The sequence below is a fragment of the Theropithecus gelada genome, chromosome 1 (genome assembly GCF_003255815.1).
Source record: "Theropithecus gelada isolate Dixy chromosome 1, Tgel_1.0, whole genome shotgun sequence".
Classification (NCBI taxonomy): Eukaryota; Metazoa; Chordata; class Mammalia; order Primates; family Cercopithecidae; genus Theropithecus; species Theropithecus gelada.
The window spans coordinates 128,821,803-128,965,981 of NC_037668.1; the positions used below are offsets into that span (position 1 = coordinate 128,821,803).

The window sequence follows — 144,179 nt, forward strand, 5'->3', positions numbered from 1 at the left end:
CATGTAGTGTTTGTAGATTAATGAAAGTTTTGTTCCTTATTTTGTCCCTAATCCTACCTCAAATGGATTAGGATACAAAATGTACTAGGTATAATAAAGACTGTGAAGAGGGTTTATCAAGAACTTCATTACCAATGGTGTATCATGTAGAAAGAGAGCATCCCCTGAAGGGGATAAGGGAGATTTTATACTCATGTATCAAACCAAATGTCAGCCAGAATACCAGCATGAAACAGGAATGACTCAGTGCAGTGAGCAGGTCCCAGACAAATGTGTAAAATAGCTGCAGTTGCCTTTTGATATCTCCCATGCTCCTTGTTTCTGCCTTTCCCTCGTTCCAACTTTAACAGTACTGTCACTAGCCCATACTCATCTCTCTCTCTCTCTCTGTGTCTCTCTTTTTCTTTATCAAATCTCCAGTATCCAGACATAATCTGAAATTTATTCCCTCTAGGGAGTAGAAGTGACTCAATTTGGTATTTCACTCATGGGACATTGAATGTAATAAAAAAAGGATAGAGGTCTAAATATGGACTTTCATACATGTGGGAGCTGAGTGGAAGGTTCTTAAGGGATGAGAGCTTTGTGGAGACACTGGAGTCAAGTGATATAGGTGATTTAATTTACCCTGTTTGACTTTTCAGCAGCATATGACATATTGACAATCCCCCTGTTTTCGAAGGCAAATTTTTATTATCTTTAAAAATTATGTTTGTTTATTTATTTATTTTGGAGATGGGGTCTCTCTCTGTTGCCCAGGCTGGAGTGCAGTGGCTTGATCATGGCTCACTGCAGCCTTGACCTCCCGGGCCCAAGTGATTCTCCTACCTCAGCCTCCAGAGTAGCTGGGGCTACAGGCACACACCACCATGCCTGGCTAATTTATTTATTTTGTAGAGATGGATCTCATTATGTTACCTGGGAGAATTATTCTTATTTTTGTGTACAGAAAACTTGACAGTGTACGGTTAACCCAGTTTAGTAGCAAGTGTTCCAGCTCTTGCCTTTTCCTACTTGGCAATGTGAGCCACAGATTTAGGACCCAGGACATTACCTTCCCAGTGGTGGTAGCAGATCTCATCATATCTGTCTTTGTCATTGGTCCTGATAGCTTCCATCAACTTCATCAAAGCTCCTCTGTCTTCCCAGTTAAACTGTATGAAGGCGACAGTGGTGCAGGTCTTCCTGTGGACTAGACATCCCAGTCTTGCCTTCCCCTTGATAAGGCAGTAAGGGACCCATATTTTACAACACAGGGCAGGCAGAAAGACAGCCAGCTTGATGGGATCCTCATCATGTTCAATCACCACCATTTGAGACTTCTTGTTCTCTACCACGGTAATGACAGTGTTAAAACTGCTTGAAGGACTGGTGGTCTCTTAATGGGGAGAGACCCTTTGCTGTCAGCTCTCTTCTCGGCCCAGCCAACAGTCTCTGCTTCTTCCCTTGCTTTGTCTCTGGACTGCACTTGTGGGCCAGCTTAAGCAGTTGAGTAACTGGCAGTCCAACGCCTGAGTGAACTGGTTAATGGCAGAAGGAACTTTCGGCTACTCGTGGAGGATAGCCCTTTGCTGCTGCAACTGCATGTAGCGGGGCCATTTAACAAAGCAGGTGAGGTCCCTTTTGGGTGGGATATCCTGTCCAATGCCAAAATTCTTAGGTCTTTTCTCAAACAGGGACTTCCCATGTTCTTGGCCTCCTGCTTCTTCATGACAGCAGGAGTCGGTGCCACTTTCTTCCCCTTAGCCTCCTTTCCTTTCAGCACCTTAGGCGGTTGGAGGACAGACCGACAACTCCCTTTTTTAAGAAGCCCTCTCCTGTCTTGGATGCTCTGTCATCATCCTTTCCTGCTCCCTCCATTTCACTGTCCAGAGTGTCTCAGATCCCTTTGTTCTTCTCTAAACAAACTTTAAACATTGTTGTTCCTAAGGGATTATTCTCAGGCCCTCTTTATTTCTTTCTCTAAACTCTCCCCCTAGGTTGCCTTGTCTATTAACAAGGATTTAAATACCATCTTTATGCAGATGACTTCCATATTTTTATATCCATTCCTCTGAGCTCCAGACTTAACCAAAAATTTACTTGACATGTCCAAGTTAAAACACCTGAGTCAAAACCCTTGATTTTTTTTTAACCCTACAACTAATTTCATGTCTCTAGCAGTCTTCCTCAGATTAATAAATGTCAGCACCATCCACCTGGTTTGTTATTAAGAGCCATCTTTCATTCCTCTTTTTTCCTTACCAGTTATATCCACTGCATCATTGATATGATTTGGCTGTGTCCCCACCCCAATCTCATCTAGAAATGTAGCTTCCATAATTCCCACATGTTGTGGGAGGGACTGAGTGGGGGATAATTGAATCATAGGCGTGAATTCCCCCATACTGTTCCTGTGGTAGTGAATAAGTCTCATGAGATCTGATGGTTTTATAAGTGGTTTCCCCTTCCACTTGACTTTCATTCTCTCTTGCCTGCTACCATGTAAGATGTGCCTTTGCCCCTCCTTTGCCTTCTGCCATGATTGCGAGGCCCCCCCAGCCATGTTGAACTGTGAGTCCATTAAACCTCTTTTTCTTTATAAAATACCCAGTCTCAGTTATTTTTTCATAGCAGTATGAAAATGAACTAATACAATCATCAAGTCCTGAATTCTACTACCAAAGTACATCTGAAATCCTGCAGCTTTTCTCTATCTCCATTGCCATCATCCTAATTTATGCCACTATTTTTTTCTCCCCTAGAGTTCTGCAATAGCTGCCTTCATTATTACACCAAATAAGATTACATAAAAAGCAAAAGTGTAGTGGTTTAGAGTGAATACTCTGGAGTGTACAACCTAGGTTTGAATCCTGGCTCTGCCCATTACTAAAAATGTGAATTTAAGCAAGTTACTTAAGTTTTCTGTGCTGCAATTGCTTCAGCTACAAAATGATGAGAATAATAGCACCTGCCTTAATATTAAGTGCATTTTTTTCATTTGATTAAATTAGTTTTTTAAATGGGAAGAATTGTGCCTAACATAGAAAACTCTTATTAATATGCAAATAGAATCATGTTATTCAGTTCTTAAAACCCTTTAGTGGCTTCTCATGTGCTTGATATAAAATTCAAGCTTCAAATCAGAGCCTCTAGGTCCCATGTGACCTGGCCCTGCCTCCACCCTGACCTCAACTCTGTTCACTCTCCCTCTCTCATTATACTCCAGACACACAGGGCTTCTCTCAGCTTCCCAGACATGCTAAGCTCTTTGCTGTCTCAAGGGCTTCTCTCTTCCTATTCCATCCACCTAGAACCTCCTCCAATTCCTGATTCCTTTGCCTATTTCAGATTCAGCCTACATAACACATCTTGCTAGCAACTTTCTCTGGCCATGTTATTTAAGGTAGGTTGCCTTCTTTTGTATTAGAGCTATTTTGTTTTGTTCATATCACTTACTACGTTATTTAGTAATTTCACTCGTTGTTGTTTTCTGCCATCCTCACCAAAATGCAAGTTATGTGAATCCAGTGGCATGAATATTGCGCCCATTGTTGGATCACTGGTACCTAACACAGTGCCTTGCACATAAGTGCTCATAAATATTTAGTGAATGAATGAAATGAACAATTGCTAGGCCAGTATTGACTTTCAGAAGAAACTCAAGTATAAGCCAGAATTCAAGCTCTGCAGGATGTACTAAATAATACACCAACAAGTACTGGCCACCTGACTTGCTTTGCTATTCAGTAAAACAAGAAATACAGTGGATAGTTGTCAGCCTAGTAGAGGAGAAAGTTCTGAATATGGAGACAAAAGTCCTGGGTTCTTTGTCCGGGATCTTATACTAACCATCTTTGTGACCTTGAACAGGCTCAACACATCTCAGAAACTCACTCCCTCATTGGAGAATAAAAGTGGTTGAAATAAGCAACCCCTAGGGTTCCCTCCGGCATAACATTTGTTTTGGATGCAGCGTTTCTCCATAGAGAAGACAAAATCAGCGCATAATTTGGTTCTCATGTTGGAGATAAATGAATTTTAGGAGAATTAAGAAATCATCCACAGATGCTGGGATAGATTCTCCTTAGAGTATTTTAAATAAGTGAGAATTTATCGCTTCAATAATTATTTATTGATCCCTGTATGCTCTCTGGAGTCATGCCCACTGTTACCTTGCCTAAAAGCAGCTCCTCTACTTTTTCTTTGTTTGCACAGCTCATGATTCAAGCAATATTTCACTACACACACACACACATACACACACAGAGATACACACACATGTATGCACATATTCATACAAACACACATTTTCTTTAACTCTAAGCTTTTATTCTTGCCTTGTTTCCTAGAAAATCCTCTCTTCTATCAATTTATTAAGAAAAAATTTTCCCAGTCCTCTTAGTTAAAGATTATTGGGTTATAATTTTACCAAGAAAGGGAAGGCACATTTCCCACAACTTCTGTCCCACTCATCTCCAAAACTCTTGAGTGTGCCCAGGGCCCTGCTAACAACTTCTATAAAAGTGTCTATCCACTTCTTCCTCTCTCATGCATTCAAACACTTTTTCACATTTTAAAAACAATTTTAAAATATGTTTGACTCAGCTAGTAATTAACATTACTATTATGATATTAAGGTTAATATTCAAATGATATAATTTTTATGTATTTTGTGATATGATTATACAGTGTTTTAGATACATTTGGGGATAATGGGCTCTCTTAGGTTTGGTAAGACTCCATGCACCATTTCTTATTATCCAAATTCTACCCGTTCTTCCAGAACCAACTCATGTGCTGCCTCCATCATAAACCTTGCTTTATTTCTTTGTCAGGAAGGAACCTACCCTTCCTTTGAACTCCTGTAGCACTTTATTCATTCATTTGTTTATCTATTCATTTATTCGCTCACTCATTCACTATTCATTACTATCTCATTACATAGTAGATAGTAACTATCTACTATGTGTAAATAAAAATCTCTTCTCTCATGGAGTTTATAATTTAATGGAGGAGAGAGATAAAACTGTGTACATATTATGTTAGATAGTGATATGTTAGATGGTGATGTGTTTCATGAAAACATAAGGCAGCACTGTTATTTTCATGAAAAATAAGGCAGGATAAGGTTATAGGTAGTTTTGACATAAGGGGGTCGCCTCAAGGAGAAATGTTCTTTAATCAGAGACCTGTCAGGAATGAGGGAGTAGGCTAGAAGACAGGTACAGGGAAAAAAAATTTTAAGTGGAAGGTCAGTATTTTAGTCTACTTGGGCTACTATAACAAAATACTTTAGACTGGGTAACTTAAAAACAGCAGAAATATCTCACAGTTCTAGATGCTGGGAAGCCCAAGAAAACATCAGCAGATTCAGTGTCCAGTGAGTGCCTCCTTTCTGGTTCGTAGGTGACTCCTTTTCCCTGTGCCTTCACATGGTAAAAAGGACGAAGTAGTTCTTTGAGGCTTCTTTCGTAAAGGCACTAATCCCATTCACGGGACTCAACCCTCATGACCTAACCGCTTCATAAAGGCTCCACTTCTTTTTAATATTTTTATTATACTTTAAGTTCTGGGGTACATGTGCAGAATGTGCAGTTTTGTTACACAGGTATTGACCCCTCACCTACATTAGGTATTTCTCCTAATGCTATCCCTTCCCTAGCCCCCCACACCATGACAGGCCCGAGTGTGTGATGTTCCCCTCCCTGTGGCCATGTGTTCTCATTGTTCAATGCCTACTTATGAGTGAGAACATGCAGTGTTTGGTTTTCTCTTCTTGCGTTAGTTTGCTGAGAATGACGGTTTCTAGCTTCATCCATGTTCCTGCAAAGGACGTGAACTCACCCTTTCTTATGAAGGCCCCACCTCTTAATACTGTTGCATTGGGGATTCAGTTTTGCCATATGAATTTTGGGGGAATACAAACATGCAAGCCATAGCATCTCACCTCTAGGCCCTTAAAATTTTATCATTTTCCCATGAAAAATACATTTATTCCATCCCAACAGCCCCCCAAATCTTAACTCATTTCAGCATCAACAGTTAAAGTCCAAAGTCTCATCTAACTATCATTTAAATCAGATATGGGTGAGACTCAAAGGTGTGATTCATCCTAAGGCAAATCCTCCTCCAGCTGTGAGCTTATGAAATCAAACAAGTTAGGTGCTTTCAAAATACAATGGTAGGACAGGTCTAGGACAGACATTCTCATTACAAAAGGAAAAAATAGGAAAGAAAATGGATAATAGGTCCTGACCAAGTCTAAAACTAAAGAGGGCAAATGTTATATCTTAAGGCTTGAAAATGATCTTCTTTGACTGGAATTCCCATCTTCCAGACACACTGGCTGGGGCTGGGTCCTCAAATCTCCAGTAGCACCCATAGCTTTGCTGGGTACAGCCCATGCTGCAGTTGTCATGGGTAGAAGTCTGGTGCCTTTGGTTCTCTCAGGCTGGAGTTGCATGCTGGTGGCTTTAACAGTCTATGGTGTTGGAGGATATCCTGACCCCATGGCACCACTAGGCATTGCCCTAATAGGGGCTATCAGTAATAACCCACTACTGTGGCAGGCCATTCTGTGCCTGGGCCCTGCTGCTCTCTGGGACATCCTTCCAAACCTAGGGAGGCTGCCATATTCCCACAGCTTGTTTACTTTGCACACTGCACTTTGTGCTGGGGTTGGCACAGCATGGATGCTACCAAGGTTTATCACCTGCCCTCCAGAAAGGTGGCTATTGTAAACGTCAGTACACCTGGGCCACTGGATCTGAGGCAGCCAAGGAGCACTGTGCCAGAATGCAGGGAGCAGAGACTTGAGTGATGTCTTGCAGGCACCCAAGGCTACACTTGGCATCATTGTGTCCTCCAGGCCTTGGCACTCTGAACCTGTGATGGAAGGGACATTCTAAATGCCTTTGGGGTTATTCTTTCATTGTCTTGAAGAATAGCACCTGGCTTCCACTGACAGTTACTCATCTCCTTATCAAGGGTCACTTGGCCATACACTTGGCATCCTCCTTTTTCATTCTTTACAATATGCATAGGCTGAGAATTTTCCAAATCTTTTAAGACCTGCTTCTTATTTTATTATAAATTCTATCTTTAAATAATTTTTCTTTTCTTGCACTTTACTGTAAGCCATGTCAAGAGAAACTGTGCAGGTTCTTCAACATTTTGCTTAGATATTTCTTTAGCCAAATATCCAATTTCATTTTTTGCAAGTTTTACCTTCCACAAAACACTAGAACATGAACACAATTCAGCCAAACTCTTTGCCACTTTAAAACAAGGATGGCTTTTCCTACCATTTCCAATAGCATGTTCTTCATTTCCATCTGAAACTTCATCAGAGTGGCCTTTACTGAATCTCCATGTTTCTAACAACATTCTGTTTATGACCACTTATGTGCTATTTAAGAAGATTGAGGCTTTCTCTACAGAACTTTTCTTTTTCTGAGTCCTCACCTGAGTCACCCTTAATGTTTTGTTCATGGCAATGTAGGCTTTTTCTATCATGCATCTCCAGACTTTTCATCCTCTACCCTATTCTAAATCCACTTCAACATTTTTAGGTATTCTTTATAGCAACACCCCACTCTTGGTACCAATTTCTGTCTTAGTCCATTTGGGCTACTGTAATAAAATATCTTACACTGGGTAACAAATAAAATAAATTCATTTTGCACAGTTCTAGAGGTGGAAAAGTTCAAGATCAAGGCACCAGCAGATTCTGTGTCTGGGCCTGCTTTCTGGTTTGTATATGGTATTTTCTCATTTCATTCTCACAAGGTGAAGGGGTTCAAACAAGTTCTTTGGGGCTTTTTTTCATCAGAACACTGATCCCCCTAAAGGCCTCACCTCATAATACTATTGCAATGAGGATCAGGTTTCAACATACAAATTTTTGTGGCACACAAACATTCAGACCATAGCAGCTAGTGTGTTTGGAGAGGAGTGTCTGGGAGGGAGTCCGATAGGAGATGAGAGCAAATATGTAATGTAATGGTGGGATGGGGATAGGGTGCAAATTCTATAGTTAGTTAAGGCTTTTGGTTTTTACTCTGAGTGAGATGGGAGGCCATTACAAAGTTTTGAGCAGAGAAACAACACTATCTGAATTATGCTTCAAAAGGATTGTTCTGACTGCTGAGTGGCAAATAGGCTACAGTGGGTGAGGGATGGAAGCAAGATAATTTTCCAGAGGCTAAGGCCGTGGTAGTTATGGTGGAAGTGATGAGATATAGTTTTATTTTGCAAATGTTTTGAAGGTAGACCTGGCAGGAGATCATGCTAAGATGTGGGGGATGAAAGAAAGATCAGGAAGATGGGAGAGAGAGCAAGTTTGGAGAAGATTAAAAGTTCAGATTTGGATGTGTTATGTTTGAAATGTCTATATGACTTTTGGGAATAATTGTGGAATGAACAGTTATATTTATGAGACCAGAGTTCACTAGAGAGATCCAGGTTGAAGATGTAAATTTGGAAGTCATCTACATATAGGTGGTATTTAAAGGTCTGAAAAATATAAGAGATTACAAAGGAATGGTGCTTTTACCTGTGCCTCTTTTAAACATGTTTTACATACTTTATTATTAGTTCTAAGTTTTCTCTTACCCATTACTAGATTAATTTCCTTGAAGGTAGACTTTGTGCCTTAACTCTCACAGGGCCTAGCCCAGAACCTAGCTATAAGTAGGATCTTAAGAAATGATTTTAGCCAGAGTCAATAGAACAACTTACTAACAGTGTAAGACAAAGTGTGATTATGAGTTAAAACTGTGGTACAGTTAATGCTAGACGATTTCAGCAAATGATGTGCTCAGTGTGGTTTGGAAGGCATTTTCCAGAACATTGGTACTAAGAGGGGAAATAAGGAAAGGAAATGATCAGAATAGGGGAAGAAGAGGAGAAAAGCCTACGGAATTGGGAGAGCTGGATAATAGGAATTGTTTTGGTTCTATGAAGGCTAATACAATTGAAAAAGACATGCAAAACCCTGGTTTTCTTTTCTTTCTTTCTTTTTCTTTCTTTTTTTTTTTTTTTTTGAGATGCAGTCTCTCTCTGTTGCCCAGGCTGGAGTGCAGTGGTGCAATCTCGGCTAACTGCAAGCTCCGCCTCCCGGGTTCACTCCATTCTCCTGCATCAGCCTCCTGAGTGGCTGGGATTACAGGTGCCCGCCACCACTTCTGGCTATTTTTTTTTTGTATTTTTTAGTAGAGATGGTGTTTCACCATATTAGCCAGGTTGGTCTGAATCTCCTGATCTCGTGATCTGCCTGTCTTGGCCTTCCAATGTGCTGGGATTGAGCCACCGCACCTGGCCCAAACCCTGGTTTTCTATACTTATTATTAGTTATAAATTTCCTCTTAGAACTGGAAAAGATGCCAAACCATTGATTGGATAGGGTGTAAAGAATTAGAGGATGATTGAAGAAGAGGGTGACTTAAAACAGCAACTCTCAAACTTGAGCTTGCCTGGAGGGCTTGTTAATACACAGATTCCTGGGCCCTCACTTCTGAAATTCCTGGTTCGATTGCTCTGGAGCAGGGTCAAGAATCTGCATTCCTAAAAACATTTATAGATGCTGTTGTTTCTGCTATTTTGAGATCTGTACTTTGAGAATCACAGGTTTAGAAAGGGGACAACCTTTATAAAATAAATTTGTAAAATGTACCTTTGTGTGAACATATGTCACAAAATCTTGCTCTGATTTGTTAAACTTTCTAGAAATTTTGGAGTTTCAAGTTCTTATTCCAATCTTGCAAACTGAAACATTTTTTCAACAACTCAACCTTTTTGCCAGCCTTACTCAGAGCAGCCATCAACTCCCACCAGACTTTTCCTCAGGTATCTGGACCAAAGCATGGCATGCCTGATGGCAATATGCACCATGTGACCTGTGTGTTCACTGAATTACAGGGCTTGGAGAGATGGCAGATATTATTTAGTTGTTTTCCTTTACATAATATTTTAAAATGTACTAACCACTTATTGAGGCCATGGTATATTTCCAGGGCTAAACTAGATGCCCGTGACATAATAACTATAATATTAATGGTGTCATGTAATGTTTATTGAGAGTTTCCTATGTTCTATCCACCGATCCTAGTGCTTTCCATGTGTTAACCATATCACTAGCCATAACACCACTATGTAGCATTGTAGTATTCTTATTTCTATTTTATAGATTAGGGGTTGGCAAACCATGATCTTTGGCTTGTTTTTATAAGATTCATGAGCTAAGAATGGTTTTACATTTTCAAAAGGTTAGAGGAAGAAAGAGAGAGAGAGTAAGAGAGAGAAAGCAGAGTATGCTATAGAAACTATATTAGAGTTTGCAAAGCCTAAATTATTATCTGGCCCTGTACAAGAACAGTTTGCTGACACCTGTTATAGATGATACAACTCAGCCAAAAGGAGGCTCAAATGGTGGAGCCATTAGAACCCAGGTAGTCTGTAACTTGGAGAGACAAACTCTGCTTTTGAGTTGGTGATTAAGGCCCAGAGAGGTAGAAGAGACTTACCTATGTTGTCAATTATTGGCAGTGCTGGGACTTCATGCCAAGACTTTCAGTTCACTGTTATTTCTGATACACCCCAGGATGTTCTTGATACTCTTTCCCACCCCCTCCAGAATAGACCTTAGAAATAATCAGTTTTGAACCTGTTAAATGCTTGATTTTCTTCTCCTACTTACCCAGTGCAAAGTTATCTGGTGAGGAAAACTACAAGATAGCTCAATTCAGTTTTGGATAGGTTCAATGGTTAGACATTCGTTATCAAACATCTGGCTAGTGATGTCTTTCATCTCTACCTCATCTTATCTTCTTGCAAAGTTGGGGCTAGTACAAAGAAGAAATCTAGCTCTATCACCTGAGTAGTCTGAAAGCTATTTCCATAATGATACATTGTCTTTTCTTTTTCCTTGTTTAGTTCTTATACTGTGCTACCACATGATTCTGTAATGGGTTGTAGTTTTCATTTCTTAGGTTAAAATTATTTTTTACAATAGGCTGAAAACTTTAAATAGAATGAATGATATGCCTTGGGGAGCTCCAAAGCAGGTATTGGAGGTACAGAGATAATTAAGATAGTGCCCCAGGCATTATCAAGCTGACATAAGGGAAAAAGAGTTCCTGCACCAAAAAGGCAAGCTCCTCATACACCCTGAAGATAATCCAGCTAGGCTGTATGTCCCAGTCCATTCCTCAAATCTAGGATTACATTAATCAGTATCCTTATTCATTGTTCAGGGCAATGTCATTTCACTTAAGCTGAGAAAACAATGCAGCCACCAGTGACTGTTTAGTCTAGATACTCATTTTAGATATGGATAATCAAAAAGAGTAGAAACCAGCAGCATGAAAACCAAGTTCTAAAATGAAAAAAAAAAAAAAGAAAAAAAAAGAAACAAAATTCTGAAGAAACAGAGTTATATAGGAAATTGAAGATAACTTTAATAAAGTTATAATCAAGTACTTCCAGAAAGATTTGAGAAGATTTTAAACACATAAAATAAGAATAGTTTGCTATGAAAAAGAAGCCATTATAGAACTCTAAAGTGCTTTAGAAAATTTAAAACTTGATTTTCAAAATATTCACTGTCTTCAATGAAATGTTGAATGAGATAGCTGACAATTGAGTTAGCAATGGAGAACAAGTCTGTCCAGGAGGAATACAATGCAAGTCAAATATATAATAATTTTTAAGTTTTCTGGTAGCTACATTAAATAACGAGTGAAAAGGGGAACCTGGGCAAGATGGGCAAATAGGAACAGCTCCAGTCTGCAGCTCTCAGCGAGATCAATGCAGAAGGAGGGTGATTTCCGCATTTCCAACTGAGGTACCTGGCTCATCTCACTGGGACAGGTTAGACAGTGGGTGCAGCTCACAGATGGTGAGCAGAAGTAGGATGGGGCATTGCCTCACCCAGTAAGCACAAGGGGTTAGGGAACTACCCACCCCAGACAAGGGAAGCCATGAGGGACTGTGCCATGAGGAATATTGCGTTCCGGCCCAGATACTATGCTATTCCCATGGTCTTCACAACCCGCAGACCAGAAGATTCCCTTGGGTGCCTACACCACCAGGGCCCTGGATTTCAAGCACGAAACTGGGGGACCATTTGGGTAGATACTGAGCTAGCTGCAGGAGTTTTATTTCATACCCAGCTGGCGCCTGGAATGCCAGCGAGACAAGACCATTTACTTCCCTGGAAAGAGGGCTGAAGCCAGGGAGTCAAGTGGTCTAGCTCAGCGGATCCCACCCCCATGGAGCCTAACAAGCTAAGATCTATTGGCTTGAAATTCTTGCTGCCACCACAGCAGTCTGAATTCAACCCGGGATGCTTGACCTTGGTGGAGGGAGGTGCGTCTGCCATTACTGAGGCTTGAGTAGGCAGTTTTACCCCTCACAGTGTAAACAAAGCTGCCTGGAAGTTCAAACTGGGTAGAGCCCACCACAACTCAGCAAAAAGTCACTGTAGACAGACTGCCTCTCTAGATTCCTCCTCTCTGGGCAAGGAAAGTCAGCAGCCCAAGTCAGGGGCTTATAGACAAAACTCCCATCTCCCTGGGACAGACCACTCGGGGGAAGGGGCACCTATGGGCCTAGCTTCAGCAGACTTAAACATTCCCGCCTGTTGGCTCTGAAGAGAGCAGCAGATCTCCCAGTACAGTGCTTGAGTTCTGCTAAGGGACAGACTGCCTCCTCAAGTGGATCCCTGACTCCCATGCCTACTGACTGGGAGACACCCCCCAGCAGGGGTCGACAGATACCTCATACAGAAGACCTATGGCTGGCATCTGGAAGGTGCCCCTCTGAGACAAAGCTTCTAGAGGAAGGAACAGGTGTCAGTCTTTGCTGTTCTGCAGCCTCTGCTGGTGATATCCAGGCAAACAGGGTCTGGAGTGGAGCTCCAGCAAACTCCAGCAGACCTGCAGCAGAGGGGCCTGACGTTAGAAGGAAAACTAACAAGTAGAAAGGAATAGCATCAACATCAACAAAAAAGACATCCACACAGAAACCCCATCCGAAGGTCACCAATATCAAAGACCAAAGGTAGATAAATCCAAGAAGTTGATGAAAAATCAGCACAAAAAGGCTGAAAATTCCAAAAATCAGAATGCCTCTTCTCCTCCAAAGGATCACAACCCCTCGCCAGCAAGTGAACAAAACTGGACAGAGAATTAGTTTGATGAATTGACAGAAGTAGGCTTCAGAAGATGGGTAATAACAAATCCCAATGAGCTCAGGGAGCATGTTCTAACCTTATGTAAGGAAGCTAAGAACAAAGGACTAATATCCAGAATCTTGAAAAAAGGTTAGAGGAATTACTAACTAGAATAACCAGTTTAGAGAAGAACATAAATGACCTGTGGAGCTGAAAAGCAGCATGAGAACTTCCTGAAGCCTACACAAGTATTAATAGCCAAACTGATCAAGCAGAGGAAAGGGTATCAGAAATTGAAGATCAACTGAATGAAATAAAGTGTGAAGACAAGAATAGAGAAAAAAGAATGAAAGGGAATGAACAAAGCCACCAAGAAATATAGGACTGTGAAAAGACCAAACATACGTTTGACTGGTGTACCTGAAAGTGACAAGGAGAATGGAACCAAGTTGGAAAACATACTTCAGGATATTATCCAGGAGAACTTCCCTAACCTAGCAAGACAGGCCAACATTCAAATTCAGGAAATACAAAGAACACCACAAAGATACTCCTCGAGAAGAGCAAACTGAAGACACATAACTGTCACACCCACCAAGGTGGAAGTGAAGGTGAAAATGTTAAAGTGTTACCCACAAAGGGAAGCCCACAAAACTAACAGCAGATCTCTCTGCAGAAATCCTACCAGCCAGAAGAGAGTGGGGGCCAATATTCAACATTCTTAAAGAAAAGAATTTTCAACCCAGAAGTTCATATCCAGCCAAACTAAGCTTCATAAGCAAAGGAGAATTAAAATCCTTTACAACAAGTAAATGCTGAGAGATTTTGTCACCATCAGGCCTGCCTTATAAGAGCTCCTGAAGGAAGCACTAAGTATAAAAAGAAAAAAACAGGTATCAGCCACTGCAAAAACATACCAAATTGTAAAGACCAGCGACACTATGAAGAAACTGCATCAACCAATGGGCAAAATAACCAACTAACAACATACTGACAGGATCAAATTAACACATAACAATATTAACCTTGAATGTAAATGGACTAAATGCCCCAATTAAAAGATGTATACTAGCAAATTGGATAAAGAGTCAATACCAATCAGTGTTGTATATTCAGGAGACTCATCACATGGCCGAAGACACACACAGGTCAAAATAAAGGGATGGAGAAAGATTTACCAAGCAAATGGAAAACAAAACAAAACAAACAAACAAACAACAACAACAAAAAGCAGGGGTTGCAATCCTAGTCTCTGATAAAACAGACTTTAAACCAACAAAGATCAAAAAAGACAAAGAAGGGCATTACATGATGGTAAAGGGATCAATGCAACAGGAAGAGTCACCTATCCTAAATATAGATGAACCCATTACAGGAGCACCCAGATTCATAAAGCAAGTTCTTAGAGATGTACAAAGAAACTTATACTCCCACATAGTAATAGTAGGAGACTTTAACACCACACTGTCAATATTAGACAGATCAACAAGACATAATTAACAAGGATATTCAAGACTTGAACTCAGTTCTGGACCAAGCAGACCTAATAGATATCTACAGAATTCTTCACCCCAAATTAACAGAATATACATTCTTCTCAGCACCACATTGTACTCATTCTAAAATTGACCGTGTAATTGGAAGTAAAATATTCCTCAGCAAATGCAAAAGAACAGAAATCATAACAGTCTCTCAGACCACAGTGCAATCAAATTACTCAAGATTAAGAAACTCACTCAAAACCGCACAACTACATGGAAACTGAACAATCTGCTCCGAAATACCTACTGGATACATAATTAAATGAAGGCAGAAATAAAGATGTTATTTGAAACCAACGAGAACAAAGACACAATGCACCAAAATCTCTGGGACACAGCTAAAGCAGTGTTCAGAGGGAAATGTATAGCAATAAATGCCCACAGGAGAAAGCAGGAAAGATCCAGAATTGACAGCCTAACATCACAATTAAAAGAACTAGAGAAGCAAGAGCCAACAAATTCAAAAGCTAGCAGAAGACAAGAAATAACTCAGATCAGAGCAGAACTGAAGGAGATAGAGACATAAAAAACCCTTCAAAAATTAATGAATCCAGGAGACGGTTTTCTGAAAAGATCAACAAAATAGACTGCTAGCCAGACTAATAAAGAAGAAAAGAGAAAAGAATCAGATAGATGCAATAAAAAATGATAAAGCGGATATCACCACTGATCCCACAGAAATACAAACTACCGTCAGAGAATACTATAAACACCTCTATGCAAATAAAGGAGAAAATCTGGAAGAAATGGATAAATTCCTGGACACATACACCCTCCCTAAACTAAGTAAGGAAGAAGTCGAATCCCTGAAGAGACCAATAACAAGTTCTGAAATTGAGGCAATAATTAATAGCCCACTAACCAAAAAAAGCCCAGGACCAGAGGGATTCACAGCCAAATTCTACCAGAGATACAAAGAGGAGCTGGTACCATTCCTTCTGAAACTATTCCAATCAACAGAAAAAGTGGGAATCCTCCCTAACTCATTTTATGAAGGCAGCATCATCCTGACACCAAAACCTGGCAGACACACAACAACAAAAAAAGAAAATTTCAGGCCAATATTCCTGATGAACATCGATGCGAAAATTCTCAATAAAATACTGGCAAACCGAATCCAGCAGGACATCAAAAAGCTTATCCAGCACGATCAAGTCGGCTTCATCCCTGGGATGCAAGGCTGGTTCAACATATGCAAATCAATAAACGTAATCCATCACATAAACAGAACCAATGACAAAAACCACATTATTATCTCAATAGATGCAGAGAAGGCCTTTGATAAAATTCAACACCTCTTCATGCTAAAAACTCCCAATAAACTAGGTATTGATGGAATGTATCTCAAAATAATAAGAGCTCTTTATGCCAAACCCACAGCCAATATCATACTGAATGATCAAAAACTGGAAGCATTCCCTTTGAAAACCAGCACAAGACAAGTTTCTAGACCTCTCACCACTTCTATTCACCATGGTATTGGTTGTTCTCACCAGGGCAATCAGGCAAGAGAAATAAATCAAGGTATTCAGATAGGAAGAGAGGAAGTCAAATTGTCTCTGCAGATGACATGATTGTGTATTTAGAAAGCCCCATTGTCTCAGCCCAAAATCTCCTTAAGCTGATAAACAACTTCAGCAAAGTCTCAGGATACAAAACCAATGTGCAAAAATCACAGGCATTCTTATACACCAATAATAGACAAACAGAGAGCCAAATCATGACTGAACTCCCATTTACAATTGCTACAAAGAGAATAAAATACCTGGGAATACAACTTACAAGGGTTGTGAACGACCTCTTCAAGGAGAACTACAAACCACTGCTCAAGGAAATAAGAGGGGACACACACAAATGGAACAACATTCCATGCTCATGGACAGGAGGAATCAATATCGTGAAAATGTCCATATTGCCCAAAGTACTTTATACATTCAATGCTATCCCCGTCAAGCTAACATCGACTTTCTTCAGAGAATTAGGAAAAACTACTATACATTTCATACGGAACCAAAAAACAGCCTGTATAGCCAAGACAATCCTAAGCAGAAAGAACAAAGCTGGAGGCATCATGCTACCTGATTTCAAACTATAGTACACGGCTACAGTAACCAAAACAGAATGGTACTGCTGCCAAAACAGATATATAGACCAATGGAACAGAACGCAGGCCTCAGAAATAGCGCCACACATCTACAACCATCTGATCTTTGACAAACCTGACAAAAACAAGCAACGAGGAAAGGATTCCATATTTAATAAATGATGCTGGGAAAACTGGCTAGCCATATGCAGAAAACTGAACCTGACCCCATTCCTTATACCTTATACAAAAATTAACTCAAGATGGATTAAAGACTTAAACATAAGACCTAAAACCATAAAAACCCTAGAAGAAAACCTAGGCAATAGCATTCAGGACATAGGCATGGGCAAAGACTTCATGACAAAAACACCCAAAGCAATGGCAACAAAAGTCAAAATTGACAAATGGGATCTAATTAAACTAAATAGCATCTGCAGAGCAAAAGAAACTATCATCAGAGTGAACAGGCAATCTACAGAATGGTGGAAAGTTTTTGCAATCTATTCATCTGACAAAGGACTAATATCCAGAATCTACAAGAAACTTAAATTTACATGAAAAAAAAACCTCATCAAAATGTGGGCAAAGTATATGAACAGACACTTCTCAAAAGAAGACAGTTATGTGGCCAAGAAACATATGAAATAAAGCTCATAATCACTGGTCATTACAGTAATGCGAATCAAAATCACAATGAGATACCATCTCACACCAGTTAGAAGGCTATCATTAAAAAGTCAGGAATCAACAGGTGCTAGAGAGTATAAGAAAGCCTTTCCACTGTTGGTGGGAGTGTAAATTAGTTTAACCATTGTGGAAGACAGTGTGGTGATTCCTCAAGGATCTAGAAACAGAAATATCATTTGACCCAGCAATCCCATTACTGGGTAGATACCCAAAGGATTATAAGTCATTCTAGTATAAAGACACATGCATATGTATGTGTATTGCAGCACTTTTCACAATAGCAAAGACTTGAAATCAATGCAAATGCCCATCAATGATAGACTGGATAAGGAAAATGTGGCACATATACACCATGGAATACTATGCAACCATAAAAAGGATGAGTTCATGTCCTTTACAGGGACGTGGATGAAGCTGGAAACCATCATTCTCAGCAAACTAACACAGGAACAGAAAACCAAACACCTCATGCTCTCACTCATAAGCTGGAGTTGAACATTGAAAACACATGAACCCAAGGAGGGGAACATCACATACAGGGGTCTGTCAAGGAGTCGGGAGCTAGGAGAGGGATAGCATTAGGAGAAATACCTAACGTAGATGATGGGTTGATGTGTATACCTATGTAACAAACCTGCATGTTCTGCACATGTACCCCAGAACTTAAAGTATATATATTAAAAAATGAGTAAAAAGAGAGAGGTAAAATTAATTTTAACAAAGTATTTGACATTTAACCCGATATACCTCAAATATTATCACTTTAATGTGTAATCAATGTAAACAATTACTGATGAGATATTTACACTATTTTTTTCATTCTATGTGTTTTCAAAATCTGGTGTTTATTTTACACTTAGAGCACATTTCAATCCAGACTAGCCACATTTCAAGTACTCAGTAACCGCTTTTGGTTAACAGTTACCGTATTGCACAATATAGACCTAGTAGATTGAATGGAAGGGATTACTCAGAACTTAGTAAAAAAGCAAATATGAGATAAAAATCTAACACAAAAAGGGATACAAGTACCTTCCCAGGAATGAAAGAAGAGAAAGGATATTCATAGAGTAGAGAAAGGACACTCATAGAGGGCACTGTAGAAGTCCAGGTGAGTTACAACCAGGACTTGGACTGGGTACAGGAATAGACATGGAGATTGGTAGAAAATATAAGATGCATTTAAGATGGAAACATAGAGTTTATTGACAGGCTAGATGTGCAGGATCAAGAAGGGGAGGGCTGAGATATAGTTCCCAGGTTTTGGCTTGAGAAATTTGATGGCCAAAAGGTTCTTTTTGAGGGGGTGCAACATGGAACATACCCAAATTTTGAACCAGATATACAGCCTGGCATTTTGCTAAGCAAATCTTTGCAGTGCCACATGGTAAGGTCTTTCCTGGACAAAGACAACCTTCCTTCTCACCTTCATATAGTGTAGTGTGAAAAATAATTTGCATATTCTATATATTAAATTAAACTAGCAAAGAAAATAGAGAAATTTGTCTTGCTGTGAATACACTGTTGGTTTTAGTAAGTCCATCAAGAAAATGAAAGTGAAGCATAAGGAAGACAGGGACTAATAATGGGGAGAGCTCAAAACCTGGTTCTTCTTAGTCAATACGCAAGGACTTTGGGAATTTCTCCCTCTTTTTCTACCCTTTTCCCTAGTTCTTTTCTGAAAATTGAATATTTTTTGTATCTTTTTGAACTATGAAAAATAGTTTTAAAGCCAAAATAACGGCTTTTGCTTCAGTTCTTTATATTGTGCTACTCAGAAACTAATTACAGTTACAAGAGGCTGATTCCTTAAAGTTCAGTGGTGGGACAATCCTACCATTGTTATAAAAAAAGGAAAGTAAATTTGAATGATTAATTTATGTGATTCAGTAATTTATCTTCCTTTCTCATTTGGATGCCATTTATTTCTTTTTCTTGCCTAATTTCTCTGGCTAGAACTTCTAGTACTTTGTTGAATAGAAGTTGCAAGAGTGAACATTCTTGCCTTGTCTCTGATCTTAGAGAAAAAGCTTTCAGTTTTGCGCCATTGAGTATCATGTTAGCTGTGAGGTATGTGTGTGTGTGTGTATATATATATGTGTGTGTGTGTGTATATATGTGTGTGTGTGTGTGTATGCTTTATTATTTTGAGACACTTTCCTTTTATTCCTAGTCTGTTGAGAGTTTTCATCAAGAAAGGGTGGTGAATTTTGTCCAATGCTTTTCTGCATCAATTGATGTGATCATATGTTTTTTATTCTTTATTCTGTCAATGTGGTTTATCACCTTATATGGTTTCCATTTGTTGACCACCTTCACATTCTGGGGATAAATCCCACTTAGTCACAGTGAATGAACTTTCTAATGTGCTACTGAATTCAGTTTCCTTGTGTTTTTTAAGGATTTTTGCATCTATATTCCTCAGGAACATTGGTTTGTAGTTTTCTTTTCTTGTGGTGTCCTTGTCTGGCTTTGGTATCAGGGTAATACTGGCCTTGTAAAGTGAGTTTGGAAATGTTCTCTCTTCTTAAATTCTCTGGAAAAGTTTGAGAAGTATTTGTGTTAATTCTCAGTTCAATGTTTGGTAGAATTCACCAGTGAAGGCATTTGGTCCTGGTCTTTTCTTTATTGGGAAGGTTTTGATCACTGATTCAATCTTCATACTACTTACAGTTCTGTTCAGATTTTCTATTTCTTCACAGCCTACTTTTGCCAGGTTGTATGTTTGTAAGAATTTATCCATTTCTTCCAGATTATTCAGTTTGTTGGCATATAGTTGTTCATAGTAGTCTCATAATAGTCTCATAATCTTTTTTATTTCTGTGGGATCAGCTGCAATGTCTCCTTTCTCAGTTTTGATTTTATTTATTTGGGCCTTCTCTATATTTTTCTTAATTAGTGTAGCTAAGGGTTTATCATTTTTGTTTATGTTTTCAAAAAAACCAACTCTTAGAGTCATTTTTTTTCTGTTGTTTTTCTACTTTTGATTTAATTTATTTTTGTACTTATCTTTGTTGTATCTTTCCTTCTGCTAACTTTGGGATTAGTTTACTTTTTTCCTAGTTTCTTGAGGTGTAAAGTTTGGTTGTATATTTGAGATCTTTCTCCTTTTAAGGGAGGCACTTATTGTAACAAAATTCCTTCCTTATTACTACTTTTGCTGTATCTCATGAGATTTGGTATGTTGTGTTTTGTTTATCACCAGATTTTGAGGTATTTTCTGATTTTCTTTTTTTCCCACAATTTGTAGGTCTTGCTCACCTTTAAAAAATTGTTTTATTTTTAGTTTTTGTGGGTACATAGTGAGTTTATGTATTTAAGGGGTGCATGAGATATTTTGGTAGAGGCATGAATGCATCATAATCCCATCATGGAGAATGGGGTATCCATCCCCTCAAGCATGCATCCTTTGTGTTACGAACAATCCAATTATACACTTCTAGTTATTTTAAAATGTACATTTAAATTATTATTTACTATAGTTTCCATTTTGTGCTATCAAATACTGTATCTTATTTATTCTTTTTTAAAAACAATTTTAATTTTTGTAGGTACATAGTAGGTGTACATATTTATGAGGTACCTGAGCTGTTTTGATACAGGCATACAATGTGTATGTCACATAAAAAGGGTATATCCCCTAAAGTATTCATCCTTTGTGTAATAAAGAATCCAATTATACTCTTTTAGTTATTTTAAAATGTAGAATTCAATTATTATTGACTAGAGTCACCCTGTTTTGCTATCAAATACAAGATTTTTATTCATTTTTTCTAACTACGTTTTTGTACCCATTAACCATCCCCACCTCCTCCTTACCCTCTCCGCTACCTTTCCTAGCCTCTGGTAACCATCCTTTTGCTCTCTCTCTCCATGAGTTCAATTGTTTTGATTTTTATATCCCACAAATAAGTGAGAACATGCAAAGTTTGTCTTACTGTGTCTCACGTCATTTAACACAATAACCTCTAGTCCCATCCATGTTGTTGCAAATGACAGAATCTTTTTCTTTTTTAATGGCTGGATGGTATTCCATTGTGTAAAAGTACCACATATTCCTTATCCATTCATCTGTTGAGAGGCACTTAGGTTGCTTCCAAATCTTGGCTACTGGGAACAGTGCTGCAACAAACATGAGAGTGCAGCTATCTCTTTGATATACTGATTTCCCCTTTTTGATATATACTCAACAGTGGGATTGCTGGATCATGTATTTATTTTTAGTGTTCTTGCGGATTCTTCAAACTGTTTTCATAGTGGTTGTACTCATTTACATTCCCACCAGCAGTGTATGAAGGCTCCCTTTTCTCCACATCCTCACCAGCATTTGCTGTTATCTGACTTGTGGATAAAAGCCATTTAAACTCGGTGAGGTGATATCTCATTAGTTTTGATCAATATTTCTCTGATGATCGAGATGAACTTGAGCACTTTTCATATGCCTGTTTGCCATTTGCATGTCTTCTTTTGAGAAATGTCTCTTTAGAGAAACTCTTGTTCTTTTTCCTTACTTTCTCCCAAACAGAGTCTCTCTCTCTCTCTCTCTCTCTCTCTCTCTCTCTGTCTCTCTGCTGAGCTACCTGGAACTGGGGGTGTGGGGGTCAAGCACCGCTGTAGCCACCGGCACTAGGACTGGGCTGGGTCAGTCCGAAGTCAGCAGAGCAAAGACCCTTCCCTTCAGGGTGGTGAGTTCTCACAGGCCCCAGGTGTGTCCAGAGATACCATCTGGTGGCCAGGGATTAGAATTTAAAAAATAGCCTTTTACCCGATATTCTATTTTATTGTGGCTAAGTTGTCACTCAAACCACAATACGATGTCCTTTCTGCTCTTGCTTTTCCTTTCCACAGGCAGAGTAGCCTGTCCCTGTGGCCACCATCACCATTGGTCCATGGAAGTTTCTGTCAGACAGTCCAGTGCTGATTTTGTTTAAAGTCCATTGTCTCTTCTGTCAGCCTGCAGTAAATGATGCTAAGCCTGGGACTTACCCTTCTGGCCCAAAACATGTCTAGAAATGCTGACCAAGAGCCTAGGTCTCAACTTGGGGGCCCCAAGTGCCTGCTTGTTTGCCCTTCCTTACTGTGGCCGAGATGGTACTTGATTTTTGGTTCTTGTGATAGTGCTTTTCTATGTGCAGATAGTTGTTAAAATTTGGTGTTCCAGTGGGGGATGAATGGTGTAGGCTTCTATTCCATAATCTTTCTTGCCCCCCGATTTTCATTTTTATTTCTTCTTTGACCCCAGTGAAGTTCAAGATGTGTGTTTGTTTGATTTCCACATATTTGTGAAATTTTCAGGTTTTCTTTCCACTATTGATACCTAGTTTCACTCTATTGCGGTTAGTAAAGATACTTGGTATTATTTCAACCTTCTTAACAATTTTAAGATCTAATTTGTGACCTAACATGTGATCTATGCTGGAGAAAGTTCCATGTGACTTGAGAAGAATGTGCATTCTGCTGCTGTTAGGTGGTCTGAACTGTATATATCTGTTAGGTGCATTTAGCCTATAGTGTTGATCAAATCTTTTGTTTCCTTATTGATCTTCTATCTAGATGTTTTATCCATTATTGAAAGTGGGATTTTGAAGTATCCTATTATTTTATTGCTATCGATTTCTCCTTTCAGCTGTCAATGTTAGCTTTATATATTTAGGTTCTCTGATGTTGGGTGCATATATGTTTATAATTGTTATATATTCCTGGTAGTTTGACCCTTTTATAATTATGTAATGTCCTTTTTTTCTCTCCTGACAGTTTTTGGCTTAATGTCTGTTTTTTTTTTTTTTTTTTTTTTTTTTTTTTTTTTTTTTTTTTTTTTTTCTGATATGACAATGCTTGCTCTCTTTGGTTACCATTTATAAGAAATATCTTTTTTCTTCCTTTCACTTTCAGCCTATGTAGGTCCTTAAATCTAAAGTGAGTTTCTTGTAGACAGCATATAGCTTTGTTTTGATTTTTAATCCACTCAGCCACTGTATGCCTTTTGATTGTATGTCTCCCTCAACTCACTAGACTCTGCCAGTCCTGTTGCAAATTCAAGACTAGAAAGACACAAACTAGGCCTCCTGAAAGCCCCCTCAGAAAGTTAGGGGTCCTGGATATGCATTAACTCATTCCTTCCCTTGGAAGAATCTGGGAGCTAGGGGGAATCTTCCTGATTATATGTTGTTGTGCTAGGAGCAGGGATCTGGTGAGAGGGTGTCTTGACTCTCCCTACTAGCTTCAGTGAGTCTGGTTTCATGTTTTCCCAGGTTGCAAGAAACTTTCAATTAGCTTCTTAATTTCTCATGAAGGGAATTTGTGAATTGTTGCCAAATTAGTTGCTAGTGGGAGGGGAAATATTCAGGGCTTCCTACTCTGCCATCTTGCTAAAGTTACTTTCTATAATGTTTTAAAATAGGTTAAGAAAAATATTTTGCAATAATCAATAACATGAGATAATATATACATAATGTGCTTAATAGAATGACTAGCACATAATATGTGCTGAATTCTATCTACTGATACTACTGGTAATGATAGCAATAATGATAATAATGACATTAATTTGCCCATGTCACAAAAGCAACGATGCTAAACTTTAACCCAGGAATCCTGATAATTTTACTAGAAAATCAGTTTGTCAAAGTGATTCTGTATTATTTTATATATTATACAAAAATGTTCTTACACAGGAAGCTTAGTAAGGAAAAACAATTTTTTTCAGTCTCCTATAATTCTACCATTTCAATATAATAGGTATCATCATTCAATGTAATTTTAGATTTGTAAAATTTGCTTTAAAAAGTATTGCTGGCCAGGTGTGGTGGCTCACGCCTGTAATACCAGCACTTTGGGAGGCTGAGGAGGGTTGATCACCTGAGGTCAGGCGTTCAAGAACAGCCTGACCAACAACGCGAAACCCTGTCTCTACTAAAAATACAAAAAATTAGCTGGGTGTGGTGACGGGGACCTGTAATCCCAGCTACTCGGAGGCTGAGGCAGGAGAATTGCTTGAACCTGAGAGGCTAAGACTGCAGTGAGCCAAAATCACACCATTGGACTCTAGCCTGGGTGACAGTGTGAAATTCCGTCTCAAAAAAAAAAAAAAAAAAAAAGTATTGCTGATTCTTTAATTTGTCCTCTACTTTCTAGGAACCTTCTGTTGTTTTTGTTTTTGTGTTTTTTCAGGGCAGAAAATAAACAAGCAAACTGTTTTTTCTTGCTCCTTTTCTTCTATAACCTTAAAATATCTAGACTGTACATCTAGTTATTGTAATTTAAAATTATGATGGATCAGCAATGATTCAGGTAAAAGAAAAGTTTATAACTATAAAGAGAAAAACTGGAAAATGTTGATAGTTGTGACTGTGGAAATACCTAATGATTTATGTAATTGAAACATATTAATTTATCTGATGGGGTTAAATACAGTGTTATGATGAGCAATCCATCCCTTCTCATCTACTCTTTGATTAAAGTTATATTATCACGAAGGATATTGAAGAAGTGTTCATCATTTTCTTCTCTCTTACACACACTATCAATGTGAGAATTCACATATGCCCCTTATTCTGTTCCCCCTGCCCACTCCACCCCCAGTAATCTCTTAGCAGTGATTAAAAAATAGCTTTATTCCTTTATATCAACTTGTAGTTTTTAATGATAAGTAATAGAAATCCAACTAGAAATTTAATTAAGATATGACTTTGCTAACCTCTCTATGAGATGGATCTCTGACCTCAGTAGTATTAGAGTCTTCAGCTCATCAAAGACAGTAAGTATGCTCATGATACTTTTCAGAGAGAAGAAAGAACTTAACAAGCACAATGTAACTACTACCTTAGTCTTGGCTTCCATTCGCCAACATTTCTTCTTGTACTTCTGCAATGGTTTCCTATCTAATTATCTTGTCTCCATTTTCTGTATCCCAAATTTACCCCCTATATAACCATATATTATTTTAATAACAGACATTTGATCGTATTGTCCTTTGATTTTTTCCCCTTAATATCTTTCAGTGCCTCCCCAATACCTTTAGGATGAGTCTAAACTTTTTGTCATGGTATACAGGGTCTTTCATGATCCAGATTCTTCTTATCTCCCCAACCTTATGCCTTTTTATTTCACATTATACATTCAGCCATATCTACAATGGAAGTTCCTTACATATGTTATTATTTTTTGTGCCTTTTTGCTTTTGCATCTGCCTTTTCCTTCCCTTGGAACACACTTATCCTCCTTTTCCAGGGTAACTTTTTCATCCTTTATAAATCAGCTTTTGCATCATCTAATGGTCATGTTTCATGACAAACACCGTATGCTATGCGTTCACCAAGCCCCACTTCCTCTTTCCCCTGAAATTACAATTAGGCTGCTTTCCTAACCTCCCTCGAAGTTAGATGTGGCCTAGTGACTCAGATCTGGTGAATGTGAATGAAAGTGATTTATATCACTTCCAGACCTGACTCTGAAAACATTCCATATGATACTCTATGTCATCTTCTGTTCCTCATCTTCTGGCCACATGTAATGGATCCTGGTGGACTTTAAGATCCCAGTGGGTGGTAAAGCCACTAGACTGAAGAGCCTGGTAACCCCTTGGGCCCTCTCACTAGACACATCCACACTGGACTACAGGATGAGCAAGGAGTAAACTTACATTGTGTTAAGTCTCCTGGACTTTACAGTTTGTTGTAGCAGTTATCCCACAATGACTAATACACTTCTTTTGGTGTCCCCTTTCCTCCAAAGTCCCTACCACTCTGACAAAGTTATATGTGAATAAAGCACACTTCTTCTCAGGCCCAGATCTAGGACTGGTTTATTTATCTAAATGAAAAAGTGAAAGTTTCCTTCCTCCTAAAATTCACATTCTGGTAGTCAAGACAGCTAATAAATAATAAAACCATAAAATGTAACTTTAACCAATGATAAGTGCTGTCAAGTGAGATAAGGCTGGATAAGGGGATGGAGGATGGAGGGTGAGGGGTATATTTTTTATAACATATCAGAGAAGGCTCTTCTGATGATGTTATATTGTACAGGCTCTGAATGTGAAGTGAGGGATAAGCCATATGTAGTTTGAGAACTAGGCAGGGAATAGAGTTAAGAAACAGATGCAGAAAATAGTGTCACTGTTTTATATTAGGAGTATTAGTAGAATGAAGAAGCGCAAGAACACTGATATGGCAGGAGTGCAGCGAATGAGAAGGAGAGAGGCAAGAGGGAGTTCAGGGAAGTAGTCTCAGGTCATGGAAAAACTTGAAGTGCCTGGGATTTTACTCTTTTGGAAGTTGGGGGAGAGGAACTGGAAGATAGTGAGCAGTTGAGTGACATTTTGAAATAATTGCTCTGGCTAATGTGTAGAGAATAGTCTGGGTCATGGATTTATGTAGGCAGATTCTCACCTGTCTGCAATGCCTTTGGCCCACCAAAGGCTTTATTTCCAGTTCCTCCTGATCAAGGAAGCCAAAGGTATGTGCTTCAGCACATTTGTCTGTTGGTCTCATGTCTGACCTCAGGTGATTTCTCTAATTTTTGTCTCTCAATCATGTTTCCAGAAACTCTGGTTGCTTCTGTTTACCATTGAAATAATAAGTAAGCCTTTAGTTAGATAAGGATGGGAGTGTCGATGGGAAGAAAGAGGAAACTGGTTGGCTTTGAGAGTGGGAGAGTAAATTCACTAGGGAAATATAGGTTTTAAAATTTTTGCTTTTTTATGAAGTAAAAAGGGATCAGGCAGGGATCAGCAATTGTGTCCAAGATGAGCAAGAGAAAGATTAAAAGATATAGTCTTTTCCCAAGAAATGTCAACTAATTGGAGAAACAGTGAGTACCATATGAAATAATTACATGGCTATATTTCATTCATTCAAGCACTACTAATTAAACAACAATTTATTAATGCTTATTCTAAAGCAGGAGACTAAAACACAGGCCCTACTCTAAGTTTAACAGAGAAAAAATAAAAGCTAGTTCTTTAAAATGCAAATCAAAACTACAATGACGTATCATTTCACCCCAGTTAAAATGGCATATATCCAAAAGACAAGCAATTACAAATGCTGGTGAGGATTTGAAGAAAAGGAAACCCTCATACACCATTGGTGGGAATGTAAATTTATGCAACCACTATGGAGAACAGTTTGGAGGTTCCTCAAAATACTAAAAATAGAGCTATGGCTACGTATATACCCAAAAGAAAGGAAATCAGTGTATTGAAGAGATATCTGCACTCCCATGTTTGTTCAGCTCTGCTCACAACAGCAAAGATTTGGAAGTAACCTAAGTGTCCATCAACAAATAAAGTGAAAAAGAAAATGTGATACAGATACACAATGGAGTACTATTTGGTCATAAAAAAGGATGAGGCCCAGTTATTTGCAACAACATGGATGGAACTGGAGTTCATTATGTTAAGTGAAATAAGCCAGGAACAGAAAGACAAAGTTTGCATATTCTCACTTATTTGTGGAATCTAAAAATTAAAACAATTTAACCCATGAAGATAGAGAATAGAGGAATGGTTACCAGAGGCTGGGAAGGGTAGTGAGAGAGGGACTGGGGGAGGTGGAGATGGTTAATGGGTATAAAAAAAATAGGATGAATTAATAAGACCTAGTATTTGATAGCACAACAGGGTGAGTATAGTGAATAATAATTTGATTCTACATTTTAAAATGACTAAAAGAATATAACTGGGCTGGGTGTGGTGGCTCACGCTTGTAATCCCAGCACTTTGGGAGGCTGAGGCGGGTGGATCATGAGGTCAGGAGGATCACGAGGTCAGGAGATCGAGACCATCCTGGCTAACACGGTGAAACCCCGTCTCTACCAAAAATGCAAAAAATTAGTCAGGCGTGGTGGCGGGTGCCTGTAGTCCCAGCTACTCAGGAGGCTGAGGCAGGAGAATGGCATGAACCCGGGAGGCGGAGCTTGCAGTGAGTCGAGATGGTGCCATTGCACTCCAGCCTGGGCAACAGAGCAAGACTCCATCTCAAAAACAAAACAAAAAACAAAACAAAACAAAAAAAAGAATGTAACTGGATTGTAACACAAAGGATAAATGCTTGAGGGGATAGAAACCCCATTTTACATGATGTGCTTATTAGATATTGCAGGCCTGTATCAAAAATCTAATATACCCCATTAATATATTAATATGTACCTACTATGTACCTACAAAAGTTAAAATAAAATTGTATTTTAAAAAATTAAAGATAAAAATGAGTTCTCTATTAGAGGTGTGTACACAACAGTATGAGAGCACCAAACAGGCAACTACTCAGTTTGTTTGGTGGAGGGAATGCATGTGATCAAGAACAGCTGTAGATAGGTGAGCTGAGTCTTTAAGGATAATTAGGACAGTCTAGATACATGGGTGGAATAGACAGAGTAGTAAAAGACTCAGTAGAGAATTGAAAATACAATGTAATTCAAAGATGAGATTATCACTGGGGTTTGATGTGGTCAGGGAAGGCTGCATAAAGGAATTGGGACTGGAAAGGACTTGAAAGAGAACAAATCGGTATAGATTTTAGGCTGGGAAAAGTGTATACAATAGAGGCAGGAATATTCATGGCATATGCTGGGGATGATTAGGGGAAATATATGATATGAGCAGTCTTAATCATAAGCACTGTACATGTACAAGCTGCCTTCTTCTGCAGAGTTGTAAGGGTGATGGGGTGGAGAGAGGCTAGATGGAGTGATCGGACTAGATTGTGGAGGATCGTGCCTAACTCCAGGGTATATATCTGACGTGTAATTGTCTTTGGATGAATGTGAAAGAAGATATTTTCCCCTTTGTCTATTTCTGCCTCAGATAGTCCTAGCACAGTGTTGCCTCTACTCTGGTTCCTCCAGTTATGGAGAACAACTGGTGATGGACTACCATCCTGCAGGAGGGAAGCTAGGTGGCACTGCATTACTGCCCAGCCACTGCTCCTTCAGGTCCCTTTGGTTTTAAATCAATGTTGATGAATATAAAACCATGCAGCAAGAAAAATGGCCTGGAAACCTCCTAGAGAAAGGAATTTTGTTTCTTTTGTAAATTGTAATGTAATGAACTATTGTTATTTGGCCCAAAATTAGCTAGCAGATTTGTCTGAATTCTGCTGTCAAGGACATAATTGTATCAGCAGATGAAGATGACGTTGTATTTTGCTATTTGGGAAATTCTTTATTATATTCTGTAAGGAAAGTGTTGAAGTGATTGAAGATATGTCACTATCTCTTTCTAAGCTTCCATAAGGGGAAAACTGTCCTTTTTTGTTTTTCAGGTAGAATTCAAAAGACAGAAATAAAGCTGCCCTTTCCCCCACGCCACTTACTGATAGAATTAGGAATCCCACTGAGGGCTAATGATAGTGAAATAGGTGTTTGCCTGGATAAACTGCTGCTGTTTTGATTTTCTTGAAGTTTTTTTTTTTTTTCCCCCTGAGGAAAGTAGCATTAGGAACTCAGGTAATTGAATAGAACCCTGTACCTGATGTAGACAGTCAGCAGGCTTCAAAAAAATCAGGTGCTTGCCTCTACAGGAGAGTGAGCTGGGGGAAGTTGTCTAGACACTCTCTACTGATAGAACATGTTGGTCTAGACATAAATTTGCTTCTTAAGAAGTCAAATGCAATGGAGAAGATAAAGCAGACTTACCTAACAGGAAACCTATTTTAGAGAGGCATTTGGTCGACTAAAATCTTCCCCTCCTCATCTTTCTCCTGACTTCTAGTTATTATGGTATGAAATTACGTTACCTAAATTAATAAAGTTACACAAAGCACCTAACCACAATTTTACTTAAAACATCAATTTCAATAATAATAATAATAATAATAATAATAATATTAAGGGGCTATATGGGCCACTGACCATGGATGAGAGTTTATTTGGGGTCAGTAAGGGTCAGCTGAGGAGAGATGTAAACTCTCCAGGATTGTACAATGTACAGAGAGTGGGAACGTGACTCTATACTAATCTTTGAAGTGCTGCAGAGTGTAGAGGAGCTTGAGAGGTCGGCTGCAACCCCAGTCCATAAGGCAGGATAAGGCTGTAATAGATGAACAGAGTCAAGAGCCCGATTGTAATAAATGGAAGTAGAAGCAGGGGCGGGACCAGAAAGGAGAGCCTGCAGGGGGCTGGCTTAATGGTACCAGATTGATTACTGAAAACCATTTTGTTTTCTAGGGTCCTTCCTAGTTGCATGCTGACATAATTTTTACACAGTTGAAATGATCACTCATGTTTAATGAGCCTTAATTGTCTTCTCCATGAAGGTGAAAGAATGATTGGAATCAACATGTTTTTGGATTTGCCCTGAATCACATTTTTACTACCCTCATGCATAGTTGCACAGTTTTATATTTCCAGCATTGTGTTGAAACATATACCCTTGGGTCCTAGTACTATAAATAAGGTGGAACTGTCTTGTCCAAAAGTAACAGTAAAAGGGGCCATTCAAAACTCAATAAGATGTCAGGACACACTGAAAAATTACAGTTAGTGAAATAAGCATCATAAGCAAATATTCTGTAAGATAACCGGGTTTTTAAGAACCTGATTTTGATTAACTGAGAAGTCAAGGGAAAAAAAAGACGTAGAATATTTCCTATTGTGACTTTGTTTGCATGTTCTGATTATCTTAGGTTGGAATCAATCAATTGTGGTTTTAAAAAGTCCTGAATATTTCTCCACAGAACATGTAGACCAATTTGAAAAACAATAATCCAAGTAAACAAAAAACAAACTAAGTTCTTGGTAAAAAGTTTAATTTTCTGTTTAGTAAAACTTTTATTGTCAAAATATTTCTTTTCCCCTCAATCACAATCTTTCTGTATTTTATACAATTTGGGAAACATATTTCTTCAGAAAGTCATGAAAGTCACAGATAGCTGAACCAGCTTGTAAACCCTGTGGCTTTAACATAGGACCAAATCATTATAATTATTCATACTAATAATAGGAAACACTTATGAAGCAGTTATTGAATGCTACAGTCTATATTATGCTCTTTATATATATTAATCAGTTTAATTATAATAATAATTCTATAAAGTAAATTGTTGATTTAGAAAAATTAAAAGGACTTTTCTGATATCATACAAGGATTACTGGAATCTTCTGAATGTTGTGAAGTTTTTCTTAATCTAAAGTATTCCTTTCAGATTTCCCTTGAAGAAAATGTTCTAAGGATCTTTGTTCCTCCCTCACGTCCCAATTTTCCAAAGCAGAAAGCTGATTGGGGACTTGAGAAGAGCATCTAATTTCTTAATTTCCAGCTTAGACATATTATTTCAGCAAAACTAGAATTTATTATCCTTCTCAGCTGAAAAACACATCACATTCCACTGGCTAGAAAAAGATGGTTTGTTCTGTTCTCTTAAAAAATGCGTAATTGTGCATTTCATTACAGCAAAAGTTAAGACATTTTTCTCTTTCTCAGCAGGCCAAAGGTAGGCAATGCTCTGGCCATAACTTTCTGTTGTCCCAAGTGTCTTGTTGGAAGCATGGATTGTAATTGAGAATTTTGCTCCTGACATGCTCCTGGGAGTCAAGGAAAGTATCCAATGCCAACCAGTCTCTTCATCTTCAAAAATAGGGGCAATGCCAACATCCCATTTATTTGGTTTTCAAAAGTATCCTCATTCAGCATGTCCCTGGTTTCCATTTTGATAACCCATGACAGTATGCTGCTTTCAATTAGGCATAAGTGGTACAAGGTTGATGTCAGTCAGCTTGGTTGGATGCCTATATCCTCTTGTTTTTGTATTTACTTTCTACATGAAGATCATGAGTTTGAGACTGGCTGAAAATGTTCAATCTCTGTAAATGTCTCAGGGCACACTCAGTCTGGTGTCACGAGAGAGCCTGGAAGCCCGGGGTCTAGGGGCTACATCCCAGCTTCATTGATCATTAGCTCTAGGATCATGGGACAGTGACAATCTCTTGGAGCCTCAGTTTCTTTAACTGTAAATCTGCAGGGTTAGATAAAACAATAGATTATAACAATATTAATATTATTAATAATAACTGAAATTTTTGGATGTTTTGACAGGAACTTTACATGGCTCCTCTCACTTAATCATCAAAGCAGCATTATGAGGCAGGAACTATTATTACCCCACTTCACAGAGGAGTCAACTGAGTTCATTTACTTGTTTAACATAATGTAAGTGAAGACAATACTGAGGCCAGGGCACCTGACTTTATCTATTCGCAAAGTGTGAACTGTAGACCAGCAGCGTAAACAACACCTGGGAACTTATCAAAAAGGCAGGTTCTTGGGTGCACTCTAGACTGACTGAAAACCTTTTAGGTAATGTTCAGGACTCTGTTTTAACAAGTTCTATGGGTGATTTAACACTGAAGGTGGAAGCTTTTGTTCTAGGACCTATGCTCTCAATCCTAGATTGTGGTTTTCTATGTTCAATGAATTTTTCAGTGTCAGGAACGTAGTCCAATTGACTCCGGTTGATTCTGTGTTGGTCTCCTTCCTCCATCACTGCTTTGAGTCTGCCTATCCGTCCTGTAGTTGTGTGCTTGACCCAGAGAACGGCCTCCGTGTAGAGAAGCAGCACAGGGCATGTGAAAATCGTATTCCTGCTGGGACGGCCAGTGTTCTTTCCTTGGCTCATACATCGTCAAAGTCAATGCATAGTATAGTTTTGCAGCCAGAAACCCTCCTATTTAACAATTCAAAAAAAAAAAAAAAAGTTCAAACTGTTGGAAACTCTTGAATATGAGAACTTATAACTTATGCCTGTTAAATGCATAAACTTCTCCTCATTCCTACCAAAGGAACTTGGATAGATTCTATCTGTTCCAGGAGATTTTGAGGCTTTTAGTTTTGTGAATTAACCAAGAAACACTGCACACTTCTCTTTCTCTTGGAAAAACATCAAGCTATGTTTGATACCATCAATGATAACATATGCTATAAATACAACAATTTGGTGTATACCCAGATTGTTACATAAATCTTCAGAGGCCTTTAAAATTTTTTCCAGGTAAAAAATACCAATGGAATTTTCCTTTTTTTCCTGTGGCCTCTAGTCAATCCTAGTAATCATCAGATATCATATCATCAATAGATCTTGTCAAGGAATTTAAATTTTTTTCCACTTGGTTGCAACTAGGGAAGGGTATGATAGTAAAGGTCACATTTGTAGAGTGTTAAGAGAAGTATGAATACAAAATGGAAAGAAAATCCCAACAAGAAAGAGAAAAAATATGTTGATTTACATATTTTAAAAATGTTTAAAAAATTGTTATAGAAATTCATGAAGTATAATAAAGTACAAGAGGAAACTAAAAATAATTCGCACTCCCACTATTCAGCACTAACCAGTAACATTTAGTGTATAAATATTTTTAGACTTTTTTCTGGCATACAGAGACATTTATACTTTAGATTTCTGTTTTGCCAAAAACTAAATCCTACTTCGCACGCTGTTTTTCAAATGTAATGGTTGTGGTTCTCACTTCACTTCATATCAACACGTATAGAGGCGCATAGCTTTCAAGGGTGACTCTTCTTGCGGAAAGAATGGATAAGTAGTCACTCGTGTACTTCGGTGGTGTTGGCTCAACATGCCAGACATGTGTCTGCCTGAGTTATCTTCCAGTGTCACCTGTGTACCTGCGGGGAAGTCATCAGGCAGACATGATCTGCCTCTCATAGATTGTCACTTCAAAACCAAATAAAATGGCTAATGTGACACTCACTCAGTCTATTGCCCACGGCTTTTTGTGCTTTTAATTTACTAAGTACTATGCAAGTCTGCCTTAGAAAGTTCAACTTTAAGGCACATTTTCGTTGATTAATAGTTCCTTTTCCTTACCAATACACACATTCCAAAATAAAGTCTGAGTTCATTTCTTTTGTTCCTTTTTTTCCCTTAGGGAAATTCTACCCCAGGGAAAGCACTTTTAGGGGGATTCCAGGGATCAAATTCAGGTCATTTGAGGTGTGTCCTAGCTGTTTAATTATTAGGAGAACTTAGAGATAAAAAGTTTACTATACATTTAAAAAGATATAAATTTAGGCTGTATCTATACATAAATTAGCTTGGGAAAAAAGACAGCTGAATTCAGTGGAACGACTTGTGATGAACTAGTTACCAGCTGAGTGTGATTTGCTGCATTTTTTAAATCTGATTTCTGTTGGGGACAAAAACAAGACACTTTTATTTTTGTGATGGGTTTTTCTGCCTTTCAAACAGAAAGGTCTTACAAACACAGTATGCTTTGCCAAGAGATGTTTAACCTAAAGACTTGCCAATTCAAGAATAGAATAATTTGCCTGAATCTGACAACAGGCAATGACAAATTCTTTATTTGGTAAAGCATATTAACTGGAGAACATGCATTGCAGGCACTCACAGAAGAAAGCCACCTCTTTCTGCTCAGATCATGATTCTCTAGTAATAACACACTGGAGAGAGACTTTAGGAGTATAAGAACAAATTCTTGAAAGTGCACTGAATTGTAGTTTAATGGTCAGAAAGCATTTGTACAACTTTAAGAATAAATTCTTTTTTTCTAACAGATCAGAATTCCTCTGCTTCTTCTTTTTAGATGGATATATGTAAAGCAAAAGGAGTATGGCTTGTCAGTTTTCATTTTCTGCTAAACTAAATCATTAACATTTCAAGACTTTTGTTTCTCTTATTTCTAAAGAATAGATACGAAGTTTGCATTATCTGTAAAGGTTATAAAGGAAGAAAGATTAGGAGAAATAAATAAAAATGATAAGTTATATATTTAAAATGTAGCAAGTAATTCTGGTTGATAGCATAAGCCCCAGAAAAGAAATTTAAAAACTGAATGATATATCTACCTTTTACCCTAATTATGACTACCCAAAGTCAAAACAATCCACTGATAATAAGACAAATGTGATATTAGGAATAGGTGAGTAAAAATAGGTATTTAAGAGAACCAAATGTTTTAAAAATCTCATCTGATAATCTATATGGATGCTCCCCTCTTCAAGGAGGTGGAACAGATTTTCCATCCCTTAGGTATGAGCTGGAATAGTGTTCTCCTTCCAAAGAGTACAGTGTGGAAGCTTGGGGGAGGAGAATAACTTTACCATAGAGAAAACTAGCACACGCTATCTCAGCCAGCTGATGAAGGTTAATAGGAACAGTGATAAGACAGGTTGATATCATTTATCCTTGATATTAGGCAAAAGGAATGGCACTTTGCCTCTAAGGTCTTCTTCCCCTAATCCCATACTCCCGTGTAATCATTATAAAAACACCAGATGAATTTCAATAGCAGGGTGATATAGTTTAGTTATTTATCCCTTCCAAATCTCGTGTTGAAATTTGATCCCCAATGTTGGCGGTGGGACCTAGTGGGAGGTGTTTGGGTCATAGGGACAGATTCCTCATAAGTGGCTTGATGCCCTCCCCGTGGGGATGCGTTCTGCTCTGTTAGTTTCCAGGTGAGCTGGTTATTAAAAAGAGCCTAGCATCTCCCCACTCCAACCCCTGCGCTCTCTTGCTTCTGCTCTTGCCACATGTTTTCTGCACACCCTCTCCCCTTCAGCTTCTGCCACGAGTGGAAGCAGGATGAGGCTCTCACCAGAAGCCAAGCAGATGTTGGCACCATGCTTCTTGTACAGCCTGAGGAACTGTGAGCTGAATAAACTTTCTTTCTTTATAAATCACCCAGCCTCAGGTAATTTATAGCAACGTAAATGGACTAGGACAAGGAGCATCCCACACGACCCTGACCATTATCGGTGGTGGAAGGAATAGAATGTGCAGAGGCACCAAGGGAGAAAGCACATAGTGAATATGACCCCTGGACATGGCTGTGCACAGAGCAGAAAGGAGGGAGTGGTTAGAAATGATGCTGGCCAGGGCAATTTGGGGCCACTCACAGAGGGTCTCATTTTCTATGTTAAAAATGTTGTCCTTTCCATGGTCAGTGAGAAGCATCAGAGGCTTTGAAGAAAGGAAGTGGCACTGTCTCGTCCTGCCATAGAGAGATGACTCTTACTGGGTAAGGAGACTGGAGGCAGAAAGAACGCATCTGGCCCCTCAACTTGAATGAAGAAGGCCAGAGACTACATTAAGGCAATGAAGCAGACGTAGGGAGGAAAGATTGTTGGGGAAAAAGTTATTTCCCCTCTATCTATATGTTGTTTACCCATTCAGTAGGTCAGTCAACAAATCTGGGGGGCCATGTGTACAAGCCTGCACGAAGCACACCACCTGTGAGGCTTATAAAGCAGCAGCATATGCCGCAAATGGTACTCTCTGGAGCTGAGCAATGGTACGCCTCTAGGGTATGCATTTTGGCTGGGCACTGAGCTAGATGCTGAATGAGCAGTCATGAACAGAACAGGTACAGCCCTTGTCCACATGGAGCTCTTTCTCCAATCAGGGCCACACCAAGACTGGTGGCTACCCCGTGCAGGGGAATACTTTGGCATTCCTTTGGACTGAGAGTGAAATCTGAGTCTTGTTTTAGGGGAGTTCTCTGTCCCTACTCTCCAGTATAGACCAATAATAGCTCTGGCCTGAAATCTGCAAATTTCACACAGCAAAGCTAAGAAGGCAATTTAACTGATCTGTTTGAATCAGTTAAATATAGGAGGTATTTCGTTCTTTATTGGGTGACCACGTTCCTTCCATTCAGTCGGTATTCTAAAAGTGGTTACGTTCCTTTCATCTTATCACATCCTGGTGAAGTTCTAAACAGTAGGTGATTTTTGGCTCCCCTTTTAGACTGATGTTTGGAGTAGCTGTCTGACTGGATTGCCCCTTAATCCAGCCCCAGTTTAACGTGGAAGATAGACATTAAATAAACCTTTAAAAATATTTCACTGGAGTTAATTTGATTTTCTGATTCTAAATAAATGATAGAATTCTCCCATCTCACCCTAGGCAAATCTCTTCATTTTTGTTTCCCTGTTTATTCTTGAAAACTCTCCTGGGAATAAATAGCTCACAGCCGTGTGGAGCTCCTTGGAGAAGGTCTGAGAGAGACAAGTGGGGCAAAACAGCCCATCTGCACTTTCTGTTCTTTACTTCATGGGGGAGATTGCTGTTTCCTTGGTGCACAGCAGGGCAGGGTGAGAGCAAAAGCCCTAGAGAAGCAGTGATTTATACCAGCTATAGAGTTTTGCCAAGAAATAGATGGATTTCTCCAAATAACAAGCTTTTTAATATAAATGCAGATAAATGACAGCAAGAAGGACAAGGGGCAAAGTGGAAGCTTGGTTTTGGTTTGGTTTTGGTGCTACACTAGAAGTGCAAGGCTCCAAACTGGAAAGTATAGATTGGGGACCAGTGTATAACACCTTTAATACTTTTTGGAATGGGCTGATTGGCAATCAAAAATTTGTTACATTGGCTGTGAGTGGTGGCTCATGCCTGTACTCCTAGCACTTTGGGAGGCCGAGGCGGGTGGATCACCTGAGGTCAGAAGTTCGAGACCAGCCTGGCCAACATGGTGAAACCCTATCTCTACTAAAAATATACCAAAAATTAGTCTGGCGTAGTGGCGGGCACCTGTAGTCGCAGCTACTCAGGAGGCTGAGACAGGAGAATTGCTTGAACCTGGGGGGCGGAGGTTGCAGTGAGCTGAGGTCACGCCACTGCACTCCAGCCTGGGCAACAGGAGCAAAACACTGTCTCAAAAAAAAAAAAAAAAAAAAAAAAAAAAAAAAAAAAAAAAAAAATTTTGTTAGGTTAGGTTTGATTTCATGGCTTACATACTTATTTCTGAATATCTTCCTGATCCCCCACACCTCTATAGAACTAGCTGCTCTTTCTCCTTTTCTCTCCAATCTCTGCTGCCAGCTAAATCTAATCTAGATGGATCACAATAAATGTTATCTATAGCTTAGTGTGAATTTAAGCCACTTCCACTTTTTAAAAGGAGTAATTGTGCTCAGTTTCATCTGCATTGAGAGATGCAAAGGTTTGTGCCCGGTAAAAGCACTAAGGCATAAACTGGGAGTTAGGAGGTTTTGAGGGACTGTGTAGGAGGCCTTGCAAGGGGAGCCTCTGAATTCATACAAAGCAGGAGCTGCTAATTCAGTAGTGCACTGAGAGGCAGAACAAAAGGCACGCAGCTTCATGGCTACTGCTGAAGGCTCAGGAGAATCCGTCAACCCTCTTCACCCTCCAGGCTCCTGATGTTCCATTAGTGATGCCGAGGACACGGTGGTTGGAAGATTTTCCTCTGCTAACCATCTGACTTCATTTTGAACTCCGGTTCCCTAACTTGCTAGTTGGGCAAATTACTTAACCTTGGAGCCTCAGACACTTCAGCTGTAAAATGTAGATAATAATAGATGCCACCTCATAGAACCGTTGCTATGAAGGTTGATCAAAATGATGCTGCATGGTGCTTAGCCTGGCACCTAGCACTTTGCCAAGCAGCCAAGTAAGTAAGCTATTAACTGTTAACTGTAAAAACAGAAGCGAAACAGAGCGTGTGCTTGCTGCTATTTTCTATTGAGTTTGAACAAACACTGGCCCCGCTTCCACTGAAAGGATAGGGGTGATAGATGGGGGAGAAAAGGTGAGAGTTTCAGCAAGCTCTAAGTGAGTGTATCATGCAGCTGGTGACACTCGTGCAGCTCAGGCAATTGCAGAGATGTTCTGAGTGACACTTCTCCTACTCCCTGAAGGCTTAGTGCTGAAATAATGACACAGATGACAGGTTTTCATTTTCCCCCCAGTTTTCCTGCCTACATGGTTAATCTAGGGGTTCTATCTGTGTGCTACACCTGATGGGAAACACAAAATTCTAACAAAGATGTCTAAAGTGTACCAAATTTTTTATCTGGAAATATTGCATTGCAGATCTGTCAGGGACTCTACTCTATCAGATAAACATAAACATGATCATACCATGTATTAGGACTTTAAGAAGCTCCATTCTGGGCCAGTAATCTGAGCTCTCACTACATTTAGACAATTTCCAATTGAAGAAAACAAGAGACTGCAGCAGTTATTAAACATGAGAATGAGTTATTTAATAGAGAAGAAATTCTCATTTCTCTGAGGTGATTTGGAAGTGACGTTGCCTGCGGGAAGGATGAGATAACAGGATTTACTGAGCTCTTTCTAAGCCCGAATTATTCAGGGAAGGCTCCAGTTCAAAGGCTTTATATTAATTGTTTCTCACAGCATCTCCAACATAAATATAGAATCGGGTCATTTCTTTTTAAATCCATTCTCAACATCATAATCACTAATGTCATTCTTTGTACTGACTTTACCTTTCCTTTTGGTCAATGTCATATCCTCCTCTCACCTTCCAATGTTCTTAGTTGCCCCCTAAACCCATTATGCTCAGAGAGGTCAGAGTAATCTTTTCCACCAATATTTCACTAAGAAAATCTTCAAATATAAAGCAAAATTGTAATTATTTTACTATGAACATTCATGTACCTACCAGCTAGGTTCTGCCATTAGCATTTTACTTACACTTGCTTTCTCACATTTCCATCCATTTATATTTCTACCCCTTGATTCATCCACGAATCCATCTTAGTTCTGTTGTATTTCAAAGGAATTGAACATATCAGTAGTATTCCCTGTAAACACTCTGGCATGCATATAACTAAAGTTCAATATTTATGTTTTTTTAAATGTAAAATTTGAATACCAAATTTAATTTTTTGAGTTTTCACCACTGTGTAACCCTAACTTTTTTTTTTTTTTGAGATGGAGTTTTGCTTTTGTTGCCCAGGCTGGAGTGCAATGACTCGATCTCAGCTCACTGCAACCTTCATCTCCCTGGTTCAAGCGATTTTCCTGCTTTAGCCTCCCAAGTAACTGGGATTACAGGCATGTGCCACCACATCCAGCTAATTTTTTGTATTTAGTAGAGACGGGGTTTCAGTATGTTGATCAGGCTGGTCTTGAACTGCTGACCTCATCTGCCTCGGCCTCCCAAAGTGCTGGAATTACAGGCGTGGGCCACTGCGCCCAGCCATTATCCTTAACTCTTATCAGAGATAGATTACTGCCACTCCAAACAGTTCCCAGAGGACACCAGTGTTCTAAGTTTTTCCCACTGTGTATTAATTTCTCCTGTTCTAGAATATCATATAAATGGAATCATATAAAATTTTCTTTCCTGTAGCAGCAAATTAATTCTTTTTTATTGCTGAGTAATAGTCCATTTATGAATATTCCACAGTATGTTTACTATTCTTTTATTAGTAGATTTTGGGGATGTTTCCTGTTTGAGGCTATAATGAATGAATCTGCTATGAAATTATTGCACGAGTCATTTCATGAACATATATTTCCATTTGTTTTGAATAAACACCTAGGAGTAGAATTGCTGGGGAGGTGTGTTTGTTTTTAAAACAGAGTGACCTTTTAGAAATACGTTAAATAATATCCCTCCTGTATTTTCAATTCTCTAGTGACTTCCATTGTAATTAGGATGACATCTCACCATAGTAAAAGCTCGGAAAGATCAGGCTTCCGTCTCCCTTCCAGCTCAATCTCATATTGCTCCCATGACCATATCCTCCACTCCGTCCTACCTGCCAACTTGTCATCATTTCCAGTCTATTCCTTAACAAGTTAAATGTGTCCCCAACTTGCCCATAACCTTGTTACCCCAGCCAAGACCATTATTCTTCCAATCCATTGCATGGCTGATTCATTCTTCAGGCATCAACTTAAATGTTACCTCTTCAGAGAACATCTAGGTTAAGAGAGGTGAAATCACTTAAGCAATGTCACACAGCTGGTAGAGCCAACATGTAAATCCACGCAAACAGACAATCTGTGCCCAAAGCCCTCCCCCAAGAGTCTTAAAACAACCCCCCCCGCTTCAATACTGTGTCTTGTGATAGTTTTTTCCTTCTCTTTCTTAGCTACTATTCACTGCCCTTTTTGTTTGTCTTACTTTTTTCCCTTTGCTTTTTCCCATTCCTTGGAATTGTTCCTTCTAAGGTTATCCATGATCAACTAATTGTTAAATTTGGTGAAAATACCTTGTGGACCCTACATACTTTGCCTCTCTTCAGCATTTGACTCATTGACTATTTCCTTTTCTTGAAATGTTCCATTTGGCTTGTGTAAGCATAGTCATTCATGGTTTTCTCTGCCTCTATGGTCCCACATTCTTGGTATCTCTACTCAGTGTTCCATTGCTTTCCCTTCAGATACTGTTGCTTCAGAAGTCTTCCCTGATCTTATTCTTGTAGCACTTCACATATTCTCCCTGGGAGATTTCATCTATGTCTATGGCATCAATCATGACCTACATATTGATTGTCTCTTCAGCCAAATCCCCAATCTAAATACATATTGAACCACCTTAATTGCATGTCCCAAAGGCATCATGTTAGTCTCCAAAGATGGTCCCCAATGAGCTGTGTCTCCTAGTCTTTATACCCTCTGGAGTCCCCCGCCCTTGAATCAGGCTGACCCTGTGACTCTCTCTTAACCAGTAAAATGTTGCAAAAGTGGCAGTGAGTTCCAAGGCTAGGTCACTAGAAGCCTTATAGCCTCTGCCTAGGCCTCTTGAAATGTGCATTGTTGGGATACTGTCTTTTGCAACCCAACTATCCTGCTGCGAGAAGCTCAAGCCACATGGAGAGGCCACGTGCAGGTGGACAAGCCCAGCAGAGCTTTTATCCAATAAACAGCATCAACTGCCACCCATGTGAGTGAACTGTCTTAGATAACCAGCCCACTTGAGCCTTCAGATGACTGTAGCCCAGCTGACGTCTGACAGAAACTACATGAGAGAACCCAAGCAAGAATGTCCAGATGACCTTGGTCCACTCACAGAACCATGAGAAATAATCATGAATTATTCTTCCAAGCTACTACATTTTGGAGTAGTATATATGCAGCAATGGATAACTGGAACAGGCATCTCAAATGCAATATTCTCAAACTGAACAAACTGTCTTTCTCTTATACCAGGCCCTCCTCTAACCTTCGTCATTCTGGTTAATGGCATGGCTACATACCTGATCCTAAACCTGGAAGTCATTCTTCTTTTATTGATTTTGAGACAAGGTTTTACTCTGTCGCCAAGGCTGGAGTGCAGTGGTGCCATTAGAGCTCACTGCAGCCACCCTGTGGGCTCAAGGGATTCTCCTGCCTCAGCCCCACAAGTAGCTGGGACTACAGATGTGTGCCACCAAGCCTGGCTAATTTTTGGTATTTTCAGTAGAGATGGAGTTTTGCCATGTTGCTCATGCTCATCTCAAACTCCTGAGCTCAAGTGATCTGCCTGCTTTGATCTTGCTATTTTGCCCAGACTGGTCTCAAACTCCTGAGTTCAAGTGATTCTTCTACTCTTATTGAATCAGCTTGCACCTCCAGTAAGCTTCCCTTTCAGTCCTATAAATTCTATTATCTAAGCAGATCCTGTAGTCTCCCTTTGTCTCAGCCCTGGTCCTGCTCCTTTAGTTGTGCTTTGCTACGGCTTGAATGTGACTCCCCCAAAAGTATATGTTACAAGCATAACCACCATTGTAACAGTATGAAGAGGTGGGACCTTTTTGTGGTAATGAGGCCATGAGGGCTCTGTCCTTATCAGTGGATTAATGCCATTGTTACAGGAATGGATTCCTTATAAAAGGATGAGTTCAGCCCCATCCTGCTCTCTCTCCCACCCCTATTTGCCCTTCTGCCATGGGATGATGTAGCAAGAAGGCCCTCACCAGATGCTGACCCCTTGATCTTGGACTTCCCAGTCTCCAAAACTCTGAGAAGTAAATTTTTATACTTTATAAATTATCCAGTCTCAGGTATTCTCACATAACAGCACAAAATAGACCAAGAGAGACCCTTTTTCATTTCTTATGTGTGTAGTTAACATTACTGTCTTAACTGATCTGACCATTGGCCCTCTCAAAACCATTCTCTACACTTCTGTGAGTTATCTTCCTAAAACATGGGCCTGATCTTGGTTATAAAGCTGCTCATAGTTCCCAGCTGGCCTCAGAATTAAGGGCAGACTTTAGTAGGGTACATGGGTTCCTCATAATCTGGCCCATTAGCTCTTCATCATCATTTATGTCTGCTGCTCTCCCATGACTATTTTGTCTCATTCATATCCACTCCCATTTTTTCCCCAGAAAGTTCTGTTCTCTATTTCATCTCTGGATCTTTGCATATATCTTTCTGTACTTGTATCCTGTAGTGATTAAGTGCTCTGGATCTTATTGTGACTTTGCCACTTTCTAGCTATATGACTTCGGCCAACTTACTTAGTCTCTCTGTGTATCAGTTGCCACAGTGGAAATAATAGTGGAGACTACCTCATGTTATTTTTGTATGGATTAAAAAAATTGACCCAGGCAGGGTGCAGTGGATCAAGCCTGTAATCGCAGCACTTTGAAGGGCCAAAGCAGGTGGATCACCTGAGGTCAGGAGTTTGAGACCAGCCTGGCCAACATGGTGAAACCCCATTTCTACTAAAAATATGAAAAATTAGCTGGGCGTGGTGGTGGGCACCTGTAGTCCCAGCTACTTGGGAGGCTGAGGCAGGAGAATCACTTGAACCCAGGAGGCAGAGGTTGCAGTGGGCTGAGATCACATCATTGCACCCCAGCCTGGGCAACAAGAGGGAAACTCTGTCTCAAAAAAAAAAAAAAAAATTAACACAGGTAAAAAGCTTAGATCAGTGCTGAGCACAATATAAACACATTAGTGGCTAAAGCATCAACAAGTGTTTTGAGCTGCTGCTATTTTTTCTTTCCCTAGAATTCTATCTCTTACCTTCCACTCCTCTCACTGCCCTTATTTGCCCAGAAATCCCTTTATGTCCTACAAAACTCAACTCTCATATATTACTTTTAGGAAATTATCAGTGACTGCTCTAACACAGTTCTTGATGTATGTTCTCTACTCCCTGACCTCTTGCTTTGTTGATACTTGATTATTGTACTTACTACTCCATACTTAAAAAATGTAATTGGTAAAAAAAAAATATGTAACTAGTAATAGGCAGAAAAGCTGGAACTGATTCCCAGTGCCTGTTACATGACAGGGGCTCATTATATACTTGCTGAGTGAATGATGGAAGGTCAAGTGAACAAATGAAAGAAATCGGGCAGAAAATATTTCCAGGTATTTGGGGAGGGGAGAATTGGAGAAGGAAAGAATGAAGGAGGTTGGGATTTGATGAAGAACATATTTGTGACAGTGAAACTCAGTCGTGGGATTCTGCTGTTTATATTGTTTTCTTTCCTTCTCCAATCAATGTGAGTTGTACAGACCATAATAAAAGTTTCATCTTGAGCCTGTTATTGCATCACCATTTGGCTGATGTTTTCAGTCTCATCACTGCTCCATCACTGTGGGAGGTTAACACTCCCTGAGGGGTGGCAGTACCCTCTGCATTTCTCTGGGAAACTCCAATGATTCATCCAAAAGTGTGAGAAGCCAAGCAGCTTTTATCACCCAGGAGACAGCTATAACCTGACCTCAATTCATGCCAAAGAAGCCTGCGGAAAGTGCCCTGGAAGTGAACAGCCTGCTCATGACTCAAGGAACTCAAAAGCCAGAGTTCTGACCAGTATTATTGGGGTGGGTAAAAGAACTTCACTCCTTCCGATCTGAGACTGTCCTTGCCTGAGGCGAGGGAGACTTTATTTCAAGAGTATTTGAATAAACATAACATACATAAACTTGATTTTCCAGGTTTTGGGGAAAGCATGCATTTGTCCTCTGCATCATGACGTAATGTCCCTGGTGGCTCCTTTCAGGGCCTGTGCTGCACTCTCCTTGGTGACTGTTAGCATTGGATTTGGACAATTTAAGGGCAGGAGTGGAGACCTGCTACTTATAAAGGATGACTACACTTATTTAGGGATACTGCTCACGCTGACTCTCAGAGTAACTCTTTTGTTCCAACAGTTGTTCCCAGGGTAGGGTAATATTGGAACAGAGGCTTATGCTGCAGTCTCCATGTGAGTGGGACTGAGGTCCCTTCAGTAGCTGAAAAATCCCCACTTCATTGCCACTGCTTCAGCTACTGCAGCCCTTACTGTCTTCAAAAACAATGGTAAGGATTCCTTTAACCTCAGAGGAGGAATTAGCTTTTTGCAGAGACTACAAAAAACCCATAGGATACAAACATTTCTACAATCCAGGAAGGAGTCCCACATATAAAAACAAAACTGTAATACATTTTATAAGTGCTTTGCCTAAATATGTGAGGCCGTATTTACTCAGTTTCTCAGAAAACAGTTCTCGAGAAGCTACTGTGTGCCAGAGCCTCCTTAGAGGGCAGGAACTACTTATTTATTTTCTTGTCAACATCCCTAGGTAAGTGCCTAGCCCATGGTATGGTCTACAGACTATACAATGCTATTTCCTTTAGCCCGGCCAGAGTTCAGGGTGAGACTATGACTAGATCTTCTTTCTCTCTGTGAAGGGAACTAACCTTCCACGGGACTTAAGGCTTCACATTTTGGCCTTAACCAAGTCAACTAACTCAAGTTAGAGGGGCAGTGATGATTTGAATTGCCAAGGTACTACTTAATGAGAATCTTTGTGACTAAGCTCTTAAAGTTGAAACTTAAGAAAGTAACATTGGCTGAAAAAACTTGTTGGATAAACATTGCTACTCCCTTGAAAATTCTGGAAGTTCCAGCTTGGTTGCTGACCATTTCTTACCATTTATCTATTTGTTTAGCACTAACATTTGTTAAGCTTCCAATATATACAGAATGCTACGCCGGGTTCTGGGAAATAGAGTGAGCTATGCTCCCTGTCTGCAAGTCGGTCACATCTTAAGTGGGGGTGCAATAAATGACAGATTCAAACCACTGAACAATTATAAACAGAGAAAAACAACTTTTAGGAGTAAAGGCTTTCAGCAACTCCAGGCACAGTCTTGCCCAAGGCCTTGGCTGTGACACTGCCTCTGTTACAGAGAAGAAGAGTGAAATGTTATAAGACTATTGAAACATTTATAAATGTTAGAAGACTGTGGAGTTAATGCTATGTTCCTCTTCATCTTTAGGTCTTTGTACATGCTGGTTCCTTGTCTTCCCACCACTACCCCTATATCATTTATCTAATTAAAACTCAGAAACATGAATGAGAAGTCCTTTTTGATCACCAGCCTACACACACACACACATACACATAGACACACACACTGCGTTGTCCTTCCATTGGGGTACCACTAGCACAGTATAATTCCTCCAATATGATAGCATTTATTACAAGGTATTACCATTTCTGCCCAACTTCTCTCTATCCCTCCTGCCTGCTACATTGTAACTTCTGTGACAGCAGGAATATATCTGTTTTGTTCACCATTATATTGGCTGGCATGTAGCAGCTATTCAATAAATATTTGCTGAATGCATGAATGAATGGATGAATGGCAGAACCAATATTCAAGTAAAATTTTCATGTATTGTTTACTTTGTGCCATAGCTTCCTAGGTATTTTATGGATCTTGTTTCTGTGGGGTTATACATAGCATAAATTTGTTGCAGTATTATATTGTTTATTAAATGCCTCAGTCACTTGTTAGATTTAGTGCTTGTTGCAGAAGGGTATAATGTTATTGATAGGAAAGCCATAGTCTTGATCCCTATATCAAGACCAAATGGCTTCTTATCTGGAAATCTCTGCCTTAAATTGAGCAGTATCTAGATTAGATATTTTGAAACTGTGTACCACTCACTATGGTGGGCAAATAGTTCAGATAGACTAGGAGATGGGATATGAGCAACTTAGAATAAACTACAAAAAGAATTCTAGACACATGACCCATTAAATTCCTTTTCCATTGAAAATCAGACCAAAATCTGTGGCAAAAACAGAGAATGTATTCCAGAAATATGGCTGTAGATGTGAAGACTAAATAGCAAGCAGTGTTTAATCTGAAGTAAATGAATGTTATTTCAAGGAGCAAAGTAGCTAACATTTGCAATAAATCTTTGTTTTGAAGTATCTTTCTCAAAGGTCATCAAAATAGGTTTTAATTTAGATTCCTAAATCCAGTTTCTGCTCTGTTAGTTATTGGGGATTTTTTGAATAAATAATCTACACAGAACTGTGGACTCTGCCCTGCTTTCTCAAACTCATGGTGTGGTCATCCAGAAAGGATTTCTTCTCTGCACTGAAGGCTCAAGGCTTAGAAATGGGGTACCTCCTGCCTGATGTATCATACGCTTCCCATAACCTTAAAGGTTAAGATGAGTCATTGTAAGTGAAATGACCCTAGACAGAGAACAAAGAGGGCTGGCACATGTTGGCTGTAACATTCTGGGAGAGCTCTTCATCCCGTTTACATGTTCTTGAGAGGGTGCCTTCCGTGCTGTGATGAATGAGCCACTCGGACCTCCCGCTACCACACAGCAGTTGTTTAGTCAGAGATCCTGTGCATCTGGGTCTGTTTTTAATCAGCAGGTTCTATCTAGAACAAACAAACAAAACCAAAAACAAGCCCATGCTCTCTGAATATGACTCTCTGACTCTCTTGTATTTCTTGTTTCCATTTTATCGTGCTACTGTGATACTGCTTCTTAGCCTAGTGCATTTGGATTGGTTGTTCACATTGAGCATAAATTGCCAAACACTCAACTTTAATCTAATTGTACATACTATAGACAGAAAATGTTGAAGTTAAAAACACTTCCATAATCACAGATTGGGTGTATGGATGAGCAAGTGGATGAGTTAGGCCTTTTGTCATCTCAGTCCATAGCTTGATCCTTCAGGTATTCAAAGGGAAACTGGGACTGTCTTCCACTGATGACCTCACTGACAATGACGTTCATCTGCCACCATTTATAGTGAGTGAAACTTTATGGTGTAGTTGCTAAGTCTCAAATTCAGAGAGACCTAGGATCAAATCTCATTCTGCTACTTTCTAGCTATGTAACCTTGGGCAAGCCACATGGTGCCTTTAAGACTCAGTCTCCTTAACTATATTATAAGAATAATAACATTCCCTATGCCAAAGGGATCCTGTGAGATAATAACATCTTAACTGAGTTAAATTATTTAAGAGTTAAATGAGATAATGGATAAAAATCCTGGCACATTTTGAGCGCTTCATAAATATTAATGATGAAGATCCTTATTTAAACATGCCCTGCATTCTAAAAATGAGAAGTAACTTTCTGGCTGAAACCAACCCCTGAACGGTAACGGAGAAACCTGTTTCAACAGGGTTGAAAAAAAAAAGCTGGGGGATAATGTTTCTAATCTTAGAGTTTAAGAGAAAATACATTTTTAAATTCACTTGGCAAATTAGAGATCTTTTAGGGACACCAGAAGAAGGTATTTTCTGAAAGAGTTAAAATGTTTTCCTTAAAATAAACAAATCTCCCTCATAGAATTTTTGCTTAGACTAAGTTGATGGGACATTCATTAAGAAATCAACTTTTCATCCTCGCTTGGATAATGCAACCAGGGAACCAGTAAATATCCTGGGAAAGCCAGCTTGCTAAATGCAGCTACCGTTTCTTAAAAATGTTATTTTTATCTATCAAAAAATTTTATTGTTATTAAGTATCATTGAAGTTCAATCCTGTGATAGAAACTGTGCTTAGATACAGGGAATCAGATAGGAATGTGACATAGTTCTGCCCTCAGGGGTTTTAAGTGGGAAGATAGAATATGCCATTAAAAAAAAAGCCATCCTTGGCATGGAAGGTTAAATGCCTTATAACTAACTGATGATTGATAGCAGAAGAGTGACTAATTCTCATCTAGAAAGAGAAGACCTGGGCTCTAGTTTTGGTCCCACCACTTGTCAAGTTTGTAACCTGGGGAAATTCACTCAAATCCTTAGAACTTTCAGTTTTTCAAAGGAAACGGAGATGACAATATTTGCCCTACCATTCCCATAAGGTTTGTGAGGTTTGAATGAGCTAAGGTTTATGAAAGCACATAATAAATTACAGCACTTCGGCGCTGTTCCTCAGTGTGATCATTTTCCTTCCTCTGTCTCCTCATAGACTGAGACTCTCACAAACTTTTTCTTTGTTATTTTCTGTCTCTGCTTATGAAATATCTGCAAGTTATATCATTGTGTGTGTGTGTGTATTGTGTACACATTATCAAGTCTTATCAAGCCAAAGCAGCAGAACTAAACACAGACATCCGTACTCCTAAAAGCCCACCACTTAATCCTGAAGACAACATTGTTAGAGAAGAAAAGATATTCTCTAAGGTTGGACCTATATCAGAAACGAGTAGTGTCACCCTTGCTTTACAGTGGAGAAAACTGAGTATTGATTTATTGAACACTTATTCAATAAAGGTTTATGAAGAGCCCACCCTGCACCAGGGGCCCAGGTATCAACTTAAAGAATACGAGTGAGAAAAAACAGGGAACTCAGTCCTGAGATTGACCTTTGCTGTAATTTCTGGGCATTGTAGGAATCAGCCAACTTCCTGTCCTTTAGTTTCCTCTTCTGTAAACTGAAGGTTAGTTAGTTGTAGAGCATACAGTCAGTGTTATGTCCGAAAATATTGAAATACAGAGACAAAGTGAAAAAGAAGGGTAGGAAACCCCTTTCCATTCAACTGTAAGAGAGATGATGATTGTTACTCTTGGGAGTTCTGAGAGTGGGCAGTGGAGAGAGTGGTTTGTCTGAGGATGCCATGCTGAGCATTGGGTGGATATGGAATTTGTGTGGGCTGGGAAGTAGAGAAGGGAGTTGGGGCAAGCTAAGACTGCCAGCATCCAGACTCGGAGCTTCTGGGGTAGTTACGGGGAATGAGTCAGGAAATAGTTCTGTGTAAATAGTTAGGAAATTTTAAAGCTAATGTTGTCATAGGCCAAAGGAATTTTGGGGAGATGATGAGAGATGTCAAATTTCGTGGATGAGCCTACATGTAGGTGATGGTTCTACACTGAAAGATTTGCCACTTTTCTTCACCCTAGAATGTTCATATTGTGTGTGTGTGTGTGTGTGTGTGTGTGTCTGTATGGTTGCTTAGTGGACTGTGAGATATACTAAACGTAGATAAAAGGAATATTTAACTAAAAGATGAAGCAACAGAAAGTTAATCAAATAGTATCCAAGACAGGACGGAAATGGGCTGTAGGGGAGTCCTGAGAGAAAGAGAACTCACATTCATTCACATTCATTGAGTTCATGTGAATTTTTTCTTGGCCCTGGGCACTGTCATATCCATGAAATAACCTTATTATTGTCTTGAAAAGTTGTTCTTACATAGATCTGAAACCTAAGGCCCAGAAACAGTAAGCAGCTTCTGGGAATGACTATGTTGTTGAGCTCAGGTTTGAGCTGTGGAGGGTATGAAGTTATTTCCTCTTGGAGACTCCATCACAGACTCAACATGCTGGGCAAACTCACTTTATCTTTAAAGAACAGTCTCTATTTGCAAAGGAGAGAACCTGCTTCCGGACACTTGGCACTGTTAGAATTGTCAGTCGACTTTACCGAAGCAAAGGCACTTGAACTTAGGCCAAGGTATATGTTTCTGTAGTCACCCTGTGGTAACTACTGGGGTCAGCATTTCACAAAAACCTACTTACCCTTTTTAATTAGGAAAACCCTAGAGGTTGGGGAGTAGGAGTGAGGGTCCCCAATTCCACTGTCATTTGGAAAAATGTCCAGTAGGCTATCCACTTCCTAGAGGCAAATCTTTCTGAATCTACATAGTCTCACAGACTCACAGAACTTCAGAGCTGAAGAGACCTTCAGATAGATATTTTTCAGATAGACCTTCAGATAGACATTTTGCCCCACTGCTCAGTCTAGATTAGTGGAAAGGGCAAGAGTTCACTTATGGCCCTCCCATCTTCCTGTATTGAGTACTTTCCTGTCTGAAACATTGGGTGCGTGATTAAGCTATTTAACCAGTTTCTGAATTTGTAATTTATGAAGCCAGGAAAAGGGCATTTATCACTTGAATCACCCCAGCAGTCTGTGTCAGAGTTAAGGAGAGATTTTTTTTTTTTCTAAAAATTCTGTTCTAGGCTATTTAAGGTCACTCTGCTTGCCTGCTTTGGAGAGACTTGTACATGCGTTGCTGATCCCTGGGCTGAGTTCTCCCAGCCCTAGTGAACTCGGAAGTACAGATCCAGAAGATTCGGCTTGATGGTTCCCATCAAGGGTAAAACTGAAAATAGGAAGCCGTTGGTTGCTGATTGTAAGATAAATTTGTTTAAACAGTCTGTCAAAAGCAGTGGGTCATATGAAAAGCCACATGACTAACCCGAAATAATTGGAGCTTAAAAGATGCTAGGGTCCATGAGTAAGACTTCTTTCACCATGGGATCTAGGTAAGGCAAACTCACTCACTCACTAGTTCTTACGTACCATTTTCTTTTTGTCCTGGAACATTTCACCTGTCCTGATGTGGCAAACTAAGTGATTGAATTAATACAGAAATGTCAGCCTTTATTGATGACAATTCGGTGTTCATTTATTTCTGCTTTATTAATAATTTATTTACCTATTCAACAAATCTTTAAAGCCTACTGTGTGCTAGGTGTGGAGGAAGAAACAAGTAACACTTCCTCCACGACACCTTTTCTAATCCCTCCAGTGTAAATTCTCTCTCCCTTTCCGGAAACTTAGTAGTTCTTTGTTTATAGTTCTCCAATAGATTTATGCCATGTTGCCTTGTATTGCAGCAGCTTGAGAACACGTCTTACTATTCAGAACTAAGAAACTGCTTTACAAATATTTGTCTGTTCCATGGTATTTAAAGCAGTGCTGGTACAGAGTATGTTGTCAATGTTGTGGAACAAATGACTGAGTGAATTTTTGTTGAATTAGGTAAGAAGTTTCTTCAGCTTTGGCTGTTATGCTGCTGTAACAAACAACTCCCAAATTTCAGTAGTTCAGAACACAATGATTTATTTCTCATCTATGTTAATGTCTATTGTGAGTTAGGTGCATCTCTGCTCCTCATCTTCTGGATTTGGGGATCTGGGTAGAAATAACCATTAGTTGGAATTTTATTGTGTTAGGGGACAAGAGCGATGGCAGATACACATGACAGATCAGAAGTGGCATTCATTGGCTGGGCATGGTGGCTCACGCCTGTAATCCCAACACTTTGGGAGGCATAGGCAGGCGGATCACCTGAGCTCAGGAGCCCGAGACCATCCTGGCCAACATGGTGAAACCCTGTCTCTACTAAAAATACAAAAATTAACCAGGCATGGTAGCAGGTGCCTGTATCTCAGCTACTTGGGAGCTTGAGGCAGCAGAATTGCTTGAACCCAGGAGGCGGAGGTTGCAGTGAGCTGAGATCGTGCTACCACCCTCTAGCCTGCGCGACAAAGCGAGACTCCAACAAAAAAAAAAAAAAAAAAAAAAAGAGGCATCCATCACCTCTGCTCATATTTTGTTGTCACAAACTAGTCATGTAGCCATGCCTGCCTTGGAGGGCAGACAAGGATAATTTTCCCATGAGGAAGGCCATGAATATTTGGGAATAATAACATAATTTACCAGAGAAGTCATCCTTATTTTTTAAAGAACTTAAAATTTAGTTGAGGAAGTAAGCTATACACAAAGAAATACAATTAAAAAAAAATAAGGTGCAAGCAACATGTTATAGAGGTGTTAGAGAGGTGAGAGGAGGAGAGATTTCTTTGGACTGAGATTAGTCATAGAGGACTTACTAGAAGATGTGTTCTTTAAATTGGGCATAAAAAGTAAGATTTTGCCAGGTGGAACTGGACAAAATGTGAATAGAAGAGTATTTAAAAATATATGAAGGTACTCAAACAAAAGATGTGCTAAAAAAAAAGTGAAAAGTCCACTTTTGGTGGAGAATTAAGTACCACATTTCAAAGTCGGGAATTTAGAGTCTATTAAGCAGGAAATTATAAGCCACTAGAGTTTTGGAAAGCTAAATAAAGGATGGATTGGAGAGAAGCTGAAGACATTTTTGAGGCTACACAAAAAGTCGAGGAAGGAGAGATAAAGATGGAACCAGAACAGTGAAAAGTATCAACAGGACAGGACATACAGAGGCAAGATGCAAAGGAAATGTACAAAAGTTGAAAACGGATTGGTTTGGAAAGCAAAGGACAGAGACAATGAAAGAAGTTGCAGATGATTCCATTAATGGTGGTGCCATTAATGGAATTCAAAAAATAAGAAGAGGACTGACTCATCGGAGGAGAAAATAAGTTTTATTTGAGGTATTCTGACTTCGAGGAATTTCAGATAGAAATGTTTAGTAGGCGTATGGAACTCTGGGAACAGAGTTAGGATTGTGGTAGCGATTGAAGATGTAGTCCTGAGGGACCTCTTAAGAGCTGACAGTTGAAGCTGTGAATGCAGATGAGAATCCCAAAGGAAACTAGTGGCCAAAAGGCAGAATCTTGGAGGGTTGCCAACATGTAGGATGTGGGAAGATGAAGACAAACCAGGGAGGGAGGCTGAAGAACACTGACAGGGCAGAGAGAACAGTATAGTGTGGGATCGCCTGAGCTGAGGCAGGCGAGAGGCCGAGGAGCAGGGAGAGGTCAGCAGTGTCAAATGCTTTAGAAAGTGCTAAGAAGATGAGAATGTAGAAAGTGGTATTGAGGTTAGAGTAGAAGATCATTGGCGATGAGTAAGGAAACAACTTCAGTGAGGACTGGAGATGTTCTTGCGAGATATTTGATAACAAAAATTACGGAGATTGCATAATGGAGGAGTAGTTGGAAGTGGTGGAACTGAGTGTACAGTTAGTGTGGTAACCTCTGAAAAGACGAGGGACCTATTCCATTCGGGAAAGGCAGGAGAAAACTATGCACTAAGAGAGAACTTGTCCGTGAGAAGGAGTGATTTTTAAGGTGCTTCTTAACAAAGTAGAGTTTAGGGAATGTATTCAGTCTTTGAAATTAAAAAGGAATTGCTTATTATTGAAAACCCAGGTCAGCTATTTTTAAAAAAAGAGAGAAAAATAAGACAAAAGAAGAAGAGAAAAAAAAACCACAAAAAACCGTGCACATACAACCAGTCAGGGGAAGCTGAGGAGACCTTCCAAACAACTGTATTGTATTCATTTTCATATATTCCATGTCTGGCACTGGGCAGTCAAATATTCATAGGTAATAAATAGATATTAGAGAATGTATTATTGGGCCTTAGGGCTGATAATTTTAGAAAAATGTTTTTGTGGCTGGGCGTGGTGGCTCACTCCTGTAATCCCAGCACTTTGGGAGGCCACGGCGGATGGATCACAAGGTCAAGAGATCGAGACCATCCTGGCTAACATGGTGAAACCTCATCTCCACTAAAAATATAAAAATTAGCCGGGCGTGGTGGCACGCACCTGTAGTCCCAGCTACTAGGGAGGCTGAGGCAGGAGAATCGCTTGAACCTGGGAGCTGGAGATTGCAGTGAACTGAGATCACACCACTGCACTCTAGACTGGCAACAGCACGAGACTCTGTCTCAAAAAAAAAGAAAAGAAAAAAGAAAAATTTATGACTTGAAGCTTGTTAATCAAAGTGTCACTTCAGTAAGAGGAGGGCAGTTTAGGCCTTTTTTGGGGTGTAGTAAAGACCTTTTCTTTCCGTAAGATTGAGGTTGCTGGAGTCTCTTCAAAGTGACTAGGATATGTGCAACCCACAAAACTCTGCAGGGAAATAAGACCCAACCATAGTATAATTATGTTATGTTAGGTTGCTGTCTGTGATATGAGGAGAGTGTCCTGGGACGGGAAGAACTGGTGAACTTAGTAAAAAGCTGATGTTTACTGATATTTATTCATTTATTTCTTCATTAATCATTCACATTCATTCAACATTCTGCATATTTGCTGAGCACATGCCAGCTACTATTCTAAGCACTAGAGACAGACAGAGCCTCTCCACTCATGGAGATCACATTGAGATGAACAAATAAGAATGGGAGGTCATAGAGTGATGAGTGCTATTAAAAAAAAAAAACAGATTAAAGGGATCAAGAACAAATGAGGGGGCGGACTTCTCTTTCATACAGAATGGTCTTGAAAGGTCTCCGATGAAAAAAACACTAAACAGAGGTCTGAATGATCTGGAGGACGAGTGGCCCAGACAGAGAGAACAGCCAATGCTAAGCTTATTCATTACCAAGGCAGGAATGAACTTGACACATTTTAAGAAGTGCAAGAAGGTCAGTGTGGTGGGAATAAAAGGAGCAAATGGAGAGATATGGAGTTAGATATGAACTCAGAAAGAGAGGCCAGATCATGTGGGACCTTGAAGGCTTTTATTTTCACTGTGGTGGAAACCCCTTGGGTGGGTTTTGAGGAAGAGAAGAACATGCTAGGGATTATGTTTTTAGAAGATCACTCTGACTACTACGTGGAAATAGACCATAAGAGGGCAGGACCTGAGGCAGGGAGACCAGTTAGGAAGCTGGTGCAGTAATCCAGGCAAGAGAAGAACAGAAGTTTGAATGAGGATGCAGCAATGGTGATGAGGAGAAGTGGAAAGATTCTAGATATATTTAAACGTTTTTAATAGCAGTTTTATTGAGATATAATTTACATAGAATAACATTTTATTTAATTGTTTTCATTAAAAGTACACAATTAAGTGGCTTTAGGAATACGACAGGACTCCATGATAGGGTAGATACAAAGCGTGAGAGGAAGAGAGAGGCATCTAAGTTGTCACCTGGATTATGGATTAAGAAACTGAGTGGCATTTGCTGAGCTGTAGAGCACTGGGGAGAAGAAAAGCACCCATATCACTTGACTAGGAGATGACCTATAAGCACACAGGAAGATGTCTAGTGTGTTGTAAATGTAAAATATATTTCTGGCTATTCTTTTCCCTATATTACACTTCCTCTCTGTTTTTAAACACAATATGTAAGTCAGAGGTATAGTTATTGAAATCAGGATATACAGTCAGAGGGTTTAATGTCTGGATTTGATTTGATGTTCAGAAACCATGCTATGGATCTAGGAAGTTTTCTCTCTCTCCTTCCTTGGTGCTGACTCTGTCTCAGTTATGGCCAAAGATAAATTTCTCCTGTAAGGCATATAGCAAATTGCTGTGCAAGGTATTTTCTCTAGGAAGCCAGAGAACAGATTATCATGTTGAATATTTTTAGTGGGCCATAGAATGACCTCTGTTAGTGTCCTCTTATGGAAAAAGAATGGGTATATACCAGATGGTGATCCTTCTTGCTCAATAAATCATTGATATGTAAAATTTGGTGATCTCCATTGGGATTCCCCACCATTAATTCCACAAGCCTGATGTTATGTGCCAATTGCTTTTCTGAATTGTATGTATTTGTATAGTAAACTTACAAACAAACTTTATGATTTATATATACAGACACTCACATATATAAGACTCATGCTTAACAGTAATATTTTATATTCATTACTAAAGCTACAGATAAAACAACTGGAGAAAAGCCAAGTAAGTTGAACATGGACAGGGAAATCCAGAGACAATATTTACTAATGGGAAGTACTTGGTCTGGATTCTTGCCTTATTCTGAACCTTGGGACTCATCTGTCTGAGTTATCTACTGCTGTGTAACTGACCATGCCAATCCTTAGTGGCTTGAGGCAACACTTCATTATTATTATCTCTCCTAGTTTTGCAGGGTAAATGAACTCATCTGGGCAGTCTTCATTTGGGGTCTCTCATGCAGTTGTGGTCATATAGCTGCTGAGGCTGGAGCCATGTGAAGTCTCAACAGGGCTGAGTATCCACAATGGCTTCTTCATCACATCTGACATCATGCTCTTTCACGTGGTCTTTCTTCCAAGAAAAGTAGCCTGGACTTCTGACATGGAAGCAGGAACTTCCTATACTCACAAATGCAAGGCCTGGAATTGACACAATGTTACTTTCACCATATTCTATTGGTTGAAGTCTTCAGAGGTGAGCCTAGATTCACAGTTGGTGGAGGAATAAAATCCATCTTCAGATGGGGGTGTGGTGTGTACATAGAAGGAGGGAAGGAATTAATCACAGTCATTTGAAAGGTGAACTACGTTTAATAAGCATGTAACCATTCTCATCTCACACAGAAATTACCATGCCTTTTACAAAAAACTATTTTTTAAACATGAATCTTCTGATCACCTATTAGGATGGTTATTGTCAAAAAAGTAAGAAAGAAACAACAGAAAATAACAACTGTTCATGAGGACGTGGAGTAATTGGAACCCTTGTGGTACCCAGTTGGTGGGAATGTTCAATGGACAGTCACCGTGGAAAACAGTATAGTGGCCCACAAAAAAATTAAAAATTACCATATGATTCAACAATTCCACTACTGAGTATATGCTCAAAAGAATTGAATTTGGGTTTCAAAGAGATATTTGTATACCCAAGTTCATAGCAGCCCTGTTCGATTATGCATAATAGTTAAAACATGAAAGCAACCCAAGTGTCCATTGATGGATGAATAATATGTGGTATACAAAATGTGGTATATAAATTACATGGAATATTATTCAGCCCTGAAAAGGAAGAGGAATCTAACAAATGTTATAACATGGATGAACTGTGAGGATACTATGCTAAGTGAACTAAACCAGGCACAAAAAGACACATATTGTATGATTTCACTTAATATGACTACTTAGAGTAGCCAAATTCATAGAGACAGGAAGTAGAATGGTAGTTGAAAGGGCCTTGGTGGGAGTAATGGGGAGATATTGTTTAGTGGGTATAGAGTTTTACTTGGGGAAGATGAAAAGAGTTCTGAATATGGATGGTGGTGATGGTTGTACAACACTATGGATGTATTTAACAACTGAACTGGAGACTCAAAAATGGTTAAAATGGTAAATTTTATGCTATGTGTGTCTTATTTCATCTTTTGAATAATTAAATAAATACAAACTAAATATCTGATAACTGGCACTATATTAAGTTCATTCTATATTTATAAAATCAGAGGCTTACAATTGTTTTGTATCTTACAAAACTTATCCAACATCAGAAAAAGATGCTGGCATATAGCTCCTTACTTCATAGATGTTAACAAATCATTAGATGCTGTTCTTCAAAAAAATAGATAAGCAGATCTGGATTCTTCTGCAACTTTTTGTTGGTTTTCAGATGAGCTATTTGAATACCATTTGATTTTGTTTTTAAGCCTAGATCTATAAGCTAATGGAAACAATAACTGCGGAATCATTTTGGTGATAACTTTTGGTTAACGCGACCCATTTCATTTAACTGCACACAAGTGTAGTAGGTATGGACAATCCTATGAGCCCTAATCGATCATGTCCTATGTATCAGATGCATAGTGAGGTTACACAAGAGTGTAAGCCAAATAAGGTGGTACAAGTCCAGAACTGACTGGGAGTCAAGTGATATATGGGAGGAATCAGCAAAAAAGTTGGCAGGTATAAAATCTGGAGGCAACCAAGCATATTGCTATGGGTTTCTTGAAAAGTGGGAAGGTCAGGCAGTCCAAGCAGGATATAAGAACTGGTCAGTAACCCAGGAGAAACCCCATCCAGAGAGTAGCAAATAAACTGCAATATGAAAGCAGATAAGCACATTATTAATACGTGGCTTTAAATACTAAATGAGCCAGAGATATGCAAGGCCAAAGTGTGCAGAAAGCAGCAATTGAGAAAATACATTCATGAGTTGAGCTAATAATTGTTCAAGACAGGAAAGTCTTTTATTTTTATTTTTATTTTTATTTTTTTTATTACTATTATACTTTAAGTTCTAGGGTACATGTGCATAACGTGCAGGTTTGTTACATATGTATACTTGTGCCATGTTGCTGTGCTGCACCCATCAACTCGTCAGCACCCATCAACTCGTCATTTACATCACGTATAACTCCCAATGCAATCCCTCCCCCCTCCCCCCTCCCCATGATAGGCCCCGGTGTGTGATGTTCCCCTTCCCGAGTCCAAGTGATCTCATTGTTCAGTTCCCACCTATGAGTGAGAACATGCGGTGTTTGGTTTTCTGTTCTTGTGATAGTTTGCTAAGAATGATGGTTTCCAGCTGCATCCATGTCCCTACAAAGGACACAAACTCATCCTTTTTTATGGCTGCATAGTATTCCATGGTGTATATGTGCCACATTTTCTTAATCCAGTCTGTCACTGATGGACATTTGGGTTGATTCTAAGTCTTTGCTATTGTGAAGAGTGCAAAAAAAAAAAAAAAAAAAAAAATGTCTTTATAGCAGCATGATTTATAATCCTTTGGGTATATACCCAGTAATGGGATGGCTGGGTCATATGGTACATCTAGTTCTAGATCCTTGAGGAATCGCCATACTGTTTTCCATAATGGTTGAACTAGTTTACAATCCCACCAACAGTGTAAAAGTGTTCCTATTTCTCCACATCCTCTCCAGCACCTGTTGTTTCCTGACTTTTGAATGATCGCCATTCTAACTGGTGTGAGATGGTATCTCATTGTGGTTTTGATTTGCATTTCTCTGATGGCCAGTGATGATGAGCATTTTTTCATGTGTTTGTTGGCTGTATGAATGTCTTCTTTTGAGAAATGTCTATTCATATCCTTTGCCCACTTTTTGATGGGGTTGTTTGTTTTTTTCTTGTAAATTTGTTGGAGTTCTTTGTAGGTTCTGGATATTAGCCCTTTGTCAGATGAGTAGATTGCAAAAATTTTCTCCCATTCTGTAGGTTGCCTGTTCACTCTGATGGTAGTTTCTTTTGCTGTGCAGAAGCTCTTTAGTTTAATGAGATCCCATTTGTCAATTTTGGCTTTTGCTGCCGTTGCTTTTGGTGTTTTAGACATGAAGTCTTTGCCCATGCCTATGTCCTGAATGGTACTACCTAGGTTTTCCTCTAGGGTTTTTATGGTATTAGGTCTAACATTTAAGTCTCTAATCCATCTTGAATTAATTTTCGTATAAGGAGTAAGGAAAGGATATCAAGGGTATTCAGTTAGGAAGACAGGAAAGTCTTTAAACTTAACTGCTCAGCTCCTTCTAGTCATCCCTAAAGAAACCTCCTTCAGCTTGGACAAGGATCTGTCAAATTCATAACACCCATGGGTTAAGGAATTCCCCACTGTTGGTAGGAAAAGTTATATCACTACTCTCCTGTGGTCATAAATTTTCAGTTAACCCATGTAATGTGTCTGCAGAGTGTTTGGCATGTGGCATTCTCAGTGAACATTAGTTCCTTCCCTTCTAGTTTCAAGGTATGCAAAAAGCCATTTAGCAAGAAGTGACTCCTGCCCCCATCTCGTGAAGGTGGAGCTGACCTGGCTTTGTCATCAACATATGATGACTCTCAACTCATTTGGGTTCCTCATGTAGCCACATGCTACTAATTAATTTGAAGAAAATTAATAGTCATTACCGTTTTCTAAATTGTGCATGTAAATTCCAACTTAGGAACAAAGTTGATAGTCACTGAAGAGTAGTTGCCTACATAGTGTATATAAAATAGTCTGCTCTGATCCAAGTTCCTTTGAAACAAAGTTAAATTGGTGCAACAGAAGTTAAGTTCATCAGAAAGGAAAAGATCTGAGGGCTACACTGGTCACTATGATAAGGACTTGATAGAGTTTTGCAGAAAAAGTCTAATGATTGACTCATTTATAAGAATTCTAAATAAAGATATACAAACGAAGGTAAAATGACCTCAGAATGAACAATGCCATGAGAATCCAAGCTGTTACATCCGGTATTAGCAGAAACTTTCAGCAGCACACCCTACTATGAAGGGCCAATAACAAATACTGTAATTCAAGTGAGGAACAGCCTTACTTTCCAGAACTGCCCAGTTAATCAAAAAGTCTGGAACTATTCCCAGGATTTTTTTTTTTTTTTTTTTTTTTTTTAGATCTAGAAAAAAACTTCAAGATAACCCTTGTAAAATTGATCTAACATCAATGGGATGTGAGAAGGTAGTTATAGGTTTGCATTATCAAAGGGGTTTTACAAAAAATAAAGTGATTTGCAAAATGAGACTAAGGTAGAAAAGGTAAACACATATCATTTGTGTGTGGTGATTGGAGGAGAGTGGGGGAGGGCAGGAGAGCATTCAAGGGAAAGAAGCAACAGTTCTACAATGTGAAGGAAGTTGATCAGACTTCAGCTTCCCTAGAGGAGAAGCAAAATTTAATTATTAACTTGTTCTTGGCACCAGATTTATTCCCCACATAAAGACTTTAAATCAAACCTAGGGATAACTCTAAGAGAGAAGAGGAGACATTTTATTCGAAGGTGGCTGCTGTAGATGAAATAGTAAGTGGAAATCTGCTTATTCTCACTGATTAGTTTCAAATCCTACAGTGGCCAATGGAAAAGGTAAAGTTGGATGAGAGCATCATTTACTTCTTTGTGAAAAAGTATCCCTCAGTAATTACTCGGGATTCGCAGGTGGCTTTGTGTTGTTTCACAGGTCTTTAAGTGGACTCTAATTAAAGCCCTCCCATCTTTCCAAGAATTCTTAATGACCATAATCTTTGGAACTTTAGCATTTCCCCAGAGGCTCAAATAGGATACGAAAAATTATCATTGGCCCAAATTCAATATATTAGTGATGTAGTTCAGATGCCCTCTGACCTTATTCACTCACTCCTTGAGATTTTACCTAGAAACGTTTCTGTTCAAATTCACCAACTTCAGCTATAACTACTCTCTCAGAATATCAAGTATACAGTAGACATCAGCAGAAGATAATTTTCCTTCCTCCCACCACTACTTAAAAAAAAATTAGCTATAGATAAAGATTCCAAACATAGCCTCCTCTATAATCCATAAATTCCACTTTTAAGTATATACGCAGGAGAAATATGTCATCCTCAAACCTGTATAGGAATGTTCATAGTTGCTTTGTTCATAATAACCAAAGACTAAAATCAACCCGAATATTCATCAGAAACAGTAGAATATTTCACAACAGTGAAAAAGAGCAAGCTATTGCTATGTGCAACAAGATACATGTCACAGACATAATGTTGCGTGAAAAGAAGCTAGACACAAAAGAATACCACTATGAATCCATTTATATGAAGTTCAAGGATAATTAAAACTAATCTATAGTGATAGAAGAATAGTGGCTATCTTTGGAGGATACTAACTCAGGGTGGTCATCAGGAAGCCTTCTGGGAGGCTAGAAGTACCCACTGTTTTATCTGTGTGGTAGTTCTATGGGTGTATATATATGTAAAGAGTGATTAAGCTGTGCACTTAAGATTTGAGCACTTTACTGAATGTATATTATATCCCAATTTTTTAAAACAAGAAGAAAAAAATCCTGTTCAGAAGTTTATATTTGGAAATTCAAAATTTAAGCTTATGCCCAAGATGCCAGCTCTTCATTGGTAATACATTAGTGATCTGATAATGGCTATAGCTAATACTTCCCTGCAAATATAGTTTTTGGCACACAATTTTAGAAAAATGAGCATAACAGGAAATTCTAATCAAAACAACTTTTCCATACTTATTGGTATCAATAGTAATAATATAAGCTACTGTTCATTATATACATGATATACAGTATACAATATGGTTTCATTTACTTTCAACAAATATTTTTGTCTTTTCTTATTGTCCTGAGTTAAAGAATCTCCTTCAAGTACAGTAACCTGAACAAGGCAAATAGCCCATTATGAGGCTGTCATAACAGAGTTTATTTCAGTCTGGATATTCCAAGTGCATTACCAAGGGAGATTAAAGAAAAGGGAGAATAAGCCTTTCTACTATAACAGTTTTACTTCAATTTTTTAAAAGTAGAGTGGTTTCCCATTATTGCGTCTTTGCTTCTGGTAACCAGTCTTCAGGAGTAATTAGTTTGAGATGTCATTTATAAGGAAGCAATTTTTAATGGACTAACTTGAAAACAATCTTTTATCTTATACTGGCAGATTTTTCTTAAGGAATTAAATAAACCATTTCTATGCCTACAGAAAACAAACAGACCCATTCCCAAAAGGATAAACTCTCTTGCCATCTAGGGAGTTTCAGATCTGTTTAGGGAACCAAGATAGTGAAACAATAGCACTGAGGAGGCTACTGATAGGGAATGTGTCACTGGGGTATTGTAGATATTAATCATGAATGCTGAAGAAATTCAAGAGGTAAAGTCTGTTGGGGGCAATTTCATTTTCAAATGAATATCATTTCATTGGGGGAAGATTCTTCATAGGATAAAACTCGACTTCTTTAAAGCTGTACCCTATTAATCCACAGTGCAACCCAAAGACTGGAACAGCAAAGTGAAAGGCCTCAGGTTCATAACCCTTGTCCCTGATTTAGTTTCAAAACCATTTCTTGGCTGCTGTTTGGAACTATGAGAAAACGTCTATTGTCTCAGCAGTACTCATAGAGAAATCACAACTTAACCCAAAACACTGAAAAAGAGCTTCAGTATCTTAAGGGACCCCAAAAAGCCAAAGCTTTTAGAAGTCCCAGCTCCTAAGGCTTGATGGGGGTGGATGGAAGTCATCAAGGGACATCTGTCTAACAGCTATTTAGAGTGTACTCTTGATTGCTGTTTCCTGAAAAAGGAGTCTTGTACCAGCTACTTATGGAGATTAGTGGGTAAATTTTCTAGTCAGCATTATTTATAAGCTTCTAGAGAATTTATGAATATTAAATATTCATAATATGATGTTGGGGAAAAAAGTTGTGAATGTTATAATGTAAAATTGGGGGCAGGGAGGGGTCCAGGATGGCTGAGTAGAAGCAGCTGTGGTGTGTGGCTCTCAAGGACAGGAATGAAAGGGCCGAGTGAATACAGCACCTTCGATTGAAATATCCAGGTACTCGCATTGGTACTGATGAGGAAAACAACTCAACTTACTGAGAAGAAAGAAAAGCAGGGTAGGATGATGACCCACCTGGGAGTGACATAGAGCCAAGGGAATCCCTACCCCTAGCCAAGAGAAGCAGTGAGTAAATGTGTGACCTGAGGGAACCACGCTCCTCCCACAGATCTTTGCAACCCTCCAATCAGGATCCCCTTGTGAGCCCACACCACCAGGGCCTTGGGTCCAACACACAGAACTGTGTGAAATTTTAGCAGAGTAGCTGTTCAGGCACACACAGAGACCCAGGAGCTTTACATACTTTGGCTTGGGATCCTCAGCAAGATGGGAGGTCCATACATACCCCAGGAAGGGGGCTGAATCCACGGGGCTGAGAAGCATCAGTCTGTGGGCCCCATTTCCATGGCACCTCATAAGATAAAACCCACTGGCTTGGAATTCCAGATAGCCACCGGCAACAGGGTGGAGCCTGCCTGAGACAGAATGGAGGCCCTGGGGGTAGAGGTGGGCCACCATCTCTGCTGTTTGATAGACTCAGCCATTCCAGGCTGCAGGGTTTAGAGAGTGCAAATGGTCCTGATGAGGAAGGGTCCCAGTGTAGCAGAAAATGTGACAAGACTGCTTCTTTGATCAGAACCCTGATTCGTTCCTCCTCACTGGGCAGGACTTCCCAGTTGGGACCTTCAGCTACCCCTGTCTGCCCTTATTCTATGGACAGAGCTCTTCTTTCTCCCTGGGATGGAGTGCCAGGGTGGGGAGCTGCACCCTCGTTTGTTTGGATGACTCAGTCATTCCAGCCTGGGCTTAGTTCAAGCCAACAATAGGGCAGAGGCAGTTCCACAGCACAGCATGGCTATGTTGCCAAGGCGTGGCCAAATAGAAACAATAAACAGGATCTGGATTCATTCTTTCTCACTAGGTGAGTCCTCCCAGTCAGGGGACCCCCAGCAACCACCACCTGTGTTCTACCACTGACAGAGTTCTAATTTACCCCTGGGATGGAGGGCCTGGGGAGTGGGGCAGGGTACCACCTTGGCTGTTTGGGCATCTCAGCCAGTCCAGCCTGCAGACCTTGGAGAGCACAAACGAGTTAGGGGCTGAAGAGATCCTCAACACAGCATAGCTGCTCTACCAAAATGCAGCCAGACTGAGACTGCTTTTCCTGGTCCTGTTCCTCTTGATAGGGTGAGACCTTCCAACTGGGGTCCCCAACCACCTCCTACAGGTACATTCAGGCAGGCAACAAGTCAGTACCCTCCTGGGACAGAGCATTCACAGCAAGGGGCAGGCTACTATCTTTACTGTTTCACAGTCTTCACTGGTGATACCTCCAGGTACTGGAAAACCTGAAACAACTAGGGTCTGGAGCAGATGCTTAGCAAAATAGTAGCATTCCTACAGAAGAGTGGCCAGACTGTTAAAAGAAAAAAGCCAAAACAATAACAAACCCCACAAAAAGCCCATCCTAAGTCAGCAACCTCAAAAATTGAAGGTAGATAAACCCACACAGATGAGAAAAAGTCAGCATAAAACCACTGAAAACTCAAAAAACCAGAGTTCCCCCTTTCCTCCAAATGATCACAACAGTTCTCCAGCAGGGGCTCAGAACTTGGTGAGGCTGAGATGGCTGAAATGACAGAAGTAGGCTTCAGAATGTGGATAAAAACAAACTTTGCTGAGCTAAAGAGCATGTTGTAACCCAATGCAAAGAAGCTAAGAAACATGATAAAACAATGCAGGAGCTGACAGTCAAAATAGTCAGTATAGTAAGGAACATAACTGACATGACAGAGCTGAAAAACATGCTACAAGAACTTTACAATGCAATCACGAGTATTAATAGCAGAACAGACCAAGCAGAGGAAAGAATCTCAGAGCTTGAAGACAATCTTTCTGAAATAAGACAGGCAGATAAGAATAGAGAGAAAAGAATAAAAATGAATGAATAAAACCTCCAAGAAATATGGGATTATATAAAGAGATCAAATCTATGACTGATTGGGCTACCTGAAAGAGATGGGAAGAATGGAACCAATTTGGAAAACATATTTCAGGATATTATCTGGGAGAACTTCCCCAACTTAGCTAGACAGGACAACATTCAAACTCAGGAAATGCAGAGAACCCCAGTAAGATACTCCATAAGATCATCCCCAAGACACTTAATCTTTAGATTCTCCAAGGTCAAAATGAAAAAAAAAAAAAAATGTTAAGGGCAGCCAGAGAGAAAGGCAAGGTCACCTACAAAGGGAAGCCCATCAGACTAATAGTGGAAACCCTATAAGCCTAAAGACATTGGGGGCCAATATTCAAAATTCTTAAAGAGAAAGAATTTCCAACCCAGAACTTCATATCTGGCTGAACTAATTCATAAGCCATGGAGAAATAAGACCCTTTTCAGACAAGCAAATGCTGAGGGAATTTGCTACCACCAGACCTGCCTTACAAGAGCTCCTGAAGGAAGCACTAAATATGGAAAGGAAAAACCATTAGTAGACACTACAAAAACACACAGACCAGTGACGATGTGCACCCTGGTCTATACAAAAAGTACACAGACCAGTGACAATACAAAGCAACCACATAAGTAAGTCTGTAAAATAATCAGCTAATATCATGATGACAGAATCAAATTGACACATAACAATACTAACCTTAAATATAAATGGGCTAAATGCACCAATTAAAAGACACAGAATGGCAAGCTGGATTAAGAACCAAGACCCGCTGATATGCTGTCTTTAAGAGAGCCATCTCATATGCAAAGACAAACACAGGCTCAAAATAAAAGGATGGAGGAAAATTTATCCAGCAAATGGAAAACAGAAAAAAGCAGGGGTTGCAATCTTAGTTTCTGACAAAACAGACTNAAAAAAAAAAAAAAAAAAAAAAAAAAAAAAAAAAAAAGAAAAAGACAAAAAAGGGCATTACCTGATGGTAAAGGGTTCAGTTCAACAAGAAGAGCTAACTATCCTAAATATACCTAAATATAAGCACTCAATACAGAGGCACCCAGATTCATAAAGCAAGTTCTTAGAGACCTTCAAAGAGACAGACTCCCACACAATAATAGTGGGAAACTTTAACACTCCACTGACAATAGTAGACAGATCATAAAGACCGAAAATTAACAAAGATATTTAGGACCTGAACTCCGCTCTGGATCAAGTGGACCTGATAGATATCTACAGAACTCTCCACCAAATAACCACATAATATACATTCTCATTGCCATGTGACCCTTACTCTAGAATTGATTGCATAATCAGAAGTAAAATACTCCTTAGCAAATGCAAAATAACTGAAATCATAACAAACAATCTCTTGGACCACAGCACAATCAAATTAGAACTCAATATTAAGAAATTCACTCAAAACCACACAACTACATGGAAATTGAACAACCTGATCCTGAATGACTTTTGGGTAAATAATGAAATTAAGGCGAAAATCAACAAGTTCTTTGAAACTAATGAGAACAAAAACACAACATACCAGAATCTCTGGGATGCAGCTAAAGCAGTGTTAAGACGGAAATTTATAGCACTAAATGCCCACAGCAAAAAGCTAGAAAGATGTCAAGTTAACAACCTAATATTACAACTAAGAGAACTAGAGAATCAAGAGCAAACAAACTCCAAAGCTAGCAGAAGGCAAGAAATAACCAAGACCAGAACTAAATTGAAGGAGATAGAGACATGAAAAATCTGTCCAAAGATCAACGAATACAGGAGATTTTTTTTTGAAAAAAATTAATAAAATAAATAGACTGCTAGGTAGAAAAATAAAGAAGAAAAGAGAGAAAATTCAAATAAACACAATCAGAAATGATAAGGGGGATATTACTACTGACTCTGCAGAAATACAAACAACCATCAGAGAATACTGTAAACACCTCTATGCACATGAACTAGAAAATCTAGAAAAAAAGAATGAATTCTTGGACACATACAACCTTCCAAGACTGAACTAGGAAGAAACTGAATCCCTGAATGGACCAATAATAAGTTTTGAAACTGAGGCAGTAGTAAATAACCTATCAACCAAAAAAGCCAAGGACCAGATAGATTCACAACTGAATTTTACCAGAGGTAAAGAGGAGACCTGGTACCATTTCTACTAAACCTATTCCTAAAGATTGAAAAGGAGGGACTCCTCCCTAACTCATTCTATGAGACCAGCCTCATGCTGATACCAAAACCTGGCAGAGATACAACAACAACAAAATTTCAGGCCAATATCCTTAATTAACATCAATGCAAAAATCCTGAACAAAATATTGGAAAATTGAATTCAGCAACATTTCAAAAAGCTTATCTACCAGAATCAAGTGGGCTTCATCCCCAGGATGCAAGACAGGTTTAATATGTGCAACTCAATAAATGTGGTTCCTCACATAAACAGTGCTAAAGACAAAAACCACTTGATTATCTCAATAGATGCAGTAAAGGCCTTCAATAAAATTCAACATCCTTCATCTTAAAAACTCTCAAAAATTTAAGGAACATACCCCAAATTAATAAGAGCCATCTATGACAACCCCACAACCAATATCATACCAAATGGGCAAAAGCTGGAGGCATTCCTCTTGAAAACTGGCACAAGGTAAATTTGCCCTCTCTCACCTATTCAACATAGTATTGGAAGTTCTGGTCAGGGAAAGCAGGCAAGAGAAATAAATAAAGGGTATTAAAACAGGAAGAGAGGAAGGCAAACTATCTTTGTTTGCAGATGACATCCTGTATCTAGAAAATCACATAATCTCAGCCTAAAAGTTTCTTAAGCTGATAAACAACTTCAGCAGTATCCAGATATAAAATCAATGTGTGAAAATTATTAGCATTCCTACACAACAACAACAGGTAAGCCAAGAACCAAATTGCGAATGAACTCCCATTCACAATTGCCACAAAAAAGAATAAAATACCCAGGAATACAGCTAACGAGGGAAGTGGTGGACCTCTATAAGGAGAACTACAAACCAGTGCTCAAAGAAATCAGAAGACACACAAAAAACTGGAAAAACATTCCATGCTCATGGATGGAAAGAATCAATATTGTGAAAATGGCCATACTGCCCAAAGCAATTTATAGATTCAATGCCATCCCCATTAAACTACCATTGACATTCTTCACAGAATTAAAAAAAAAAACTGTTTCAAAATTCACATGGAACCATATGGATAGCCAAGGCAATCCTAAGTAAAAAGACCAAGGCTGGAGGCATTACACTACCTGGCTTCAAATTATACCACACCTATATACTTCCATTTCTGGCCCATCCTCTTTCTCTCTGTGGTGATAGTGCTTGTGCAAACATGGTGAACGTTTGTAAGACCCACCGGACTTCCTGTAAAAAGTGTGGCAAGCACCAATCCCATAAAGTGACACAGTGCAAGAAGGGCAAGGACTCTCAGTATGTCCAGTAAAAGTGGTATTATGATAGGAAGCAGAGTGGCCATGGTGGGCAGACTAAGCTGATTTTCCAGAAAAAGGCTAAAACTACAAAGAAGATTGTGCTAAGGCTTGAATGTGTTCAGCCCAACTGCAGATCTAAGAGAATACTGGCTAATAAAAGATGCAAACATTTTGAACTATGAGGAGATAACAAGAGAAAGGACCAAGTGATCCAGTTGTAAGTATCATCTTTTGCTTTATTATGAAGACAATAAAATCTTAAGTTTATGTTAAAACAAAAACAAAAACAAAACCTATACTACTGGGCTACAGTAGCCAAAACAGCAGAATACTGGTACAAGAACAGACACATAGACCAATGGAACAGAATAGAGAACTGAAATATAGGACTACACACTTGTAACCATCTGATATTTGACAAACCTGAGGAAACAAGCAATGGGGAAATGATTCCCTATTTAGTAAATGGTACTGGAACAACTGGCTAGTCATATGAAGAAAATTTGAGCTAGACCCCTTCCTAACATCATCCATGACAAAAACCAAGTCAAGATGAATTAAAGATTTACATGTAAAATCTCAGACAATAACAACCCTAGAAGAAAACCCAGACAATACCCTTCAGGACTTAGGCAGGGGCAAAGATTTCATGATAAAGATGCCAAAAGCAATTGCAACAAAAGTAAACTTTGACAAATGGGATCTAATTAAACTAAAGAGGCCAGGTGTGGTGACTACACCTGTAATCCCAGCACTTTGGGAGACCAAGGCAGGCAGATCATCTGAGGTCTGAGTTCAAGATCATGTGAATTCAAGATCAGCCTGGCCAGCATGGTGAAACCCCATCTCTACTAAAAATACAAAAATTAGACAGGCATGGTGGCATGCGCCTGTAGTCCCAGATACTTGGGAGGCTCAGACATGAGAATTGGTTGAACACAGGAGGCAGAGGTTGCAGTGAGCCAAGATCGTGCCACTACACTTCAGCCTGGGCAACACGGCAAGACTACATCTAAATAAATGAATAAATAAATAAACTAAAGAGCTTCTGCACAGCAAAATAAACTATCAACAGAGTAAACAGACAATCTACAGAATGGGAGAACATTTTTGCAGTCTATTCATCTGACAAATGTCTAATATCAAGCATCTATAAGGAACTTAAACAAATTTACAAGAAAAAAATCAAACAACTCCATTAGAAAGTGGACAAAGGACTTGAACAGATACTTTTCCAAAGAAGACATACATGCGGCCAACAAACATATGAGAAAAAGCTCAACATCACTGATCATTAAAGTAATACAAATCAAAACCACAATGAGATACCATTTTACACCAGTCAGAATGGTTACTGTTAAAAGTCAAAAAACAGCACTCCAGCCTGGGCGACAGAGCAAAGACTCTGTCTCAAAAAAAAAAAAAAAAAAAAAAAAAAAAAAAAAAAAAAAAAAAAAAGTCAAAAAACAACAAGTGCTGGCGAGGTTGGGAGAAAAATGAATGTTTTTAGATTGCTGATGAGGGTGCAAATTAGTTCAGCCATTGTGGAAGACAGTGTGGCAATTCCTCAAAGACCTAGAGGCAGAAATACCATTTGACCCAGCAATCCCATTACTGGGTATATACCCAAAGGAATATAAATCATTCTATGATAAAGACACATGTACATGTATGTTCACTGCAGCATCATTCACAACAGCAAATACATGGAATCAACTTAAATGTTCATCAGTGACAGGCTGGACGGAGAGAATGTGATACATATACACCATGGAATACTATGCAACCAGAAAAAGGAACAACATCATGTCCTTTGCAGGGACTTGGATGGAGCTGGAGGCCATTATCCTTAGCAAACTAACACAGGAAGAAAAAAACAAATATGACATGTTCTCACTTATAAGTGGGAGCTAAATGATGAGAACACATGGATACATGGCAGAGAACAACACACATTGGAGCCTACTGGAGGGCCCTCCATTGGCGGGTGAAAGGGGAGAGGATCAGGAAGAATAGTTAATGGATGCTGGGCTTAATAATTGGGTGATGGGATGATCTGTGCAGTAAACCATCATGGCACCTATTTACTTACGTAACAAACCTGCACATCCTGCACATGTATTCCTAAACTTAAAATAAAAATTGGAAAAAAAATAAGAATATAGCAAGCAGTTATTTTGGTATTTTACAATTAATTTATTTAATATCTACATATGTTGAACATCTACCAAGTGCCAGTATTGGGTATAAAAGGCAGACCCTACCCTCATGGAGCTTACAGGCTAGTGAGTGATTCAGACAAATGAATGGGTAAGTATTATGTACTAAGATAAGTACCAGGCATTTGATAAATGGTGTGTTACTGTGCACAAATGACAACTGATCTTAGCCTAAGTGTCTACGTCTAAGATAATAACCATCTTATATGATTGCTGTGAGGATTGTGTAGAAAGTAGCAAGCCCTCAATTTGTAAGTAGTCACAGATGTAGACAGAGGCTAATGTAGCACACGATGTTGTGAGAGTACATAGAAGGGTTGCATTGGTCAACTTGAGGGCAGAGCCTCAGAAAAGTCCTCTTTGAGGAGGTGGCTGCTAATGTAAGACCTAAATGATGATTGGGAAACAGCCAGGAGAGAGCGGAGAAGATTCCCTCCAGAGAAAGTAGTGGTCTAAGGGTGCAGAAGTGAGAGACGATTGACAGTAGTTCAGTCTGGCTGAACAGCAGAATTCCAGCAGGGGAGCGTTAAGAGGTGAGGCTGGGTAGACGAAGTATACTAGTTAACTAGCACCGGGGATATCTGCTGATTTCTGTGGTACGAATTTCAGCCACCAGCAATTTAACAACTGGCTCACAAAATTCCTCAATTTTTAAAAATCACCTCTGTGGCAGGTGCAAGTGACCTCCAAGATACCCTAGTTACTGGGTTAAGAATTTGGATAGACTCTGGGGCAATGGATAGTCATTAACATGCTTTCAGCCAGGGAGACAGGGAATCCAATCAGTTTTAGAAGGATCACTCTGGCTTTAGTGAGGAGGAGACAGGGCAAGTCTGGAGACAGTGATCTAGGCCAGAAATTAAAATAAACGTAGTGAAGGTAGTGGCAGTTGTTGGAGAAGAAATTTGATTTAGAAGACATTAGAGCCAATAGATGATTGGTAAGCTGCGGAGACTTAGGTAGGGGGCACATCCAATAAGTGAGTCTGGGTTTCAAACTTGGGCAACAGGATGGATGCTGGCACCATTCTCTAAGAGCAGGAATTCAGACAGTAGGAAATGTTTGGAAGGAGGCACACTAATTTACACATTTGAACTTACTGAGTTTAGTGCCTCATCCAAGTGCTGATCTCCAAGAGGCAGCTGGCTGGATAGATACAGAGATTTGAAAATCAACTGCATATAGATGGTAAGCCTGAGATCACAGGAAGAACCTAGAAGAGAAGCCTAAGTACACTCCTGTTTAAGGGATTTTGCCAACAAAAGGAACATAAAAGGGAGGAAGAGGAGTGGCTGTATTGCTGGGTTGAGAAATAGAAGAGATGGTGGCGTGGAGCTAGTCTTCTAGCTCTAGCGAGCCTTTAAAGGAGGGAATAATTGGTGACACTAAACACCTATGACAAGTGAATGAAGACTAAAAGGTGACTATGGATTCAAGTAGGAGGTTGCAAGTCATGCCCTTGGTAAGATCAGATTTAGTGAATTCCAATTGCAGGAGGTCAATTGGAAGTTGGGTTATAAACATAAAGTGACAAAGTGGTGAAATAAATGTAGGAGACTCAAAAAGCACAGCTGGCTGGTCCAGGGAAGGAAAGACAATAGGATGGTGGGTGCAGAAGACACAGGGAACTAGGAAGAGCATATTGCTTATGTGTTTGATTCATGTGTAAAGGGAGACACATCTTAAAATGTTGAATTACTTAACAAATGCTTGCATAATACCTGCGAATGGGCTGCTACTGTTCTAAAAGTTTTGCACATGTTCACTGATTTAATCCTTATAAGAAGAGGTATTCTTATTGTCTCCATTTTACAGATAAATAAGTAGCCTATAGCCACGCAGCTGGGAAAGAGTGGTGTCAGCATCTGTCACTAGGCTACCTGGCTCCAGAGTCTGTGCTGTTAACCATTACCCACTGGGTCCACTCATATTGTTCTGCCAACTATGCTGATGGGAAGGGCTCATCCATGGAGAAGTAGAGGTTGAAGGTACAAGACGGGGAGAAAAACCAGTAGGATAAGTTCCCTCATGTGGTGGGAGGGGAATAAGATCAAGAGAATAGGTGGAGAGGTTAACCCTAGACAGGGAGGAATATTGAAATGGGAGGAAAAGATGATTGAAAGAAAAGGTCGAACTGTAGGTAAATTTGTAAGTTTAGTGGCAAGAAATAGGAAAAAATTTCACAAGTGGTAAGGGAGAAATGGCCTGGAAGCAGAAGCAGGGAGTAAAGAAGATCATGATCTAACCTTTTGATCCAAAGGTTTTATATGGAATGTGGGAAAGAGAGCAAATTTCGCTTGAGACAGAGCTGCTGAGTGTTTCTGGCAGAGCCAGGTTTCAATCAAGTCAAGGAGGGAAGGCTCAATGAAGAAGTCCAGGCTGTGGGGGGCTGAATCATGGGATGAGAGTTACAGAGGGCTCAGAGGGAAGATCTGGAAGGGAGGTGAGGAATGGGGATTGGGTTGAGAAGGAAGAGAATGGGATACCAGTTGGGCTTATGTCTTGGGGTGGGGATCAAGGATAACAAGGTTGTTTCTACGGTGCTTGGTGAGTTTCCCTGGCTGAGAGTATACCAAGAGGTTGATTTCCTGGTGGGGGAGCAGGTAAGTAAGTGGGTGAGGAGAGAAGATGAGGAAGTGGTGGGAGGTGGGGGTGTTTCAGTAGTCAGGGCCTCCTGTAGGGATTGCACTTCCAAATGAGCCATCAGTCTGCAAAATGGGAAGTCTTCAGCCTCTGACAGCAGTCACTGTGTTCTGGATCCATCTGTGAAAGCTCTCGGGAAAGGCTTGTAGGAAGGTTTATAATTCTTTGTGGGCTGAGAAAAGTTTTTCCCCTCTGGCGTTCTTGGTCTCAATTATGACAAATCTTATTACATTATCTACCAAAAGTATATTTCAATGGAGTAGGATGGCCATATTGTCACAATCGAAACCAAGACAAAGTTACAAGTGTTCAGGCAGCTGGTCCTCTGGCTCCAGAGGGTCACTCTCAACCACACCACTATACTGCACCCCACATATCTGCAGTACACATCAGACAAAAGAAAAATTGCCTTGTTATTAGAGACATATTACAAAAAAAAAGGGAAAAAATCCCCCAAAAATCCCTAAAAGAGAAATGAGCAAAAGACCCAAATGGGCAATTAACAAAAAAAGAAATGTGAATGACCAATAAACATATGAAAAAAAGACTGAACCTGACTTAGAGTTAATGAAATACTTCTTCACATATTATATTTGCAAAGATGTAAATAAAAGTTAATACTATAGACTGTTATCTACTTCTGATGGAATACTAGACAGCCATTAAAGGAATGAAGTAGAACTACATATTCTGCCATGGAAAATCTCATTATATTGTAAAGAAAAAAAACTCAAGGTACAGAATAATATACTTTGTAAAATACTATTTACAAAAAGTATGGGCTTCGTATATGCATAAGTGAGCTTGTAAATGGTCAGAAAATTTGGGGAAGAATATAGAAGGAATCACTATCATATCTAACTGGAGAGTGGGATAGGGAGTCTAAGGGAATACAGATCATGAGGAGGAATGGTAACTCTTTTTTAAATGCTTTATTATGGAAAATTACAAACATACACAAGGTGGAAAGATTGATATATTGACCTTTCTCCCATTTACTTATCATTTAAGTTCAACAGCAACTAATATTACTTGATTATGCTAGCCTTTTATTCTGTTTGAAAAAACATTTACCACTTATATGTCTTATTTTTATACTTTAAAAAACCCGACATCATGAAAGTAAGATTCCCCCATGCCCTTACAACCACAGTTTGCTAGCTTACCCTTTAGTCCCCACAAGCAGGAGAAAGCTTCAGCGATGAGGGGTCTGGAGAGTGTTAGCCACTTTGCTCTTGAACTCACGTCACCTGTGTGGCTAGAGGGACAGCGAACCTTATCCAGCTACAATCAACAATACTTAAAGAGCAACTTCAAAAGCAGATTGCCCACTCTGTAAGGGAGAGTTTAATATGCTTACCATTCACACCCACAGCCCCTAGTCCATGTTTTTATAAAGGGACAACTTGATTTATCCTGCAGGAATGTTTTTATCTCTGTATTAAGGTTCACTCCATTTCCCAGCAGAGCTCAAAGCTAAGAAAACAGTGTCTTCCTCCACTTCCAACTGATGAGTCTTGGGCAGCTGCAGTTGTTGCCAAATGTTACCCTTGGTCACAGAGGCATGACGGATGCCTCATGCTAGAAGTTAGGGGAGTTTGAAAAAATACGGAAATTCCCAGGCACTATCTGGGGGCACGGTGCCAAAGTCTGAGGACTGAAAATGAGAATACCTGCCTCCCAGATGCATCCATTGATTTACTCACCCATCATTCATTCCAATATCATACCCTTGGCCATGCTTTATGCTAGAGTCAGGATTACCAAGTTGAGCAGCACATAGCCCCTGACCTTCTGGAGCTTATGAAATCTGGAATGAAGCTTAGCAGTTTACTTTGCTTCCTCTGCCGGAATTGTTCTTTCCTGTCTTGTCCACCTAGTCTTACTCATCCTTCAGAATTTAGCTCACGAGGCACCATCTCCTATGAAAGACATTTACAATTTAGTGTTTCCTCTGCTAAGAACACCCCTTCTATCTTGTCCACCTGTGATTACTCACCCTGCAAAGCCAGTCTTCATCCCTCTAGCCCTGCCCGACCCCTCAGATCCAAGTTAGTTACTGTGCTTAGCAGATTGCATTACTTATCCTGACATGTTTGCCTCCCTTTAAAGCCCAGTCTTTGGTTCACCATTTCCCATGCAGCATGTGGCACATATTTATATTTGTTGAATTAATGTGTAAAGTAGTGTAACACCATAATTTATCTCGACTTTGTGCCACTTAGACTCTCACAAGTGCCTCCAAAGATAATCTCTTTGGCCATTAGCCGTTCCACAGCTGCTCCTCCTTCCTTCTGTATTCTACAAAAGCACAGATCATTTTATTTGAGGCTCTAAATAACAAAAGCAAATGAATGTCTGAGTCCCAGCCCTAAGCAACTTTTATTGCTCGTCCTTTTGAATATATATTGGTATTAATTTTGAAACCCTTGCTTGATCCCTTCCACTTTAAATATTTTAAGTATAAGAAGAATTAGAACTTACAACTAAGATGATTATATCAATGTCCTGCTGCAAAGTCTGGATGGCATGAAGGTCATTGGAAGGCTTTTGTATAACTGTAGAACTTTAAAAACAACTGACTAACACATCAGACAAAAAATCATATTATAATGAATAAACATTAGACAAGAACCAGGGGACCTGGCTTCTACTTCCTTTTGAGGCCTTCACTTTTGCAACAACAAAAAAGGAATAAATTAATGTTTGAGTGATTTTGTGATTTCTAGGGTCCCTCTTGGCTTTAAGCTTACATGAGTCTATAATCCAGGAAGCAAATATTTTTCTGTAAATTGAAACAAAAAGTAATTCTGTTATCCAGTCTCATCTTCTCTCATCAGCCAAAGGAGAATCTTTCCTATAAATAGTCATTAAGACATTGGGGAATGTTGTAACATTTTTCTTTGTGTTATTAATCCTTTCTGTGAATTGAGACACTTACAGGTAACAAACAAGGAAAAAAAATTCCCTTTGGGAAATTGACTTCAAAAGAAAATTCCAACATCTATTGTTTCTCTTGATATCTTTTTGGCAAAGATATCTTAATTCTCGCTGTCATTACAAATTTTGAATTTAATCCAATGGGTGAGGAGACTCCATCCTTATTTACAATTCCCCTGCTGATGGCTCCCATATGGGAGGGAGACCAGGCTCTCTGGAGCCAGTCTTGGCACTTAAATTTTTGGATGTGGCAGTCCAAAAGGCTCCTGTCACCTTTCCTGTCTGTATTACTTCCTTCTCCAGCTACAGGACTGCCACAGGACTTCTTCAGAGTACACCTTGTTTAATATGCAGTTCAAATTTCCATTTAACATCAATGATTCTGAAAAAAGAAATCTAGTAATTTTGATAGAAAATTATCCTCCCAATTCAAATTTCCATCAAATAACAGACGGAGAGAGGTAAGAAATGGCTCCAACCAAAAGAAAATTAGAACGGTAACTGCTAATAGTGATCATGTGCTTACTTTATACTAAGTTTTATCTCATTTATTCCTCACATAATAGTAGGTATTATCATGTGCCCCATCTTTGTAGAAGAAGTAATTGAGGTTTAGGGAAGTTAGTATCTAGTCTAAGATTTCACATTCTACCAAACTGAAATTCAGATGTGGAATATCTGACTCCATAGTCTGCACATATAATCCCTCTGCGATCCTGCTTCTCAAGAACTGTGTATGTATGCTATTAGAATGGGAGGTATATAAGGTTTTTAATGGATTCCAAAATGGTAATAGAAGCTAATTGTTGGCTTGCCTCCTGAGTTATCCACAAAAGAAGTTTTGGACTTCTTTTTGGATCAAAGTTACAACATAAAGGAAAAGCTTAAGAAATATCCACTGAGTAATATTTCAGGAGCGATTAATGAGTTGCATTCCTTAGGGTAAGTGACATCAGCTGCTATAGCAAGTGCACTCATATCTCAGTGACTTAGCACAACAAACATTTATTTCTCACAGTTCAATGTGGTCAGTTGGTAGGCTCTGCTCTAACATCATTCAGGACTAGTGGGACTAGTGTGACATAAGTCAGGCAAAATTTAAGGGGGTGCCAAAGATATCAGTGATCAAGACAAATAATATTTTATGTATGTATGTATGTATGTATGTGTGTATGTATGTATGTTTGAGACGGAGTCTCGCTCTGTCTCCTATGCTGGAGTGCAGTGGCGCGATCTCGGCTCACTGCAAGCTCCGCCTCCCAGGTTCAGGCCATTCTCCTGCCTCAGCCTCCGGAGTAACTGGGATCACAGGCACCCGCCACCACATCTGGCTAATTTTTTGTATTTTTAGTAGAGACGGGGTTTCACCATGTCAGCCAGGATGGTCTCGATTTCCTGACCTCGTGATCCACCCACCTCGGCCTCCCAAAGTGCTGGGATTACAGGCGTGAGCCACCGCACCCTGCCGACAAATAATATTTTAATACAGTATTTTGAGACTTCAAGTTAATGCAAAAAATCCATACTGAACAAAGTATCAAAATTTTAAACAAAGACAAGATCCAGCAGGACTGGATTAAGAGTGAGGTAGGTGAGACCGAGTTGTGTTGGCTAATTACAGACTAATTTTAAAAACCTAACTAAAAGTAGAATGACTTGTACTCAGAAAACGTGCAAAACAAAAGCATGAATTATTGTCCTCTCCCACTATGCCTAGACCTATGGTAAAGGGGAAGAAAAGGAGGGTTCCTAGACCAGCAGGGGAGCAAATGTTACATTTTCCCATCATTCCAAGAGAAGGAGCACAAGGATGTAGGGACTGAATTAGCTTTGCTTTGGCAACCACTGGATCCTAAGGAACTGAGTTTACTCTTTCAGACATAGAGAAACAGTTATTCCATTAGCAGTCCTCAGTCAGCGACTGCCCTGGAAAAATAACCACAGTCTTTTGTTTTAAGGGGCTACCTGAGATAGTTGTTCTCATGGAAGTCAGCCAGACTGCTTGTGTATAAGGTATCTTGTAACTGTTTTAAATTATATTGCTAAAACCAACTGTTATCTTACATTTTGAATCATATTTATACCTAATTATAAACTCTTACACTGCAGACGAGTTGCATAAAGCTACTTTTAATACAACACCAACAGACTTCAATTAATACAAACCACTGTCTTGTGGTCATAGAGAGAAAAGTTTATTATATAGTGGCAGGTGCAGATGAGCTCTGGACTCAAGAGCGAATCGTCCTGGGCACCCTATCAGTACACATTTACTTAGACAGGTCTTGCCTGGCAATCCTGACTAAAGTAGCATCCCCACCAGTCACTACCACATATCTTTGTTTTTTATATTTTTATATTCTTCATGGCTCTTATTCATATTCTGGCATTTTCTTATTTGTTCACTTGTTTATTATCTGTTCCTCACCCGAAACCCATCGCATTGTAAATACCATGAAATCAGAGACCTTGTCTTTTTTGTTTGTCCCAGTACACAGAACAGTGCCTGGCACACAGAAAGTGCTCAAAAAAATGTTGGAATGAATACACAAATAAGTTGAAGTCAATCTATTGGTTCCATGTGAACTATTCTTCACAAAATTTCTGAAGTGATTGCATGTTAATACCCTCAGTTGATAGCTGTGTTTATTGTTATTGTGAGGGGTTACAAAATATCCCTGGACTAATGAATAGTAAGGAGGAATAATTACAGTACGACATTCAGGCTTTAGATACAAGAAATATTTTTTTATCCGATAAGAGAAACCCGATTTAGCTTGTTCCACTGTAACAAGTTACATATACATAGCTCCAGGTCAACAAACCCTCATGTTTCAAAATGATCACATTTTCTAGGCCTTTCTATGATTCTTGATAGACAATGAATGTGAAAAGAGTTCTGGAAAAGTGGCCTTGTGGTGGCAGCTTTTGTAGATGTTAAACATTCAACATTAATGACTCATTTTATACACAAAAACACACACACTTAGGATAGATAGATAGATAGAGTGATAGACGTACACATGTATAGATACATGGGCATAGGTATAGACAGATAGATCTGTGTAAGTTTCCTGATAGTAACTAGAATGAACTAGCACAACATAACTTAACACGTGGCATTAACATTCACAACAGAATTCTTGCCCATCAATTACCACATCATCAAGCAGCACTTATCAACTAAATAACTTAGAGTAATTTATGATCCAAGGTCAAGTAACTGCCACTGATTCAACATCTTATGAGCTATATTAAAATTCATGCATTTTATCAAACTGGGTACACTTTTAGATATTGGGTCGTATTACTCTCTTTAGTAGCAATACTTATCACATGATCCAATCAATTATAAGAATCCATAATAAAATCATGCTGTACCTATTCAGAGCCAACTCTACATTTTAACGTTCTTCATATTTTAATATTGTAGCATTATATTTCTTTTTTTAATTTTCTTTTTTCTAAAAAGTTGTTATAAAAGTAATGTTTTCTCATCAGTTCAACTTCCCATCAGTGTAACTTAAAATGAAGAAACTGGTATTTGCAAGAAGCATGATAGACAGGTATATAATTTTAATTTATTAATAACTCATACAAAGTGATTTTTTTAAAAGCAGCAAGACCTTGGGAGGTAAACGGGCAAAGGGCGTGAATCTTCCATTCACATAATAAAAATATAACAATCCAGTAAATATTAATGACCTCACTAGAACTCAAAGAAATGCAAATTAAAACAAAAAGAAAACTACATTTTTGTCTTTTAGATTAGCAGAGAACAATTTTTTTTTAAAATCAAGTGCTAAGCAGAGTGAAACAGAATGAGCACCCTTATCAAATGGGTACAAAATTTCTGGAAAGCAATTTGGCTGTATACTTTTAAATCTTTCAAGTGTTTACACCCTATTTATTCTTCTAGGGATGTATAATGAGAAAGCAATCAGAAACAGGTCTAAATATATTCTCAAAGATGGTAAATGGAAAAATGTCAAGATACTAAATTTATATACTAGATTTCAGTTATATAAAGAACTTAAAAAGATAATAAAATATGGCAAGATATTAATGGGTAATTTTATTCCTGTTCTTTTACACTTGCATGTACTTTATGAAAAAACGTATTATTTTAATAATCAGAAAAAAAATTAGAAACTGAAAGGAAAAAAAAGGCCATAAGATGTTTTGACGATTTCCATTTCTTACCAAAGAAAGAGATGAAAAATTACCACAAAAATCTGCCTTCATATGAGACTTACACACTAAAAATTATGTGTGTGGGAGCATTTGTATATTTGCATAGCATGATGCACAAGGTAAAATATTTCATTTTGTTAGACATAGGAAACTTAACATTCTTGAATTTTAGTTCTTGAATTTTACATTTTGGGGCAAATTGCTTTGAAGCTTGTTATTAATTGTTATTATCATTTGACTCTTTTTTTTAAAAAACACGGCACCTCATTGGTTAAATTTGCCCTGTTAATCATTGTCTTCCTGGATGAGGAAGTTTTCAATGTCCTTGCTAAAGATGGTATTAATCAGCTCTTTATTATCTCTTGCAAATAATGGTTGGACTCACTTCACATCATGTAAACATTTATTTATTCAAAAATCCAACAGAGACTGTATGTTGCTGATGAACAGTTGTGTAATAAAAACATTGCAAAATCTCCTTTTAATAGGACTCTTCCTCTGTCCAATGCAATAGTGCTTCAGCATGGAGCAGTTTTCTGAAGTCTTTGGCTGATTCTTTCTCCCGGCCTCTCAATCTTATCTCCAGTCTTGACATTTTATTTTCTCTTACATTTTCTTAAAACAAACAAACAAAAACACAACAGGCCTTGGCTGGTGGCTTTGATATCAGAAAGAAAGCTAGTTAAAGTTGATAGTAAGTTTATATACTATATTTCTTATGTATTTCAATAACTTCCTTATATGTATTGCTTCATGTATTTACACTTTTTGTATTTTACTTTGGTGTGCTAATATAAAGGATATCGTTCAGGACCTTAAGCATCTTGCAGGCTCATTAGGGATGGCAGGATGTGGGAGCAGATATATAATCAGCATTTACAGTTTAAGGTGAAGTGTGTCAACCTTTCTTTAATTTAGTGTAAGTTTATTGAGTGCGTGCCTTTGGCCAGAAAGAGTTCTGGGCATTGGATACAGTGCTGTACAAGGCATAGCCTCCGCCCCTGAATAACTTATTCAGGGTTGCTGGACTCTGAGACTGTGCAAGAGAGGCGAGCTTCCATTCGCTGGCAATCCCACAAGCATCTCAGATCCTTTCCCACTTGTCCCTCATTCCTACTCCCAAACTCTAGCCAAATGAGCTTCCGTCTGTAGATCTGGAGTAAGAACTGGAACTTGACTTTTTTTTTAAAGCACTCCCTGGTAATTCTGATGCCCAGTCAAGCTTGGAAACTACCATATCACCTAACAGCCTCAATGACCTCACACAGATATTATAGGATAAATTGCTAGAAGGCAGGAGGAAAATGTGTCTGTGAATTATTTTTCCTCACAGCATCTTTCTGCTATTAGAATTTTAAAGCAAAGAATATAAAATCATTGATGATATTGTCTCTAACTCAATACAACTATATAGATAAGATAACTCTGTGCTCTTCTAGAGGATCCTTAGCTTTTTTTAATTTATTGAATTAATATTCAAACAAAGTTATTTCTTTTCTCTCATTTTTAAACAGCCTTCTCATGAAAATAATGGTGCAGTCCACTTTCTTATTGTTTGTTCGGTTGATACAAACCTGTTTTTCTTCTCTTTCACCATTCCACAGATGTGCAACGCCTTCTTTCCTCTGGGCCTTTGCACATGCTATGCCCATTTCCATTCATTGGCTCATTCATACTCAGGTATCAAGTGTGGAAAGACAATTCATTTTCGCACACGCGAGAGCTCAAAAAAATGTAACTCCCATGCATCCTGTCACAGAAAGCTTCTGGGGAATATGTGAAACAAGGAAGAGAAAGACAAGGCTTGGGAAACAGCTAGCTAAGGAACAGTAGCCAAGGAAAGGAAGTACCAGAGTGAAAACTGTGCCGCAGCATGCAGAAGCCCAGAAGGGAGAGCTCTAGGGGAAAGAAAGAAAAAGGCTCTTGAAAAATAATATAGACAAACACATCACAGATGTGATGGAATAATTAGTCATGGAGAAAACTTTGAAAATGAAAACAAAAGCAAAACAGGTTGTTGATAAAGGAAAGCATAATTCTTACATACTGTTTGGCTCAGCAGTGAATAATAGTTACATCATTATTGTAATATAACTATTGATTATTTACTTTACCATAAATCGTGGTATGACTTTATTGGGACAAGGGGACAGGGGAACTGAGTGTGTGAGCAATGATGGTGTAAGGGCATTAAATGCAAAAAATATCAATAGAGAAGATGTACATTTAATAAATCAAGAAATAACACACATATTAGAAAGTAATATAGAAAGAAATACTAGAAGAAATGGCTATAAGAACTCAAAGTAGTTGCCTCAATCAAGGGTGGGTAGGGAATAGGGGATGGATGTTCCCAAGGAAGTGTGTTATTTTCCTACAAAAGTCTTTTAAGCTTTTAAAATATTTTTGTTTTTCGTTTACAAGCACATTTATTTCTTTGATTAAAAAACGAATTGGTATGTTTGTATAAAGCAGCTACCACGTACCTGGAAAAATGTTTAACTCTGACCGTGATATAAGAAAAGTGATAAAACATGATTCTGCTCCTCCAGGACTGTAAAGTCACTTTGGAGTATATAAGCTACCATGCTTATATAAGAATCAATGAAAGAAAAAGATGTGATTAAATCCGACGAGAACCCAAAGAAATTTTGTATTCAAATTATATGAACTTTAGTGTTTAAAAAGTGTATAAAACAAAGAGCCTTTTGAAATTTATAATTTTTTCCCCTTACTCAAAGGATGATAATAAAAATGAGTTACTCTGTTTCAGCTCCTCCTTAAAGGTCTACAAATTTGGCCCCACTGAAGCCTCTCTGAAAGAGGACTCTACTGAAAAACACCTAATCTCTACATTGCTACTGTAATGGCTGCCTTTGTAGTCTTCAGTCTTGGCTCTGTGTCTTTTCTTTTTTTTTTTAAAGAGTTATTAAGTGCTTACTTAATACCAGGCACTTTTGTGTTTAGGAGAGGAGCACTGAGTTCATGTTCCCTTTTGCCCAATGACTGTCTGAAAAGATGCTGCAGAGATGGCTAAAGAAGAACAGACAAATAAGGAAATCAAAACAAAAGAGTCAGAGGAATGAAGGGCAAAAAAGTTGAAGAATACAAATATTGTGTTTGTCAGGACTTTGGGGGCAGTTTCATAAATGTATTTCTTGCCATCGTTGCATATTTCACTTGGACATCCTGTCACTTCCTCTGTCCCCTCTATAACAGAAATATTTGTTAGGAAGGTTAAAATCACTAAAAAAGTTGTTTATGTGGCATATTTCTTAACAAGAGATTTATCTTCTGTTACTCTGGAAAATGTTAAATTACAGTGGTCAACTAAGCCTTTAGAAGGATTAAGCAGGCTCAGGTTAGAAGGTGTCAAATATACTTAAATTTTTTTTTTTTAGATAGAAAATCTCTGAAGGAAAGATGTATCTCAGAGATCCACCCTTATGTATATGTTAAAAGTTTTTTCCCAGGATTAACAATACCAACAGACTCAAAGCCTGAGCACTATATATTAGGTTGGTACAAAAGTCATTGCGATTTTCATTATTACTTTTAATGGCAAAACCCATAATTACTTTTGCACCAACCTAACAGCTTCTTAGACTAGTGGATTGGAAAGGCAATATATACATATGAACTACATTTTGGAAATAGAAGGCAAATATGCAGAAGAAAGCAACCAACTCTTATGATCACACTGCTTACAGTAGATTACTGTTAACTTTTTAAGTGACATATTTATTAATATGTAAATATATATCATATATATGAGAAAAAGAAGTGTCATATTGTATATATATGATCTGCTCTCATGCGTTTCTTCCTCTGACATTCTGATCTACTTTTTTTTGTGCTGGACCAACTTGTCAAGAATTTGGGGTATTTAATCCAGGCATGAAGGAACAAGGCAAAGCTTTAAAGAAATCCAGTTGTCTTTTACATCAAGACCTGAAAACCTGTGGTATTTAGTGTCCATGAGAGTTGAAAATCAAGTTGGAGAGAAATTATTCTGTGACTATTCATTTAGTTAAAGCAGATAACATATGAAAAAATTAAAAAGTTAGGTGTCATCTATTTAGGTATGACCTTATCCTGGAAGGATTTATGGCCAATCAATATTAGATATTAGATATTATAACACAGGGCTAAACATCTTCATAAAAAGTTTTAAAAAATTTATTATGATAAATATACATGTGAAGTTAACCATTTTTACGATCTTAATGTACAGTTCTGTGACATTAAGTGCATTCACTTGGTTGTGCAACCATCCCCACCATCCATCTCCAGAACTTTTTCATCTTCCTCAACTGAAACTCCGTACTCATTAAACAATAACTCCCTATTCCCTCACCCCCTTTCCCCTGTTGACCACCATTCTACTTTCTGTCTCCCTAAATTTGACTACTCTAGGTACGTTATATAAGGGAAGTCATACAATATTTGTCTTTTTGTGACTAGCTTGTTTCATTTAGCACAATTCTTCAAGATTCATCCATGTTTTAGTATGTGTCAGAATTTCCTTCCTTTTTAAGGCTGAATAATATTGCATATTATGTGTACACTGCATTGTGTTTATCCATTCATTTGTTGAATTATAAAATTTTACATGTATCAGTCACTCATGTGTTGGAACTTTCTCTTCCCTTGACTCTGTGGCAGAGTCAGCTGGGTGATGACCAGATTTGTGATCCCCTCCATGGTGTAGAGTTGTTGGACAGCAGTGCCCAGACAGGGACTAACTTTCTGACTCACTCGCATGTCTAGGTGGGTTTCATGACAAGTAGCTGCCCATGGAATGTGAGAGGAAGTGTGTGCATTGTACCTGAGTATGCATGATACTCTAAACATCTGCTGACACGCTAGTACCTGGACAACTCTGAAACCATGAGATGGCAGAGCCACAAGGTGGAAGGAGTCTTGGTCTATGAGCTATCACTTTGAGGGGAGCCTCTCGAGAAGCCCTTCCTGCTAGGAATTACATTGGATTTTGCATAAGTGAGAATTTTATATGTTAAGCCACTGAGATTTGGGAGCCATTAATCAACCCCATCTAATGCAACTTTCAAGTCCATCTGTTTCAAGTTTCTTCTCCTACTTTCTAATTCTTGTTTCTCAGTATCTATTGTTGACTTTGCTTTCCTCTGCCCTATCTCCTGCTTTGTAGTCACTGGGTCATATATATCACACTTTTTAAAATAGTGCCTGTATCAATTCTCTCCTACCTAAATGTGTGTGTGTGTGTGTGTGTGTGTTTTCATTGTAGTTGTTGTTGTTTGTTTTTGTTTTTGTTTTGAGACAGAATCTCACTCTGCCCCCAGGTTGGAGTGCAGTGGTGTGATCTCGGCTCACTGCAACCTCCGCCTCCTGGGTTCAAGCTATTCTCCTGCCTCAGCCTCCTGAGTAGCTGGGACTATAGGCATGCACCACCATGCCCAGCTAATTTTTGTATTTTTTGTAGAGATAGGGTTTCACCATGTTGGCCAGGATGGCCTCAATCTCCTGACCTTGTGATCCACCTGCCTTGGCCTCCCAAAGTGCTGGGATTACAGGTGTGAGCCACTACGCCTAACCAAATGTTCTTTATGCTTTAGTTCAAGCAAAGGTAGACCAAGGGGTAAGGCCATGCCAACTGGGAACTTGGGATACTAATCTATAAGTGGTGTTTACAGACCATTGTAAATCTTGTATATATACCAATAGACTTCAAAGGAGGATACTGCATTGCTGGAAAGAAGTACACTGAAAAGCCTTTGGCTGAGGGCTGAAACCTTCATGGAGCCTGCTTCAGTTGCAAACAATAGTTATTAAACTGCATTAGGAAGCAAATGGGTTCTGGATAATGCAGGGCTCTGATTTTGTAAGTGGGGACTAGCAACCTGCTCCTTCTGTGAACAAATGTTGAGCAAATATTTTAAAAACATCAGTTTGCAGGGAAGAGGAATAATCAGCCTACTCAAGTTCCCAACATAATCTTTGTTCAGACCACCAACTTTTCTTGCTAGTTTTGGGCTATTTCATCTCACTCCAAACTGTCATTCTCCCCTTCATCCTCCTCACTGTTGCCAGAGTGATCTTTCTAAAGCACAACTCTGATCATGTTATGTCTTCCGTTAAAACTCTGAGGCTGCTCTTTGCTGAGGGTGGATACTCTTAGAATAGATCTGTCTCACCAGCCGTTGGGAAGCAAGTAGGTGAGAAAAACCATTTAAATAAGGCAGGCTATAAGGCCTTCATCCCAAATTATAAGCGCATGCCAGAGAATGAGAATAATGTGGAAGATGTGAATTTTATATGCCTGGCTGTTTCTCACCTCTGAATCTTTGCTCAGATTGTCCTTTCTTCCAAGCTTCCAGAAGAATATTTACTCACCTTGCAAGCCTCAGCTCAAGGGTTATCCCTTCTATGAAATCTTTCCTGACAAGTTTCCTACGTCTCATGATCTGTTTCCTTCTGTTTTTTCTTCCTCTCCAAATCTAGAAAGTGGTCAAGAGGCAGAAAAGTTCACAGTTTTCTAGCATTTGATAAAGACTCCATGACCGTGTGAGAATGGTTATTATAGCACCATCATTTTAAAGGAAGGTGTATATGCCTGTTACACTGAAAGTGTTTGGCAGCTGCATGGTGCTTCATGTCTAATACATATGGAGAACATTGATAACTGCTCCCTACTGGATTCCAAGACTGCGGTGTGTGTATAGAGGATGGGAAACAGGCCCATCCTGTGGGCTAAACTCAAGAGTTTAAATATCTCCTTTGGGCAGAGGAAGGTTCATTTATCTTTTCCTCTTCCTGAATTCCCTTGTTCATTCGGGTGCTATCAATCATCCTTTTGTTAGGAAAAAGAAATTAAATGTCTTACAGTGAGTTTATTTTGTAACTGGAGTGATCTTAGAGGAAGAATAAACCAAGTTATTCTTGTCTCGGAAATCTCTTTGCCATTCAAAATTTTTGGTCCACACACTTGAGATGCATAATTATCTGCTGCCATTGCTTTTGTTTTATTGACAGCCTTCAGGTGTCAGGCGCTTTCGATTGAAGGTGAATGCAATTTATAGCATAATGTTGAGATGCTTGAGTTTAATTCCACTAAACTTCCATTATAACGCTGTGGTCTTATTGAGAGTTTATAACCAAAAGAAGATAGCTATGAATAAAACCTCTCTGTGGTCTTTACTCACTTCGGGTTCCACTACTAGCTTTGGTCTTCTAGCAGTACTCCCTGGTTATCAAACAAACACTTGTGCAGGCGACACTTAGCTTTGGTCCTGTGGCTCACTACTGAACAGAAACGTTGACTCCCCTGCCTCAGGTTTTTCTTTTCTGGAGGTGGAGAGAAGAAGTGGTCAGACACCGAGATAGCATTGCCAAATGATTATTTATTTCTTCAGAGAAGTCCCCTAAACATAAATTCTTACATTGCTAAAATTTTCTTCACATCCTTCCCTACCAAAAGCAAATTTATTCACTCTTCACTAAAGGGATGGTAAATTCTTCAGCCCCATCCTCCACCCTTTGCCCTCCATTCCATGGAAGACAGCACTAATAGCTTGCAGCATTCTTTTCCTCTGAGCCTTGGAATCCTCAACACAGAACACCCCATAGTAACTATGAATAGACTATAGTTGACAACCAAGTTAAAACCTTTGCACCATCCATGGGTCCCTATATGCCAAACACTGATTACACGAACGTGAATAATACACAATCTTTGCATTCAAGGCCACTGCATGCTAGTAGGTAAAAGAAAGAGTCCCTTATCTCCCTCCCTACCCCTACTGCACTTTCTGTTCTTGAGGAATCCATTAACCAGATAATTTCTACTTTTATGGTTAAAAGTTTAAAAAAAGGCACAGACTATTTTTATTCTCAAGTCTTACCTTCTGCAGAAAGGTTGAAATATTTTATTTAATTATAAAATCTCATAATTTGTGTTGGTTTTTCTTCTACTTCTGCTTTAATTACTTCTGGCCTAAAAATAGCATAGCTTTATGTTTCAGTGGCAACAGATTTTAATTTCCTCTTGTGGCTAGTAAAGCAACCCACCTACTTCAATGGGATTTTTTTCCCCCACTGACTAGGTAGCCACAAAATTTCCTTCCTCAAAATCCTCAGCTAGTAAATGGTGCAATTTGGAGCTGACAGCTGATGAGCGAAAGGGGAATTTCTCACTTTGTCCTGCAGCCTGGGAGTAAGTGGCCTCAGCCCTGAGACTTCATAGAACTGAGAAGTACCCTCAGCTTCTTCTGCACAAATCTCCTCCTCTGTCTTCCCACAGTTGCCTTGAGGAGGTGACATGTGTCTCTCAGTCACCAATTAGAGATGATGCTTCAAAAGCAAGTGTACCCCAGAACAAAGGCTTTTGTTTTCACTCTGAGGTGTAAATGATTTAAAAAATATATGTAGCCAGAGCAAAGAGGAAGCGGGAGAAAGCTGGCCAGCAAGGGGAAGGGGAAATGGGACTTTCCCAGCAAGAAGAATCTGAAACGTGGGATAAAGAACACGCGGAGGATCTACAGTGACTTACTTACAATTTTAACTAAGTCTTGCCTTTCGCTGACACTGAGTGAAAGTGCTTGACTGATGTCTTGGATATCTTTAAAGCAAGGGGACCACTGACACTCTTCTGATCATCTTGTCTCCATTGCACATGGATTGATTACTCTTCCCTGCTGAGAAAGGCACAGGTTCCTGGATGCTCTTGATAAACCTAACGAAGAGAACCCAGGGCCCAAGACATTCAGCTGGTTCCAGTCTTGCTGAGAAAGGCTGTTCCTTCGTTTCAGCATCTGGCTTCATTTTGTGCTTTCTTAGAAATCTCCATGTGAGGAAGAAAAAGTTATCTGCATACATTTCTTTTGAAATAGATCACTGTACAGGATGGCTGATGGTATATGGGCTTTCTGTGCCATACTTAGTGACCACTAGCTGAGGACTCAGGGAACCAGACGCCTCATTACTGTTTAAGACTCTGCAGTTTCTCTCAGGCTCTGAGGTGCAGTGAAAGCTGACTGCTTCTCTAATTACTTCCTTACACCCTACACTTCTCCTTAAGGACTAAGGGGCCATTTCCTTTACTAGTTTTAACTCTTTTCAGTGTGTCTACTCACTATTTGGCTAGAATGTTTATTACATATATTTCACTTAGTGAATATAATGTTGATGTATTTTAGTATCAGTGTCAGGAATACATGAGTTCAACACTAGATCTAATTTTCAAACTGGGCACTCCTGGTGAAGTTCTGTGGTCTCTATGAACCACAGCATCGTTATCTTTAAATTGGAAATATTAATGGGATGTATGGAATGTGTTTCCATTTCTTTGTGTCATTTATGATTTCTTTTGGCAGTTTTTTGTAGTTTTCCTGGTAGGATGTTTTCACCTCCTTGGTTAGGTATATTACTACTTTTTTTTTTGGCAACTTTGTAAAAGGGGTTGAGTTCTTAATTTGATTCTCCACTTGGTCACTGTTGGTGTATAGAAGGGCTACTAATTTGTGTACATTAATCTTGTATCCAGAAACTTTGCTGAATTCTTTTATCAGTTCTAGGAGTTTTCTGGAGGAGTCTTTAGGGTTTTCTAGGTAAACAATTATATCATCAGCCAACAGTGAGTTTGACTTCCTGTTTACCGATGTGGATGCCCTTTATTTCTTTATCCTGTCTGATTGCTCTAGCTAGGACTTCTAGTAGTATGTCGAAAAGGAATGGTGAGAGTGGGTACCCTCGTCTCGTTCCAGTTCTCAGAGGGAATGCTTTCAACTTTTCCCCATTCAGTATTATGTTGGCTGTGGATTTGTCATAGATGACTTTTATTATATTAAGGTATGTCCCTTGTATGCTGATTCTTCTGAGAGTTTTAATCATAAAGTGTTTCTGGATTTTGTCAAATGCTTTCTCTGCATCTATTGAGATGATCCTGTGATTTTTGTTTTTAATTCTGTTTATGTGGTGTATCACATTTCCTGACTTGCATGTGTTAAAACATCCCTGCATCCCTGGTATAAAACCCACTTGATCATGGTGGATTATCTTTTTGATATGTTGTTGGATTTGGTTAGCTAGTATTTTTTAAAGGATTTTAGCATCTGTATTCATCATGGATATTGGTCTGTAGTTTTTTTTTTTTTTTTTGGTTATGTCCTTTCCTGGTTTTGGTATTAGGGTGATGCTGACTTCATAGAATAAATTAGGGAGGGTTTCTGCTTTCTCTATCTTGTGAAATAGTGTCAAAAGGATTGGTACCAATTCTTCTTTGAATGTCTGATAGAATTCTATATCTGTTAAGTCCAATTGTTCCAAGGTATAGTTTAAATCCATTGTTTCTTTGTTGACTTTCTGTCTTGATGACTTGTCTAGTGCTGTCAGTGGAGTATTGAACTATTATTATCCCCCACTATTATTGTGTTGCTATCTACTTCATTTCTTAGATCTATTACTAATTGTTTTATAAATTTGGGAGCTCCAGTGTTAGGTACATACATGTTTAGGATTGTGATATTTTTCTGTTGGACAAGGCCTTTTACCATTATATAATGTCCTTGTCTCTTTTAACCACTGTTGCTTTAAAGTTTGTTTTGTCTGATATAAGAATAGCTACTCCTGCTCACTTTTGGTGTCCATTTTCATGAAATGCCTTTTTCCACCTTTTTACTTTATGAGTCCTTATATGTTAGGTGAGTCTCCTGAAGGCAGCAGATAGTTGGTGAGTCCTTATCCATCCTATAGTTCTGTATCTTTTAAGTGGAGCATTTAGGCCATTTATATTCAATGTTAGTATTGAGATGTGAAGTACCGTTGCATTCACCATGTTATTTGTTGCCTGTGTACCTTGTTTTTTTTAATTTTAGTTTTTGTTTTTTAAATTGTGTTTCTGTCTTATAGGTCATATGTGATTTATGCTTCGAAGAGGTTCTGGTTTGATGTGTTTCCAGGATTTATTTCAAGATTTAGAGCTTCTTTTAGCAGATCTTGTAGTGGTGGCTTGGTAGTGGTGAATTCTCTCAGCATTTGTTTGTCTGAAAATGACTGTGTCTTTCCTTCATATATATGTTTAGTTTTGCTAGACACAAATTCTCAGCTGATAATTATTTTGTTTCAGGAGACTGAAGATAGGGCCCAGTCCCTTCATGGTTTCTGCTGAGAAATCTGCCATTAATCTGATAGGTTTTCCTGTATAGGTTACCTAGTGCTTTTGTCTCATAGCTTTTAAGATTCTTTCCTTTGTCTTTAGATAACCTGATGACAATGTGCCTATTGCAACCTTTTTGTGATGCATTTCCCAGGTGGTCTTTGTGCTTCTTGTATTTGGATGTCTAGGTGTCTAGCAAGGCCAGGGAAGTTTTCTTTGATTATTCCCCCAAATATGTTCTCCAAACTTTTAGATTTCTCTTCTTCCTCAGGAACACTGATTCTTCTTAGGTTTGGTTGTTTAACATAATCCCAGACTTCTTTGTTCATATTTTATTGTTCTTTTTTCTTTGTCTTTGTTGGATTGGGTTAATTCAAAGACCTTGTCTTCGAGCTCTGAATTTCTTTCTTCTACTTGTTCAATTCTATTGCTGAGACTTTCCAGAGCATTTTGCGTTTCTGTAAGTGTGTCCAATATTTCCTGAAGTTTTGATTGTTTTTCTTTATGCTATTTCCTTGAATATTTCTCCCTTCACTTCTTATATTGTTGTTTTGGGATTTCCTTGCATTGGGCTTTGCCTTTCTTTGGTGCCTCCCTGATTAGCTTAATAACCCTCTGAATTTTCTTTCTGGTAAACCAGGGATTTCTTCTTGGTTAGCATCCATTGCTGGTGAACTAGTATGAATTTTTGGGGTATTAAAGAGCCTTGTTTTGTCATATTACCAGAGTTATTTTTCCAGTTTCTTTTCATTTGGGTAGCCTCTGTCAGAGGGAAGGTCTAGGGCTGAAGGCTGTTTTTCAGATTCTTTTGTCTCATGGGGTGTTCCCTTGATGTGGTACTCTCCTCCTTGTCCTATGGTTGTGGCTTCCTATGAGCTGAGCTGCAGTGATTGTTATATCTCTTCTGGGTCTAACCACCTAGCAAGTCTACCTGGCTCCAGGCTGGTACTGGGTGTTGTCTGCACAGAGTCCTGTGATGTGAACTGTCTATGGTCTCTTAGCCATGGATACCAGCACTTATTGCAGTGGAGGTGGCAGTGGGGTGAAATGGAGACTCTGTGAGGGTTCTTAGCTTTGGTGGTTTAATGCTCTATTTTTGTCCTAGTTGGCCTCTTGCCAGTAGGTGTGCTTAACAGAAAGTATCAGCTGTGGTAGTATGGAGAGGAACCAGTGGTGGACGGAGCCCTAGAACTCCCAAGATTATATACCCTTTGTCTTCAACTACCAGGGTGGATAGGAAAGGCCCACCAGTTGGGAGCAGGGCTAGTCATATCTGAGCTCAGACTCTCCTTGGGCAGGGCTTGCTGCAGCTGCTTTGGGGGATAGAGGTGAGGCTCCCAGGTCAATGGAGTTGTGTACCTAGGAGAATTATGGATGCCTCTGCTGAGTCATGCAGAGTGTCAGGGAAGTGGAGGAAAGCCAGCAGTCACTGGCCTCACCTAGCTCCCACACAAACTGAAGAGCCCGTTTCACACCCACCATGTCCCCTATAACAGCACCAAGTTTATTTCCAGGCTGTGGGTGAACAGGGCTTGAGAACTTGCCCTGGGCTACCTGCCTCCCAGCTGCTAAAGAAAAGGGCTTGGTTCTTCCCTCACTTGTGGAGTCTGCCCATTGGATTCATGCTCTCCCCTGAGTTCTGGCCAAGAGGTTTCTTGCCCGGTTCAAATTGTTACAAAGTTCAGATGGAGACTTCCTTCTCCCTGTGACATTTTCCCCTGCTCCTCTGACCACCCTCCTGATGAATCCCTGTGGTGCCAGGCAGGAATGGCCTGCTTGGGGACCCAGTGAGCTCCCAGGGCCTTTCCTGCTGCTTCCTCTATCCCTGTATTTCACTCAGCTCTCTAAATTGACTCCGTTCCAGGTAAGGTCGGAAAATTGTCCTGCAAACAGATTTTCAGTTTCCCCAGTGAGGGTGTGTGTTCGGGAGAGGAGGATCTTCCTTTTCCACTTCCGCAGGTGGGGCAGTCATAGTATTTGGGGTATCTCCCAGTTCCTGCAGGAGCAGTCTACTTCCTTAAGAGGGTCTGTGGATCCTCTCTTGGGATTCCTGGCTTGTTCTTGCAGTTGATCTGGAGCTAAAATTCATGATGCAAACCTTCACATACTGCTCTGTCCATCCAAGTCAGAGCTACAAGCTAGTTCTGTCTCCTATTCTCCATGATCCCAATTCTCTTTACTGCTCTGATCTTTGTTATGTCTTTTCTTCTGCTGGATTTTGGTTTGGTTTGTTCTTGTTTCTCTAGTTCCTTGAGATGTGGCATTTGGTTTTCTATTTGTGTTCTTTCAGACTTTTTGATGTGTGCATTTAATGCTATGAACTTTCCTCTTAGCACTGCTTTTGCTGTACCCCAGAGGCTTTGACTAGTTGGTGTTACTATTATTGTTCCATTCAAAGAATTTTAAAATTTCCATCTTGATTTCACTGTTAATTCAAAAGATCATTCTAGAGCAGATTATTTAATTTCCATGTATTTGTATAGTTTTGATGGTTCCCTTTGGAGTTAATTTCTAGTTTTATTCTACTGTGGTTTGAGAAGATATTTGATATAATTTTGATTTTCTTAAATGTATTGAGACTTGTCTTGTGACCTATTACATTGTTTATCTTGGAGAAGAATGTTCCATGTGCTGATGAGAAGAATGTATATTCTGGAGTTGTTGACTGGAATGTTCTGTAAATATCCGTGGAGTCCATTTGTTCTATAGTATAGTTTAAGTCCATTGTTTCTTTGTTGACTTTCTATCTTGATGACCTATTTAGTGTTGTCAGTGGAGTATTGAAATCTCCCACTATTATCATGTTGATGTCTATCTAATTTCTTATGTCTAGTTTTATAAATTTGGGAGCTCCAGTGTTAGGTGCATATATATTTAGGATTGTGATATCTACCTGTGGGAGTACTCCGTTTATCATTGTATAATGTCCTTCTTTGCCTTTTTTTTTCTGCTGTTGCTTTGAAGTCTGTTTTGTTTGATATAATAGAATAGCTACTCCTACTTGCTTTTGGTTTCCATTTGCATGGAGTATTTGTCCACCCCTTTACCTTAAGTTTATGTGAGTCATGTATTAGGTAAGTTTCTTGAAGACAGCAGATACTTGGTTGGTGGATTTTTATTCATTCTGCCATTCTGTATCTTTTAGGTGGAGCATTTAGGTTAGTATTGAGATTTGAGGTATTGTTTTATTCATCATGTTAGTTGTTGACTAAATATCTCATGTTTTTCATTTTATTATTGTTTTATAGGCCCTGTGAGATTTATGCTTAAGGAGGTTCTATTTAGGTGTATTTTGAGGTTTTGCTCCAAGATTTAGAACTCATTGTAGCATTTCTTGTATCATTGGTTTGGTAGTGGCAAATTTTCTCAGCATTTATTTGTCTAACAAAGACTTTATCTCTCCTTCATTTATGAAGCTTAGTTTTGCTGAATATAAAATTCTTAGCTGACAATTATTTTGTTTAAGGAGGCTAAAGATAGGACTCTGACTCCTCTGGCTGGTAAAGTCTCTGCTGAGAAATCAGCTGTTAATCTGATAGGTTTTCTTTTATAGGTTACTTGATGCTTTTGTTTCACAGCTCTTAAGATTATTTTCTTCATCTTGACTTTAGCTAACCTGATAACTATGTGCCTAGGAAATAACCATTTTTATGATGGATTTCTCAGGAGTTTTTTGAACTTCTTGTATTTGGATGTCTAGATCTCTAGCAAGGCCAGGAAAGTTCATCTCAATCATTCTCTCAAATAAATTTTCCAAACTTTTAGATTTCTCTTTTTCCTAAGAAACACTAGGTTTGGCCATGTAACATAATCCCCAATTTTTTGGATACTTTGTTCATTTTTTAAAATTCTTTGTTCTTTGCCTTTCTCTGCTTAGGTTAATTTAAAAGCCTTGTCTTTGAGCTCTGAAGTTCTTTTTTCTACTTGTTCTAGTCTATTGTTGAAATTTTTCACTGCATTTTTATTTCCTTAGTGTGTCTTTCATTTCCAAAAGTTGTTTTTTAAAATAATATCTATTTCTCTGGAAATTTTTCATCCATATCCTGTATTGTTTTTGTAATTTCTTAAGTTGGTTTTCATCTTTTTCTGGTAGCTTCTTGAGTAGCTTAATGATCAACCGTCTGAATTCTTTATCTGTCAAATCAGAGATTTCTCCTTTGGTTGGATCCTTTGCTGGGGAGTTAGTGTGATCTTTTACAGGCGTTATAGAATCCTGTTTTGTCATATTACCAGAATTACTTTTCTGGTTCCTTCTCATTTGGGTAGACTATTTCTTCAAATTGTTCTTGAATTTGCTTTTAATTTGACTGTAATTTTTTAAGTTTAAGTTTCTTCCCCCCACCCCCCTTAAGGACTGGACTTTAATGTTTATTTTAGCCTAATTTGATTCTTAGTGCTTGTAGGGGTGAAGACTTTGTATGAGTTTCTTAGTTATAGACAGTCTTTGTGCACTAGCTTTCCCTGATGCTGGTTGTAGTAGTTATTTTCTTGATATGAGGGTGAGTTCATTGCCTCCTATGGAGTTGGAATGGCAGCGATCTCTTGAAGCTTATCTCATTCTCTTGTGGTGTACACTTTATTTATGCAATTCTCTCCCAGTATTTTATTTACAAAGTTGATGATTCAGGCTTCAGGCCAATAGGGGAGGTATCCCTGGGTAGACATTGGTTGTGGCTAAGGCAGATGGGTAGATGTAATATCCAATGGTGGGCCGAGGTCCTAGCCTTGATGAGGGTGGCTGGGGGAGCTCTCAATTACAGAGCCTCTTCCTGCTGCTGCTTTTACTTTTATATTTCACACCCCACCCCCCAAATCCATTCAAGCTCTAGGTAAGGTTAAAACCTTCTCCTGGAACTGGATTTTCACATTCCTTAGTGGGGATGTGTGTTCTGAGGCAGATTCTCCCCTATCTCACACTCTGAACTCACAGTTTTTCATCTGTCTCATGGAGTTTGCAGTGGCATGCCACTTCTTTCAAAGGATCTGTGAATTCTTTCATTTTCCTGGTACATTTCTGCAGTTGTTCTTGGAACAAAAGTTCACAGTGTGAATCTACTCATGCTGTTCTATCTGTCTAAGTGGAAGATGCATGGTAGCCCTGCCTCCTACCTGCCGTCTTGGATGGGAATCCTTCTTCCCTTTTTTTATTGCCAAATTTAGTATCTAGGACCTTCAACACACAAACAATGTAACAGGGTTCTCCTTTCTTCACATCCTCTTCGGCATTTGTTACTGCCTATCTTTTGGATAAAAGCCATTTTAGTGAAGGTGAAATGATATCTCACTGTAGTTTTGATTTGCATTTATCTGATTATCAGTGACGTTGAGCACCTTTTCATAAGTATGTTTGCCATTCATATGTCTTCTTTTGAGAAATGTCTATTCAGATATTTTGTCCATTTTTAAATCAGATTATTAGATTTATTTCCCTATAGAGTTGTTTGAGCTCCTTATATACTGTGGTTATTAGTCCCTTGTCAGATGGGTAGTTTGCAAATATTTTCTCCTATTCTGTGGGTTGTCTCTTCACTTTGTTAATTGTTTCCTTTTCTATACAGAAGCTTTTTAACTTGATGTGATTCCATTTGTCCATTTTTGCTTTCATTGTCTGTGCTTGTGGGGTGTTACTCAAGAAATCTTTGCCCACTCCAATGTCCTAAAGAGTTTCCCTAATGTTTTATTTTAGTAGTTTCATAGTTTGAGGTCTTAGATTTAAGACTTCATCTATTTTTATTTGATTTTTACATATGGTGAAAGATAGGGGTGTAATTTCATTCTTCTGCATATGGATATATACACAGTTTTCCCAGCACCATTTATTGAAGACACTGCCCTTTCCCCAAAATATGTTTTTGATACCTTTGTCAAAAATGAGTTCACTGTACATGTATGGATTTGTTTCTGGGTTGTCTATTCTTTTCCATTGGTGTATTTGTCTGTTTTTATGCCACTACCATGCTAGTTTGGTTGCCATAGGTTTGCAGTATAATTTGAAGTCAGGTAATGTGATGCCTCCAGTTTTGTTGTTTGTGCTTAGGACAGATTTGGCTATTGTGAGCATTTTTTGCTTCCATATAAATTTTAGGATTTTTTTTTTTTCTATTTCTGTGAAGAATGTCATTGGTATTTGGATAGGGATTGAATTGAATCTGTAGATTGCTTTAGGTAGTATGAACATTTTAACAATATTTATTCTTCCAGTTCCTGAACATGGAATATCTTTCTATTTTTTTGTGTCCTCTTAAATTTCTTTCAGCAGTGTATTATAGTTTTCACTGTAGAGATATTTTACTACTTTAGTTAAGTCGATTCCTAGGTATTTTATTATAGTTCTAGTTATTATAAATGAGATTACTTTATTAATTTCTTTTTCAGATTATTCGCTGTTGGCATATAGACATGCTACTGATTTTTACATGTTGATTTTGTATGCTGCAACTTTACCGAATTCATCAGTTCTCATAGTTTTTCTGATGGAGTCTTTAGGTTTAGGTTTTTCCAAATATAAAATGATATCATCTTCAAACAAGGATAACAGTTTTTCCTTTCCAATTCAGATGCCCTTTATTTTTTTCTCTTGTCTAATTACCTTAGCTAGGACTTCCAGTACTATGTTGAATAACAGTGGTGAAAGTGGGTATTTCTGTCATGTTCCAGATCTCAGAGGGAAGGTATTGCGGGATCTGGCCAGCAGCCCGCAATGCAATGGGGCTCTCTCTTTGTTCCCACACAGATTGACACTTTGAGAAATAATAGACACACACAAGATAGTGAAGGCTGGGTCCAGGGAGGTCACTGCCTTCTGGTCCCACAGTGCCAACAATGCACTGGATATGCCAGCATTTATTATTAAGTTTAGTGAGGGTGGGGGTAGGTTAGTGAGGGATTTAGGGCAATTTGATTATGAGGTGAGATGGTCACATGGGGATGAAGTAATTCTTTATCATAACATCTGTATGCAGAAGTACAGTATACAGAGATAAGAATTTACAATATAGTGTGTGCATCAGTAATTTCTAACGGAACCTTAAAACAGAAACACAGTCTCTCCATAACCTATGATTAGCAAGATATTAATCAGCAGTAACAGTTGCAGCAAAAGTTGGTTACAAACAATCCATAGAAACAGGATGTGAAGTTAGACAACAAGTTAGACCAGAAAGTCTCAGAAGGGAGTATGCTTTAACCCTAAAGAGGCCTAGAAGAGCCATGACAAGATGAGGGCATTTATAGCCCTATCTTATCCATATGGACAGGTGCCCCCCACCATGCGTCTGTTTATAGGCTCTCCATGAGGGTCGCATTCCATTCAAAGAGCTATGAACATCTGCTTTTCTGGGATAGAAATCTTGGTGATGTGAAACCTCCCTGACTGCACGTCCATTCATAGGCTCTTTGCAGGGGGGAGCACATCACCCACTGTTGGCTCATTCTGGCAGTCCAACCTGGCATTGTCTTTACACAATCCTGCATGCAATTTTGTGTTTACAATATTCAGGAGCATTTCATCTTTTACTCCGTAGCAATAGTATCGGGGGTCTCCCTACAGGAAGGCTATCAGTTATTCCCCATTCAGTATGATACTAGCTGTGGGTCTGGTGTGTATGGCATTTATTGTTTTGAGGTGTGTTCCTTCTATACTCAGTTTTTTGAGGATTTTTTTAATCACGAAGGGATATTGAATGTTATCAAATGCTTGGATATAGTTTCTCCCTTGCAGTTCTAACGGATTTCGCTACATGTAATTTTAAAACTCTGTTATTATGTGCATAGACAGTTAGGAATGTTATGTTCTCTTCATAAATTGCTCTTTTATCATTATGGAATGAATTTCTTTACTCATTGTAATATTCTTTTCTCTGAAACCTACTTTGACTAATTTAGTATAGCTACTCTTAATTTCTATTTATGCTAACATACTATCATTTCTATATCCTTTTTATAACATAATTTCAACTTTTATTTTAGATTCAGGGGTTACATGTGCAGCATATTGCATGATGTAGAGGTTTGAGATACAAATGATTCTATCAACCAGGTAATAAGCATAGTACCCAACAGTTAGTTTTTCAACCCTTGCCACCCTTCTTCCCTCCTCACTCTAGTAGTCCTCAGTGTCTATTGTTGCCATCTTTATGTTCACAAGTACTCAATGTTTAGCTCCCACTTACAGGTGACAACATGTGTTATTTGGCTTTCTGTTCCTTCATTAACTCCCTTAGGATAATGACCTCCAGCAGTATCCATGTAGTTGCAAAGGACATGATTTCATTCTTTTTTTTATGGCTGTGTAATATGCCTTAGTGTCTACGTATCACATTAAAAAAAATTAATCTACCATTGATGGGCACCTAGGTTGGTTCCATGTCTTTGCTATGGTGTATAGTGTTGCGATGAACATATGAGTGCATGTGTCTTTATGGTAGAATGATTTTCTTTTGGATATATACCCAGTAATGGGATTGCTGGGTCAAATGGTAGTTCTTTTTCAGTTCCTTGAGAAATCTCCAAACTGCTTTCCACAGTGGGTGAACTAATTTACATTCCCATCAACAGTGTACAAGCATTATTTTTCCTCCACAGCCTCATCAGCATCAGTTATTTTTTGACTTTTTAATAATAGCCATTCTGACTGGTGTAAGATGATATTTCTTTTTTTTCTTTTTCTTTTTTTTTTTTTGAGATGGAGTCTCGCCCTGTCACCCAGGCTGGAGTGCAGTGGCATGATCTCCGCTCACTGCAAGCTCCACCTCCTGGGTTCACGCCATTCTCCTGCCTCAGCCTCCCAAGCAACTGGGACTACAGGTGCCCACCACCATGCCCGGCTAATTTTTTGTATTTGTAGTAGAGAGGGGGTTTCACTGTGTTAGTCAGGATGATCTCAATCTCCTGATCTTGTGATCCGTCCACCTTGTCCTCCCGAAGTGCTGGGATTACAGGCGTGAGCCACCCAGCTGTAAGATGATATTTCATTGTGCTTTTCATATGCATTTCTCTGACAATCAGTGATGATGGGCATTTTTTTTCATGTTTTTTGGCCACTTGTATGTCTTCTTTTGAGGTGTCTGTTCATGTCCTTTGCCCACTTTTAATGGAATTTTTCGGTTTTTGCTTGTTGAATTAAGTTTCTTGTAGATTCTGGATATTAGACTTTTGTTGGATATATAGTTTGTGAATATTTTCTCCCATCCTATAGGTTGTTTGTTTAGTCTATTGATAGTTTATTTCACTGCACAAAAGATCTTTAATTTAATTCATGCTGGGTGTGGTGGCTCACGCCTGTAATTCCAGCACTTTGGGAGGTGGAGGCACAGGCAGGGGCATCATTTGACCCTAGGAGTTCCAGACCAGCCTGGACAACGTGGTGAAACCCCATCTTAAAAAACAAAAAACAAACAAGCAAACAAAAAAGATATTTAGTTTAATAAAGTCTGACTCGTGAATTTTTATTTTTGTTGCAATTTTTTTTGTATTATTTTACTCTGCACTTATTTTGGGGCTTATATTTAAAATAGATTCCGCGATGGTGGCATATGTTTGGGTCTTTTTTTAATATTCTACAGCAATTTTTCTTTTTTTTCTACAGCAATTCTACAAGAGTTGCAAAAATAATACAGAGAGTTTTAATATACTCTTCACTAGTTTTCCATATGTTAACATATTATATAACCATACATCATTTATTAAAATTAAGAAATTAACTTTGGATCTGTGATTTTACAGTTTTGATCAAATTTGGAAAAAATTAGCCATTTTTTTCCAAATGTTTTTATGTTGCATCATTCTGTCTCCTTTTCCAAAGGAGAGGTATTCCATTAACACGTATACTAGGTTGCTTGAAGTTGTCCTTACTGCCTACTAGTTCCTCATTCTCATTTTTTAGTCCCCTCTGCCCCCTGTTTCACTTTGGAAAGCTTCTACTTATTTGTCTTCAAGTCTACTAACCTTTTCTTCTGCAGTGTCTAATCTGTCATTAATTCCATCCAGTGCATTTTGCATCCCACGCATTATAATTTTTCTCTCTAGAAGTTTCTTTTCGCTCATTTTTATTCCTTCCAGGTCTCTACTTAACATGTCCCTTATTTTTCCTAACTTTTAAACATACAGAATATGATTATAACAATTTTCTTAACATTTGCTAGGCAGGACCAGAGCAACATTTTTTCTAGAGTAATTACTCATCACAACTAAGGCGAGAAATGTCTGAATACTCTTCCTAATGTCCCATTAAGTAAAAAAAACTTCAGCGTGGCAGCACTCATCCCATACTTGTGTAATCTCTGGTTATTAGTCCCTTTAATTTTTTCAGGTGGTTCCTTTCTCACCTCAGGTAGTTTACTCATACACATGTACTGATCAGTACTGTGATGAATACTCAATAGTGTCCCTCTTCAGACATCTAGGTCCTTTCTTTGGACAGAGCTCTCTCCTCTGGTACTCCGCTATAGGAACTCTAACCACCCTGCTCTCCCAGCGCTCTTACCTCTGTCTAGGAAATTTTCTGAGCTCTGCTTGGATTCCCTTTCCCTGTACCAAGGCCTGAAAACTCTTTCAACTCAGCAGCTGGGGCAATCTCAGGGTTTACCAGGTTTGTTTCCCATATATTAGGGATCACTGTCACTCATTATCTGATTCCAATGTCCTGAAAACCATTGTTTCATATATATATATTTTTTCCAGATTTTGGTTTCAAGACAGGAAGGTAAATCTGGCCCTTGTTACTTCAACTTGCTTAGAAATAGAAGTCCCAGTGACTCAAACTTTCTAAAAGAATAAATATTTATACTTCCAACAGATGGAATGCAGTAGAAATGAGACTCTTGAGAGTTAATTATCCATGGGGTTCATTGCATTTCAGTATGTGTTTCAAGCAGAGAAACTGAACACCTTTGCTTTGGACTATCTTTTGAAGAACATTTGTATAACCAATGGCTTAAAAGATACAATAGTGTTTCCCTCTGTAACAAAGGGTAGGCTTGCTTAAAGTTTGGAAAATACAGTGTCTCTCTCCAGAGCAAAGGACAAACGTGCTTACCATCTAGTATCATATATTTAGGCTTCCTAAACTCGATGCTCCCCTCCTGTAATGCAACCCAGGGTGTAGGAAGTTATCACTTGGTCCTCTTTGGATCACCCTGTCAGAATTAGGGCTCAAGGAATTGGTGGAATAAAATACTTATTTCTCTTCTATGGCTATTTCTGTGAATCATAAACTATCCTTTGTCTCTGACCCAGGAACCTTGAGTTTTCTACTAACATCGATGAACCTGTGACAGGCTAACATATTAGCTTGCAAGTAGGGTAAAATCTCATATCCTTTAGAGTTCTTAACAGTCAAGACAGAATAAGATAGATTAAAAAGCAATACAATGTATGCCTGGCTTTCTGCCTTGAAGCAGTACTAAGCCAGTATGTTACACATTTGGCTAGCTTAAAGTTGCTGGGTTGTAGAGACCCTATGGAGAGTACATTTGGGATACTTAGGGAGCCCTGGCTCTTCCAATCACCAGCTGATGGAGTCTTCTCAGTCCATGAGGAAATGGGCTTTCAGTTCATTCTAAACACAAGCCTTTGAGCCACACTGCTAAGGGGACCAGAGATGAGTCATCCTCTTAACCCTGCCTCATTTGCATATTAGTTGGCAAAATAAATGCTGTGGTTGTTTCAAGCCACTACGTTTTAGGGTGATTTATTATGCAGTCCTAGATACCTGAAACACCACGTATTTAATAGCATCCTCTGGATTTCTTGCTCTTCTTGGTAGAGCACTTTCTCCAAGAAGTTTTTGAAGAGATTCTTGTAAAGCCAACTTCTGAGACATTTTACACCTAAAATGCATTTATTTTTCTATCACATTTAAATTATAGCTTAGTTGGCAGTAAAATATCTTTTCCTTCAAATCAATATCTATTGTTTTCTTGTGTCCAGGTTGCTGTTGTAAAATTTGATGTTGGTTTAATACCTGTTTCTTTAGAGGTGATCTGCAGTTTATCCTGATAACATTAAATGCTTTTGGTTTTTTTTTTTTTTTGCATTTTAGTTTTAAAAATATTTTATCATAGGATATATAAGTAAAGGATTTTTGTTATTTGTACCATTTTGTACTTTATGAGCCTGTTAATTCCAAGGTCGTACATCTTTTTCTAATTCTTGGAACTTCTTGGTCTTTTATTCCATCAAAATTTTCTTTACTTTGTATTTTTTATTGTGACTCCCATGTGAATGTTTTTCTTCTGATTTTATCCTTCACATCTCTTACATTTTACATTTTCCACAACTTTATCTTTCTGGTGCCTTCACAGAGAGATTTTACTCTCATCTTCCAGCTCACTAATTGTTCTTTAGCTATTACTCTATTCTTCTGTCATAGAACGTACCGAGTTCTTTATTTCAAATTTTATGTTTCCACTACAGTATTGCTACTTGGTTATGCATGGAATTGCTTGTTCTCCCTTTATGTCACCAATATCTCCCTCATCTTTTTGATGATTATAAATCTCAGGGTTTACTAAGTTTGTTTTCCATATCTCAGTAGTCACTGCCACTCATTGTCTGATTCCAATGTCTTGAAAATCATTGTTCATTATATTTTGCCTAGTTTTCATCATTTTAAATCACTTTCTCTCTGGTTTATTAGGCCAGATTTTCCAGGTACAGCTTTTCCAGTTTGTTTTTTAATGTTGGTATGGAAGTCAGATGTCTTATTAGTTTGTCTATGAGCTCATATTCACCTGCATGTATCGGTTAAATTCCAGGCTATGACCTGACCTTTTTGGTAAGTTTAAGGAATAGGGGTAGGGTGGGGAAGTCAGCACAAGAGGGGAATTGAGATGTTTCTATTACTTCTTTGCTATCACTCTTTCTGGAGAGTTTATCTTGCTCTCCAGCAAATGTTGTCCTGCCTTCCTCTAGGGAACTGCTCTCTCTAAAAGCTTTTTCTTTTGCTTAGTGAAATGTTAGATCTCTGTATCAGTTTAAGAAGAATCACTAGAAGAAAAATCCATCTATTTCTTTACATTAAGAGATTTGTTAGGGGATTCAAACCTACATGTTGAATGAGCTGGTTAAATAGCCTCTGTAGGGCAGCTGTGTTCATGTCTGATGCCAGAGTTTGAAGTTTGCAGGGAAGGCACTCAGAAAGGAAAAATGGATGTAAAGTTAGGGAGTGCGAGTACAAACTAGACCACATGAGCATGAGTTGTAACCCACAGTGATGGACTAGAACTCACACCAGTTCTCACTGCCTTCAACCTCAAAGTAGGAAGAAGCTGAAACCCTTCATCATGGAGCTAAACACATTTGGTCTCCATGAAATAAGTCAGCAAAATGACAATGTGCATGAGTTTCAGAAGTTCCTGGTTGTCATGCCCTGTGTTACTGGGGATAAAATACACACACACATACACAGAACAAAAAGAAACGAATCTGGGCCGGGCACGGCATCTCATGCCTTTAATCCCTGCACTTTGGGAGGCTGAGGCAGATGGATCATGAGGTCAGAAGTTTGAGACCAGCCTAGCCAACATGGTGAAGCCCTGTCTCGACTAAAAATACAAAAATTAGCTGGGTATAGTGGTGCACGCCTGTAATCCCAGCTACTCAGGAGGCTGAGGCAGGAGAATTGCATGAATCCAGGAGGCAGAGGTTGCAGTGAGCCGAGATCATGCCACTGCACTCCAGCCTGGGTGACAGAGCGAGACTCTGTCTCAAAAAACAAACGAACAAACAAACAAACAAACAAACCTGAGTGCTGCTTCACTTTCACTTTCCAATATTGCACAAAAAAAGTCTGTAACCCTAACTGGAAATACAAGGAAAGGAATTCTTGGAAATTTAGTTCAGCCTAGCCAAGTTGACACATTGCAAAGCCACCACAACCTCAGCATATAAAAGGAGAGGAGGGGGAAGGGGAAGAAGGAACTCTTAGGGGGCTGCTGTTCTGCCTGTATCTGTTGTTACCTGCTTCTCCCACGGCTATGTTCTGGCACTAGCATGTTGTTATCCTGCTGCTTCTGGACAGCACTGCCTTGATCTGGTTTTTCTGCCCTGCCGTGGCAACATGGCAACTAGGGAAAGCTCTTCTAATGCAATAAAGAGGAAAAGAAAATAACTCTAAATTTCTTCCTCTGCTTATTTCTCAGCCATATTTTCCAGCTTTCTTTAACCTTTTATTGGTGCTTTCCCACTCTTACCCTACCCCAGTCATCTCCATTAGCTGCCACACAACCGCCTTTCAACTGGGCCGTCTAATTCTTATGCTGATGTTTCGGCTCCATCTTCTTCGCCATCATGTGTGTGGTGACATTAAGGTTGGTGGGAGAAAGCTAGCAGCCCACATACTTGCTGTCATGGCAGTTGTAATAACATTGTAAAAGTAGATTTTGTATTTCATTGTAAGAAATTATTAAAGTGATATAAAGAAAATAATAAAAGAAATGAATGACATTTTCAATTATGTCGCTTCGCTTTTCTGGAGATTTGTTTGGCACAGTTCTTTTCTGACAAATCTGTCTGAGGGGTAAGGGTCAAGTAAGATTATACTTTGAAACACAGGATTCTGAAGAATTGTTTATTTTTGGCCCATATACCAGAATAGGAATGCATTTAGGGAAAGTTGGTTGTCTCAATTGTTTCTAAAGGTTAGAAGCGAAGGCTATACCATGACTAACAGCTGCTCTTATTATTTTGGAATGTAATTTGTCTGCCCATTTCTTCCTTTGACTCTATAAATTGCAGCAATATTTCCTTAGAAACTCAAAGGAAAAAACATCCTTCTTGTAATGCTGACTTGTGCCTGGTTAGAGCAACTGGTAGCATCCAGCCTGGCCAACACTTTTCTGTGTGTCTCTGAGATAAATATTCCAGGGCCCTGCAATACAGCAATACTAAGACACAGGAAATCCCAGAAAATGATATAGACTAAATTTTATTCTTATTTGGACATCACAATAGAACTTAAACTCCTATAAATAACTGCAGTTCAGTCACTAATTCAGTATACAAGAAATAATGATATTTTAAAATAATTTATTTTTTCAGCACCTGACAATTCAGTACGTGGATCCTTCTTGGAAGTAACAGAGCACGCTGGCCAAAGAATTACTGCAAAAATGCTCCTAAATCAAATAAACGAGGAAAATAACAGGAGCTGATAATGCTGTTTTTTGTTAATGCTCTTATTGTAAACTACTTTTTGGAAGATAAACCTCTTGTGGGAAGGCCAGGTACTATACTCCTTCATTGCCTTAGATGATCCAAGAGACTGAGTAATCAAGATGGAGCAAAGAACAAGAAGAGTGTCTGCAACACTTTAAACGTCACAAAGAAGTTACCAGGCAGAAGGGGACAATTGCAGTGACTGATTTTCCTGACAAAATGACAGTGTCTTGACAATGGCTATGAAGTCTTGATGACCCTTAACATCTCATAGAACAAAGAAGTCAGTAGAGCAAGGTGAAAATGTTAAAGGGGGAATACACGAAACACAAAAGAAAGATGACAGGGTGACAAGTTAAACATAATCCATGGAATAAGAAACGTCAGAAGCCTCCTCCACAGTACACCTACAAACACCTGCCCTTTTGTTAATAGCTAAAAGAGGGCCTCTCACTGTAACTCCTTAACTTCCTTGGTGGAGGGAAATCAGATGGCTAGAAAGTGTGATGGTGCCTGGTGTGAAAGACTCAACTGGGCAATACATCCAGCAAGCTGCATTTCACCTTCATCAGTCTTTTATTTGTACCCCCTTAATCCTGGTTACTGAAGTCTTCCGACTCTACCTCATCTCTCCTTTTATTGTCCCACTCATAAAATCTGATAGGAGTTAATAGATTAGACATATTTACTGATTAGGGCAGACATATTCCTCATATGTACTGAGGAAGAGCGATAGGGGGATCACCTTGGCATGAAACCCTCTAACGGGAGCCAATTTTCAAGAAGATAAGAAAATAATCAACCACTTGTGATCTTTTCTGTTTAATTATATGAGACCCTATCCAAATTTTCAATCCACTGTCACTGACCTCTGAGGATCTTTGATGCCTTTGACCTGGCTCCAGTGGAGTACCCTCCATTCTTCCAAATAGTCCACCCATTTGCCTTGGCCTTAAATTCCACCATGAAGGGGGAGTCTTTTATTTTAAGCATTTCTTTTTATCTAATAATAAAAGAGTAAATAGGATAATGGGATTCAAAATAACATAATGCAAATTAATTATTCATATCAGTTTCTCTACTAGAAGAAATACAATAGTTGATTAAGGATCAGAGGAAGACAAATCCTTCAATGAAGCACTGAAAGAAAGAGCTGAAGAATTTGGAGCAAGAGGCAACAATTATCTTAACAAATATTTTTTATATTATAATTCTTTTTCCCTCTGGACATGAGGTACAGATAATTGAGTTCATGATTCAATTCATGGGTCATTATCATCACTGGCCACAGCAAGACTTTATTTTTTAAAATTTTTTCCATTTTACTTCCATTCCTCATTCCCATTCCACTTTCCCACAGGTAACCCTTCTAATGTATTAAATGTACACCTTTTGTTTGCATGGGTTCTTCCAAAATGCATATTTGTGTGTACATCAAATTTACATAAATAATATCACATCATAAAATTCAATCCATTTTAGGTTTTACTTTCCTCTGGACCATATTTTAAGAACCATTCATGTTGCTGTGTGTGCTTATAATCCCTTGCCTCTAACCACTACACAATGTATGCATTTTACCTACATACTCTCCTAGTGATGTTGACCAATATTACCTCTAGTTATCGCACCCCAAATAATGCTGAAACCAATATACATGTACGTGACCCTTAAGGAACTGTGTGAGAATCACTTTGAACTCTATGTGCAAGAGCAAAATTGCTGGTAATAAGGTTAAAATACACTTAAACTATTCTAGTTTTTGTTCCACTTTTTCTTATAGGTGAAATATATGTGAGGCTGGCATTATTATTATTATCACATTTTGCAAGTGAATGAACGGAAGGGTCACACATTAAGTGAGATACCTACAGTCACTCAGTGAATACAGAGTGGATCCTAGGTATATACTTTACTTTTCTGACTACAGAATTCTTCACTGTTCTTTGTATCACATCACATTGTATCCACAAACTTATCTTACCCTGAAATTGAAAAATATTGAGATTAGATTAATTGCATTGTATTTCCCGGGGGCTAACATTCACCTTTGGAAATATGGTGTAAGTAGCTACTTACAGAGCTAAGCTAATGATGTGGGAGATGCAAGTTCCCTGTTGGCTGACAGCAACTCTGGTGGCCTCATTTAACTGTTTTCTGGTGAACTAGAAATAGTACCTCTGCATTGAAGTCAAGGACAAGCAAATGCCTGCAACCTATTGGCACAGGTCATAGAGGTAAATTTCCAAGATGACTGGCTCCTGCAGGTCCACTACAGCAAGGGCAATAAAGCTTTTTAATTCATATCTCTTGTATGTCTGACATATGGAGGCCTGAAAAAATGACTATGGGCTTGTGAAAGGGGAGAGAGACTAGGTTTAAATCTGCTGGGAAAAGAAAATGAGGTAAAGGCACTTTATGGTGATTCCTCAAAAATATTTGAGAAACACTCAATGATAACCAATATGAATACTAAAACAATCATATTTTGTGGTTCACACAATCATCATATAAGCTTTGTTTTGTTTGTTTTTAATGTATTCCAGATAAAACCCCTACATTCTTCTGATACTGTCACACAGCAGCCTCAGGGCCACATTGTGATAGCTCTCTTATCAACACAAAGTTCTCGGTCCTTGAGAAAACCTGATACAGTCATTCCAGACATTCTCATACAGACATTTCTGTCTTTTACAAGAGCCTTGAACTTTGATGCTGAATCAAAGAATTTGCTTACAAAGGAGAATGTGTCCTGTTAATTAGGATGGAAACTAGTTTTATAAAGAGCAATGATTGATCTTAACTTAGGAAAAGGGAGAAGAAAACCCTTCTTAAAGTACATGTGTTTGGGAAGTGGGAGATTTTCAAAACTGTAAGCTTTTACCTATAAAAGATGCTGATCCCTTCCCCCATTGATTTTTGATACATCCGCCCTCCACTTCATCCTGTGACTTTCAGGACAATCAGCCTTACAGACAATGGCAATGTCACCAGCTACGTGAGCAAATGTCTTTACAGATTTTGTAAAACAAGTATTAGGAAACTGACTTAACTGAGAGAGGACAGATTAGGATTTTAGAAAAAAAAAATTCTTGTAAGTTCCCTCAATTGCCGTGATATTTTTATTTTTCAAAAAGTAGGAGAGTATATTAGTTTACTGGAAAAACAGTGAGCTAATTGTAGGCCAGAGGCCTGGGCTAAAGCTGCAACAGCTTCACATATTTGGGAACATGATAACTACCCTGGGTTTAGATGGACTAGACAAAGGCCAAGATATTGCCCAGTTCAGAAACTATTAGCCTATTAAACCTAGAGGAAATAAACAAACTACAATGAGACCCTAGAATATGACACCCCGATTGCCCTCATTTTCTAATTCTTTGGATCAAGAACATTTCCAAAAGGCAGCACACTATTATTCACCAGAAGTTATTGACGATAGTACTCACACCTGATTACCACTCTGTGGTTGAAATTACAAGACGGTGATTTTTCAGATCCCTTCCTACACAAACATCTCAATTACAGCCTTGGACTTTTACCCAGCAGACTTCACGATAGTCTTTCTGGATTCACTGCTTGGAAGATGAGTTACATGGTGCAATCATTTCTCAGCTTTTGTCCAGTTTGCTAATCTGTAAAAAAGGTGCAGTGGTTATTCTTTGAAAACACTTGAGAGCAGCACTGAGAAGAAAACCAAATGACTAGATTCCGTCATTTCTCCTGCAGAATCTCAAGAGACATGGAAAATGTCAGGCTGTGTGGTACCTGCTGACTTGTGAAGATCATTGTCATCTCAAACAAAGATAACCTCAGCCCTGGGATGGAGAAGACAATAGAACCCCCTGAATGGTAGATGTCTGAATCTGTCAAATGGGGAAATCTTTTAAGTTAAACTGTCTACTTTACATGTTAACATTCAGCACTTCTTATTTATTTTTTTTTTTCCTTTGGGATTTTAAAAAGCCTGCCTGGGGAAACTTTAGAAAATATTTGTAATGTCCATAAATACAACGCAATACTTCTGTTACAATTTCCTTTTTGAGCATTTTAATCACTTAGTATTTATCCTATTTATCCTGGCACAAAGGCTTCAAAAACAGGATATTTTCCTTAAGTCCCATTTTAACTGTAATGTGGCAAATTGCAAGCAAGCTTTTAGAATTTTTTATATGGAAGTCTTGGAATTTCCACAGCTTATGTTCTGAGCCAACAAAAATATACGGAGATAGAAAGCAGGGAATTTTTGAATCTAGTTGGCTTACTTCACAACATTACTTTTTTTGCAGATATATTTGCCTAACAGGGCAATGAATTTTAAGTATGATTTGGGAATGGAAACTTGGTTTTTATAAATTCAGAGGAAAAACTGGTAAAAATAGTTTACATTGATGATACCATATCAAAGGAAATAACGATGCCTAAGTTAAGTACAAAGCTTTCCTGGACAACCACCAGTACAGGAAGACTCAAAAAGGTCTGGGGTTGAGCTGAGTTGAGACTGTTTTGAAAGTAGTCAGTGTGCTAGAATGGAAAGAACACTCGACATAGAATCAGGAAACTTAACTTCTAGTCCTAGTGTTCTTATTACCTAGCTGTGTGCCTTCAAGTAGGTCAATTAACCTTTCTGACCTTCAGTTTCCTCATCCTTTTAATGACGACTAAAAAAAATACTCACCTGGCATACTTCGTAGGATTGTTAAAAGGCTCACATAAGATAAACTATATTACATAATTTTTAAAATTATGAAGCACATTACTAATGTGAGATATCTTTATAACATCTTTCTATAATTCAGTTAATCTTTGAACACCCAATGTTTAAATTGGATATAATGGCAAGATTAACTGGGACATTTTTCTTTGTCAGGACATGGTGTTTATATCATAACAATTTGTTTGTACCCTAATAAGTCTATCTTACTGGCTTTTTGGAGCAGGTTCTGCTATAGGATGTAAGAGGAGCTTACTGAGTTCCTATTATTTCTGTTAAGACTACCCCTCCCCTTCTTCTGCTCTTCTTCCAAAGCTCAGTGAGCTCCTGGAAAGATCACCCCTCCACTGCTGGTCTTACCACTGCAAATTGCCTATGAATTTGCCTATGAAGCCATACCCAGAAGATGGCGATCTGGTCTCAGATCATTCTCTAACAGATGATCAGGACTAATCCCATCTTTCTTCACATCTCTCTCAATAAGTCTAAACTTCTGGACTCATTATCAATATATCTCTATACATTCCTTATTCTGAGCTAATCCTGTGTCTCTCAAGACTTTCATTGTGCCCTCTAGAATCATCTGCAAAATCCCTGGTACTGTCTACCTTCATTAAGCCCTTATCTTTTTATCCTAATGGAAGGCTGGATTGGTAAATAACCTTGTATCTGAGACTTGTCAAATGGTGACCCTACATGCCACAGAGCTTGAAAGTCAGATTAGAATCCTTCTTGTGGCCACTTCCAAAACATTTTCCCGCTCCACGCTGTCCAAATCTTATCTCCGCTAGCCTCCTGGTATCTTCTGGTGACACTACATCATTCTTTAATGACTATTTATTTCACATCATCCATATTCTTTATTGTAGGCTCCTAACAACACCCCCCCTCTTTCTTTTAATAGACTGAGGAGGGGGAGGGAGGTTCTGAAAGAGGCTTGTCATCTTCTTGTTCAACTCAAGAGGCTAGAGCCTGCAGCCAACAGCAGAGAGTCTGTGTAAAGCATAAAAAAGCAAATAGCAATGACCTGAAGACATGAAATAAGATTTCCATGAAGCTCCTGCTAAGAACAGGTGTTTTGTTAGAAGACTTGTGTTAGTTTTCTTGGAGTCATAAAACCTGGATTCACAGATATTTGGCCAATTTGTCGATGGTTCTTCAGGTACTCATTATTAGCCCAGAAATCATACTGATGCAAGGGAAGGACTTTAGTGACCATCTAGCCTGCCTTCTTCTGCTTTGCAGGTGAGAAAACTTAGACCCTAAAAGTAAAGAGTTTTACCTCAGATTACCCTTTTATTTACAGAATAGAGATAAGAACCTAGGTTTCTTTACTTCTGACTACTTCTGTTTTCTTTTTTTTGAGACAGAGCCTTACTCTGTCACTCAGGCTGGAGTGCAGTGGCATGAATTCAGCTCACTGCACCCTCCGCCTCTCAGGTTCAAGTGATTCTCGTGACTCAGTCACCTGACTAACTGGTACTACAGGTGCACACCACCATGCTCAGCTAATTGTGTGTGTGTCTGTGTGTCTGTGTGTCTGTGTGTATATTAGAGACAGGGTTTCACCAGGCTGGTCTTGAACTCCTGATCTCAAGTGACCTGCCTGCTTCAGCCCCCCAAAGTACTAGGATTACAGGCATGAGCCACCATGTCCGGCCTACTTCTGCTTTCTGAAAGGTACCCTACAAATGTCAAAATGTCTTAAACAGTTTAATAGTACAATGCTGACCTACAATTCTTGAAAGGCTTCCAGGTTCCAAAAGGAAATCTTATGTGTTGCTTATGAAAATTGTAACTTTAATTTAACATATAACTAAAAAATAATCATGTTTGTGTTATAGTCAAATGGGGAAAGTATTTATTTGTTTGACATACCAAACTCTGAGCATTGTACATTATGAAATAATTCCCAAATTACATGAGTCATTTATAAATGAATATAATACATTTGTTTAGAGTAATTTTCTATCGTGTTATTTGCTCCTTTTCTTCCTCATGTATTTACTTGTTCCTTATCTACCAAAAGCTCGTGAAATGTCCAAGTCTTCTCTCAAAAATGTAAACAGATGTTTTGCAATCCTTTTAGAATGGGAGGGGCCTGAATACTTTTTACCTCCTCAGCTTTTGTGTGTTGCAAATGAGTTACAGAGTTGAATCCATTTGGGGCTAGGAAGTATGGTAGGATGGGTGTATAGGGCTGTTTTCCAAGGATATTCCACTTAGACTGACTGAAGGCAGCCACAAGAACATGAGGAGGAGGAATATTTTGGTACTCGGGGGCTCTGTATTAGTCCATCTTCACACCTCTATGAAGAAATACCTGAAACTGGGTAATTTGTAAAGAAAAGAGGTTTAATTGACTCACAGTTCCTCAGGGCTGGGGAGACCTCAGGAAACTTATAATCATGGCAGAAGGGGAAGCAAACATGTCCTTCTTCGCATCATGGCAGGAAGGAGAAGTGCAGAGTGAAGGGGGTAAAAGCTCCTTATAAAACCATCAGATCTTGTAAGAACTCAGTATAATGAGAACAATGGGACCACCCCCATGATCTAATCACCTCCCACAAGTTCCCTCCCCCAACACGTGGGGAGTACAATTATGATTACAATTTAAGACGAGATTTGGGTGGGGACACAGAGCCAGATCATATCAGGCTCCATTAATGTTCCTTCTAAGCACCAACAAGGGGCACAGGGAATTCCCTTTTTGGAGTTACTGTCTTAGGGCCCTAGAGTGAATTTGGACAAGGTGTTTCCATATTATCTACTCATCCCTTTCCTTCTTGGACCCCTACAGCAGATTCTGAATGCTCATCGTAAGATGTCCCAGTATTTAATATTCAGAAATGGCCCTGAAAGTTGTGATAAGAAGCTTATAGTCATCAAGTTGAGGAGAAGTGGATGCAGTCTCCTGGGTCATTGTCATATTCAAAGTGTCAGATTGGAATGAGACCTCATGGGCATCTGGGTTCTCTAAGTGACAGCATTAATACTTGAAGGGAAGGTGCATCTCTCCCACAAACACTGAGGTGACTTGGCATAGTGCACCAAGTAGAGAAGTGAGAATGAGACGAGCTGGGTAAAGATCCAATTCTTGCTACTATCTGCGTGAGCTTGCTCAAGTAACCACATTTCTCTGGGCCTCTGTGTCCTGATCAACACTGTGAAGATAAAAACACCCACATTACCTCTCACATAGGGTTGCTGTGAGGTTCACAGGCCATAATCCTGAGGCACTTTGTGAGAGGTGAAGCCAGCTGGGCTTCTGGATGTGGTGGGGACTTGGAGAACTTTTCTGTCTAACTAAAGGATTGTAAACACCCCAATCAGTGCTCTGTGTCTAGGTAAAGGTTTGTAAATGCACCAATCAGCACTCTGTAAAAACACAACAATCAGTGCTCTGTGTCTAGCTAAAGGTTTGTAAATGTGCCAATCAGCACTCTGCAAAAACAGGCCAATCAGCACTCTGTAAAATGGACCAATCAGCAGGACGTGGGTGGGGCCAAATAAGGGAATAAAAGCTGGTCCCCCTAGCCAGCAGCAGGAACCTGCTGGGGTCTCCTTCCACCTGTGGATGCTTTGTTCTTTTGCTCTTTGCAATAAATCTTGCTGCTGCTTACTCTTTGGGTCCGCGTTACCTTTATGAGCTGTAACACTCACCACAAAGGTCTGCAGCTTCACTCCTGAAGCCAACAAGACCACAAACCCACCGGGAGGAAAAAACAACTCCAGACGAGCCACCTTTAAGAGCTGTAACACTCACCGCGAAGGTCTGCAGCTTCACTCCTTAAGTCAGCAAGACCATGAACCCACCAGAAAGAAGAAACTCCGGACACGCCATCTTTAACAACTGTAACATTCACTGTGAGGGTCCATGGCTTCATTCTTGAAGTCAGGGAGACCAAGAATCTACTGGAAGGAACCAATTCTGGACACATTTGGACAACCCTTTAGATCAAGGGTGTCCAATCTTTTGGCTTCCCTGGGCCACATTGGAAGAAGAAGAATTGTCCTAAGCCACACATAAAATACACTAACACTAATGATAGCTGATGAGCTTAAAAAAATTGCCAAAACATGTCAAAATGTAAAACACAGAAAGTTTACAAATTTGTGTTGGACCACATTCCAAGCTGTTTTGGGCTACAGATTGACAAGCTTGCTTTAGACAAACAGTTACACAAATGTGAGGCTGGGCACGGTGGCTCATGCCTGTAATCCCAGGGCTTTGAGAGACTGATGTGGGAGGATCTCTTGGGGTGGGAGTTTGAGACCAGTCTGGGTAACATGGCAAGACTCTGTCTTTACACGCACACATAAAAATTAGCTGGGCAGGGTGGCCTGTGCCTGTAGTCCTAAAGCGTCTTAGGAGGCTGAGGTGGGAGGATTGCTAACGCCCAGAAGATCAAGGCTGCAGTGAGCCATGATCGTGCCACTGCATTCCAGCCTGGGTGACAGGGCAAGACTTTGTCTCAAAACAAAAAGCAAGCAAACAAAAAACAACAGAGAAGTGTTATTAGTAACTGAAAGAAATGTACTGAATTATTGCCTCAAAAACATGTTTATTTATTTCATATAGCTTCATAGGCACTTGGGGCAGACAGAGCATCAGATCAGGTAATATGTAAAAATGAGCAAGGCTTCTCTACTTAAAGAGGTTAAATATGTTGAGAAAATAAAGCCCCAGCTGGACATAGGAAGTAATAAAACAAATACAAGGCAAAATGCTTTTTAAGAAGGCCAGAGATAGATTTGCAAAGAGGGAAGTTCATCCCAAACAGGAGAACTGGAATATACAAAGGCACCTCTGTCCACCTGAAATGCCAAATTTAAGCACCTGGGATAGTAAAAGCATAAATAATCAAATTCTGAATTCCATTAAATAAATTTAGACAAGGGAAGGGAGTAATAATTTTCATATTGGCAGTCTTCTTCCTATTACTATTTTATGTAATTATTTAGTGTGATATTAAAATTCAATAAATCTCTCATATCTTGTTTGTATGTTTTACTAAATAGAAGTTTTACTCTTAATAAGACAGCATTTTTTTTCAAAATTCCAAAAGATCACAATAAATTCATGGTTAAGCAAGATTCTTGCCAGATAATGATCTTTCCTGTAGTTTACTTTCCAGGAAATCTCACACTTCTATCAGCTTGCTCAAATATATTTTATTTCCTGATTGCAGATAAATAAATGGCACCTATTCTGGTGACCATTCTGAGTCACCAGAATAGGTGCCATTTATTTTTCTGCAATCAGGAAATAAAGTGACACTTCTGAGTCACAAAGTTCAATTCTTCTGAGTTGAACTATGTGAAAGTTCTTTACTAATACCACACAGATCTTTTCCATTCTGATATAGGAACTGTGTCCATGTCTTCATCTGCATATTTCAGTACTAGAAAGGTGTTAGCATAATAGTCTCTCAATAAACATTCTATGAATTGAACTGAATTAGGAAATTGTGACAGATGCTGCTAACTGCATGCCTACTCATCATCCACTCTTCCTTTTTGTTATAAACAGAATCCTAATTTATATGGAGGCCACCATGTATTCAGCTAAAATACTTAATCTCCTACTTTTTCAATGAGATATGAGTGGAAATCACTACCTGTGACTTCTTAGAAACTTATTTAAAAGGAGACAAACTCTGCTGACTTTGACTTCTTGCACTTCACCTTTTTCCTTGCTTTGCTGACTGAAGTGCAGATGTACTGTTTGACGACAAAGCCGTCTTAGAATCATGAGAGTTTGTTACATATAAAGGATGATAAAACTGGATCTGAAATCAATCTTGGTCCTTGATGTTTCTCTCTGGTAGTTGGTCCAGTCTTGAACTGTGTACCCTTAGACCTATATTTAATTAAGCCACTGTGAAAGGTTTCTGTTACATAAAGGCAAATGGAGTCATAGACAGATCCTTTGACTATGTCTAGCTTAGTGGGGAAGTAGTTGACATCATAAAATTTACCGAAATGGTCTTTCACTTTTTCTACCCCATTCTAATAATGCCCTGCAAAAAAAATTACTCCTCTCATCTGGGTAAGAATTGCTGCCATATTCTTGCAAGCATAAAAATAAAAAATAAAAAATAAAAAAATAAAAGAAAAAATTGCTTCCATAGTGAGCCACAGTTAGTGTTAAAAATGTCACTTCCCTAAGATGTGTTAGGCCACCCAAGAAAAAAGGTTAAGAATTATCTCTGCTTCAGGGAGGCTCATAATAAATTGAGTAATTGGAAGTCCTGAAAGTTTTGGAGTTACTATGCATTCAGTAGTTATTAAATAAGTGGAAAGAAGTATGCCTGAAGTATCTCAGAGCTTGACTGAGATACCAACTGATGCAGCAGCATCAGAAGATTATTATAATTTTGATGTGGATAATGAAGGGATTAGAAACAATGGATAGCGCTGACCCTAATAACAGAATATTAGCATTGGAGGGCACGTTAATGGCCATCCAGTTCTATGTCTCATATAAGGCAAAACTTGACTTCTACCATATTGTTCACAGATGTCATCCAACCTTTGCTTGAATACTTCCAGTGATTAATAGCTAGTGAATTCAGAAGGTGATCTATTGCATTATTGAAAAGATTTAACTGGAAAGTCCTTTTTACAATCAACTTAATATGGTTGTATCTTTTTTATTATTATTATACTTTAAGTTCTAGGGTACATGTGCACAACGTGTAGGTTTGTTACATAGGTATACATGTGCCAGGTTGGTTTGCACCCATCAACTTGTCATTTACATTAGATATTTCTCCTAATGCTATCCCTCCCCCAGCCTCCCACTCTTATTATTACCATATACCATTTATATGGCATTTTACTATATTTATTTTAAGAGATTTCATATGATCAGTATTGATTGATAGTCATAAAATGAAAATGATATGAATCACTTGAAATAATACTATCTGAGCATTTGTAAACCTGCTCTGAGAGGCTACATATAGTTGTACAATTCCTAGGTAGAATACCTGGACTTGAACACAAGACTGTTAGACTCTGAGTCAAGCTCTCCTTTAAATTGTTATATGTTCATTCAGTAGGGATTTACTGAGCCCGTAATATCTACTGGTTTCTATGTTAAAAGTGCTGAAGCACTAATGGTGAACAAGACATAGACATTCTTAGTTCTTCTAGAGCTAATAATCTGGTAATTGCCTACCTATGAGTTGTACTTTTAGCTTTTGGTATAGTACAGAGTAACAAGTAAATTCCTTTCCCTGTGCATTAGTCATTCAGTTATCACATTGTTTCATAGGTACCTCTTCTCCAGACAAAATATGTCCTTTTCCTTCAACAGCTCCTAATAGGAGCTATTGCTTTTCTCTGGACACCCTCTATTTCATCAGCATCTTTCTTAAGGAGTGGCACTCTGAATTAGACACCCAGGCTCCCAGTATGGTCTGGTGGATGTGTAGTGCTCAGAGACTGTGGCCTCAGAAGACTTGAAGGTTGAATTACTAGGAGTGCAACCTGGGCTCATCATAGCTATTTTGATTTCTCATGGCAATATTCATTTTTATAGTTCTTAAAATCACAAGGCCTTCTTTCTATGAACTGTGATCAAGTCAGATCTCTCCCATACTGTACTCAAACATTTGAAACATTTAAATGCTGACCTTTAATGCATTCCTATTAAATTTTACTTCATCATCTGGAATATTATTGCATACCTTGAGATCTTCTTTATCTTGCTTCTGTCATCTCTAAGGTTGTCTTTCCCAGTTTTGCATTATTAATAGGTTAGATAATCATGTGCTGTATTAGTTTGTTTTCACAGTGCTGATAAAGACATACCCAAAACCAGGAAGAAAAAGAGGTTTAATGAACTTATAGTTCCCCCTGGCTGGGGAAGCCTCACAATCATGGTGGAAGGCAAAGAGGAGCAAGTCACGTCTTACATGGATGGTAGAAGGCAAAGAGGAGCAAGTCACGTCTTACATGGATGGTGGCAGGCAATGAGAGAGAGCTTGTGCATGGGGAACTCCTCTTTTTAAAACCATCAGCTCTTGTGAGATTTATTTACTATCACGAGAACAGCACGGGAAAGACTTGCCCCCATGATTCAATTACCTCCCATGGGGTCCCTCCCAAAACACATGGGAATTCAAAATGATATTTGGGTGGGGACATGGCCAAATCATATTGTGTGCTCTATGCTACCAATAAAAAGGTTAAACTGAACAAGTTCAAAGACAAAACTCAGTAATACTTTATTCAGACAGGTTAGGCTCAATCTGTTAACCTTACACTTGTAACTCTGATCATTCATTCATTCCACAAATTTTAATAAATGCCTTATTTTAAGCTAAATGCTGAGATGAAAAAATGAAACCATATGAGTTAGCAAAGTAGGAAAGATAGGCATATTAACAGGTAAATGCAGAATGATAAATGCTCCATCAATATGCACTTGTTGTAGTGAGGCCACAGAGAAGGGTGCAATCCACTCAACCTGGCAGGAGCAGGTAGGACTTCAGATGTCATCCAACTCAAAGATATAGTGAGGGACTTGATCAAACATTTGCCAAGACCACTATGAGTTAAATGAATAGATTAGGCATTTCTCCAATGTTGCAAGCTTAGAATCACATCCAAACTCAGAACCGAAGTAATACAGCATAGCTTGGTCATAATGATCTCAGGGATCCTATTGGCCATTTGTCTTTGAGCCTCAAAGGAACATATTAAAACTCCACAACGCCCTTTTGATCTATTCTAAAGTTAAATAGTGAACTTACCTGATGATGACACAAACACTGTAAAGGACCTCTGGGTTACTTGTTTACAAGCTAATATTTCCTGTATCAATTTTTCTGATCCCTAGATATTTGGTAGGTGAAGTCCTATATCCCCACACCCTAGAACAGCATCTCCCACTTATTTTTCCCTCCTTGTCTTTTAGTGGGAGCCACATCAGTATCCAAGAGGAGGTCCAGAAGCCTCTCCAACCAGGTAGGGACAGTTATAGATTCCAGACCTCAGCTATGGCCTTTGTTACAGAGTACAAAAGTTATATAGTACAAGTTTATTGTACACATCTCAGTGAGCCTCTGAGCTTTAGAATTTTCTTGTAGAATTTAACAGTTTTTTCATGCCATATTTACCTATTATTGCTAGTATTTAGAATTTTCTTTTCCAAATGTGTAATATTTATTATTGCATTTTTTTTTTGCATCCACTAAGTGGAAAATCATGCATTAGATATTGTAGAAGTAGATACAACAGGGGGGCGGAGCAAGATGGCCGAATAGGAGCAGCTCCAGTCTCCAACTCCCAGCGCCAGCGACACAGAAGACCGGTGATTTCGGCATTTTCAACTGAGGTACTGGGTTCATCTCACTGGGGAGTGCCGGACGATCTGTACTGGTCAGCTGCTGCAGCCCGACCAGCGAGAGCTGAAGCAGGGCGAGGCATTGCCTCACCTGGGAAGCCCAAGGGGGAAGGGAATCCGTTTTCCTAGCCAGGGGAACTGAGACACACAACACCTGGAGAATCGGGTAACTCCCACCCCAATACTGCGCTTTGAGCAAACAGGCACACCAGGAGATCATATCCCACACCTGGCCGGGAGGGTCCCACACCCACGGAGCCTCCCTCATTGCTATTACAGCAGTCTGTGATCTACCGGCAAGGCAGCAGCGAGGCTGGGGGAGGGGCGCCCGCCATTGCTGAGGCTTAAGTAGGTAAACAAAGCTGCTGGGAAGCTCGAACTGGGTGGAGCTCACAGCAGCTCAAGGAAACCTGCCTGTCTCTGTAGACTCCACCTCTGGGGGCAGGGCACAGTAAACAATAACAAAGCAGCAGACACCTCTGCAGACGCAAACGACTCTGTCTGACAGCTTTGAAGAGAGCAGTGGATCTCCCAACACGGAGGTTGAGATCTGAGAAGGGACAGACTCCCTGCTCAAGCGGGTCCCTGACCCCTGAGTAGCCTAACTGGGAGACATCCCCCACTAGGGGCAGTCTGACACCCCACACCTCACAGGGTGGAGTACACCCCTGAGAGGAAGCTTCCAAAGCAAGAATCAGACAGGTACACTTGCTGTTCAGAAATATTCTATCTTCTGCAGCCTCTGCTGCTGTTACCCAGGCAAACAGGGTCTGGAGTGGACCTCAAGCAATCTCCAACAGACCTACAGCTGAGGGTCCTGACTGTTAGAAGGAAAACTATCAAACAGGAAGGACACCTACACCAAAACCCCATCAGTACATCACCATCATCAAAGACCAGAGACAGATAAAACCACAAAGATGGGGAAAAAGCAGGGCAGAAAAGCTGGAAATTCAAAAAACAAGAGCGCATCTCCCCCGGCAAAGGAGCGCAGCTCATCGCCAGCAACGGATCAAAGCTGGACGGAGAATGACTTTGACGAGATGAGAGAAGAAGGCTTCAGTCCATCAAATTTCTCAGAGCTAAAGGAGGAATTACGTACCCAGCGCAAAGAAACTAAAAATCTTGAAAAAAAAGTGGAAGAATTGATGGCTAGAGTAATTAATGCAGAGAAGGTCATAAACGAAATGAAAGAGATGAAAACCATGACATGAGAAATACGTGACAAATGCACAAGCTTCAGTAACCGACTCGATCAACTGGAAGAAAGAGTATCAGCAATGGAGGATCAAATGAATGAAATGAAGCGAGAAGAGAAACCAAAAGAAAAAAGAAGAAAAAGAAATGAACAAAGCCTGCAAGAAGTATGGGATTATGTAAAAAGACCAAATCTACGTCTGATTGGGGTGCCTGAAAGTGAGGGTGAAAATGGAACCAAGTTGGAAAACACTCGTCAGGATATCATCCAGGAGAACTTCCCCAACCTAGTAGGGCAGGCCAACATTCAAATCCAGGAAATACAGAGAACGCCACAAAGATACTCCTCGAGAAGAGCAACTCCAAGACACATAATTGCCAGATTCACCAAAGTTGAAATGAAGGAAAAAATCTTAAGGGCAGCCAGAGAGAAAGGTCGGGTTACCCACAAAGGGAAGCCCATCAGACTCACAGCAGATCTCTCGGCAGAAACTCTACAAGCCAGAAGAGAGTGGGGGCCAATATTCAACATTCTTAAAGAAAAGAATTTTAAACCCAGAATTTCATATCCAGCCAAACTAAGTTTCATAAGTGAAGGAGAAATAAAATCCTTTACAGATAAGCAAATGCTTAGAGATTTTGTCACCACTAGGCCTGCCTTACAAGAGACCCTGAAGGAAGCACTCAACATGGAAAGGAACAACCGGTACCAGCCATCTCAAAAACATGCCAAAATGTAAAGACCATCGAGGCTAGGAAGAAACTGCATCAACTAATGAGCAAAATAACCAGTTAATATCATAATGGCAGGATCAAGTTCACACATAACAATCTTAACCTTAAATGTAAATGGACTAAATGCTCCAATTAAGAGACACAGACTGGCAAACTGGATAAAGAGTCAAGACCCATCAGTCTGCTGTATTCAGGAGACCCATCTCACACGCAGAGACATACATAGGCTCAAAATAAAGGGATGGAGAAAGATTTACCAAGCAAATGGAGAACAAAAAAAAGCGGGGGTTGCAATACTAGTCTCTGATAAAACAGACTTTAAACCATCAAAGATCAAAAGAGACAAAGAAGGCCATTACATAATGGTAAAGGGATCAATTCAACAGGAAGAGCTAACTCTCCTAAATATATATGCACCCAATACAGGAGCACCCAGATTCATAAAGCAAGTCCTTAGAGACTTACAAAGAGACTTAGACTCCCATACAATAATAATGGGAGACTTCAACACTCCATTGTCAACATTAGACAGATCAACGAGACAGAAAGTTAACAAGGATATCCAGGAATTGAACTCATCTCTGCAGCAAGCAGACCTAATAGACATCTATAGAACTCTCCACCCCAAATCAACAGAATATACATTCTTCTCAGCACCACATCGTACTTACTCCAAAATTGACCACGTAATTGGAAGTAAAGCACTCCTCAGCAAATGTACAAGAACAGAAATTATAACAAACTGTTTCTCAGACCACAGTGCAATCAAACTAGAACTCAGGACTAAGAAACTCAATCAAAACCGCTCAACTACATGGAAACTGAACAACCTGCTCCTGAATGACTACTGGGTACATAACGAAATGAAGGCAGAAATAAAGATGTTCTTTGAAACCAATGAGAACAAAGATACAACATACCAGAATCTCTGGGACACATTTAAAGCAGTGTGTAGAGGGAAATTTATAGCACTAAATGCCCACAAGAGAAAGCAGGAAAGATCTAAAATTGACACTCTAACATCGCAATTAAAAGAACTAGAGAAGCAAGAGCAAACACATTCGAAAGCTAGCAGAAGGCTAGAAATAACTAAGATCAGAGCAGAACTGAAGGAGATAGAGACACAAAAAACCCTCCAAAAAATCAATGAATCCAGGAGTTGGTTTTTTGAAAAGATCAACAAAATTGACAGACCACTAGCAAGACTAATAAAGAAGAAAAGAGAGAAGAATCAAATCGACGCAATTAAAAATGAAAAAGGGGATATCACCACCGACCCCACAGAAATACAAACTACCATCAGAGAATACTATAAACACCTCTACGCAAATAAACTGGAAAATCTAGAAGAAATGGATAATTTCCTGGACACTTACACTCTTCCAAGACTAAACCAGGAAGAAGTTGAATCCCTGAATAGACCAATAGCAGGCTCTGAAATCGAGGCAACAATTAATAGCCTACCAACCAAAAAAAGTCCAGGACCAGATGGATTCACAGCTGAATTCTACCAGAGGTACAAGGAGGAGTTGGTACCATTCCTTCTGAAACTATTCCAATCAATAGAAAAAGAGGGAATCCTCCCTAACTCATTTTATGAGGCCAACATCATCCTGATACCAAAGCCTGGCAGAGATACAACAAAAAAAGAGAATTTTAGACCAATATCCCTGATGAACATCGATGCAAAAGTCCTCAATAAAATACGGGCAAACCGGTTTCAGCAACACATCAAAAAGCTTATCCACCATGATCAAGTGGGCTTCATCCCTGGGATGCAAGGCTGGTTCAACATTCGCAAATCAATAAACATAATCCAGCATATAAACAGAACCAAAGACAAGAACCACATGATTATCTCAATAGATGCAGAAAAGGCTTTTGACAAAATTCAACAGCCCTTCATGCTAAAAACGCTCAATAAATTCGGTATTGATGGAACGTACCTCAAAATAATAAGAGCTATTTATGACAAACCCACAGCCAATATCATACTGAATGGGCAAAAACTGGAAAAATTCCCTTTGAAAACTGGCACAAGACAGGGATGCCCTCTCTCACCACTCCTATTCAACATAGTGTTGGAAGTTCTGGCTAGGGCAATCAGGCAAGAGAAAGAAATCAAGGGTATTCAGTTAGGAAAAGAAGAAGTCAAATTGTCCCTGTTTGCAGATGACATGATTGTATATTTAGAAAACCCCATTGTCTCGGCCCAAAATCTCCTTAAGCTGATAACCAACTTCAGCGAAGTCTCAGGATACAAAATTAATGTGCAAAAATCACAAGCATTCTTATACACCAGTAACAGACAAACAGAGAGCCAAATCAGGAATGAACTTCCATTCACAATTGCTTCAAAGAGAATCAAATACCTAGGAATCCAACTTACAAGGGATGTAAAGGACCTCTTCAAGGAGAACTACAAACCACTGCTCAGTGAAATAAAAGAGGACACAAACAAATGGAAGAACATACCATGCTCATGGATAGGAAGAATCAATATCGTGAAAATGGCCATACTGCCCAAGGTAATTTATAGATTCAATGCCATCCCCATCAAGCTACCAATGAGTTTCTTCACAGAATTGGAAAAAACTGCTTTAAAGTTCATATGGAACCAAAAAAGAGCCCGCATCTCCAAGACAATCCTAAGTCAAAAGAACAAAGCTGGAGGCATCACGCTACCTGACTTCAAACTATACTACAAGGCTACAGTAACCAAAACAGCATGGTACTGGTACCAAAACAGAGATATAGACCAATGGAACAGAACAGAGTCCTCAGAAATAATACCACACATCTACAGCCATCTGATCTTTGACAAACCTGAGAGAAACAAGAAATGGGGAAAGGATTCCCTATTTAATAAATGGTGCTGGGAAAATTGGCTAGCCATAAGTAGAAAGCTGAAACTGGATCCTTTCCTTACTCCTTATACGAAAATTAATTCAAGATGGATTAGAGACTTAAATGTTAGACCTAATACCATAAAAATCCTAGAGGAAAACCTAGGTAGTACCATTCAGGACATAGGCATGGGCAAAGACTTCATGTCTAAAACACCAAAAGCAATGGCAGCAAAAGCCAAAATTGACAAATGGGATCTCATTAAACTAAAGAGCTTCTGCACAGCAAAAGAAACTACCATCAGAGTGAACAGACAACCTACAGAATGGGAGAACATTTTTGCAATCTACTCATCTGACAAAGGGCTAATATCCAGAACCTACAATGAACTCAAACAAATTTACAAGAAAAAAACAAACAACCCCATCAAAAAGTGGGCAAAGGATATGAACAGACATTTCTCAAAAGAAGACATTCATACAGCCAACAAACACATGAAAAAATGCTTATCATCACTGGCCATCAGAGAAATGCAAATCAAAACCACAATGAGATACCATCTCACACCAGTTAGAATGGCGATCATTAAAAAGTCAGGAAACAACAGGTGCTGGAGAGGATGTGGAGAAATAGGAACACTTTTACACTGTTGGTGGGATTGTAAACTAGTTCAACCATTATGGAAAACAGTATGGCGATTCCTCAAGGATCTAGAACTAGATGTACCATATGACCCAGCCATCCCATTACTGGGTATATACCCAAAGGATTATAAATTATGCTGCTATAAAGACACATGCACACGTATGTTTATTGCAGCACTATTCACAATAGCAAAGACTTGGAATCAACCCAAATGTCCATCAGTGACAGATTGGATTAAGAAAATGTGGCATATATACACCATGGAATACTATGCAGCCATAAAAAAGGATGAGTTTGTGTCCTTTGTAGGGACATGGATGCAGCTGGAATCCATCATTCTTAGCAAACTATCACAAGAACAGAAAACCAAACACCGCATGTTCTCACTCATAGGTGGGAACTGAACAATGAGATCACTTGGACTCAGGAAGGGGAACATCACACACTGGGGCCTATCATGGGGGGGGGAGGGGGGAGGGATTGCATTAGGAGTTATACCTGATGTAAATGACGAGTTGATGGGTGCAGCACACCAACAAGGCACAAGTATACATATGTAAGAAACCTGCACGTTATGCACATGTACCCTACAACTTACAGTATAATAATAATAAATAAATTAAAAAAAAAAAAGAAGTAGATACAACAATGAACAAGAACTGGTCCTGGCCATGAGAGGAACTGATGATCCAATGGGGGAGGTAGACCAGCACGTGTTCAATATAAGGAAATGGCTATTCCGGTTTCTTTTCGGTGGGCAAGCATTTTGCAAGGTCTTGGGCTATGTGTGTGCAAGGCTAAGCCAGTTAGTTAATTGGGATTTTTTGAAAAGGGCACTTCACTGTGGGAAAAGGCACATAAACTTGGTTATTGTCCCCTTCCCTATAATAAAAACATATTATTTTTAATGTTTTAACTGGGTTTGTGGTTAAATCTCACAGCCCAAGAGATTTGCCACTTCAGATGGATTCCATACACTCGCATGTAAGTCTGCAAAAAAAGTTCCAATTATCCAGCAATTTAACCAAAGTATTGATAACTTTTCTAAAACAAAAGAAAAAAATTATTTCCCTTGTTTTGGCAGCAATTTCAGTCATATTCCTTTACTTTCTACTCAAGAAAATAGTTTCAAAAAGTTGACGTTTGTTGCCAAAAGAACTGTTTTCATGAACAAATATAAAACTAAGAAGTTATGGTGTCTCCTTTTTAAAAAATGACTCATCAAAGGAAATCACTTTTTCCTTTCTCTTGTAAGAGAAAAAAAGTAATCTCTTTTAGAACTGCAAACATATTTCCTTGATGGAGAAAATCAGTTCACATGACATAGTGGTTATGTATCCAGTTCAAAAAACACAGTAGAATTTACTACTCTGTCTTCTTTTTTGCTCACCCCACCCCCTTTCTTTAACCACATTGGATTCAGAAAGTTTCATTCTGTAATCAGCATTGTCCTTTATCTTTCCAGTAAAGATAGCCTTTTGGAGTCGAAGATGAGGAAAAGCCTGTATTTTATAGTTTTGGAAGTGTCTTCTCTTGCCAGGACAGAGAGAGGAGCTTCAGCAGTGAGAGCAACTGAAGGGGTTAATACTGGAACTTGGCTGGGTGTCCGTTAAACTTTTTTCCCTGGCTCTGCCCTGGGTTTCCCCTTGAAGGGATTTCCCTCCGCCTCTGCAACAAGACCCTTTATAAAGCACAGACTTTCTATTTCACTCCGCAGCATTGGGCTTCACTGGCTTCAGGAGCTGAATACCCTTTCCAGGCACATACACGTGGGACACAAATTAGGGTTTTGGAACCACTATTTTCTCATCACAACAGCAACTTAAAATGCCTGGGAAGATGGTCGTGATCTTTGGAGCCTCAAATATACTTTGGATAATGTTTGCAGCTTGTAAGTTATTTTCCTTTATCTGTTTCAAATGTTAGCATTCCGTTTTAGCCCTGGTTTTGGCTTCAGTCAGTTTTGCGATAGTAGTGAAGTAGTGAAGTAAAGACACTGTGATTTTAAACAGTAGGAAAAGTTAATTTAACCTAACTTTTAATATGCAATTGAGTTTTGCTATATAATATTGTACTGTCATAGTTAGAGCTGAAAATTGATGTTTTTGGTATCTTTTTTCCAAAGGCAAGTGAGTAATTCGGCTTCTGTTTCTAGTTGGTCTGTCTCCTTAGTTTCCTATACTTGACAATGAGGTCAAACTTAGCAAATAAAACGGCTTTGATAAATAGGCATCAAGGTTGGAACTGAGAATTCTCTTTAGTGAAGATGATTCCATAAACTTTTTTGAAAGTGACTTCGGTGCTTTTTGGCTACCTTGTAGTTAGTTTGAAGCGGCTTAGGAAAGAGATCAGTCTGATCCTGTTTTAGACATTATACACAGAAGAAGGAGTAGAATACTAGACAAATTAGTGGTAAATTTGCTTCTGTCTTTTTTTTTGCTTTTGCAGCTCAAGCTTTTAAGATCGAGACCACCCCAGAATCTAAATCTCTCGCTCAGATTGGTGACTCCGTCTCATTGACTTGCAGCACCACAGGCTGCGAGTCCCCATCTTTCTCTTGGAGAACCCAGATAGATAGTCCGCTGAATGGGAAGGTGAAGAATGAGGGGACCATGTCTACACTGACCATGAATCCTGTTAGTTTCGGAAACGAACACTCTTACCTGTGCACAGCAACTTGTGGATCTAGGAAATTGGAAAAAGGAATCCAGGTGGAGATCTACTGTGAGTGCTTTAGAAAATCTTCGTTTTTCTCTCAATTTTACTTTAAAATCGCCTTTTAAAAATGATATTTAAAAAAAGTTTTAAAATGGATATTCCTGTACAGATTCTTGGCTGAAGAACACACAACATCAGGAAAGCCAGGGACAGCTAAGGCCAGCATGAGAGAGAGCAGGAATCCAAATCTTGGCTTCTATTTCCTCCTCTGCCGCAAACACAGTGACCATGTATAAGACTCAATCTCTCTGGGCTCCGGTTTCCTTAGCTGTAAAATATCATTTCTAAGGTTCTTTTTGTTTTATTAAAAAAATCTTTCCACTTGATTACATCCTTACATGTTTACTTGCTTACATCTCTGATGGATTTATGAATTCCATCCTTCAGGGATTTTCTATTCATTTATTCTTATGCAATTTGATGCTTAAAATTAGTTTAAACATTAAGTAGATCTATAATTAGTAATAGGTATTAGTATAAAAGTGTTCTCCTTAGACATAATTGTTAATATCTGCAAACATTTCACTCATTTGACTTTGGTGTTGTTGACACATTTAGGATTTTTTTTTTTTTTTTGGTGCCATGAAACCTTGGTGCTCAACCGCTCAACTTCAAAGATATTTATATAATGCATTAGATTTGCCTCATGAACATGAGTGAATGTCCCTAGTTTACCAGCCTGCCAAAATGCATCCCACTCCATTCTCCATTCAGCAAACAAAGTTAGCAAGAGGAGTAAAAAACTAACCAGACATAAATCATTTGCCTTTTGTTACCGATGGCCTCTCTTTCTAAAAAACTGAACCCATTTATGGTCGTGTCTTCACGAAGACCTCATTTGATTATAATTACTTTGGTTCCTTTCTGTTGTACCAGAGCCCAACTTTTCCCAGTAACCTTAATTGATTCTGCAACAAGCCCCATGTGTTGCTCAAGCTTCCCAAGAAACTGTGCTTGGCCGGCTGCTTTCAATTATGCTGGTTGTACATGCATAGTTTATGTCTGTGCAGCCTCCTGAGCTCCTTAAAAGCTTCCCTTATGTAAATACAGGGAAAAGTAGCAAGTTCTTATGTTACCTGACATCAGACTGTGTGGATTAGAGGAACGTTTCTTACGGAATATGAGGGACAGAAATTATTGCTGGAAAAAATGAAAAATACCATGTTTCTTCACATAGCAAAGAATTTCCAGCTCCTTTGTCTTTTGCCCACTAGTACCAAATAGTTGAAGATTTAAAAAAGAAAAATGAAGACGCTTCTGGCTTTAATTATCTTGCCTGAGGTTTTTCTCCAAGAGTGTCTGTTTTTCATTATGTATAACAGTTCTGTCTCCTTTCCACATTTGATTGTAATAGTGCTTAGAGTTGAGACCTTTGTATTCTTTTTGTTACACAGAGTTTTGAATTCACCAATATGTTACTTCATGACAATGTGTAATGAAAAAGGTAACTCTTGCAAAGGAGGCAATGGCTACCAGAAGTAGTACATTTCCTTGTACTAGAAGCTTCAATGGAACACTTGGTGGGATACTGAGTTAGGCATTTCAGGAGGCAAATATGTGTTCCAGAACATAAAGATTGCACAAATGTATCTTTCTGGTGGATGAATTCCTATCAGAGGCACTGTTTTCAGAAGCTAATTACTTAAAGTTGGTCTTTTCATGTCTTAGAATATCTTGACAATAACTATTCTTTGCAATGACATTCCAAGCCTTAAAGTCATTATCTGTAAAATGGAAATATATCTGCCCTGACTATAATAAGAAAATGTGATGTAACATAATGTAAATCTGTAGTAGCAAAACCGAGTAATAGAAATCCTGAATTTAAATCCCAGCTTTACCATTTACTAGGTGTGTGACCTTAGACAAGTTATGTAAATGTACTAAGTCCAAGTCTTCTTTTCTGTAAAATGTGATCTCTATCTCCTAGAGTTGTTGTTGGGATAAAATAAAATAATTCATGTTAAATCTATAGCGTAGTGACAGCCACATGTAAGGTTCAATATAAACATTTTTTCTTCCTTCTTTTACTGTAATAACATGCAACCCTTAATATATACAGGATCAGAATAGAATAGTGTTCTAAAAAATGTTTGCTTCCAATTCTTGCACCTTGAACTCACCCCAAATCATGACAGGCTATTTAAACAATTCTTCTGTATTAAAACTGTATTAACAAAAACACTAGACTTGATTTGTATTGTGTTAAAGCAGTAAGAGACCTTATATGAGCAAAAAGCCCATCCATGTATTTGTTTGACCTTTACAGCTTTTCCTAGGGATCCAGAGATTCAACTGAGTGGTCCTCTGGAGGCTGGGAAGCCGATCACAGTCAAGTGTTTGGTTGCTGATGTATACCCATTTGACAGGCTGGAGATAGACTTAATGAAAGGAGATCATCTCATGAAGAGTCAGGAATTTCTGGAGGATGCAGACAGGAAGTCCCTGGAAACCAAGAGTTTGGAAGTAACCTTTACTCCTGTCATTGAAGATATTGGGAAAGTTCTTGTTTGCCGAGCTAAATTACACATTGATGAAATGGATTCTGTGCTCACAGAAAGGGAGGCTGTAAAAGAATTGCAAGTCTACAGTAAGTACTTGTGCGATGTGTTCCAGTCTTTGTGGGAATCCCACCTCGGTTGTGTATAGCAATAAACTTAGCAGCAAAGTAAAAAAAACAAAACAAAACAAAACAAAAAAACACTTGTATATAGTTTGTATTCCATTTGTATTCATTGAGAACATAATGTTTGCCAATAGTACAATTCAATGAAAAGAACACTGGATTTGGATGGAGAAGACTTGAGCTTAATTTCTGTCTCTATTAACTGTGTAAGTTTGGGTTACTTAATTTCTCTATTTCCCAGGGTATAAAAGGGGAATAGTCATACCACCAGATTGGGTAGTGAGAAACAGGTTCAAATAATAAAACACTTTAATATTGTTTTGTAAACTCTTATAGTATGCCTTGAAATATTAGTTGCACAGGTACAGAAACTTGACAAGGTGAGCAGTTATTCTCTGTGTGTGTGTATGTGTGTGTGTATGCATATGCACATACATACATATGTGCATTGGACAGGGGAAAAATGATGGGGTTTGATTGCCTCCAATCTGCCTGATACTGCCAGGGGATTTACGGGAGTCTTGTAGTCCCAGCGTTGTGTAGGAGTGAGCTCACTGTGCTCGGTTCTAGTCTAAAATGCTATGTTTTGCACTGGGCGCTACATTTAAAAGGAGTATTGCCAACTATGGCATGTTTAGCTGAAAGAGAATGAGCTGGGCAGGCTTTTAACGATATTTTGAGAAGAATAGTCAAGATAGAGGATATTTTTCCTAAGAGAATACAAAACCTGGAAAAGAGAGCTCTAATTAAGCATTTGTAAGACAGTTATATGAAAGAGTGATTTACCTTTTTCTGTAACAGCACATGGCTGAATTATGGCCAATATGTTTAAATTAGTATAGAGAGAAGATTTCAGCTCAATAGGGAGAAATGTGCTAATACGTAGAGCTGTCCAAAAATAAAATTGACTCTTTTGGAAAGCAATGGGTTGATTCTCTCAGTAAATGTTGAAGTTGACTTGAATGGGCACTTGGCAAGAATGCTTAAATGGGACTCCTACCCTTTAGTGGGAAGTTAAGCCACATGGTTCTTCTTAATTTCTGACTACCTATAACCGTCTGAAAAACATGAAACATCAACTAAACTCGATCAGTTTAGTCAGAAACTGGATAGATTATTTTGAATGATTCAGCAGTTCTTTATACTAATTTGGCAGAGTAATTTCATCAAATTGGTGGAAGCACATAAATACTGTCTAAGAGAAATACATTCCCTCTGTTGCACTGGGATGATGCTTAGCAATTGCTAATATTATTTTTTTGCCTTTTCAGTATCACCCAAGAATACAGTTATTTCTGTGAATCCATCCACAAGGCTACAAGAAGGTGGCTCTGTGACCATGACCTGTTCCAGTGAGGGTCTACCACCTCCAGAGATTTTCTGGAGTAAGAAATTAGATAATGGGAATCTACAGCACCTTTCTGGGAATGCAACTCTCACCTTAATTGCTATGAGGATGGAAGATTCTGGAATTTATGTGTGTGAAGGAGTTAATTTGATTGGGAAAAACAGAAAAGAGGTGGAATTAATTGTTCAAGGTGAGTAGAATGTGAAAAAGGAATGACAAAGGTGCTGTCACTGGGATTTGAGCAATAGTCACACAGCTTCAATGCTGAAATTGCTTCCCTTAGTTTTACTGATGACCTATCTGGTTGCCATAGCCTTTAGCACAAATATATGTTTATCTTACTAGTACTTCTTGGAAGTCTTCCCTCCCAGAGTTTCCATGGCTCTGCTTTTCTGATTCTTTTTCATCTCAAATCACTTTTTCTCTGCTTCATTCCCTTACTTTTTGTCTTCCTCCTGCCTCTGGGATACTGGTATTTTCAAGTTTACATCCCTGGGTCCCCTTCTCTTCTCATGCTAGACTCCCAAGAATTGGACTACAATATGTTGATTACTCCCAAATTCTTGTTCCAGTTCCATGCTGTTAATTCCTGTCAGTTCTACCTCAAAATGCTCCCCAGAATATGACCTCTTCTTCACCCCACTTGCCATTGCCTTAGTTTATCATCTCTCACTTGGGCTCTTGCAAGATATTCTTACATAACAGCATTCACTAAACACCAGATATGTTTCTGGTACTTTACATATGCCATCTTCAAGAAATAACTAAAAAGTAAGTATTTTGTATTCCTTTTACAGATGAGAGAGTGGAATCTCCCAGAGATTAATAATGACGCCACCTATTGATTGTACACCTAATGTTTCCCAGGAATTCTACATTCTGCTTTATATATTTTATCTCATTAATCTTTACCACAACACTACTAAAAACTCAGGCTCAGGATAGTTCATACTTTTCCTAGGGCTAAATAGCTCTTTAGTTGCATTTACTATGATTTTAATACAGGTTCATTTTAATGAAAACCCCTTTGCCTTTTTAATTTTATAGCTAATTATCTTTATATTTCTCTTTAGAAATATTTTTAATTGATAAATCATGATTGTTTACATTTATAGATTACAATGTGATGTTTGATATGGGTATACAATGTAGAATGATTAAGTCAAGTCAACATATTCATTGCCTCGCTTATTCTTTTGTGGTGATACATTTGAAATTCACTTTCTTAGGTATTTTAAAATACACAATATATTATCATTAACTATAGTCATCATGATGTACAATAGATCTCAACAACTTACTCTCCTGTCTAACTGAACCTTTGTACCCATTGACCAACATCTCCTCGTTCCCTTCCTCTCCTTGCCCCAGCCTCTGGTAACCACCATTCTACTCTCTACTTCTATGACTTTAGAAGTAGATCCCACATGTGAGTGAGATCATGAGGTACTGGTCTCTCTGTGACTGGCTTGTTTCCCTTAGCATAATGTCCTCTGGTTTCATCCCTTTTGTTGCAAATGACAGAATTTCCTCTTTTGTTTTTTAAGGCTGAATAATATTTCACATATTTTGTGGCTAATTATCTTTAAATAGTCTACCTGCTAACATTCTGTCCCTAAAATAATCAGTTTTCTGCACTGCTCCCAGGGTTTATTACCTTAAACAAAAAGGTGCTCATTTTCTATAACTTCAATCCATTTCTTAAAACTGTCACACAGAACTCTTTATGATCTGGCCAGAAACTACCTTTGCAGCTTTGTTGATGACTTGGTGCCCCTGCTTATGCTGTTCCTTTTGCCTAAAATGGCCTTTCTCCTTCCTTCATCCGACAAAGTCTTAGCCATTCTCCAATACGAAGCTCATGTCAGCCTCCCAGTTCCAGATTGTGTCAGACCAAACTACATATTCTTTCCTTCGTGTACACTCAACACTCCTTATAGTCATGTATGCAGTTCTGTTCAGTTCCACACATATTAAGAGCCCTTGTCCAAGAATCCAAGAATTCTACTTGGTAACGGGGGTACAGACATGAAAAAGATATGACAACTGCCCTCGGGGGGCATACAAACTAGGAAGGAAGGACAGGCATATAAATAGATAACTCAAATATCCCTTAGTAAGAGCCAAAACAGTGTATCTTTTTAAATGTGCCTTTCCACTAAACTGTAAATTCCTGCTCTGGGCACGATGGTTCAAGCCTATAATTCCAGCACTTTGGGTAGATTAGGTGGAAGGATTGCTGGAGGCCAGGAGTACAAGACCAGCCTGGGCAACATAGTGAGACCTCTGTTTCTATTTAATTTTTTTAAAAATCTGTAAACTCCTTAAAGTCAGGAATTCTGTGTGTGTGTGTGTGTGTGTGTGTGTGAATGCTTGGATTCTTAGCACAGTACCTAACACATAATAAATGTTCAGTAAATGTTTGCTGAATTAATGAATAGATTATAAACATGGGTAGCATAGTCTTTTGTTTGTTTGTTTTAGGAGATGAGGTCTTGCTATGTTGCCCAGGCTGAACTCAACTCCTGGGCTCAACTGATGCTCCCACTGTAGCTGCCTGAGTAGCTGGGATTATAGGCACGTGCCACCCAGCTGTAGTGACACCCAGCTCAACACAAATTTTTAAAATGTGAAAACATGGTATTTAAACTTGGATGATTAAAATAAAAATAAAACTCACCATAAGTAGATTATCTCAGCTGGATGTTAGGTTAGCATTCTCAAGTGACCAGGAAAGATGTTATACTAATAAAAGTATGTAAAGCTAATCATTCACCCTGGAATAATGCCACTGCATAATAAACTGTATCCTATTTCAGTGTACAAAGGATATGTATTTTGGGGTTGGGGAGAGTTGTTCTGCACTTTGCATCACATGGGATACTACTGGCCTAAAGTACTGAAAGTACTTTCAAAGAAACTTTCAGCTACCTAAAAGAGTTACTCCTCCAGTGGTTGCAAGTTCACATGGCAATACATGTGGCCGCTGTAAAGAATGACTTAGAAATGTTCGCACACAGGCAGTGGATCTGTTTTTAAAGTTCCTCATTCTCACATTAGCCTATAAGAAATTCGGAAGCTCTGGTTGTTTTTGTGAATGAGCTCTCTTTCTAAGTCTAATAGCATATCAGTTTATTGAGGTACTTTGAGGAGAATCTTCTTCAGAAAATACTAAGATGTCACAATTAGAGAAACCTATTAAGAAAAATAACTGATGACACAGATGAGAACCATGCAAAATGTAATATGTTTGGATTATTTGTATATTGAGATGTCTTTCTTTTACCTCAAGCCTGTAATTTACAAGTAAGATTTCAGTGACTTTTATGGGGGTCTCGTCTGTTGCTTTCAGAGTTGCCCAGACACTCTCAGCTTCTTCAGGGAAACAGAGCCGAGATGTAGTGTTCCCTTTCTTCCTAAATAGCAGTCATCCAAAAGAAGCCCATGTACCCAGCAGGGATAGTGCTGATGGCCAAAGGACATTCCTGGATATTTGAGTCTTAGGAGTTTGCCCTCACACCTCAGCTTTCAGACCCTGAGTTAATTGTAAAGTATTTTTATATTGCATCAGGCAAATTTTGGAGGTGACTTATGTATCACTTTAATGCTTAGATTTTGACTTTGATTTCAGGGTGATTCTATGTGACTTTCAATGGTATAACTGTATTATTGGAACAGAAGCTCTAAATGCTTGTCCACTGTGGGTATTATATCTAATTAAGAAACATTTTTTGTAGCTTTTCCCAGTACCTCTTTTAGATCATTTTATCTCCATATGAAGATGACTTGATTTAGTTGTTGTAGCAACTGAAAAACTGGGATCTTGAATCAGACCCACCTGGCATCAAGTCCTAATTTTGTTACTTGCAAACTGGGCAGTTATTTAGCATTTCTGAGCCTAAATTTCCTCAGGAAGAAAAAAGAGGGGTAAAAAGAGGAAGAGAAAGAGTAGAAGCAGAAAGAGAAGGCAAAGAAGAAAGAAGAGTGCTAGTGTATGAAATTGTTGATTTTATATATATACTACATATATGTGTGTATATATATATAGTAATTTAGATAGTGCTTGGCACACAAGAACCACTTACATTCTTTGAGTGATTGTCCACTCTTACAGTGATTTGATAAACTACATTTGAGCAGAGACTCTATTATTGCTATGAAGAGATACCTCTCTTGACAAATTTTTATCCATTCAGTTTGTTAAATGAATGAATCAGCAAACTATAATGGTTTCATTCCAAAAGATGTGGTCTCATTTCTGATAGTCCCAAGGTGGAAAAGAGTAATTTCTTCTTGGCATAGATATTAACTGAAAGGAGATCCAGAAAAATAAAGATCATATGTCAGAATGTGATGAAAGAAGAAAATAATCTTACGTTCTTTTCATCTTGCTTTCCACTTCTGTCCCAGAGAAACCATTTACTGTTGAGATCTCACCTGGACCCCGGATTGTTGCTCAGATCGGAGACTCCGTTGTGTTGACATGTAGTGTTATGGGCTGTGAGTCCCCATCTTTCTCCTGGAGAACCCAGATAGACAGCCCTCTGAGTGGGAAGGTGAGGAGTGAGGGGACCAATTCCACGCTGACCCTGAGCCCTGTGAGTTTTGAGAACGAACACTCTTATCTGTGCACAGTGACTTGTGGACGTAAGAAACTGGAAAAGGGAATCCAGGTGGAGCTCTACTGTAAGTGGTTTTCAGAATTGTTTATTTTTATTTTTATTTTTTTCCAGTTCTATTGGAAGAAAAAGAATGCATGTCTGTGATTTGCAATGAGATTCTTATGTTTAGAAAAGGAATTTAGCATTGTGAATTTTGTTCCTAAATCTGAATCAGAATGGTTTGATACAACATTATTAGCCTAAATCTCAAGTACGTATTACATATGTACACAGCACCCACAATCCTTGGTTTATGCCTTGTCAAACTCTCTCATCATGCACTTGAACACACTACATGCTGGAGGTGAGTGCATTGGGGTCAGTGCCCATTCAGATGACTGGGTGGAGGTGACTACTCCAGCTACTCCAGTTGGGAATGAGTAGTTTTAAACTATTTTAAGGCACTGCTTTAAAGCACATTTGAAGAGCTGTCTGCAGGATGGGAAAAAAAAATAAGAGAATAGGAAGCAGAAGGAAGCCAAAATTAAAGATAAGGAATTAGGTTGGAGATGGGGATGGTCAGTGGCAGTGGCTAAGGTGAAAAGCAGAATCAGGAAGTAGCGTTAGATCTTAATGTTGATTTATGCCACCTACATATACTATGCTTTCTCTTACTCTTCTTGTCGTCTTAATAAACACTCTTTGCAACCTCAAATCTCCATGAACTTGACATTGCTGGAGTTCCTCAGTCCATATTGAATGAAGAACAAAATATGCAAAGTAACCATAAAGTTATTTTTTTGAGAGGGTCACTCTGCCTTGAGTTCTCACTTCAGTAGAACTCAAGAGAACATATTGTAGCGATTTTCCACCAGAAAGCCTGCCCAAACTTGTGTTACCCTTCAAGATTTTGTTCAGAATGGGTCACAGTGTGCCTGTAAATGGATTTGAGTCTCTCAAAAGGAGGATACATTTTATTTGCATTATTATATTACCCAGAGTCCATGATCTGCTGAGATAGGCACATTCCCAGCAGAAATGAGAACCAGCAGTGGAGTCTTATTGCAACATAGAAATATTTGAGCATGTGTCACTTTAACAACATTTTTGTTAAGAAAAAATATGTTTAAGCATTATTCTTGCCCTTGATAGCTATTTTAGTCTTATTTTTATTGATTTGTGCTGTATTAGAAAGACTAGAGTTAAGCAGTTCTTTTCTTGATTACAAGTATTATCTGAGAAATATTTAAAACTTGCTGCCTAAATTTGGTCATTAAAATTTAAACTAAGTTGAGAACTTCCTTGTTTGTCTTATTTGATACTGAGAGACTGCACAGCTGTGTAAAACCAAAGTTGGGCTCTGAGGTCAGAGAAATACGGATTCTCAGCCCATCTCATTGACTTCAACTAGGTATAATGCATGAGGAAAGTCTCTTAGCCTCTATATGTTTCAGTATTCCTGGCTGTAAAATAACTAATATCCATTTTACATAGCTGCTTTGAAGACTGAGATAATGAATATTAGAGGACTAGTTGATACTAAGTATTGAACATAACATGGCAAATTTAAAACATGTAAAATATATACTTACTAAATAAGATAGTGGAAGCTGATGTGTACTTAGAAAAGATCAAGCCATGGCACACAGCAAGATTGCATATTAAGAAGAAAAAAAAATAAGAAGTGAACATTTATTACTCAAGGACTGGATATACTAAGTAGTTTTTGTTTCTAACATTATTCATATATAATATCATGAATATGTCATTTATAAATACTGTCGTTACTTATATATTGACAGTCATTCTATCCCAGGTCAATTAAAGCTGTCATTTTTAGGCCTTTACATTTAATAAAACTTAGCTCAATTTTTCCTTGAATATCACGTATAAAAATCATTTTTGCTTGCGTTTTGCAGCATTCCCTAGAGATCCAGAAATTGAGATGAGAGGTGTCCTTGTGAGTGAGAGCCCCATCACTGTAAGCTGCAAGGTTTCTAGCGTGTACCCCCTTGACCGGTTGGAGATTGAATTACTTAAGGGGGAGACTGTTCTGGAGAATAAAGAGTTTTTGGAGGATACAGATATGAAATCTCTAGAGAACAAAAGTTTGGAAGCGACCTTCATCCCTACCACTGAAGATACTGGAAAAGCTCTTGTTTGTCAGGCTAAGTTACATATGGATGAAATGGAATTTGAACCCAAACAAAGGCAGAGTACACAGACACTTTATGTCAATGGTGAGTACATATGTGAGGTATCTACAGCTTAATACCTGTCTCTTTATCGTGTTTGCCAGGCAATAGTTAACATAAGGTTAATAGTTAAAACCTCTGTAGAGAAAAAACATAACTGAAAAGAAATTTTGAAATAATAATGATTGTAACAAATCACCCTCCCTAAAGTTAAAAGAGTAACCATTTACTGGCTTATGATGCTTTGAGTTGGCAGTTTAGGAAGGGGCCAGCTAGGCAGTTATTCTGCTCGGTATGGTATTAGCTGAGCTCGCTTATGCATTTTCTGTAAGGTTAGCAGGACTGGCTGATCAGATGACTTCACCCACATGTCTGGAGCCATATCTGGGATGACTTGGCCTCTCTTTCTTTATGCGTTGTCACCCTGAGGAACAGTAGCCTAGATTTACTCACCAGAGCTCAGTTTTCAAGAAGGTGTAAATGAAAGCAGCCTCTTCAAAGCCTGGGTTTGGAAGTCCTACAGTGTTACTTCTTCCACATTCTATTGGTCAAAGTGAGTCATGAGGCCAGCCTAGAGTTTCAAGGGGTGGAAAAATAGACCACATCTTTTCACAGAAGGAGATTCAAATAATTCATAGTCTTGTTGACTCTACCATAAATGGCAGTACACACTATCATTGACCCTTGTCATTCTTTGGTTACAAGGGAGGGTATACTGAACTTACTTCCATTAGAAAACACCATGACGTGTCCATGTTCTGCTCTATCATTTGGTATCAACTAAAGTAAATAAGGACCAAAACCTCTTGTGTTAAATTATCAAGGTTTATAAACTGTTTGAGTCTGCTGAACCCATAGCCCAGTTTTGCAACATTATTAAAACTCTTTGGAACTCAGGGCATAAGGGGTCCAGCTAACAAGCCTCTCTGCCTTTTTAGTTGCCCCCAGAGATACAACCGTCTTGGTCAGCCCTTCCTCCATCCTGGAGGAAGGCAGTTCTGTGAATATGACATGCTTGAGCCATGGCCTTCCTGCTCCGAAAATCCTATGGAGCAGGCAGCTACCTAATGGGGAGCTACAGCCTGTTTCTGAGAATGCAACTCTCACCTTAATTTCTACAAAAATGGAAGATTCTGGAGTTTATGTATGTGAAGGAATTAACCAGGCTGGAAGAAGTAGAAAAGAAGTAGAATTAATTATCCAAGGTGAGCAGAGTGTGAGTAATGAGTTATCCTTGCTAGTAGTTTTTTTGGTTATGTTATTGATTATGAGTAAAGTCTTCTTTGAAAACAAAATTTTTACTACAAAAGTGTGTTGAGGGTTTTGAAGAGCTTATGATGTTTCCAATGTATGGAGAAATCTCCTGAAATTGTCCTTTCTCATGAAATTACAAGTTTCTTATCCTGAGATTCTTTTAAACTCAAGTGAAACGCAAGCCTTCAGGACCTGTGTCAGAAGTTCCAGTTACACTTATGAGGCAATGGTTATGGTGTTGAGATAAGAATAGGAAGAGGAATATCTTCATTTGGGATTATGTAGGATTAAAGCCACCATATCTGGCTGAATTGAACTCTGAGTGGCAATCTCACAAGATGGCCAGTAGTATTTGCTTAGAAGCCTAAGTTGGCACTTAAGTCTTTTGCAAATTCTGAGATTGTTAGTAGCCGTGACTCTGTCCTCTGGTTCATCAGCCTGACAGCATGGAACCACTAAAGTAGATTAAGTCAACAGATCTAGGCCCCTTCTCTTTAGGATGGAGACCCAAGATTGAGAAAAAGACAATTCCTAGTTCGCAGGTTGAAGCCATATGGAGTTATGAGCACAATCATCAAGTGATCAATGTGGATTTCCTCCATCCCTTCCCCTTTGGGTATGAGGGTTCTTGTCTTTGTCAGGGCTGTCATTTCCTCTCTTACACCTTGGCATTATTCCCACTAAGATATTAGTGACTTTCTTGTTATCTCAACTCAGTAAGATTTGTATTTTAGAAGAAGAATCTTGGAAAGGCAATGCACATCCTTAAAAACCAGACAACCAACCAACCAACCAAACAAACAAACAAAAAAACCTTTTGGGTAGTTGTCGTGACCTTGGAAATGGGGAAAGAATTTCAAATCAACTTCCAAAATAGAAGACCTTAATAGGGATTAAAAATTGGTGATATGGTACCTGCATCCACCAGTTGTTGCATTAATAGACATGTTATATGTCAAATACTTAGCTCAGTGCCTGGAACTTAATAAATGGCAATAGTGTTGTTAAGGATAGTGAAAAAGCCGCATCTGTACAGCTTAACTTCTTGATTGAGGGATCCAACTCAAAACTCAGAAACCTGTAAAAGCCTTTGTACTTCAAGGAAATTTTTGCAAAACAGTATTACAAAAAATTAATTTTCTATTTCACATCTGAATTCTATAACTCTTTATTAAACACTGTATTTGTCAATTTTCACACTGCTATAAAGATACTACTTGAGATTGGTAATTTATAAGAGAGGTTTAATACAGTTCCACATGGCTGGGAACACCTCACAAAATGTGCAATCACGGCAGAGGAGAAAGGGAAGCAAGGCACATCTTAGCATGGTGGCAGGCCAGAGAGAGTGAGGACCTGCCACACTTTAAAACCAAAAGTTCTTGTAAAAACTCACTCACTGTCATGAGAACAGCAAGGGGGAAACAGCCCCCATGATCCAATCACCTCTCACCAGGTTCCTCCCTCAAAACCTGGGGATTACAACTCAAGCTGAGACCTGGATGGGGACACAGAGCCAAACCATATCAAACACCTATTCTTTGTGCTAGGCTGGGTAAATAATTATATTAAGGGACATGAAAGAAGCATAAGCCATGTACTCTCTTAGTTAAAACATGATCATTTCCAACAATCTAGCAATGCTCGACTTCTTTACTGGCTCTTCTTAACATTTAATGCAAACACTTAGCACAAATAGCTCCATGGAAGCTGTTGTTGATGTCACTGAATTAATATGGAATTGGTTCATATTTCACTCAATCAGAGATGCCTTTTAAATTCTCTTTACAGCTACTCCAAAAGACATAAAACTTACAGCTTTTCCTTCTGAGAGTGTCAAAGAAGGAGACACTGTCATCATCTCTTGTACATGTGTAAATGTTCCAGAAACATGGATAATCCTGAAGAAAAAAGCACAGACAGGAGACACAGTACTAAAATCTATAGATGGTGCCTATACCATCCAAAAGGCCCAGTTGAAGGATGCGGGGGTATACGAATGTGAATCTAAAAACAAAGTTGGCTCACAATTAAGAAGCTTAACACTTGATGTTCAAGGTGAGTTTGTTTTGAGTTTTTGTTTTTGTTTTGTTGGTAGTAGTTCAGAGGTTCCATGGATTACTAAGAGTTTC

General features: G+C 38.9%; 1 protein-coding gene and 1 pseudogene across 4 annotated transcripts in view; one reads left to right on the forward strand and one right to left on the reverse strand.

The window, feature by feature from the left end:
- Positions 1-968: 968 nt before the first annotated feature.
- Positions 969-89,820, reverse strand: LOC112629229 (annotated as a pseudogene).
- Positions 89,821-128,763: 38,943 nt separating this feature from the next.
- VCAM1 (vascular cell adhesion molecule 1) overlaps positions 128,764-144,179 on the forward strand; it is a 19,450-nt gene continuing 4,034 nt past the window's right edge. Inside the window, exons 1-8 of one of the 4 annotated variants that reach the window (XM_025403209.1) lie at positions 128,764-129,196; positions 129,754-130,029; positions 132,293-132,613; positions 133,921-134,187; positions 138,408-138,683; positions 140,518-140,838; positions 141,732-141,998; positions 143,839-144,105. In XM_025403209.1, coding sequence (XP_025258994.1) covers positions 129,133-129,196; positions 129,754-130,029; positions 132,293-132,613; positions 133,921-134,187; positions 138,408-138,683; positions 140,518-140,838; positions 141,732-141,998; positions 143,839-144,105 — 2,059 coding nt within the window. In that variant the 5' untranslated portion in view covers positions 128,764-129,132. The remainder of the gene's footprint in view (positions 129,197-129,753; positions 130,030-132,292; positions 132,614-133,920; positions 134,188-138,407; positions 138,684-140,517; positions 140,839-141,731; positions 141,999-143,838; positions 144,106-144,179) is intronic. The other 3 variants (XM_025403220.1, XM_025403231.1, XM_025403241.1) reach the window with 3 other exon arrangements.